At 42.8% G+C, this 110,322-nt stretch overlaps 1 protein-coding gene and 1 long non-coding RNA gene across 2 annotated transcripts; one reads left to right on the top strand and one right to left on the bottom strand.

Annotated features, from left to right (window-relative positions):
* Positions 1 to 13,420: 13,420 nt before the first annotated feature.
* On the top strand, positions 13,421 to 23,587 carry LOC126981693 (uncharacterized). The gene is made up of 4 exons (XR_007734048.1): positions 13,421 to 13,556; positions 14,747 to 14,974; positions 15,128 to 15,311; positions 19,702 to 23,587. It is a non-coding gene; the product is annotated as an uncharacterized LOC126981693 (long non-coding RNA).
* Positions 23,588 to 23,735: 148 nt separating this feature from the next.
* Positions 23,736 to 94,665, bottom strand: LOC126981614 (uncharacterized). Its single transcript, XM_050833052.1, has 14 exons — positions 94,210 to 94,665; positions 82,571 to 82,804; positions 80,925 to 81,086; positions 77,054 to 77,211; positions 75,614 to 75,698; positions 72,344 to 72,463; positions 65,903 to 66,086; positions 59,104 to 59,198; positions 52,097 to 52,210; positions 47,629 to 47,775; positions 40,957 to 41,186; positions 33,408 to 33,599; positions 32,486 to 32,648; positions 23,736 to 24,417 (listed from the first exon to the last, which is right to left on the bottom strand). Exons 1-14 carry the CDS (start codon positions 94,471 to 94,473, stop codon positions 24,337 to 24,339), a joined length of 2,229 nt encoding a protein of 742 aa, XP_050689009.1. The 5' UTR covers positions 94,474 to 94,665; the 3' UTR covers positions 23,736 to 24,336.
* Positions 94,666 to 110,322: the final 15,657 nt, after the last annotated feature.

The following is a 110,322-nucleotide window of genomic DNA, read 5'->3' as shown; positions in this document are numbered from 1 at the left end:
ACAGGAGTGCAGAGGTCATCCTCAGACTCTATTTAGCGTTAGTTAGGCCACACTTAGATTATGCTGTCCAGTTTTGGTGCCTACACTACAGAATGGACATCAACTTGCTATTATCAGTTCAGAGGAGGATGACCAAGATGATTCAGGGGGTGAGGAATCTCCCATATCAAAATAGGCTGAAACATCTAAACTTACATTCACTAGAGAGACGAAGAGTGCGGGGAGATCTGATAGAAGTATTCAAATGGGTCAAGGGTTACAACAAAGGCGATATAAGTAAAGTACTGAGAATTAGTCAGCAGGATAGAACACGCAGTAATGGATTTAGATTAGAAAAGTATAGATTTAGGAGATACATAGGCAAGCATTGGTTTAGTAATAGGGTGGTGGGGGAATGGAATAGACTCAGCAATCACATAGTTAGTGCAGGGACAATAGCTTGTTTTAAGAGTAGACTAGATAACTACATGGACGAGGATGACAGGTGGCAGTGAGGTGTGGGTGCAGTAAGGAGACAGGGTACTGGAGCGTACGCCCGTACCAAAGATAAACGAGGATCAAGCCTCTACCTGTAACCCCTGAAACTACACCTCACCCATCGTGAGTAGTTGGGGGGATTCTGGAGCTGCCCTGTGTAGGACACTCGGCCTCTTGCAGTTTCCCTATGTTCTTATGTGTCTGCAAGTATTTGAAATGTTCTTCCTCTCTGATGGGCGGTAGTCTGGCCCTTGTAGTAGGTGTAAATGCCATCCCCCGGTGCTGCGTCTGGGCTCTGTGCTCCCCCCTTGTCCTGTGTCTGCAAGTACACTGGGTATTCGATATATGCGAGTTCGAAATATGCGAATTCGCTCATATGCGACTAACCTAAATGAGCCAAATATTCGTTTTATGCGAGAAAAATTTGCTATTATGCGAGTAGCGGTGTTGGTGTGACTGGTTGGTGAGGTATGGTGGCTGACTCGCATTAGAGGGCAGTGGGTGCAAATGTTTTCCCGCACTTTCCTCGCCTATAATTAACCTTTTCCTCCCTCTGATCCTAAAGTTAATCCTAAGGTAGCTAATTATCAGCTTAAATCATAGATTTTGAGTGTGTCTCCCCGGAAGCAATCAATGTGCTTTATTGTTGCTTTAGTGCTTTATTATTGTGAAACAGTGCCGGAATAAATAGTTAGAGCATTCGAAAACGGGTCGTGGAACATAACTCCCTGTAATTAATGGGATGATAGGTTCGATATATGCGAATTCACATTATGCGAGCTTTTTGCAGAACGTAACCCTCGCATATAACGAATACCTGTACTTGTAATGTTCTTCCTCTCTGATGGGCAGTAGTCTGGCTTTTTACTTCTCTTCCTTCCTATGTTTTTTTCCTTCGTTTCCTTTTTTTCTTCTTGATCTTTTTTTTTCTTCCATCCTTCCTCTATCTTCTTTCCTTTTCTTCCTTCCTTCTCTTCCTCCCTTGCTTCTTTCCTCTTCCTTTCTTCCTTCATATCTTCTTTCCTGTTCTCTTCCATCCTTCCTTTTTCTCTCTCTCTCTCTCTCTCTCTCTCTCTCTCTCTCTCTCTCTCTCTCTCTCTCTCTCTCTCTCTCTCTCTCTCCTTTTTCTTAGTTTTCTTCTTCCTTTTCCTCCTTGTTCTTTGTTTTCTTTTTCTCCATTTTCTAGCTCTTTTCATTTCCCTCCCTCCTCCTCCTCCTCCTCCTCCCACTTGTGTATTTTCCTCCTCCGTCATAACCTCAAACACTGTAAACAGCCGTGGATTGAGTGAATCTTGCCCTAGACCCAGCGGCCAGTATGTGACGGAGATGCGCACTGAGGCCACGCGCAGTTTTAATGGCGTGTGGCCCCTACTTTGCCTTTCCGAGATAAGAATAATTAATGAACCTGGGAAATAGATGCCCGTCGTACCGTCACCGACATTCAGATTATAAGGTTTACATATTGTTTGGTTTTCATGAATCTGTATAAGACTAGTGGTAGGTTTATCTTGGTTTCACGGTGACATTGTATTTTTAATGGTAGGTCCTTGTATGGTAGTGATGGTAGTGTTTCTTGAAAATTGTAAGATTTGTACATATGATTTGTGGTCTTTGCATATAGTTTTCAGTCTGTATTTGTTAAAGGTTAGTGGTATTTTTTTCTCAGTTTCATTGTTGGGCAGAGTTTTAATTTTCAGTTCCAGGTTCTTAGTGTGGTAGTGTTAGTAAAGTCTTCAAAGTAAGGAATACCTATGAGTACTACAACTTGTGTATAGCTTGGTTTGATCTTGACAAGACTTTTTTTTTTTTAAGTAAAGGAGACAGCTCAAGGGCACACACAAAAAAGGAAACAATAATAAAAAAAAAAGCCCACTACTCGCTGCTCCTAAAAAAGAATCAAAAGAGGTGGCCGAAAGTGAGGTCAATTTCAGGAGGAGAGGTGTCCTGATACCCTTCTCTTGAAAAAGTTCAAGTCATAGGCAGGAGGAAATACTGATGAAGGAAGATTGTTCCAAAGTTTACCAGCGTGAGGGATGAAAGAGTGAAGATGCTGGTTAACTCTTGCATAAGGGGTTTAAACAGTATAGGGATGAGCATGAGTAGAAAGTCGTGTGCAGCGGGGCCGCGGGAAGGGGGGAGGCATGCAGTTAGCAAGTTCAGAAGAGCAGTCAGCGTGGAAATATCGATAGAAGATAGAGAGGCAACATCGCGACGGAATTTAAGAGGTAGAAGACTATCAGTATGAGGAGGAGAGCTGATGAGACAAAGAGCCTTAGACTCCACTCTGTCCAGAAGAGCTGTGTGAGTGGAACCCCCCTCACGTGAGATGCATACTCCATACGAGGGCGGACAAGCCCCCGGTATATGGATAGCAACTGCGCGGGGGAGAAGAACTGGCGGAGACAATACAGAACACCCAACTTCGAGGAAACTGATTTAGCAAGAGAGGAGATGTGAAGTTTCCAGTTGAGATTTTGAGTTAAGGATAGACCGAGGATGTTTAGTGTTGGAGATGGTGATAGCTGAGTGTTGTCGAAGAATAGGGGATAGGTGTTTGGAAGATTGTGTCGAGTTGATAGGTGGAGAAATTGAGTTTTTGAGGCATTGAAGGACACAAGGTTCCTTCTGCCCCAATCGGAAATGATAGTAAGGTCTGAGGTTAAGCGTTCTGCAGCCTCCAGTCTGGAGTCGTGTACTTCCTGTTGTGATGGTCTTCTATTGAAAGAAGTTGCATAATGGAGAGTGGAGTCGTCGGCATATGAGTGGACAGGACAGTTTGTTATGGAAAGAAGATCATTGATGAATAACAGGAAGAGAGTGGGTGATAGGACAGAGCCCTGTGGAGCACCACTGTTGATAGGTTTAGGGGAAGAACAGTGACCGTCTACCACCGCAGAGATAGAACGGCCGGAAAGGAAACTGGAGATAAAGGAACAGAGAGAAGGATAGAATCCGAAAGAGGGCAGTTTAGAAAGCAAAGACTTGTACCAGATTCTATTGAAGGCTTTCAATATGTCTAGCGCAACAGAGAAAGTTTCACCGAAACGGCTAAAGGTGGCGTCACACTGGACCAAATCTGGCAAGCACGAGCTTTTGCTGGAGGGATGGCTTGCTCCCGAGCTTTTGCTCCTGCGTTTAGCTCGCCGCTTGGACTGGGAGCAGCTCGGCGAGCCGCAAGCAGGCAGTCAAATGAGCTCTTTGGTGCACCGATATGTGAATGATATATATTACCTAGTGTATTGAATCCGTATACCCATGATATTAGAAAACTTATTCACATACTCCTTTTATGTTTGACGGTGTTTGTAATATTTTATAATGTTGAGAAAAGTAGTGTTGGATTTTATTTTGATTTCCAAGACCAAGACCAAGACCGCCCAGGCCAGCTGATATAAACACTCGCCATGGCCACCTCTCCTCGTTCAAAAGTTCACTTGTCCTCCTTCATTGTACACTCTTTGATAGCAAGAGTCAGGGACCATCCCGAGTTATGGGACCACAACCATCCAGATTTCTGTAAGTCTACGCTGAAGAAAGTTATGATGTTATGATGTACACATCATGGGTCTCCCTCCCTTCTCTTCAGCCATGACCGAACCCAGACTCGTCTTTTCTTCTTCTGAGCTCGTTGAATAACAGCAAGTAATGCCGTCACAGCTGCACACTTAGCTGTAATGCGAAGCGTAGGTGTAGTAGGCGCCATGGTTGAGGCTTTGTTTACAATGTTGCTCGCCCCTCGTCGCTCGTCAGTGTGACGACAACAGTGACTTGCTCGCGAGCAAAAGCTGCCAGCAAGAGCTCGTGCTCGCCAGATTTGGGTCCAGTGTGACGAGGATGACCAAGAGTCAGTTAAGAGAGCAAGAAGATCGCCAGTAGAACGCCCCTTGCGGAACCCATACTGGCGATCAGATAAAAGGTTATAAGTGGAAAGATGCTTTTGAATCTTGTGGTTAAGGATTGATTCAAAAGCTTTCGATAGACAGGAAAGTAAAGCTATAGGGCAGTAGTTTGAGGGATTGGAACAGTCACCCTTCTTAGGCACAGGCTGTACAAAGGCATATTTCCAGCAGGAAGGAAAGGTAGATGTTGATAGGCAGAGACGAAAGAGTTTGACCAGGCAGGGTGTCAGCACGGAAGCACAGTTTTTAAGGACAATAGGAGGCACTCCATCAGGTCCATAAGCCTTCTGAGAGTTGAGGCCAGAGAGGGCATAGAGAACATCATTTAGAAGAATCTTAATAACAGGCATAAAGGAGTCAGAGGGGGGATGAGTAGGAGAAATATGCCCAGAATCGTCCAGGGTGGAGTTTTTACAGAAAGTTTGAGCGAAGAGTTCAACCGTAGAGACAGATAAGACGGCAGTGCTGCCGTCAGGGTTAAGGAGAGGAGGGAAAGAGGAAGAAGTGAAATTGGAGGAGATATTTTTGGTTAGATGCCAGAAGTCATGGGAAGAATAGAAAAAGCAAGGTGCTGACATTTTCTATTGATAAAAGAAGTTTTGGTAAGTCGGAGAATAGATTTGGCATGATTCCGGGCTGAAATGTAAAGGTCATAGTTAGCGGGAGTTCGAAGGCTCTGGAACCTTTTGTGAGCTGCCTCTCTATCTTTAATAGCACGAGAACAAGCATGATTAAACCAAGGCTTTTTAGCATGAGGAGTAGAGAAAGAACGTAGAATGTATGCCTCCATTCCAGAGACAATCACTTCTGAGATGCGCCGGGCACACACAGAGGGGTCTCTCTCCTGGAAGCATTAATCATTCCACGGGAAATCGGAAAAGTACATCCTCAGGTCGTCCCACCGAGCTGAAGCAAAATGCCAGAAACATCACCTCCTCAGTGGGTCCAGAAGATGTACAGGGGTGATAGGACAGGAGAGAGAAATAAGGTTATGATCGGAGGAGCCCAATGGAGAGAACAGTTTGACAGAGTAAGCAGAAGGATTAGAGGTAAGGAAGAGGTCTAGAATGTTGGGCCGGTCTCCAAGACGGTTGGGAATACGTGTAGGGTGCTGAACCAACTGCTCTAGATCGTTGAGGAGAGCAAAGCTGTAGGCTTGTTCACCAGGCTGGTCAGTGAAAGAGGATGAAAGCCAAAGCTGGTGTTGAACATTGAAATCTCCCAAGATGGAGATTTCAGCGAAGGGAGAGTGAGTCAAGATGTGCTCCACTTTAGAATTCAAATAGTCAAAGAATTTTACATAGTTAGTAGAGTTAGGTGAGAGATAAACAGCACAGATGTATTTAGTAATAGAGTGATAATGAAGTCTTAGCCAGATGGTGGAAAATTCAGAAGAGTCAAGGTCGTGGGCACGAGAGCAAGTGATGTTGTTGCGCACGTAGGCGCAACATCCAGCTTTGGATTGAAATTTAGGATAGAGATAGTAGGAGGGAATAGAGAAGAGGTTGCTGCCAGTAGCCTCAGAAACCTGTGTTTCGGTGAGGAAGAGAAGATGAGGTTTAAAGGAGGAGAGATTTTTTTTTTTTTTTTTTTTTTTTTTACAACAAAGGAGGCAGCTCAAGGGCACACAAAAAAAGAAAACAATAATAAAAAAAAGCCCGCTACTCGCTGCTCCTAAAAAAGAAACAAAAAGAGGTGGCCGAAAGCAAGATCAAATACGGGAGGAGAGATGTCCTGATACCCTCCTCTTGAAAGAGTTCAAGTCGTAGGCAGGAGGAAATACAGATGAAGGAAGATTGTTCCAGAGTTTACCAGCGTGAGGGATGAAAGAGTGAAGATGCTGGTTAACTCTTGCATGAGGGGTTTGGACAGTATAGGGATGAGCATGAGTAGAAAGTCGAGTGCAGCGGGGCCGCAGGAGGGGGGGAGGCATGCAGTTAGCAAGTTCAGAAGAGCAGTCAGCGTGGAAATATCGATAGAAGATAGAAAGAGAGGCAACATTGCGGCGGAATTTAAGAGGTAGAAGACTATCAGTATGAGGAGGAGAGCTGATGAGACGAAGAGCCTTAGCCTCCACTCTGTCCAGAAGAGCTGTGTGAGTGGAGCCCCCCCCACACATGAGATGCATACTCCATACGAGGGCAGCCAAGGCCCCTGTATATGGACAGCAACTGTGCAGGGGAGAAGAACTGGCGGAGACGGTACAGAACGCCCAGTCTCGAGGAAGCTGATTTAGTAAGAGATGAGATATGAAGTTTCCAGTTGAGATTTTGAGTTAAGGATAGACCGAGGATGTTTAGTGTTGAGGAAGGTGATAGCTGGGTGTTGTCAAAGAATAGGGGATAGTTGTTTGGAAGATTGTCGAGTGGATAGGTGGAGAAACTTTGTTTTTGAGGCGTTGAAGGACACCAGGTTCCTCTTGCTCCAATCGGAAATAATAGTAAGGTCTGAGGCTAAGCGTTCTGCAGCCTCCAGCCTTGAGTCGTTAAGTTCCTGTAGGGTGGGTCTTCTATTAAAAGAAGTTGAGCAATGCAGAGTGGAATCATCGGCGTAGGAATGGATAGGACAGTTCGTTTTAGAAAGATCATCAATGAACAACAGAAAAAGAGTGGGGGATAGGACAGAACCCTGTGGGACGCCACTGTTAATAGATTTAGGGGAAGATGGTGTTCCATAGAATGAAAATTGGAACGAAGACCACGAATGTTGCAGAAATTGATAAGGAGGAGGTTCGAGGAGTTATCAGGACACCTCTCAAGTCGGCATCCAGAAGGGGAGTCCTCCCTGTGGGAATTTATGGTCACCCCCCCAGGCGGGGACTCTAAGGCAGTGTTATTTTTCGCCATTTTGAATTTTGAATTTTGGGAAAAGGTGTGTGTGTTGTGTGAATGTAGTGTGGTGTAGAAAGAGAGAGGAACTGTCTTTAGAGAGCATGTTGAACTGCTCTCTGGTGTTGAGACAAAAGGGAAATGGTTAGTGAGGACATGGGAAGGGTCTCTGAAGGGCTTCAGCACCCTCCTCGCTTCCAATATATCCTCACTGGGAGTAGCTCACGCCCTTTCGGTAGGTGTCTTCCTACCTCCTCCTCTTTAAGTTTAGATCTTCAGTGTTTGTTGGTGTAACATTTTATTTTCAGTGTTGGGGTCTTAGGGATGGGAGCTGTGGCAGTTTTAGTAGAGCCTACTTTCCAAGGCAAAGATTAAAGTTACATCTTCTAGTTCAGGCTGGTGGTGATAGTGCTGGTCGGGCTTCACAGATTGATAAGACTCACTGGGCTAAGACAACACAAGGACGATGTCATCTCAGCATCCCTGTTAACTTCAAGGTTGTGATATCTCTGGAATGACTTGAGTCAAATCAGTGACTACTTGGTGAGGCTGATTCAACATATATTACTTGCATAGTCCGTCAATGCCAACTCCAGCTATACTGGCATGTGGCAAGCTGCCCAGAAGCCAACCCTGCTCATCAGGTTGTTTCTGTAAGAGACAATCCTGAGTGGAGGAGGCCAAGGGGCACCCATAGAGCAGGTCAATAGATCTTTCCAAGAGGCACTTAGGATGAGGCAGCAGCCTCCACGAGACTTACCCGGAGGGACCCCTGGGTGGGCGAGGTGATGTGCTCCCCAGTATGTGCCCCCATTGACTTACTGATTTTGTAGCTCACTTATGTAACACAATACTTTGTTTCTTCGTCAGTGGACAATAGAATAAAAGTGGATTATGAATGTAGTGAAAAAAATTAATTGCCTAGCAAACATGAAACAATGAAAGTTGCACCTACAACTTTGTGGCAAAGGTGCATACTTCCCATCCTTCCAAATGAATTCAGTCTGGTGATACCATCGTGTTCAAAAGATTGTCTGTAACCTTCAACTATTTATTTTCACAGTACCTGCTGAAAAATAAGAATATAAACCAGCTTAAACATTTATCTCAAAGATTTCGACTCCAAATAGCATATTCTATTTTGTATTTTTTTTTTCAACCAATTCATAATCTACTCTTATTCTGCTGTCCACCAACAAAGAAACCAAGTAAGTATTGCTATGCAAAAGTGTAAGCCACAGAAAAATTAGCAAAATGCAGAGAGGAGAGGCCAGTTTCTTAAGATGAGCTGGAACAAGGCTGACTCAAGTCACTGTCCAATCAGCGAAGAGCTTACCAAAGCAGCCTAGGCTCCAATGGCAAGCTATAGATGAGGAGACTACAGTGTTCATGGAAAAAAAAAAAAAAAAAAACAGGACAAGGATGGAATCCTTATTAAAATTAAATTATTATATTAGTTTTATTATGGAAGTATACATATATTACCATTATAGTGAAAGACAAATTCTGAAGGAAAATAACCCAAATTTGTAAAGTTTAGTAAAATAGATGTGTGCAATATACAAAAAACTGTGAAATTAACATCTTAAACTTACTGGAACTTACTGGAAGATATGAAAGCAGAACACTTTTTCTACGAATGTGTATAAAAACCTGGCTGGGTGCAGTCAGGAAGCAAGTAACTGGGGCCATGATATATGACTTGCGACCCTTGTTTGATATGGATTGAATGTTATCCAAGAACGCATTTGGTGTCATTCACAATATGTTGTCCAGAAACCCCATAGACGCACAAGGCATTGCAGGGGCATTGGCTGAATAGACCAAATATTCACCAAAAATTGGCAAATGAAGCTATCTGCATCATTTTTGGCCAAGTTGTGAGTGAGACAGTCAATTTTAAAAGTACAAGTGTATAGCAACACTCAATGACAGATTTGCTTTTTACTTCCTTCAGCCTTGCCCACTCCCTGCCGCTGGAAAGAATGAACAAAATATATCTCCAGGTCTAAGAGGTTTAATGTATTTTGAATCAAGGTTCTCGTGTTTATAAACTTCTTAGGTTTTCGGAGTCCAAGAGGATGGATAAAATGGTTAGGCTTTTCCTCCCAGTACAGATTATGATGTTGGTTTTAAGGTTCATTTTTTGGGAAAAGTTCCATAAACTACGCCAAAAACACCAAGAAAACCTGCAATATCCAGGGTGTCCTTGGGATAAAAAGACATGGTAGTGGGGTATTACTGGGGTAAAAAGGCATCTACATTGGAGCACAAAAGTATCATTGGGGTATGGACACCTACACTGGGGTTAACAGACAGCAACATCAGGGTAAGAAGATGGCCATATTCGGGTACATTGGGGCATCGTTGGGTAAAAAGAAATGGCAGTGGGTTATCATTGTGGTAAAATGACATCTACATTGAGGTACAGTTGGGTATCATTGGGGTAAAGGGATGTCAGGATTGAGATAAAAAGATGTCAGCGTTAGGGTACAGTGGGGTGTTATAGGAGTAAAAAGACAAAAATTGGGGTAAAAAGTGGAGTTTCATTGGGATAAAGAGAAGGCTATCTTGGGGTAAAAAGATATCTAAATTGGGTAAAAAGTGGAGTTTCATTGGGATAAAGAGAAGGCTATCTTGGGGTAAAAAGATATCTAAATTGGGTAAAAAGTGGAGTTTCATTGGGATACAGAGAAGGCTATCTTGGGGTAAAAGACGTCTATATTGGGGTAAAAAGACATCTAAATTGGGGTAAAAAGTGGGGTAAAAAGACATCTAAATTGGGGTAAAAAGTGGTTTCATTGGGATACAGAGAAGGCTATCTTGGGGTAAAAAGACTTCTATATTGGGGTAAAAAGACATCTATATTGGGGTAAAAAGTGGAGTTTCATTGGGATACAGAGAAGGCTATCTTGGGGTAAAAAGACTTCTATATTGGAGTAAAAAGTGGGGTAAAAAGACATCTAAATTGGGGTAAAAAGTGGAGTTTCATTGGGATACAGAGAAGGCTATCTTGGGGTAAAAAGCGGAGTTTCATTGGGGAATAAAGAAGGCTATCTCGGGGTAAAAAGACATCTATATTGGGGTAAAAAGTGGGGTTTCATTGGGATATAGAGAAGGCTATTTTGGGGTAAAAGACGTCTATATTGAAGTAAAAGAAGGCTGTTGTCGTATTGGTGTTTGCCAGCTCCGTTTGTGACTGAAACAAACACTAACGGACGAACATCATTACCTAATACTAAATTAAAACCACAAACCTTAGAAAATATATAATCCGAAAGTAAGAACTTGAGAGGTGAGATAGAGGAAGCAATGAAGAAGTTAAAAGTAGGAAAGGCCCCTGGAGCTGATGGCATAACAGTAGAAATGTTGAAGTATGGAGGAGGTGTAGTCGTAGAATGGATGTTATGGATATGTAACCCAGCATGGGAACAGGGTGTGGTGCCAGAGGACTGGAGAAAGGCTAGTGTTGTGCTGCTGTACAAAGGGAAAGCGAGCAGAGGTGACTGTAATAGTTACAAGGGAACAAGTCTACTCAGTGTGGCAGAAAAAGTGTATGGAAGGGTTTAAACCCCTTCAACACGAGGATGCGTATACTGCATCCTTGCGTGCAACCTAAGGAGACTATAGAATAGGAGAGGGGGCCTCTATGAAAGACCGTGGGCGAGTGGTGGTGTATGTCGGTTGCAACAGATGGCGCAGCTGCAGCGTTGTTTACATTCAGGCGCCTCCCCTCTTCCAGACACCCACCCCCAACCCCCAGAACCCATCATATATATATATATATATATATATATATATATATATATATATATATATATATATATATATATATATATATATATATTGGGTAGGCGGTGGCCGAACTGGTAGCGTACTGGACCCACATTCGCCGCGTGATGGACGACGCGGGTTCGAATCCTCACGCTACCACTCGGATTTTTCAGTCACCGCCGAGTGGCTTAAAACTACCCACATGCTGTCCTGAAGACCACCCATCAAACCGGACTCTAGAGGAAGCCGTCCAAGCGAATCAAGAACGAGTTCCGGGGGGCAGCATGAGCCAATGCAAGATGGCGCCACTATAAACACTCGCCTGCGCCAGAACGGGCTGGGCCGACCATCAGGCCCCACCTGGAAGAAGCCTTGGGCCGACCATCAGGCCCCACCGGGAAGATGCCTACCGGCGCAATAGGCAACAACGTAAAAAAAAATATATATATATATATATATATATATATATATATATATATATATATATATATATATATATATATATATATATATATATATATATTTACCAGGTAGATATAGCCTGACTGCATGTCATGAGTAATGCTATTATTGTACCGCAATTATATTACTTTCTCTGCATTTGTGGGAGGCCACCAGTGGTTAGATGTGTACCCTATTATGTGTTTAACCTTTCTGTATACATACTCACAGATACTCACAGAAGATTCCCTGGAAGAGGCCTTAAGTGGCCTGTGGCTCCAGTTCAGCAGCCTGAACACTGTGTGGGCTGCGCGTGGTGACTATTTGTGCTCTATATGAAAATTTTTGTTCTTGATTTTTCCAAAATTTATCGAGTTTTGCCTCAAAACTCTCTACTGAGTCAGCGTTCACTACCCACTCTGGCAAACTGTTCCAGGTATTAACCACCCGGTTGGGGAATGAAAACTTCTGAACATTCAGCCTAGCTCTTGGTTTAAAGATTTTCTTAGAGTTTCCCCGTGTGGTGCTATCTTCCCTTAAATCAAAAAGTCCCTCTGTACAATCTATATCATATTTCCTGGTTACAATTTTAAAAGTTTCAATTTGGTCTCCCCGGGATCTTCTATATGCCAGTGTGGGCAACTCAAGCTGTCTCAGTCTCTCTCCATATGGCAGGTCTTTCAGGCAAGGCACCAGCTTCGTTGCTATTCTAAATGGGGTCTTACCAATGCAGTGTAGAGTGTCTTGAATACTGCAGGGTCAAGGTGAATAAAAGTTCTTCTTATCAGCCCCACAATCTTATTCGCCTTGTTAATTTTTTCGGCCAGGTGGTCTGAGAACATGAGCTTGTTATCAATGACCACACCTATGTCCTTTTCTACCCTGGTCTTATTGATTTTACTGTACATATTATAAACTTTGTCCTCAATTTCTGATTGCCCAATCCTCATGTGTTTACTTTTGTCTGGGTGAAAATTCATGAGCCATTTTTCTGTCCATCCTTTGAGCTCATCTAGGTCCTCTTGCAGCTTGTCACAATCTTCCCTTTCCTTTATCTTTCTAAAAATCTTAGTGTCGTCTGCATACAGGAACACTTGGCTGTCATGTTTGACTGAATCCGGCAGGTCATTTATAAACATTACAAATAGCAAAGGACCCAGCACCGAGCCCTGTGGCACTCCACTTGTCACGTCCTTCCATGCTGATGCCTCGCCATTGACCAGGACCCTCTGCTTCCGACCAGTCAAAAAACTATGAATCCATCTGAGCACCTTGCCTTCCACTCTATAGCTGGAGACTTTCTTCATTAATCTCTTATGTGGGACTCTGTCAAAGGCCTTCATGAAATCCAGGTAAACCACATCCACAGCCAGCCCCTCGTCAAGAGCCTCAGTCCATGCGTCAAGCACTTTGATAAGTTGCAGCACCGTCGATCTGCCCGAGATGAAGCCAAATTGCTTATTACTAAAGAGATTGTTCATTTTCATGTGTGCAATAATTTCCTCTCTCAAAAGTGACTCCATCATCTTGCAGAATATACTAGTAAGGCTGACCGGCCTATAGTTGCCTGGATCACATTTATTCCCCTTTTTAAAAATGGCTGTGATGTGAGCTACCCTCCAGTCTTCTGGTACCACACCATCCTGCAATGAACTGCTGTATAGTATCCTCAAAGGCTCCAGCAGTGTCTCCTTCAATTCCTTTATGATCCTAGGGTGTATCCCGTCAGGTCCAGGTGACTTGTTTCTTTTAAGGTTTTCTATTACTGGAATGAACCAAGGTTGTAGCCCTACTGCTGTTCTTTAAAAACTATGTGATCATGTTTTTTCTTCCGAACTCATTGTTTTAGCACGCACGCTGACTTCCATCAGTAATGATTTACATTGAGTCATTGGTTTGTAGGGGGAAAGAGTGGGTGAATATAATTATCTCGGTCTAACTTATACTGTTTATTATACTGCTATTCGCAGCAATATCTTTCTCTGCTCCGATTGCAACGCTGCCTCGTTCAAAAATCATAACACCGCCGCGGCCGCCACGTTCACCAGCCGGAGCCTCGAATCATGTCCCTTTGTGGTGAAAAGAGGACACAGCCTGGTGTGAAGCTACATTTATTACGGAAGGATGCCAGCCGGGGGTAAGTGATATATATAAATAATGATAATGTGGAAATTCTAATCATTTTCACGCTGACAGCTGTTCTGAACTTGCTAACTGCATGCCTCCCCTCCTCCCGCGGCCCCGCTGGCCGCTGCATTTGATTTAAACACATGAACATGGGGAGACTGCAAGAGGCCGAATGGCCTACACACGGCAGCTCCAGATTCCTCCCCACTACCACCTGTCAGCCTCGTCCATGTAGCTATCCAGTCTACTCTTAAAACAAGCTATCGTCCCTGCACTCACTATGTGATTCCTGAGTCTATTCCATTCCCCCACCACCCTGTTACTAAACCAATGCCTGCCCATTTCCCTCCAAAATCTTTACTTTTTCTAATTTAAGTCAATTACTGCATGTTCTATCTTGACAAACATATTATGCAAAAGTTAACCAGCATCTTTACTCTTTCATCCCTTACACTGATAAACTCTGGAGCAGCCTTCCTTCGTATGCATTTACTCCTGCTTATAACTTGACCTTCAAGAATTAAGAGTGTATCAAGACTCTACTTTTGTCTGTTTGGGAGTGGTGAGTAGTGGGGCTTTTTTTTCTTGTACGCTTTGTTGCCCTTGAGCTGTCTCCTTTGTTTAAAGAAAATAATAATTAAGTAAATAGAAGTTGGCCTCCAATGCTTCCAAAACATTTTGGTGCCATATCTACAAGTGGCTGGTGACTGTAAGTATCTCAGCAACCTGCATGCATCTATGCCATTCCTATCACGGTGCATGGAGCAAGCTTCACATAACACTCAGACAGAGACAGTTCAATTATTATGGTTATATTTCAGACTCAGTTTATTGCTCAGTCTCTTAGGTGCAGTGCTGTTAATATTGTTAGTGGTAGTATTAGTACAATTAATGTATTTATTTTCATTAATTTATCAATGTTTATTTATTATATTATTAGTGTTTGAAAATTCTAATACTAGTATTAAGATAAACAAAAATATCAGAAATATATTTATACTCATTAATTATTATTGCTTTTCTTATTAATTCCTTCAGTGTCCTGGCACTTTGACATCTAGTGCTTCTCTGTCTAGCAGCCAAAATTGTGGTCTTTCTGAATGTGTATGTCCTAAGTCTTCATTGATGTAACTAGCTATATAACATCAAAATCTGCATCTCTCTCCCTTCTCACCCAGTTGTCCCCGTACATCCTTTCAGTATGCTGTCCTGAAGACCACCCATCAACCCGGACTCTAGAAGAAGCCGTCCAAGCGAATCAAGAACAAGTTCTGGGGGGCAGCATGAGCCAATGCAAGATGGCGCCACTATAAACACTCGCCTGTGCCAGAATGGGCTGGGCCGACCATCAGACCCCACCTGGAAGAAGCCTTGGGCCGACCATCAGGCCCCACCGGGAAGATGCCTACCGGCGCAATAGGCAACAACGTAAAAAAAAGAAAGAATTTCAATTTACATCTTGTAATCACTTAACTAATGCAGTGCAATCCTCATCTCTATTTTACCATGTGGACATACTCTTTCCTTCCATGTTCCACTGTCGTATGTTATTCCACATCTAATACAACCACATCCCAACAGATCCGAACACGTTCGATATCATCCAAGAGAATGTGGCAGATGAAGGGGAGAGTCCAAGAAAGAGGCCAAGGGTGAAGACATTTAGCCACCCCCTGAAGTACATGGCAGCATCTAACCCTCTTGCTATATAGGCTGCAGGAATGTGCTCCCCATTGCAGTTCACCAGCTCCATGTACTGATTTTGGTATGAATACTTCATCTAGTGTTTGTTGATTGTTGTGTTATTAATCTAATTATGACATCACAAAATAGATTGTGCAAGTCACTTAACACATGCCCTGCTCAACATCACTTTTAAGTTGTAGAATTCCTTCATATGGATGCTGATTTATGTATCCCAAAATGATTGGATATTGATTGTCTTAACTTTTTTTTTTTTTTGTTGTTCATGAACACTGAACCATGTCTGTCTTTGGGTGCAGATCCAGGAAATGAGTTTGGGGGGGGACGTCAGACTTTTTGTGGATGGAAGCTGGTCTTGAAAAACTGGTGGACTGACCTAAATCAATGGGTATAACGGCCTGGACTTTGTGCCAAAGCATTGTTTTAGCGGCAGCGCGCTTTTGAGCTAGTTTTCCTGGAGTAGGAAAACTAGCGTAGGAGTAGGTAGGAAGACACCTACCGAACGGGTGCAAGCCACTCCCGGTGAGGTATATATGGGAGGTGAGAAGGGAGCTGAAGCCCTCCAAAGACCCTTCCCATGTCCTCACTAACCGTTTCCCTATTGTCTCACCAACACCGGAGAGTAGTTCAACATGCTCTCTAAAGACAGATCCTCTCTTTATCCACACCACACTACATTCACACAACATATACACCTTTTCCCAAAATTCAAATTTCAAAATGGCGCACCTACATCAAGCCTCGGAGTCCCTGCCTGGGGGGGGGACCACAAATTCCCCCAGGGAGGACTCCCCTTCTGGCTGCCGACCCGAGAGGTGTCTTGATAACTCCTCGAACCTCTTTCTTCTCAATTTCTGCAACATTCGCGGTCTTCCCTCTAATTTTCATTCTGTGGAACATCATCTCTCCTCCTCTAAACCTCACCTTCTCTTCCTTACCGAAACACAGGTTTCTGAGGCTACTGACAGCATCTCTACTCTGTTCCCTCCTACTATCTCTATCCTAAATTTTAATCCAAAGCTGGATGTTATGCTTACGCGTTAACGACATCACTTGCTCTCGTGCCCACAACCTTGACTCTTCTGAATTTTCTACCATCTGGCTAAGACTTCATTGTCATTCTATTACTAAATACATTTGTGCTGTTTATCTCTCACCTAACTCTACCAACTATGTAAAATTCTTTGACTATTTGAATTCTAAAGTGGAGCACATCTTGACCCACTTTCCCTCCGCTGAAATCTCCATCCTACAAGATTTCAATGTTCACCTCCAGCTTTGGCTTTCATCCTCTTTCACTGACCATCCTGGTGAACAAGCCTACAACTTTACTATCCTCAACGACCTAGAGCAGTTGGTCCAGCACCCTACACATATTCCCGACCGTCTTGGAGACCGGCCCAACATACTAGACCTCTTCCTTACCTCAAACCCTTCTGCTTATTCTGTCAAACTTTTCTCTCCGTTGGGCTCCTCCGATCACAATCTTATTTCTGCATCCTGTCCTATCGTTCCTGTACACCCTCTGGACCCACCGAATAGGCGATGCTTCTGGCATTTTGCTTCAGCTCGGTGGGACGACCTGAGGATGTACTTTTCCGATTTCTCGTGGAATGATTATTGCTTCCAGGATAGAGACCCCCCTGTGTGTGCTCAGCGCATCACAGAGGTGATTGTCTCTGGAATGGAGGCATACATTCCTCGTTCTTTCTCTACTCCTCACGCTAAAAAGCCTTGGTTTAATCACGCTTGTTCTCGTGCTGTCAATGATAGAGAGGCAGCTCACAAAAGGTACCAGAGCCCTCAAACTAATGCTAATTATGAACTTTACATTTCTGCCCGGAATCGTGCCAAATCTATTCTCCGACTAACCAAAATTTCTTTCATTTATAGAAAATGCCAAAACCTTGCTTTCTCTAACTCTTCCCGTGACTTCTGGCATCTAGCCAAAAACATCTCCTCCAACTTCTCTTCTTCATCTTTCCCTCCACTCCTCAGTCCTGACGGCAACACTGCCGTCTCATCTATCTCTAAGGCTGCACTCTTCTCTCAAACTTTTTCTAAAAACTCCACTCTGGACGATTCTGGGCATATTCCTCCTACTCATCCCCCCTCTGACTCCTTTATGCCTGTTATAAAGATTCTTCAAAATGATGTTTTCTATGCCCTCTCTGACCTCAATCCTCAGAAGGCTTATGGACCCGATGGAGTGCCTCCTATTGTCCTTAAAAACTGTGCCTCCGTGCTGTTACCCTGCCTGGTCAAACTCTTTCGCCTCTGCCTGTCAACATCTACCTTTCCTTCTTGCTGGAAGTATGCCTTCATACAGCCTGTGCCTAAGAAGGGTGACCGCTCCAATCCCTCAAACTACTGTCCTGTAGCTTTACTTTCTTGTCTATCTAAAGCTTTTGAATCAATCCTTAACCGGAAGATTCAAAAGCACCTTTCCACTACTGACCTTCTATCTGATCACCAGTATGGGTTCCGCAAGGGGCGTTCTACTGGTGGTCTCCTAGCCTTCTTAACTGACTCTTGGTCATCTTCTCTTAGCTGTTTCGGTGAAACCTTTGCTATTGCGCTGGACATACCAAAAGCTTTTGATAGGGTCTGGCACAAATCTTTGCTTTCCAAACTACCCTCCTACGGTTTCTATCCTTCTCTGTACCTTTATCTCCAGTTTCCTTTCTGACCATTCTATTTCTGCTGTGGTAGACGGTCACTGTTCTTCCCCTAAATCTATTAACAGTGGTGTCCCACAGGGTTCTGTCCTATCTCCCACTCTTTTTCTGTTGTTCATTGATGATCTTTCCAAAACGAACTGTCCTATCCATTCCTACACCGATGATTCCACTCTGCATTACTCAACTTCTTTTAATAGAAGACCCACCCTACAGGAACTTAACGACTCAAGGCTGGAGGCTGCAGAACGCTGAGCCTCAGACCTTACTATTATTTCCGATTGGGGCAAGAGGAACCTGGTGTCCTTCAATGCCTCAAAAACACAGTTTCTCCACCTATCCACTCGACACAATTTTCCAAACAACTATCCCCTATTCTTTGACAACACCCAGCTATCACCTTCCTCAACACTAAACATCCTCGGTCTATCCTTAACTCAAAATCTCAACTGGAAACTTCATATCTCATCTCTTACTAAATCAGCTTCCTCGAGGCTGGGCGTTCTGTACCGTCTCCGCCAGTTCTTCTCCCCTGCACAGTTGCTGTCCATATACAGGGGCCTTGTCCGCCCTCGTATGGAGTATGCATCTCATGTGTGGGGGGGGCTCCACTCACACAGCTCTTCTGGACAGAGTGGAGGCTAAGGCTCTTCGTCTCATCAGCTCTCCTCCTCATACTGATAGTCTTCTACCTCTTAAATTCCACCGCAATGTTGCCTCTCTTTCTATCTTCTATCGATATTTCCACGCTGACTGCTCTTCTGAACTTGCTAACTGCATGCCTCCCCCCCTCCTGCGGCCCCGCTGCACTCGACTTTCTACTCATGCTCATCCCTATACTGTCCAAACCCCTTATGCAACAGTTAACCAGCATCTTCACTCTTTCATCCTTCACACTGGTAAACTCTGGAACAATCTTCCTTCATCTGTATTTCCTCCTGCCTACGACTTGAACTCTTTCAAGAGGAGGGTATCAGGACATCTCTCCTCCCGTATTTGATCTTGCTTTTGGACACCTCTTTTATTTCTTTTTAGGAGCAGCGAGTAGCGGGCTTTTTTTTATTATTGTTTTCTTTTTTTGTGTGCCCTTGAGCTGCCTCCTTTGTTGTAAAAAAAAAGAAAAAAAAATCACTCAGGACTATGGGGGGGGCCCAGGCCCCCTGGGCCCCCCCTTGGATCCACCAATGTAGCTATTTCTTATAATATATCTATCCTTTATAGTATGATTGTGCATCCTTCTAGGTTGTTAAGTTTTAGTAGCTACTCATGAGAAGTATTCCATAATGATCATTGATTTCCAGATGCTTTGCACTAAAAAAAGTGTCATTAAACCTTCTGCAAATAATAATCAGCTGTAGTCAACCCTTGCTTTAAAGAACCAATATGGAGGAAGGGGGTGATGTTATATCCAAAAATCTTTTACATCTGAAGTATCCAACCTTTTTGTGTACAATAAACCTTGTTTGTTACATGAACTTAAAAGTTCACAATTTCCATACATGATTCTTTTTTCCTTGTATTTGATGATTAATCCTGACATGTATTTCCATTATCAGTAGGTAATATATAGTAACAAGACAATAATACACATTATAACAGTGTATGTATTATAGCCCAATGAGTACACGAGATCATTTACTTCATCAGTGATGCTAAGTCCAGGAGTCCTTCCCTAAATTATTTGCCCGAATTTGTGACACCAAGTATAATAACTAATTTTAGTGACCATTTGCATCCATTTTTCACTTTGATTAAAAAATTGCCTCTCAACAGGGTGTGGACTTGATGGGGTTGGAGGAAACTCAACTCGGCCATCAAGCTCACCACAATATAGTAAGGAACCTCTTGTTCTCAGTGATAATTTATCCTCTTTAGTTACTATTCCATGTTGCTTTAATCACAACTAATGTGTTGGAAACATTACAGCTTAATAACATACCTCACATCTCTGCATACAAATTGAGTTCAATATTTAACTGTAACACCAGTAGGCTTCATATCTTTAAAAAAAGGTATGTAAAAAGGTTGACATTTTGAATGATATATTTAAACTCTATTATGTTTCTATGGCTGTAGTACCGTTACGATTAGTAGAGTGATCAGCATATGGGTCTTATGTTTTTGATAGCATAGGTTCAAATTTTGCCATGGGCTGGCAATTGATAGTAACAGTAGTGTCCACAGATACCTGCCTGTTTCTTGTTTATCCTGTTCCACTTTAAACCATGACTGGCCAATCTTTGAAGAGGTAGCATAACCTTGAAGTGCCACTAACAAACCTTTGTCCATTCTTGAGGTAGCATAACCTTGAAGTGCCACTGACAAACCTTTGTCCATTCTTCTGATGTGATCCTTTTTTTTTTCCCCACCCACCTATAGCGCCAGTAGGTTTTCTTCAGGGGCCTGGTGGTTGGCCCAGGCCCGTTATGATGCAGGCAATTTTTTTTATAGTGGCACCATTTAGTATTGGCTCTTGCTGCCCCCCGGAACTCATTCTTGATTCATTTGGATGGTTTAGCAGGGCTTAGGTATGACTAACATTGCAAAAACAGGGAATTTTTAGATTTTTAGTGTGGCAACATATTGACAAATGTTTTGGTATGGACTGAACATCAAAGATATATATATATATATGGAAAATGGGTGCTTGTAGATCTTGACATTATATCTGTCAAGAGTCTCCAGTCATATCCTCTCCCTACCTAATAATGTGCTGCAGTGACACTTGGCTTGGTTTCATGATGTGAAATTCAGCATGTAATTTCATCACACTAAGTGTCTATCATCACATGTCTGGCATCATTAATGTGGCTTCCAGGAGTAATCTTGTTTGTATTACAGCATGCAATGTTTTTTCTGTTTTATATTGTCGTGGCATTCATGGGCACTCTTTTAATTAATTATGTAGGTTCATTATACCTCAAAGTAGAATTAATTGTTGATCATTTAAACCACAGAGTAAAATTAGTAGTTTATTCACCCAGTCGTATGAGGCATCATTATCACACACAGGCTCATCACCTGCACAAGTAATATAGGTAACATAACTTTAAGAAAGTTACTTGAGGTAATTATTGTTTAGAGATTCTGATGGTGAACTAAGGGTCGTAGGACAGGGTCCACTTATTAGAGGTTAGCTTACGTATCTTACATCACTAATTACATTTGTAAATACCATGAGTACAGGTTAACATTAACACTTTAACTAACATGCACACATGGCAATAAGTAGCACCAACATAATAACTGTTTCCACCCACACGGGGAAACACAGACTCCACTATTTCACACCTTAATTAAGTCCTAACTAAAACTAGTGTGTTTGCGCTTATCCATTGTTACCCCTGAGAACGACACACATACCACCCTTTTGGCCTTCTCCTTCCTTCCTCTCTTCACACACCCTGCCACAGGCAATCCCCCACAATGCAGCTTCAAAAGTGTTTACTGCTGCATGTTGGCCTTGGTCTGGGCGATGCCCAGCTTCCCATCTGTCAGGCTTGCCTTTGGCACACCTGAAAGGGGCGATGTCGCTCGTGAGAATGCAGTCTCAGTTATAGTATTATAGCCAAAGTGAGTTGAACACTGTGAACGGCTCTTTCCTCACCTGAAAGGGGCAATGACGCTCGTGAGAATGAGCTCGCTCCCACAACCTAGTGCGAGGAAGGGGCGTTAGTCTCGGCCCCAAAATGCCTTGGTGTGACGTCACAGAGTGACAAACTGGTCGCAGGGTAGGCCTGCTTGAGACCTGAGATTTCCTTGGTAGGCCTCCAATATCAATATAAGGTCATTGGTATTTTATTTCCATTATAAATATTTACCGTTCTCCCGCAATAATTAAAAGAAGGCAGATTGACCACTTTGGCAACGATACCCTGTTTTGACCCCTGAATTTTGTTGACACTACAGATTGTAGGGGAGATATGGGAGCACAACAGGCCACTTTGTTTCAACCCCCATCTCTTCCCTCTCGTTCCCTTCTCTCTCAAACTTCTTTCTCTCTCTCTCCTCTCATACTTTTCATTTTTTCTCCTTCTCTTGTGTACTTCCTTATTTCCCTTCTCTCTCTCTCTCTCATGAGAAACCCACATACATATATAACTGGTTGCACAAACACCCCAGGTTAACTCTATTTACATGGGGAAAAATACCATTACAATTGTAGTACATTTCGGGCCATTACAATATGATATACATAATCACATAGGTATGATTTTTTTTGACAAAATGTAATGGCAGTTGATATTCTTGACTAATGCCTCATAAACCTTTTGAAAAACAATGCTTTTTTTGAGGGGGGTGGGGTGGACAGAGAGTGGTTTGTTTGGTTGGCCAGTTCAAGGAGTTACATATCAAATGATTTTATTACATCCAACTTTAATGTGTGCTTCCTGCAATAAATATTACATGTTTACTGATGTAGCCTATGAAATACATATCACTCTGCCCTGTAATTTGGTGTGTCACATACTGCAGCATAACTTTCCTGATATTTTATTTCACTATGAGTTGCCTTATTTTGTCTCATTTGCTTTTATCATATGTGCCTCTGCTGCATAGTTGTGCCTACTGAGCTTAATATCTTCATGACCCTGACACCAAGGTCAGAGCTTGAGATCATACCATGTCCTACATCCCATTTTCACTTCCAGGCTCGGCTGTCTCCCAGGACCACCAAGTTATTGCATTCCATTTAAGACAACTCATGTGTTACCTTCTTGATGTCCTCCATCATGTATTTCAGCATGTTTTATGATGCTTTGCCTTGCAACATTTTTATACAGTTTTTATTGTATATAACGCACCATTGTTGGTTTTGCCTGTTATAAATCGGGTCATGTTCAGTTAACAAGCTTTAAGTGTCTCCCATTGTTTATTTCAGTTATAATGCTTAGAAGCTTTTGTTCTCTACCCTGTCAAACAGTGTGCAATGCTTGCCATTATCTGGCACTTGTACAGTTAGTATGATATTTTTACTCAGCTAAGAGCATGTTGCAAAAGGCAAAGGTACGGTTGGGGACATACACTGTAGCAGCGTGTGGCCTCGGTGCTCATCTCCGTAACATTGGCCCTTGAGCCTGTGGTGTTAGGGAACCCATTACCCTGGGACACAGGACCAGTGTGACATCCGGGTTACCACAGTTGCAAAGGCATTATAATATTCTAGCATGCATAGAATGCTGTATGCTTTGCTTGTATTTAAAGCACTGGATATGTTTGCTACACACACACACACACATATATGTGTGTGTGGATGTGTACCGAGGCCACACGCTGCTACAGCGTATGCCCCCAACCGTACCTTTGCCTTTGCAAAGCTGAGTCGTCAGAGTAACGGCCTCGTGTTCAGGAGGACGTGAGTTCAATCCCCGCCCGGTGCCACCAAGCTGGGATTTTTCAGCCGCCGCCGAGTGGCTTAAAACTACCCACATGCTGTCCAGAAGACCACCTATCAACCCGGACTCTAGATTCTAGGATCAAAGATGAGCTCTGGGAGGGCAGCATGAGCCAATGCAAGATGGCGCCACTATAAACACTCGCCTGCGCCAGAACGGGCTGGGCCGACCATCAGGACCCACCGGAAAGAAGCCTTGGACCGACCATCAGGATCCACCGGGAAGAAGCCTACCGGCGCAATAGGCCACAAAGTAAAAAAAAAAAAAAACACACACACACACACACACACACACTATATATATATATATTAGCAAATGCTTTCTACACCATATTTTTCCTAAAATAACAAATTGATATAATGTAGATAATACCTAATAAAATATAAGAACAAATATTTTTCTTTACCCCATTAGCAAATCATTTTACAATAATGAAAAAAACAAGGAAGGCTGGATAGGGTGCTGTGGCAGGTACTTCAAAAATAGTAAAGCTGCCCTTGAAAAGAAAAGTTTTTGGTGGGCTGCAATAGATGGCGCTACTTCCGCACGCCCGAGAAATTACTACATACCACTATCTCTTCGTATATAGTCTCTGGTGCAACCGTACCATATCAGAGGACGCGTATAGTGCGTCCTGGCTCGCTTTAGCCAGCACATGAGTTATTTCATCCCAGATATTGTAAGATTGTTTTTAGGATGTAGGTCGGATATGATACGGTGTCTTATTTGACTTTCAATGTTATCATTGTGTAATAAGGTAAGTGTGTCTTGCGCGCATTTGTACTCGACAGTAGCAATCAATTCTAACAGAAAATAACAAAAATAATGAGAAAGAAATTATATATGTCTTTCCCTTCCCTCTCTTCCACTTCCCTCCACAAATCTATTTCTTTATCACAACTAACATAAGGAAATACAATTCAGCACAGATAGATAGATACAAGAACTCAAATGTCCCCATTAATCTTCAGCATGGGATCTTCTGAAGCCTTGGCCCAGCTGAGAACTGGAGTCAGTTTTTACACCTAAACTCCTCCACACACTTGGTGACCTCAGTGAGGGCTGACATCAGCTCAACGTTGCCTTCCTCCATCTGTAAGGAAAAACAGATATTTGATACAAGGTGACTTGCTGCCACATTTGTGACTATGTATATTCACCTACCAAGAAATCCAATACACCCTTCTTTTATTTTGGGAGCAGCTGGTGTGGTACAGATATGGCACAAGCCCATACATTCAGGCCAGGGGTAACCTTTAACTTTCAGAGGGTTCTGCGTAGATACTGTGGAACTCTGAGATGAGGAGGCCTGGCAGGGGTGAGATCAGTAGTGAAATACACCTACTACTGGTCCAGTATGAGCAATGGAGTAGTAGCTATGGTCATCAGCCAACTGCAGCCATATGTGGTAAGGTTACTTTGGGTTACTATGTAGTGACCAAACACTGGTTAGCTACACACTGCTGCATGGCCAAAGTAAGCACCTTTTCACAACAATTACCAGCTGGCTGGAGAGAGACTACTACAATAACACATCATTCATTACCCTCACTCTAATGCATGACTGGACCTACTGCCTCATTACCATGCTTCAAAGCTGTCTGCCCCGCCCCCACCATCCATCCCTGCCCAGAGCAGTCCTCCACCCAGAGGCACAAAGAAAACTGAACAAGCCACATGACCTGCATTCTTCTGCACTACACTACCAAGGTCATTGCCACACACATGAACAGACTACAGTTTCATGCAGTTAAGCCTCCAAACACCTGTACCTTTGTCTTGGTCTTTGTCTTAGCCTCCTCATGCAATACTTCTAGAGCCATTATTGAAACCTTCAGCAACCCAGGAAGGATTACAATATCATGGACAAAAACAAGGTCAGTTATCCAATATATGCTTCATAATGAATTTAGTTCACAACTTTGCCTGATGCCCAGTCCATACAAGTGTTTGGAAAAGTGATGGAGCAAGGATACAGCCCTGCCTCACTCCCATATTCACAGGGAAGCTGGACACACACCCACACTTCACAACATTCTCTGTCTCAAGAGTACAGGCCAGTCAACAGTTCTTGCATGAATTCCACAGAGTTGTAGGAGATCTCAGAATGCCAACTAAATCATCTTGAGATTGACCTAAGCAGTGAGCATACTCTTTCAAAACTCGCATAGGCAGGCACTTCACCGGCAACCAAAGTGCTGGAATACAGTCAGATGTTAGCTTACCAGCTGTGAACCCAAGCTACTCAGGCCTCTGCAACTTCAGCAGCTGGGTGCAAATGTGCATAAGATATAAATGGGCAAGCACCTTGTCTGGCACCCTGAGCAGTGTAATACTATGGTAGTTGTTGTAGTCATGATGGTGCACTACCCTGGGAGGGAGGCTCAGAGAGGAGCTTCTTCAGGGATTGGTAGGTAGGTCTGAGGTCATTTGCATCGAAATGGACTTTGACATCCTAAGCAAAACCCCTGACAAACCTCGTCTTGACTCTTCTCAGGAGAGCCATAGTTCTATCCAACAGAGTGCTATATTGATCCCTATTCTTAGCCAGCTTGGCAGAGTGATATCTTGATATTCTCCAGCATCTCACCCGAGACAAAACCACTCCTTGATCCAACACACTCTTTAGCAGCTTAACCCATTAAGTGCGACATTAATTTACATATACAGGAATTGTTGACTTACGACCTATGCAACTTACAACTGATTGACTTTACGTCTGCCGTACGACAGTTTCGGCCCCAGCTCCTGGCACTGCAGGAAGCTGGAGTCACTCTCATTCCGAGGCTCAAATAGAACCAGCCGTGTGTACAGCACACTTCCTGCGAGTCTGCTTTTGTCTTGGAAATTCGTCTTCAACTCCCCCCCCCCCCGCCTCAAGATGTCTACCAAGAGGAAACTCTTTATTTACTCCTCATTCTGCCAAGGAGAGAAACTGAGAAAGGCCATTGATCTCAACACAAAAAGTCTGGTGATTAACCCTTAAAGCGCGGGTTTTGACAACAGTCGACAGCTGGTGCCTGGGCTCAAACCACGGGTATCGACAATTGTTGACAAGGCATTTTTTGATTTAGCGCACCATCAAATTCAATATATTTGTGCTGAAGTAGAGTGAGCATGTTGTTTTCTTTCAAATAATACCCAACCATGCTCCCTTGACTAATTATTGGTCAGCGTATGCCTTGTGTTAGCTTTGAGAAGATGTCCACTAGACATCCCACCTCTTCTCACCTTCCAGTGAATTTCATCCATAAAATGGGGGCCTTTTGACCTCAGCACCCATCAAGGGCATCAGGAAGGCCCAGAAGGTAAGTTTTTTTGGGTGTGTTTCACATAAACTATAAAAGTTATGCTTCTTATTACTAAATCATAGAAGGGAAGTCCACTAGCAGTGGTAAACTGTCTATAAAAATATGTTTTCAGTGATCCTATTCAATATTCCGTACTCGCTCTACCAACGGTCATATAGTCTTCAAATTAACATCAAAAGACAGTTAAGGGTATGTACTTTACAATGATACTTCATTCAGTCATGTAAGTTAAGTAGAAGTGAAGATATAAAAGGTTGAATTGAGGTATGTTTCTGCCTGAATATGCCCGCGTGGGAGGACAGGCACGGCAAAACAACCCCGCGCTTTAAGGGTTAAACAACATGAAGCAGGAAAGAATGTGCACAAGAAAGAGAATGTGGACACGATCTGAAGTTATCACACTCTACTACATCGGTGATTTTGAAGGATAAAGAAAGAATTTGTGAAGCTGTGAAAAGTTCTGCACCCATGCAATCAACAGATGCAACAAAGCAATGGGCTGGGCCAGTCCACAAAATGGAGAAATTACTGTACATTTGGATGGAAGATTAAATCTAAGATTGGACATCATTAAGCCTTTTTACTGTGCAAACAAAGGCTAGAAATCTATTTCAAACTTTGAAGGAGTGTTTGCTGATGACACAGTGCTCATTGCAGAAAATGAAAGTGACTTACAAAATCTGGTCAGTGTTTTTTATAGTGTCTGTAAAAGGAGAAAGCTGAAAGTAAATGTCAACAAAAGTAAAGTGATGGTTTGTGAGCGAAGTAGAACTGAGGTAGTAGATTTTGTATGCCCTTATAGAGTGGGAATTGAATGTGAAAAGAAATGCAAAATAATTTTGAATGGTGAAGAAATGGAGGAGGTCTATGAGTTTAAGTACCTTGGATCAGTTATGTGTAAGCATGGTGGTATGGAGGGAGAGATAAGAGAAAGGACATTGCAAGGAAGAAGGGTGGTAGGGTCTTTGGGACGAATCATGAATGGCAGAAGTGTGAGCATGGAGGTAAAGAGGGATTTGAGAAATACAAAAATAGTACCAACCCTCACATATGCAAGTGAAACGTGGGCCTGGAATGAAAGTCAGAGGTCTAGAGTGCATACAGTGGAAATTAGTTATTTGAGGAGTGCTTGTGGTGTGAGTAGAATGGATGGAATGAGTAATGAAATGTACGAGCATTTTGGAATGTGTCACAGGGGTGAAAGGAAGAAGTGTGGAGTGGTGGAAGAAGTGAAGCGACAGACCTTAAAGTGGTTTGGCCACATGGAGCGAATGGAGGAGAGTAAGATGACCAGAAGGGTGTATGTGAGTGAGATGGAGGGAGGAAATGCTAGAGGATGACCTCCAGTGAAATGGAGGGATAGGGTGCAGTGAAATGGAGGGATAGGTTGCAGGAGTACGTTAGGGAGAGGGGGGAAAGATCTTTGAGAAGCTTTGAGCAGGCAAGGAGGGAGTGCCTAGATAGAGAAAGCTGGAAACTCTTCTACTCCTAGGAGCAGAAGACCATGAAATGATGATGATGGAGTGTACTGGAGAAGACTAGTCAAGAATTTCTAGCAAGTGCTGGCTGGTTCTAGAGATTCAAGAAGATTCTAATTTCATAATGATGGAGTGACTGGGGAAGCAGCGAGAGCAGATGAGGAAGGAGCACGTATGTTGATGGTTTCAACTCAGGAGACCTTCAGTTCCAGAGGCTTTGCCTCCTTATACAGAACTTCAAGAGCCATCACCAGGACCTCCAGTGATTCTGCAAGGAGTACAGCATCATTAGCAAAAGCAAGGTCAGTGACCTTGATTTTGCCAACAGATGCTCCGCAATGACATTGATCAATAACTTTGCTTAATACCCAATCCATGCAAGTGTTGAAAAGTGATGAAGCAAGGGTGCACTCCTGCCTCACTCCTGAATTAACAGGGAAGAAGCCGGAAACACCTCCCCCATACTTAACGGCACTCTCAGTCCCAGAGTAAAGGCCAGTCATTATGTCAATAATCCTTGCAGGAATACCATGGATCTGTAGAATGCCCCAGAGTGCCTAACGATGCACTGAGTCAAAAGCCTTCTAGAGATCAACATAGGCTGCAAGCAACCCTGTTGAAACTCATGGCGGCATTCCACGAGGACGCGGAGTGCTAGGATCCAGTCACTTGTTGACTTGCCAGGCATGAACCCAGATTACTCAGGTCTCTGAAACTTTAGCAGATGAGATCAAATTCACATTGGCAGCAGATGTGCGAGCACCTTGCCTGGCACGCTGATCAGTGTAATACCACAGTACAGTCACCTCTTGATTAATACGAGGGTTACGTTCCTGGAGATGTCCTGTTATTTAAAATCCCGTTATTTAAACATAATTTCCCCATAAGAAACAATAGTAATGTGCTTTTAATTTAAATCAAACAACCCTGCTGAATACACATTAAGTTCAGGGAAAATGTAGTTTTTATGTAATACTGAATACACATTAAGGTCAAGGAAAATGTGGAGTTTTTCAGCGCGGTTCCCGCCAGAAGTAGTGTGGGTGCACTTGACATCATCGAGCTTGACGTCATCGATTAAACGCGAGTTAAATCGAAAAATATCACGCTAGTTAATCATATCTCCTTAAATATAAACTTGTGTTAAATCAAAAACGTGTTGTTTAAACTCGTGTTAATCAAGAGGTCACTGTAATTACTGCAGTCCTGTCGGTTCCATTTCCCTTTCCAGATTGGGAAAGCAACCCCCTTTACTAGTCAACAGGAATGGCACCGGGCTGCCACACGGCAGACAGCAACCCATGGATCATGGCTTCACCCCCAGCTTTTAACATCTCTGCACTGATATTATGGATTCCAGCTGCCTTTACACCCTTCAACTTCCTCACAGCCTCTCTCACTTCTGTAAGAGAGGGTGAAGTTTCTTCTACTGGTGGATCAGCAGCTGCTATCTGCAACCCAGCCAGGGGGAGCTGTTTGCTTGGGGGCTCTGCCGTGTACAACTGCCCAAAGTACTCAGCCCAAGGAGCCCAATGCCCATTCGCATCGGATACTATCTGCCCATCTGCTGTTCAGATAACACTCATTGAGATGTGGACTTGGAGTGGAGCTTCTTCAGAGCCTGAAAGGCAGGTCTAAGGTGGTTTGCATTTAGACAACCCTCGACATCCTCAGCAAGACCTCTGACATACTTCTCCTCATCCCTCCTCAGTAGGGTTCTAGTCCTTGGTGACAGAGTCCTGCATTGCTCTGAGTCCCCAGCCAGCCTGCCAGCACTCTCTCCTCTATATTGTCCAATGTCTCCCTTGAAGCAACACCACTCCTAATCCTTGGACACTCTCCAATGTACTCCCTGACAACTTTGAGTTTCATATTTAAAGGTATCCCACAACTCTCCAGGGTCTTCCCAAGTACCAAGCACTTAAACCGATTTGAGACTGCCACTGCAAACTACTTGGCACATGCCTGATCCCTCAGTTTCTCAACATGGAGCTGCATAGGACTGCATCTTGAGAATTTCTTGGACCTGATGCATAATTGCATATCCTCAGTTCGGCAACAAGTCTGTGTCCTTTACCACACTATGAGCATTGCTGTGCCAAGTCCAGCGTCAAGGGTCACGTCTCTGGAACCAGGAACCAGTAATCCTCAGTCTTCTGGACTTTGCAAAGTTCAGAAGGAGTGAACTGTTGACAGTCCTGGTGCCAGAGCCATGGGGACCAACACACAACTCATAGCCACCTCTCTCTGTGCCAGTATCTACATTGGAGTCACCCAAGACATGAGTGTGTCGCAAGGGGGGCACTGGTCAATTTGAGTCAAGCTTGGCATAGAACATCTCTATCTCCTCAAGTTCGCACATCTTGGTAGGGGTGTACACTGCAATAAAATACATGAAGTCCAAAGTGTACTTCAACCTCACAAGCATCATACACTCATCAACTGGAGTAACCCCAACAACTGAGGACTGTAGTCAGCTAGAAATGGCTATAGCTGCTGCTTTGAGATGGGTACCATTGCCATAGCCTGACATGTACCAGGTCTCCTTGTCTCAGAGAGCCCCAATATGTCCACTTTCAACCACCTGAGTTCAGCGTTCCTCTTGAGTTCCATCCAAAATTGACCTGTCTTCTACCTTCTTGCTATTTTCTTTGGCTGGAGCAGCATCTAGCGGGTCTTTTCGTTCCAGTTCTTATTTTTTTGCCCTTGAGCTGCCTCCCTTGCTGTAAAAAATAATGACAAAAAAGCTGACAAACGAGGCAGTTACTGATCTTCCCAGAGGCTCGGGATGTTCCAGGCACCCACATGGAGAGGCTGCCAGAGATTAATTGATTTTTTTAACCCGGTAGCAGCGGGGATCATGTTTCTTAATGGTCAATCTAAGCGAGAAAAATGAGAAAAAAAATCATCCCTCACACAACCATTTCATAATATATGTCAAAGCATTTGTGATCAGATTATGTATCATCTATTTTTGGGGGTTTATATCATGGCACAAATTTGGGCCGTCGCTGCTACATGGGAAAGCCACAAATTTGGCCCGTCGCTGCTACATGGGAAAGCCACAAATTTGGCCCGTCGCTGCTACATGGGAAAGCCACAAATTTGGCCCGTCGCTGCTACATGGGAAAGCCACAAATTTGGGCCGTCGCTGCTACATGGGAAAGCCACAAATTTGGCCCGTCGCTGCTACATGGGAAAGCCACAAATTTGGGCCGTCGCTGCTACATGGGAAAGCCACAAATTTGGCCCGTCGCTGCTACATGGGAAAGCCACAAATTTGGGCCGTCGCTGCTACATGGGAAAGCCACAAATTTGGCCCGTCGCTGCTACATGGGAAAGCCACAAATTTGGGCCGTCGCTGCTACATGGGAAAGCCACAAATTTGGGCCGTCGCTGCTACATGGGAAAGCCACAAATTTGGGCCGTCGCTGCTACATGGGAAAGCCACAAATTTGGGCCGTCGCTACATGGGAAAGCCACAAATTTGGCCCGTCGCTGCTACATGGGAAAGCCACAAATTTGGGCCGTCGCTGCTACATGGGAAAGCCACAAATTTGGGCCGTCGCTGCTACATGGGAAAGCCACAAATTTGGCCCGTCGCTGCTACATGGGAAAGCCACAAATTTGGCCCGTCGCTGCTACATGGGAAAGCCACAAATTTGGCCCGTCGCTGCTACCGGGTTAAAGATTTCAGACACCTGTCTTTGGGGATTATAACTGCAGCATTAGGAGGACAAAGACAATTCTTTCTAGTTTGTATGAACACAGGCAGGCGACACACCCAAGGAAGAACAAGATACAAGTTGCAAGGGAAAACCCATCCTTAGTACACCACATACAAGGTCACTTTTCCCTTGCATTAAATTTTTTGTTCATCCTGCAGTGTGTATCTTGTCTTTCCCAGGGCAGACTAGAGAAAACTGCCTTTGTCCTCCATGCCCCTTTTCCTCACCACACCTCAATTTATTGTTTGCATAAAATATGACGAATTTCCTGACCAGTGGAATTTGAGTTAATGTCTTATGTCGGGGAGGCGGTGGCTGAGTGGATAGTGTGATGGAGCCACGTCCAGGACAACACGGGTTCGCACCCCGCCCGGTGCCACAAGCTGGGATTTTTCAGTCACCTCCAAGTGGCCTAAGACTACCCACATGCTCTACAGAAGACCACCTATCAACCCGGACTCTAGATTCTAGGATCAAAGATGCCCAGGGGGCAGCATGAGCCAGTGAAAGATGGCGCCACTGTAAACACTTGCCTTCGCCATGACAGGCAGGGGCCAACCATCAGGCCCTACCATCAAGAAAGCCTACCGGTGCCATAGGCAATATGAAAAGTAAAAAAAAAAAATAAATAAACTGGTACATACAACTTCAAGTATGAGCTTGTAGTTGCTCTTTATCCTGGTGTTGGTGTTCCTGATCTCCTCCGTGGACTGTCTGATCTGCTCGTCCAGGTCAGCCACGTCATTGCTCACTTCCTTGCACACGATGTCCTGCTCCGACTGGTTGCGCTGAAGGTCCTCAAGAACCCTGCAGAGAAAAGAAGACACTGCACATTATGCAACAATGAGTGAATAATGGACACCCTACATTAACCTGGTAGCAGCGGAGATCATGTTTCTTAATGGTCCCTCTAAGCAAGAAAAATGAGAAAAAATCACCCCTCACACAAACCATTTTATATATGAAAGCATTTGTGATCAGATCATGTATCATCTATTTTTTGGGGATTGTATCATGGCACAAATTTGGCCCGTCGCTGCTACACGGTAAAGCCACAAATTTGGCCCGTCGCTGCTACCGGGTTAAAGGTGCCTCTCAATGATCATTAGGCCATAACAAGGAATAATGGTACAATTCCTCATCACACTTTGATTTTGGTAAGAAGGTAAAACATCTGGAAGACAAAATACTCCTCTGGAAAAAGTTAAAAAGAGGAATGACTAGTACTTGTACAGTAAGCAGAGCAATGGAGTACTTTTTAAAAGGAATGAAGAGATAAGAGACATAAGGAAAAGACATCACAGCTCATGAAGAGAGAGAAGTGATCAATATGGAAGTAAAAATCAAAGTAGGACAATCATATTATATCTACAAGGGAAGGTGGATAGGGAGGAGATAGACAAGGCAATAAAAAGTAGAGAGAGAGAGAGAGAGAATGAGTTGGCAGGCAAAGGATTAAGTGTAGTGAGAGGGATTGCCGGAATGAGTAAACCATGAGGGAACAGTGTCAGAGAACAAGGTGCAAAAGAAAATGGTTTGTATGCTGAAAACTTGACAAAGGCTTACTGTTTCTGTTCTTTGATTTCTTTATTGATGCTTTCCTTCTTCAGGTCCCACGTCTGGTGGATGTGTTGCAACTTAGTGTCTGACGCTGTGAGCTGCTGAGTCAACTGCAGATTACACTGCCCTTGGTCCTTGATCTCCTCCTGAAGTTCAGTGACTTGGGAGACCATCTTTTGGATGGTTGCCTGGATGTCCCTGCCAAGGTACACTGGGGTAAATATTTCGTCACACCGTCTTATTCTTGCTGGGCCAGTCATAAGGATGATCAAATACACAAGAACTGTGTGGAAGGCAAATGAAAGTAAAGTTGGGAGCATCAACTGTGTGTGGCCACAGTGTTCATCTCTGTGCATGTGGCCGCCCTTGAGTCTGTGCTGGGTGAGACACTGGATCAGCGTGACTTCAAAATCGCCACAGTTTACCTTCCCCAGGTTTCCCCAGGTACCCATTTAATGACCGTCCAGAAAGAGAGGATGAAGAGCTGGGTGGGTTGCATGCTGACTGCCTGAGCTGGCATTGAATCCCAGGCCCAGAGATTCATAGTTAGGAACACTAACCACTGCACCATAGTGATGTTAAAGCAAAGCATCTAATTCAAAGAAAACTGCTTTAAACCAACTGCTACCATCCATGAATTTATCCAATCTTGTTCTGGTACTTTCAACTATGTTTAAATGAAGTGCTGTAAAGTCTGTTCAATTACCTAGCTATATTCAACCTATTTATGTCATCTGTGGCCCTTGTCCATAAACTTATCTAACCCGGTTCAGGAACTTTTAATCACAGATCTACCCAATAGACGACTGTAAAACCTGTAAAAGTCATCCACTACTCATTGTTTATCTTCTTGAATTTCTATTGGTTATTCATGCCCACTGCCAAGAGTACTGACCAACTTGTTTACCAAAAACACTTATTTGTGCTAAACCCCTTCATCAAGTCTCCCTGGCGGTATGGTTGGCATGCCAGCTACACCTCATCTAGCCTAGGATGACCCTGGCCAGGGCAGCCAATGCACAATCCACCAATAAGTTATCCTCAGTTTCAAGATGGTTGACAAATGGGTAGTATCTGGAACCTGGAAAAGCTACTGTGAAGATCTGAAGGTCACAGTGGCACTGACTCCTGAAGTGTTGGGTTCTTATCCACCAGAGGCTCAAGGGCCAAACAGATGGACATGGGCACTGATCTATCTATCTATCTATATCTCCAATGCCCTGCTCCCTCGCAGGAACTTCCCTCCAGGGGGTGGCCGCGGCAGAAGTGCCTCCATCTCTCTCTCTCTCTTTTTTTTTTTTTTTTTTTTTTTTTTTTTAAGTGTTGGCCTATTGCGCCGGTAGGCTTCTTACTGGTGGATTCTGATGGTCAGTCCAAGACTTCTTCCCGGTGGGGCCAGATGGTCGGCCCAGCCCGTTCTGGCGCAGGCGAGTGTTTATAGTGGCGCCATCTTGCATTGGCTCAAGGTGCCCTCCCGGAGCTCATCTTTAATCCTAGAATCTAGAGTCCGGGTTGATAGGTGGTCTTCTGGACAGCATGTGGGTAGTTTTAAGCCACTCGGCAGCAGCTGAAAAATCCCAGCTTGGTGGCACCGGTCGGGGATTGAACTCGCGTCCTCCTGAACGCGGGGCCGTCTCGCTATCTGTTCAGCCACCGCCTCCCTGTTCTGGCACTCCCTCTCAGCACATTCACTCCTGCTACTTCCAACTTTCTCGCTCCAATACTCAATCACCCTATTGATCCACTTCACAGGTGGTCTTCCCCTGACACTCCCTCCCTCAATCCTTTCCTTATTAGGGTTGTTGATTTTTTTTTTAATAAAAAATAAATCATTGATTTTTTTTTACTCTCTCTCTCTCTCTCTCTCTCTCTCTCTCTCTCTCTCTCTCTCTCTCTCTCTCTCTCTCTCTCTCTCTCTCTCTCTCTCTCTCTCTCTCTCTCTCTCTATATATATATATATATATATATATATACTCTCTCTCTCTCTCTCTCTCTCTCTCTCTCTCTCTCTCTCTCTCAAATCTCTATCTTTCTCTATATTTATCTCTCTCTCTCTCTCTCTCTCTCTCTCTCTCTCTCTCTCTCTCTCTCTCTCTCTCTCTATATATATATATATATATATATATATATATATATACTTGATTGTGATTTGAAAGTCTCCTAGAAGACTAGACTAGCTTTAAAAAAAAAAAAAGAACCCTTCAAATATTTTCTGCTACTTAAATTCAGGAATCAGGAATCACACATCTTAACCCTAGAACTATAACGCCGAATTTGACTAATGTAGACAATAACATGGGTTAGGCCGGACTCACTGTAGAAAATATTGGAAAAAAAAAATAATAATAAGAAAAAATCATATTTCTTGATCTTCAAAGCTACAAATCTCTTAAAATAGACATGCCTGCATACAACCACAGTATGTAAATCTAAGTTTTTCTGCACCCTTATTTTTTTGTGAGTAAAAAAATAAAAAAAATGTAAAAAATAATAGGTAACACATATAATACATATTTCAGACACCTCTGACACGAAAAGAAATTTTAACTGAAATTCCTCTTTCTTGGATGGATGGCCTTCATGAAGAACGATGGCAAGTCCTTATGCATAAAAAAAAGTGAGGTGCCTGGAACAAATGAATATGACCAAGTATTCTACCTCTACTTTAGGATATCTTATATTTATAAGGTCACATGCATACATGTAACGTGTATATTTGCATAAAAGTTTGTATTTTGAAAGAATATCTATATTCATGAAGAAAATGCATCACCTTAAACATCAATTTGCACTTGGAATGATGAGGTGACATGGAGAACCCTAAAGGGCCGGCAAAGAGTGATATGCACTCTGTTATCTTTTCTTCTACCGAGTCTTGGTTGTGTTTCTGTGGTGTCACAGTAACATTCATGATGCGTCGATGCCAATTTCAACTTTTGGCACATTGTCGTGGCAGTAAGCAGGGAGGGAGGGGGCCTTATCAGTAGGGATTCTGGCTGCGGCAGTGGGTGTGGGCACCATGGATGTGATTTGAGCTTGGGTGGCAGTATCTTCACTTTCACAATAAATTGGTTTGACAGTGACATCATCACATAAACTGATGGTGTCCTCTGCTAAGATCTGTGCGATAACTTTTTGCTCAGTACAGTGCGACACATTATCGTTTTTTTCTCGCGATTTCCCTCTCTAAAACTAAAAAAATATAATAGTTACAGATATGTAGATGATAACAACACTTTGATCAAAGCAGAATAGCCTACTAAACATATAAACTTCAATTAGTGCCTCTACGTCTCGTACTTGTATGTACACAAGCACTATAATAATAACTTTTTCTGTATGAAGTGTCATAAGTAAGAATCACATGGCTGGAATTTTGTGGGTCCGACCGGACCCACACTACCTCCTACCTTGTGTCAGGAGCGTGCAGTGTAGATGACATAACCCATCATCAAGCTCCGAGTGTCATATGGATTCAACCAGAACCACAACTCGCATACAGCTACCACTTTGGAAAAAGAGCTCAAATATCAAAACGAAGAGACAGCGTGGGTCCGCCCGGACCCAGTGTTACAGTTCTAGGGTTAAACAAATTCTATCTCCTTAATTTACATAAGTATTTGCCACGAGTATTACATTGATACATAGATTAGGCAACATAGATATGATATATCTTCTCCGGGATAGGCCTACTTTACTACTCAAACATATTTCAAGGATTACCGTATTTTACGGCTTACAAGATGCACTTTTTTTTCCTAAAAAATACCATGAAAAATACTTGTGCGTCTTCCAAGACGAATGTTGTATTGTGGCAGCAACGTCCAGGCTCAGGTGAGCTTGGACGGTCACCGTATTGGCTCAACCGATAGGGACGTGGATTTGTATTTTGTCATTAAATTATGAGGTTAACTAAGTAATTATTTAATTCAGCCTTTTATATGATATAACCTCAGTACTACTTACTTGTTACAAGTATTTCCAATACCATAAACCTTCCTGGAGCCAAGCCACAAGCCCAAACGTGACCCAAACGTCTGTTGTTTATTGTGCGGTTATTAAAAAAAAATTGTAATTAGATGTTTGCACTGAAAAGTACCATTCGTACTAAATTTTAAAAATGTACCACAAAAAGTACCACTTTCTATTTAATGAAAATATGATGGTTGATAAGGTAATATACAGACAAATTCTTGGTAATCAATGGGACACTTCAATTTAGTTGATATTAATGAGTTGTAGGTTTAATGTTGTATAAAAATACAATAAAGAAGATGGGAGAAAACATGGCCGCCCAGCCCATCCAAAAAAATAAAAAAAATAAAAATACAACAATACAAAATAAACAAAAATAAATATATATATATATATATATATATATATATATATATATATATATATATATATATATATATATATATATATATATATATATATATATATATATATATACTGGCCATAATGAATATGCAATGGCAGCCATCAGTGATAGCAAGGGCTATTATGAAAATAGTACATTATATATTGTAAGCAACACAATGTAGAGAGTGTGACAGAAGGGGGTACACCAAAAGTTAAAATCTCTGGGCAAAATGAGGGTGCTCCTTCAGAATGCAAGAAAGGGTACCAGTATTTATAAGCCAGCTCACCAGCTCAGCCAGCTCCCACCGGCCCTGTGGCCTGTATAGTGCTATTGAAGGGCAAGCCAACATATATAATCATAGTGAGTGACCCCCTGGCCTGTCTCTAAGTTAATTTACAAGGCTCAGGGGCAGCCCCACTAACTTCCGATTAATATTTGCAGTCCAGCATCAGGACAACATCATACTGTCTATCATCAGTGAAAATACAAAGATTGGACACTTGGCATATGTGTTGATATAACAAACCATTAACATTAGAAATGGCTGAAAATCATTATTATTACCCTCTCCCCCCACGGTCCCCGACTCCCGAGGCTCCCATGACACCGTGACGGTCACTCCCGTCCGCTGTTTCGACAAAAGTCACTTATGACTTCAAGTCATAAGTGAAACCAAAGTCACTTGGTATAAGTGACTTTGGTTTCAACAGGACACCACCACTGCCATTACTCCACTCGTATACAAGGCTCAAAATCACTTAATACTTGTGCTTGAGTTTCAGAGAGTATAATGTTTTTTCTTTTACTCTTTTTCTTAGTAAATTATTTCATATTTTTTTATCATTTTAGGATATTCTTCAAGCAAAACTTCAAATTGTACCGTTGACAAGGAAAATTGTACCGTTCCATGCAAATTGTACCAAAAATGGCTTTATTTTGGAATGTAGGACCACAGTACCATTAGCTTCAAAATGTACCATTTTGGTACAACTGTACCGCAGGTGGCAACACTGGGCGGGAGCCATTCTGCTCTTGATCTTGATGGGACAGGTGGCTTATTTCCATAGACCAGCAAGCCTTTGGATCGGCTGCGTTTGGATCTGCTGTGTTGATGTGTTGTCTCCTATGCACTTTTATGGAAATAAAACCACCCTTGGACAATGAAAGATGTATAGTATATTTACTAACCACCAACTAGTATGTCATTGCCATACGGACAAAATGGGACGAGTGATGAATGTAAACAAACCAATAGCCTATATGCCGCCATGTTTATGTCGGGGACCCACTGTTTCAGTGTGTGTGTATTTACCAACGGTAGTTGAAATTGCCTAGTTGTACATTTGTGGTGAGTGCTCCAGCAAACTTATGGTGAGTGCTGAGACAATAGATAGTTTTAAGAAAAGGTTACATAAATTCATGGATATGGTGAAGCTGTTCTTGTGTGAGAATGACTCATTTTTTTTTCTCAAAATTTCTCTCCAATATTAGGGTGCGTCTTCCAAGATGCAGCGTCTTGTAAGCCGTAAAATACAGTAATTCATCTCAGTTGTCAGTTCCTACTTATACATTTATAATAATGTAGGAGTCTTTTTTTTTTTTTTTTTTTTGTGGTATATACCTTGAGATTAAATGAATCATTGCACATGAATAGGTTGTTTTATTTTACCATCTTTGGAGCACATCATTTAACTTATGGAATACTTTTAGTCCAAAAAAATAAAAAATAAAATAAATAAATAAATAAATAAATAAATAAATAAATAAATCATGATTTTTTATGAAAGAAAATCAATTTAATCATTTGATTTAATCATTGCCAATCCTTATGCACTCTCTTCATGAATTCATTCTCCCTCATTCTCATGACATGTCCAAACCATCTCAACGCACCACGCTTCACCCACTCCACCACTCACACTTCACTCCTTTCGCTGTCACACCCATACCAAACAGCTCATACATGCTTTCATTGCTCTCTCCGTCCCATCCTAACACACCACATGCACCTCTATTATAACTTATTTCCACTGCACGTATTCTCAATTGCTGTGCTGCAGTCCATGTCCACGTCTCTGATGCATATGACAGAGTTGGCAGGATAACACTGTTCCTTATTCCCCTCTTTACCTCCATGCTCACACTTTTTCCTTTCATAATTCTCCAATGCACCCACCACTTGTCTGCCCTTCACTGCTCTTTCCCTCACCTCACCTTCCATACTGCCATGCTTATATAAAACAGTCCCTAAATATTTAAACTCGGTCACCTCCTCCATTCTCTCGTCCCCTAACCTTATCCTACCCTTCATTGTACCCTCTGCTCTAACTCTGTATGCTTTGCAAAATCAATGGCCTGTTCTCTTGCCCTCTAATACCATAACCTTACTCTTTCCAGCATTTACTCTCAGCTTTCTCCTCTTATACACCCTGTCAAACTCAGCCACTATCCTCTGCAGCGTCCCCTCATTCTTTGCCAACAACATTGTATCATATGCAAACAGCCCCGCAACAATGACTCCTCTGTACCTCTCACTTTCAGCCTTGGACCAAACTCCCCCCCTCTGGCTTTCATTTCTCTCATGCAACCGTCCATGTACACATTAAAAAGCCATGGTGACATCACACACCCCTGTCTCACACCCACACCAACACCAAAACTCTCACTCAATTCATCCTTCACACATGCAGAGGCACTCGCATCCTTATATAGGGATTGGATTCCCTCCAGCAAATGCCCTCCCACACCATATATCCTCAGAACATCCCACAACCCTTTCCTGTCAATCCTGTCATATGCCTTCTCCAACTCCATGAACGCAGCAAATAGCTTCCTATCCTTCTCTATGTATTTTTCAACTAACATTTGAGTGCAAATATTTGGTCTACACAACCCCTCCCTTTCTGCAGGAGCCTACAACAAGGGGCAGGAAGCAACTGTTGAGGGAAGAGGATGGAGGGGCAGAGTACAGCAGAGGCATGGACTTAGGTAGCTGCAAGGTATGAAAATAACAAAGGAAAATGCAATGGACACAACTATCTGGAGAAGGTCCATAAATGCCACTGACCTCACTCCAGGGAGACGACCAAAGAAAAAAAGGACGACGACTTAATTTTTCCCATTTTGGCAGAGAAGGTAAATCTGAAAACAGTGCAAGTAAAATAAACAAGTGTAAAAATAGATCCGACCTACTTCTCTTTTGATTTTTCCAGATGGATTTCTTGCAACATTGCTATGAGCTTGTCCATATTCTCCTTGGTTGCCTTCATGAAGCTGGCTCTCTGCTGCAGCTGGGCCAGATGATCTTTCTTCTTCTGGTTGTCCTCCTTGAGCACTGCCAGTTTGTCATCCCTCTTCTTGATCTCCTGTTCCTCACTGGCCTGGATCACACAGCCCTCCAGCCTCTGCTTCTCACTGTTGGCCTAGTGAACAAGGGACATCATGCCTTGGGGACAAATTGTAATGCTGAAATTTAGTTAAGTACGGGAAAATGTAAATTAGGGAGGAAAAGTAGTGTTAAGTATTATAAGTAAATATAAGTTCCACCCGGCAACTTATAATACTTAACCTGGTAACTGCGGGATTCATGTTTCTTAAAGGCCCCTCTAAGCGAGAAAAATGGGAAAAAAAATCATCACTCACGCAAACCATTTCATAATATATACCAACGCATTTGTGATCAGTTTATGCATCATCTATTTTTGGGGGTTTATATCATGGCGAAAATTTGGCCCGTCGCTGCTACACAGTGAAGCCACAAATTTGGCCCATGGCTGCTACCGGGTTAACACTACTTTTCCTCCCTAATTTACATTTTCCCGTACTTAACTAAATTTTGGCATTACAAAATTTCTGGTTTATGGTAAATGGAGTGGTTGAATGGGTGAAGCACAGTATTCCGAGATGGTTTAGACACATGGTATGATTGAAAGAGGACGACTTTGTGAAAAGTGTATTAGGACAAGGTCTGGGGAGAGGACATCAAGGGAGACATCAAGGGAAATGGATCAATAGAGTGGACAAGTACTGAAGGGAGAGAGGTGACAGGCAAGGGATTAACCCAGTGGTAGCAGTGGGGATCATGTTTCTTAATGGTCCCTCCAAGCGAGAAAAATGAGAAAAAATCACCCTTCACACAAACCATTTCATAATATATATCAAAGCATTTGTGATCAGATTATGTATCATCTATTTTGGGGGGTTTATATCATGGCACAAATTTGGCCCGTTGCTGCTACACAGTAAAGCCACAAATTTGGCCCGTTGCTGCTACACAGTAAAGCCACAAATTTGGCCCGTCGCTGCTACACAGTAAAGCCACAAATTTGGCCCGTCGCTGCTACACAGTAAAGCCACAAATTTGGCCCGTCGCTGCTACACAGTAAAGCCACAAATTTGGCCCGTCACTGCTACCGGGTTAATTATTTTTTTTAGACAGGGAGGCTGGCTGCTCAAAGTCAACAACAACAAAAAAGCCTGCTGGGCACTGCTCCAATAGAAAAAAAAATGAGGCCAAAACTTGAAAAGGGGTCAATTTCAGGTGGTGTCTTGAAACTCTCCTCTTGAAGGAGTACAAGTCATAGACAGGAGGAAACAGAAGGAGGAAAAAAAGAATGAAGATGCTCATTAACTCTTGCATAAGGAATTTGGATAGAATAGGGATGAACACGAGTAGAAAAGTTATGTGTAGTGAGGCAGTGGAAGTGGGGGAGGCATGCAGTTAGCAGGTTCAGAAGAGCAGTCAGAATGAAAATATCAATAAAAGATAGAAAGAGATGCACTGTGATAGAATTCCAAAGGTAAAAGGCAGACAGTAGGAGGAGAGGTGATGAAATGAAGAGCTTTTCACCAAGGCCATCTAGAGGGGGAGGCCTCTTCACTGGGGGGGTGAAGCCCCCCTCCCCCTCCCATTAGGTAGGTTAGGTTAAGTTAGGTTTGGTTAAATTTATTTGGCTCGCGGTTTGGGGCGACGGAAATACGAAGCGCGGGACGGGACATGGCGGCGGCGTGTGTGGTCCAATTCGTGGGCCTGTGTTGCGAGAAATACCTCCTTGCAAAAACAAGTCACGCTGCTGTCCCCCACACGTGTACAGGGGGAATACACAGCAGGAAAAACATTAATTTACCTGGTTTTGTTCAATTAGTGTGTCCACTTTCGAGTGTGAGCGGTGAGTGAAATGAATAGACAGTATGCATGTTGAACCTCTCTCTGCGAGTTGTTGTGCGGCTGCGGCGGTGGGTGCAACAGCCATTGAAAAGTCAGTCATTTAATGATTTGACGGAAACAATTATCACATTATTTCATAACACACTGAAAACTTTAAAAAATTGTTTCATCTGAACATGCAAGACTAACACACTTGTAGAATTTTACCCATACGCGTATTTATTTCTGCGAGGAGGTATTTCTCACAACACCGGCTGCACCATCGCCGCGGCCGCTGCCAAAGGAGGCTACACTTTCGTGTTCTCAGCCTCCGTATGCCACTTACTCTCGGAGGGGATGTACGTGATTTAATGCTCTGGCTTTATTTCTAGGTACGGTAAGTTTCTGTGTATCCAGTTGGCACAGGTGTACGTTTCAGGATGTGAAAAAAGTGTGTGAAAGTATGTATATATGTATGTATGTATGTATATATATATATATATATATATATATATATATATATATATATATATATATATATATATATATATATATATATATATATATATATATATATATATTCCTCTTTTTTTTATTGTAGATAGTGGTCAAGGCCTAGGAACGTACAAGATCCATCTCTGATGAGGGCTTAGGAAACCTAGTGAACTCTGAGTACTTACCAGACCTTACTATCTATATCTCCGACGCCTTGCTCCCTCTTGGGAACTGCCCTCCAGGGGGTGGCCGCGGCAGAAGTGCCTCCATCTCTCCCTGTTCTGGCACTCCCTCTCAGCACATTCAGTCCTGCTACTTCCAACTCTCTCGCTCCAGTACTCACTCACCCTGTTGATCCACTTCACAGGTGGTCTTCCCCTCCCTCAGTCCTTTACTCATACACTCTCCACGAATTCATTCTCCCCCATTCTCATCACGTGGCCAAAGCATCTCAGTGCACCATATTTCACCCACTCCACACTTCACTCGTTACTAAATTGACATTACTAAAGACACTGTTAAATTTTGTAAAAAAAGAAATAAGTAAAAGGGCTATACAGGCTGCATGTTACCTGAAGATGCATGTACAAAATCACCCATTTCTGTTTATTCCAGGCACCCTGATTTTTGTGCAGCCCAGGCTTGGCAGGCAGACTGGGACATCGTCTACCTTCTAGTTTTGTGTGGAAACTAGTTTTTTGCTGAATTTCATACATTTTGGTTTGAGGAACAGAAGTTCTCAATACTTTTTTTTTTAATATTTTTTTCAATTATCTCTAAGTCGGATTTATTTTTATGTAATTACAGTCGTTTACAGCCAGGAGCAGTCCAGAAGCCTTATTTTTGTACCACATTACCATTTGGGATGAATACAGCATGTTTTCATGATCTATTTTTATCTTTTTCCAACCGTGATTCCAATTGGCACACGTTGATCATAACCGTTGGAATTTCATCCGTCACCTGATCTAGGGTTAACCTGAGCTTTTTCATTCCTTTCTCTTCCTTATTGTTGCTGCTTTTACTTGTTCTCTTTCCTCTCCCTGATCCACCACTTCATCACTGTCATTTCACACTCTCCAAAAAAGCTTTTTCTGACTGTTCTTTCTCCATTTCTGTGCTTTGCTTCGTTTACAATTTCTTTCATCTTAACTCTTTCCTCTATGTTCATATTTTTCCCAATGTAAGTTTCTTTTTATTGATCTATACCTTTTGGTAGTCCACTCCAACTTAGATGAGCATATGTACGCGTGCACATGTGTGTATGAGCGTGTAGGGTGGGGAAGGAAGGGATGAGGAGGGAGGGAAGGATGAAGGGAGGGAGGGAGGAGGGGTGGAGGGGTATGGCAGGGAGGGGGGAAGGGAGAGGAGGTAAGAGTTGGGAGGGCAAAAAGTGGGAAGGAGGAAGGAAGGAAGAGGTAAAGGAAGGGATGAGGGAGGGAGGGAGAGAGGAGGGGTGGAGGGGTATGGCAGGGAGGGGGGTCGGGAGAGCAGGTTAAGAGGTGGGAGGGCAAAAAGTAGGAAGGAGGAAGGAAGGGAGGAGGGAGGGAGGGAGGGAGGAGGGGTATGTCAGGGAGGGGGGTAGGGAGAGGAGGTTAAGAGGTGGGAGGGTAAAAAGTAGGAAGAGGTAAAGGAAGGGATGAGGGAGGGAGAGAGGAGGGAGGGAGGGAGGGAGGAGGGGTGGAGGGGTATGGCAGGGAGGGGGGTAGGGAGAGGAGGTTAAGAGGTGGGAGGGTAAAAAGTAGGAAGGAAGAGGTAAAGGAAGGGGTGAGAGAGGGAGGGAGGGAGGAGGGGTGGAGGGGTATGGCAGGGAGGAGATGGGGCAGACATGTGACCTGGAGCACTTAGCGAAAGAGACATTTCTATCAATGCCTTGTAGAAATTGCCTGCTATTCACACTCCTGCACATACAAATACAATCCCTGTCAAGTAGAACATCATATATCGTCACCCTCATAAAATAATCGCCTAAGTCATTTTTCAGAGATTTCCAGGTTTTTGTCTACATCAATTTTTCAATATGTGACGCCCATTTTCGTATAGTTGCCTTGGTCATTCAGGCTTTGAGTGTTCAAGAATTGGCCTTTTCATTCCTGCCTAACTCTTAAGACAAATGAGATAATGGCATTTCTTTTACGATTCCCTTAAAAGTAGAAAATAATGACTTAGGCGGTTTGTTTACGAAGGTGACGATATACAACCTTTAGGAAAACCCAAGTTACTCTAAAGTGTCTGCAGTTAAAATAGGTGTAGGTCTATATCAGTAAGTGTGTCACTGTATTGCATTTTTTACAGTAAGGAGGCAGCTCATGGGGAAAAACAAATTAACCCAGTAGCAGTGATGGGCCAAATTTGTGGCTTTACCGTGTAGCAGCAACGGGCCAAATTTATGGCTTTACTGTGTACCAGCAACGGGCCAAATTTGTGGCATTACTGTGTAGCAGCGACTGGCCAAATTTGTGGCTTTACTGTGTAGCAGTGACAGGCCAATTGTGGCATTACCGTGTAGCAGCGACGGGCCAAATTTGTGGCTTTCCCGTGTAGCAGCGACAGGCCAATTGTGGCTTTACCGTGTAGCAGCGACAGGCCAATTGTGGCTTTACCGTGTAGCAGCGACGGGCCACATTTGTGGCTTTACCGTGTAGCAGCGACAGGCCAATTGTGGCTTTACCGTGTAGCAGCGACTGGCCACATTTGTGGCTTTACCGTGTAGCAGCAACAGGCCAATTGTGGCTTTACCGTGTAGCAGCGACGGGCCACATTTGTGGCTTTACCGTGTAGCAGCGACGGGCCAAATTTGTGGCTTTCCCGTGTAGCAGCGACAGGCCAATTGTGGCTTTACCGTGTAGCAGCGACGGGCCAAATTTGTGGCTTTCCCGTGTAGCAGCGACGGGCCAAATTTGTGGCTTTACCATGTAGCAGCGACAGGCCAAATTTGTGGCTTTACCATGTAGCAGCGACAGGCCAAATTTGTGGCTTCACCGTGTAGCAGCGACGGGCCAAATTTGTGGCTTCATTGTGTAGCAGCGACGGGCCAAATTTGTGGCTTTACCGTGTAGCAACGACGGGCCAAATTTGTGGCTTTACCGTGTAGCAACGACGGGCCAAATTTGTGCCATGATATAAACCCCCAAAGATAGATGATGCATAATCTGATCACAAATGCTTTGATATATATTGTGAAATGGTTTGTGTGAGGGGTGATTTTTTTCTCATTTTTCTCGCTTGGAGGGACCATTAAGAAACATGATCCCCGCTGCTACTGGGTTAAAGCCAAAAAGTCTGCTAATCACTGCTACAATAAAAGAAAGTAGAAACGAGTGACTAGAGAGGGTCAATTCCGGATGGAGAGGCGTCGTGATACTCCCCTGTTGAAAGAGATCAAGGCAGGAAGAAATATAGATGAAGGAAGGTGCTGGTCAACTCTTGCATAAGGGATTTAGGGCCGCTTTCACAGTCGTCTTGTTTGTTTTGATTGTTACCAATGGCGCCGATTGACGCTATAGTTATCCACGTGAAACTGGCCGATGGGGTAGTGGCGGCTGCAGAGGAAGCGAGAGGTGTTGAGTGTGTGTGGTAAGGTGCGGGGCTAGGCTAACCCCGCAGCCGCCACTACCCCATCGGCCAGTTTTAAGTGGAAATTCTATAGCGGCGATCGGCGCCATTGGTAACGATCAAAACAAACAAAACGACTGTGAAAGCGGCCCTTAAACAGTATAGGGATGAGCATGAGTAAAAAGTTGTGTGGAGTGGGACTGCTAACCAGCATGCAGTTAGCAAGTTCAGATGAGCAGTCAGCATGATGATAGTGTTGTGACATCGACAGGTATGTTAATGTAGTGACTGGTTACATGAAGCCTTGTACCCTTTATTTACCTATTTGTATTTACCTACTTGTAGTCTACAGGGCCCAAGCTAAGCTCTAATAGTCTCATCTCCATATCTACATTCATCCAGCCTTTCCTGCCTTTAGATGATCAGGAAATGCCACAGGACATGACAGAATATGTTCCTAGCAAAATCTCAGCCAGTGATGGTGCTTTGTGGCTTCAGAAGAATTTGTAATTATATAAGACTAATTTGGGATTATAGAAGTCAATCCCAATTATAAAACTCATTAGGTATTACAGAACACATTTGTGACTAAAGGAATGTGATTACAGAAGACTCGTATGTGATTCTGAAAGTCATCTGGCGACAAGACAAGGTTCTCTCAGACAAACCTCCATGATCCTGAGCCCGGTGTCCTTTATGGCAATGTCCAGCTGGGCTAAAGAGAGTCCTAGTGCATCAAGCTGGGCCTTCAGAGCCAACATCTCCTCCTGGCACCTCTGCAGCTCCTCTGTCTTGGCTTCCACTCTCCTCACATCCTGCATGAAAGGGTTAGCTTGTAGTACTCCGGCATCCCCGAGGAGGAAGGAAAGTTGGAAAGTTTCGTTTAGTCAGCGCAACATCTGTGGTCATATGCCGGAGAGAGACAGAAGGGGAAGGAATTACGTATAGGAGAAGGGAACAGATCCCAGGAGACGGGACACAACCCCCGATTAACACCTGGTACCCATTCACTGCTGGGTGGACAGGGGCGTAGGGTATCGGAAAAGCCGCCCAAACGAGGAGGAAGGAGGATAATGGATAATGAAAGGGGTTACTGTTGGATCAGAAATGTATTTTGTTACGATATTTGTTTGAGGAAGAGAACACACACACACACACACACACACACACACACACACACACACACACACACACACACACACACACACGCACATGAATTGAGGTATGGATGCTCCCTGGGTAAGAGTGACCACGTGATAATAGAGATGGAAACAGAGGAGGAAGGAAGTAAAGGGGATGAATCATTTAAAAGAAACAGGTTAAACTATATGAAGGCAGACGTGGAAAATTTCAGGAAATACTAAGGAGAGCTGGACTGGGATGAGCTAAAGAGAACAAGTGAAGTGCAAGAAAAGTATGATATTTTCATGGAGGCGTATAAATCAAGAGTTATGAAATTTGTACCAGAATACAGACCTAAAGAAAAAGGAAAAAAGGACTGGTTTAATGCAAAATGTGCTGAGGCAAAAGAAAAAAAAGAGACAAAGCATGGAAAAGATTGAAAAGAAATAAAAACCGAAGGAATAAAGAAGATTTTAATAATTACAGTAAAACCCCGATTATCCGAAAGCGGATTATCCGAAAAACCGGATTATCCGAAATTGATCTGGATAATGAAATTAAAATTTAATTTTTTTTCTATACTAAAACGTTATAAAACATCAAAAATAAATAAAAGTAACTACATATGTACTATATTAACACATTTAAAATTGATAAGAACAGTTAAAATGAATATGCTTTCTAATACGTATTGCCGAAATAGCTTGTAACGAATAGATCAATGTATTAGACAAAAAACATTAAACAAACTCTCAACAACACCACGTCCGCTTCTCGCCCCAGCAAGGACGTAGGTGCGGCGAACGAACAAACTACTGCATGACTACTCTCACACCGTACTCTCAAGACAACGACACAAACACGACTCCCCTCTCCACTCCATGCCACATTCCCCTTCCAACATACGAGTTGCGCGATAATATGAGTCATCATACTGTGTCTCCACCTGCACGATGCATCAAGGTCACACTTGCAAGCTTGCACAACCATTCACAATCGCACTCTGCAACATTCACAATTCAGATCTGCAACGCTCACAAATATCAACATACACTGGTCCAGACAAGGAGACACACAGACAAACATACAATAAAACATTTACATCACATGTTTTAAGCGTACTACTTTGTTTAGCGTAGCGTGTGTTTGTTTGGTTACATTGTTTACATCGTCAGTCGGCGGCAGTCGCGTCACACACTTCACACTGGGCAGTCGCATCGCGTTCTACCTGTGCTTCGACCTCACTTCTTTCTACATCACCATGCCGAAAGAAACCGGGAAAAGGAAGAAAGTCGTCCTTACCATACAGCAGAACACAATGCCGACGATCAAACTGGCAGCGATCAAAATGGCGGCCATAAATCCGGATTGTCCGAAAAATCGGCTTATCCGAAAGAGGCTTTCCCCCTTCCATTTCGGATAATCGGGGTTTTACTGTATTGGTTATATGTTGCGGTGATAATTACTCACCACCACAGAGGCATACGCCTCCGTGGTCTAGTGGTCAGCATGCCTGGCTTCTACTCTGTGGCCCGGGCAGTCAGCGTGCAGCTCACCCAGCTGTTCATCCTCCCTCTCGGGCTGGTCGATAAATGGGTACCTGGGGAAACCTGGGGAAGGTAAACTGTGGTAACCCAGATGTCACACTGGCCCTGTGTCCCGGGGTAATGGGCTCCCTCCCACCACAGGCTCAAGGGCCAATGTTACAGAGATGACCACAGAGGCCACGCACTGCTACAGCGTATGCCCCAAACTTTACCTTTACCTTTAATGCATTTTATCGTCTGCAGGATAACATCATTCTGGTTTGAACTAATTTAGCACCGGGTCGCAGACATTAGGTCATCATTGCATTACAGAAATTATTAACAATTTTGATGAGGCTGTCGTGAGGATGAAAAAAAAATTGTAACCCATTCCACTTCAAGACGTTATCAGCCAGTTTAAATGCTGTGGCTGACGTCACTCCTGCTCAAATGAGGGAATGATGATTCCAGGTGGTAGATTGAGTATAATTGCCAGTAAAAGTATGGAGAAGTAAAATATCTGCCATAATCAATACTTAAACCACACACTGCAACAGCTTGGTTAAGTGTAAGATATATGAAGATGGGAGGTATTTATGTCATAATGAGCGTATGCACCGCCTGCGCCGATTATACTATTTAGTCTGCTTCGAAGCTTCGAGGCGTGTCACTAGTGGAGCCTGTTTCCACATACCTGTTGGGCAACAGTGATACGGTAGAGATGGACACATCAATCCGCCGTGCTGTTTGGAGATGACCGAGGCCTTCAGTGTGACATAATAATGTCTTTGCACCGGTCTTGTGGGGTCTCCACTGAAACTAACGTGAGCATGACTTACTGCGACCACCAAATCAACACAGGATCAAAACATATCATATACGGTACAGTAGTGGATTCAGATGCGCCATCACAATCGGGGTACCAACCATTCCTAGGCGACAAGTCACGATTGATTCATTTTCACACCCATCATGCCCAGGTGTGCGAGAACTTTTTGTTGAGCGTACCTATGAATGGCAAGGGTTTTGGAGAACAAGCTGTCCAGTGTAGGATGTCTGGCTTCTTGTAGTTTCCTTGCATCCTTCTGTATCCTCATGTGCAATTATGTGAATACAACTATGTAAATACATACACTTATACTCTAATGACTGGTGGGTATTTCCAGTGAGGGCAGCCATTGCCGTCTCGATATTGAGAAGGCCTGACAGCTCAAAGTATGAGTCATCCAAGTAAGGCCAAGAGTGTCCTGCACTCTCCAACTAAAATGTTATTTTGTGTGTTTTAATGCATATTTTTGTGTTAAATATATTTTTTTCTGTGATAAATAAAGGTTTCCCAACATTAATATATTATAAACATCATCAAATTAGACATAAAAAAGAGGAAATAAGATATAGTATAAGGAGAAGGATAAATATTCACATAAAAAAATCATATAAATACATTGATAGTCGTAGCTGGGTACTCCTATTAGATTGACTTGTCACCGTTTCTAAACATCTCTTTTTGACATTCATAACGCTGTCGTTATATTTACTATTATTCAACAAGCCGATCCTCCATCCCTTCACTAGACAACTCAATCAACTGGTATCTGGCAACTACGACTGCTACAACCCCGTAGTAGTGGAAACTATTAACAAAAGTGCATAGAAAAGCAAAGTCAGGGGAAGAAAAACACCTAGGTTCAGGGTGAAATATATAGATGTGCACTGTGAAGTGACTAGTGCATGGTGTGAAGTATAGAGGTGTTGAGAAGGAGGATTTAAGAAGTGCTACAAAGCTTTAAAGGTCAAAAGAAGAAGAAGAATGAACAAATGCGTGAACAAATGCATGAATAAGTGAAAATAAGTGACTTTATTGCAGTTAGGAAAGTTACATAATACTGAAAAGGAACGTGTGTGAATAAGAAGAAAAGAGGAACAAGAGGAGGAGGACCTAAGAAGCGATACAAAGCATTACAGGTCAAAAGAAGTAGAAGATGATGTTGCCAGATAGCAGGTGACTGGTTGCCTAGTATAGGGATGGAGGATCGGCTTGTTGAATATAGTAATTGTAACAAGAGCATTTTGAATGTCAGAGATATTTAGAAACGGTGACAAATCAAAATAATAGGAGTCTACTCTGTTACGACTGTCAATGTATTTATATGATTTTTTTTTGTGTGAATATTTATCCCTCTCCTTATACTATATCTTATTTATTTCCTCTTTTTTATGTCTAATTTGATGATGTTTATAAGATATCAATGTTGAGAAAACTTTATTTATCACAAACAAATATATTTAACACAAAAATATGCATTAAAACACACAAAAAATAACATTTTAGTTGGGGAGCGCGGGACACACTCGGCCTTACTTGGATGACTCATCGCCAAAGAATCCAGCAAGCTGTCAGGCCTTCTCAATATCGAGATGGCAATGGGGCAGCAGCGTGCAATATGCTAAAAGTAAATGTGGGGAAAATGCTGTGACCCAGTCCTACCTCTTCCTTTGACAGCAGATTTTTTTCATTTTCCATCCTCCTTTCATGGATCTGCTGCTTGATTTTGTGTAGCTTGGCCCTCATCTTGTCCCGCTGCTCAACGAGGGCACTCACCTGCCTCAGGGAAGACCAGTCAGTTATCAGTGTGGAAAAAAAGGACACACACAAAGGGAAATAATGAATGAAGAGAAAGAAAATATTTGAGAATGAGCTTTACTCAAGATAGGATTAGATTAGATTAGATTCTCAAACCCAGTGTAAAAGACATTCACACCTACCAAAACTCATATCATGTTTACCTTAACCCTTTGCCAGGCACTCATAGAAATAGTGGAGGTATCAAAAAAAAACTTTTAGCATGTTATAATTGAGGATTTTCTTAGACATTTTTACTCGAACATTTTTTGATTTGATGGAGCCATCTATTGCAAGGCTGCATCAAGGAAGTAGCTCGTGCTGGCTGATCACTCAACTTGTTGGTACTCACCCAACACCACTAAATATCAGCGTATAATACAACTATTTGGCTATGTGCTGTAAGGTGTTGGTAAACTTCCCTCCATTGTGTTAGGTGTGGGGGGGGCAAGAAGAGGAGCAATTTTACAGAAATCAGCTCACTTCCAACTCTTGGCCCACGCTGGCGCTTTCTCTAATTCTCAGCATAGCTGCCAGGTGCACTAAAGAGCTGTAATTGGCTGGAGTGTGATGTAAGACGTTTCTATTGGCTGAGGCAAACAAGACGCCATGCACGTTATCACCAGGTGGAGGGAAATGCTTGTGAAAACACGTGTTTTTGGTATCCTGACCAGGCTTTCACGCAGCAAAGGGTTCAATGTGTGACTGTAGATGCAGACAGAAGTCTTGAAGACGAGTGCTTTTGGTTCACCAAGCACCAACATTTATTCTTAATTCATTTTTAGAATGGTCACACATCACTGGCAGCCCAATTTCACTCACCTTGTGCCATGTTTATATTTTCAGACAAAATTATTTGGCTTACCAAAATAAATTATCTTAGTACTTTGCTTCACAGCCGCTTCAAAGAAACAAATGGAGGCATTGTTCCCAGTCCCCCACGCCTAGGGAGAGTCTGGCACAGTGCTGCCTCCCACCTGCATGGGCTTCTTCCCGGTGGATCCTGATGGTCGGCCCAAGGCTTCTTCCCGGTGGATCCTGATGGTCGGCCCAAGGCTTCTTCCCGGTGGATCCTGATGGTCGGCCCAAGGCTTCTTCCCGGTGGATCCTGATGGTCGGCCCAAGGCTTCTTCCCGGTGGGGCCTGATGGTCGGCCCAGCCCGTTTTGGCGCAGGCGAGTGTTTATAGTAGCGCCATCTTGCATTGGCTCATGCTGCCCTCCTGGAGCTCATCTTTAATCCTAGAATCTAGAGTCCGGGTTGATAGGTGGTCTTCTGGACAGAATGTGGGTAGTTTTAAGCCACTCGGTGGCTTAAAACTACCCACCGGGGGGATTGAACGAACATGGGGCCGTCTTGCTATCTGTTCAGCCACCACCTCCCCCTTGGAGGGCCCCATTATAACTGGTTTCCTTACAGACAGCCAGAGTGACCTGTGCAAGTGGGTGGGCACCTAATGGATTCCCCTTTTTTTTTTTTTTTTTTTTTTTTACATCAGAGAACACGGCTCAAGAGCAATAAAGTGTTAAAAAAGAAAAAAAGAAATAAATGCCCGCTACTCGCCGCTCCTTTAAAAGATAAAAGTAAAGAGTAGCCAAAAGAGAGGTCAATTTTGGGTGGAGAGGTGTCTTGATACACTCTTCTTGAAAGAGGTCAAGTCATAGGCAGGAGGAAATACAGACAAAGGAAGGCTGTTCCAGAGTTTACCAGTGAAGGGGATGAAAGAATGGAGATGCTGGTTAACTCTTGCATAAGGGGTTTGGACAGTATAGGGATGAGCATGAGTAGAAAGTCGTGTGCAGCGGGGCCGCAGGAGGGGGGGGAGGCATGCAGTTAGCAAGTTCACAAGAGCAGTCAGCATGAAAATATCGATAGAAGATAGAGAGGCAACATGGCGGCGGAATTTAAGAGGTAGAAGGCTCTCAGTAAGAGGAGAAGAGCTGATGAGACGAAGAGCCTTAGACTCCACTTCTTGTCCAGAAGAGCTGTGTGAGTGGACCCCCCCCACACGTTAGATGCATACTCCATATGAGGGCAAACAAGACCCCTGTAAATGGATAGCAACTGTGCGGGGGAGAAGAACTGGCGGAGACGATACAGAACGCCCAGCCTCGAGGAAGCTGATTTAGTAAGAGAAGAGATATGAAGTTTCCAGTTGAGATTTTGAGTTAAGGATAGACCAAGGATGTTCAGTGTTGAAGAAGGTGAAAGCTGAGTGTTGTCGAAGAATAGAGGATAGATATCTGGAAGATTGTGTCAGAGTGGATAGGTGGAGAAACTGTGTTTTTGAGGCATTGAAGGACACCAGGTTCTTCTTGCCCCAATTGGAAATAATAGTAAGGTCTGAGGCTAAGCATTCTGCAGCCTCCAGCCTGGAATCATTTAGTTCCTGTTGGGTGGGTCTTCTATTAAAATAAGTTGAGTAATGCCGAGTGGAGTCATCGGCATAAGAATAGATAGGACCGTTCGTTTTGGAAAGATCATTAATAAACAACAGAAAGAGAGTGGGAGGTAGGACAGAGCCCTGTGGGATACCACTGTTAATAGGTTTAGGGGAAGAACAGTGACCGTCTACCACAGCAGAAATAGAACGGTCAGAAAGGAAACTGGAGATAAAGGTACAGAGAGAAGGATAGAAAATGTAGGAGGGTAGTCTGGAAAGCAAATATTTGTGCCAGACCCTATCAAAAGCTTTTGATATGTCCAGCGCAATAGCAAAGGTTTCACCGAAATGGCTAAGAGAGGATGATCAAGAGTCAGTTATGAAGGCAAGGAGATCACCAGTAGAATGCCCCTTGCAGAACCCATAATGGCAATCAGATAGTAGAAGGTTAGAAGTGGAAAGGTGCTTTTGAATCTTCCGGTTAAGGATTGATTCAAAAGCTTTAGATAGACAAGAAAGTAAAGCTATAGGATGGTAGTTTGAAAGATTGGAATGGTCACCCTTCTTAGGCACAGGCTGTATGAAGGCATACTTCCAGCATGAAGGAAAGTTAGATGTTAACAGGCAGAGGCGAAAGAGTTTGACCAGGCAGGGTGTCAGCACGGAGGCACAGTTTTTAAGGACAATAGGAGGCACTCCATCAGGTCCATAAGCCTTCTGAGGATTGAGGCCAGAGAGGGCATAGAAAACATCATTCTTAAGAATCTTAATAACAATCATAAAGGAGTCAGAGGGGGGATGAGTAGGAGGAATATGCCCAGAATAGTCCAGAGTGGAGTTTTTAGAGAAAGTTTGAGTGAATAGTTCAGCCTTGGAGATAGATGAGACGGCGGTGCTGCCGTCAGGACTAAGGAGTGAAGGAAAAGATGAAGAAGTGAAGTTGGAGGAGATGTTTTTGGCTAGATGCCAGAAGTCACGGGAAGAATTAGAAAAAGCAAGGTTTTGGCATTTTCTATCAATGAAGGAGTTTTTGTTAAGTCGGAGAATAGATTTGGCACGATTCCGGGCAGAAATGTAAAGATCATGGTTAGCAGGAGTGCGAAGGCTCTGGTACTTTTTGTGAGCTGCCTCTCTATCTTTGACAGCACGAGAACAAGCATGATTAAACCAAGGCTTTTTAGCATAAGGAGTAGAGAAAGTAAGTGGAATGTATGCCTCCATTCCAGAGACAATCACCTCTGTGATGCGCTGGACACACACAGAGGGGTCTCGCTCCTGGAAGCAGTAATCATTTCACAGGAAATCGGAAAAGTACATCCTCAGGTCGTCCCACCAAGCTGAAGCAAAATGCCAGAAGCATCGCCTCTTCGGTGGGCCCAGAGGGCGTACAGGAGCGATAGAACAGGATACAGAAGTAAGGTTGTTATCGGAGAAACCCAATGGAGAGAACAGTTTGACAGAGTAAGCAGAAGGGTTAGAGGTAAGGAAGAGGTATAGTATGTTGGGCCGGTCTCCAAGACGGTCGGGAATACGTGTAGGGTGCTGAACCAACTGCTCTAGATCATTGAGGAGAGCAAAGTTGTAGGCTTGTTCACCAGGCTGGTCAGTGAGAGAGGATGAAAGCCAAAGCTGGTGGTGAACATTGAAATCTCCCAGGATGGAGATTTCAGCAAAGGGAGAGTGCTCCACTTTATAGTAGTAGTAGTCAAAGAATTTTACATAGTTAGTAGAGTTAGGTGAGAGATAAACAGCACTGATGTATTTAGTAATAGAATGACAATGAAGTCTTAGCCAGATGGTGGAAAATTCTGAAGAGTCAAGGTCGTGGGCACGAGGGCAAGTGATGTCATTGCGCATGTAGGCGCAACATCCAACTTTGGATTGAAATTTAGGATAGAGATAGTAGGAGAGAACAGAGTAGAGATTGCTGTCAGCAGCCTAGGATGGAGATTTGGTGAGGAAGAAAAGGTGAGGTTTAGAGGAAGAGAGATGGTGTTCCACAGAATGAAAATTAGAACGAAGACCGCGAATGTTGCAGAAATTGATAAGAAAGAGGTTCGAGGAGTTATCAAAACACCTCTCAGGTCGGCAGCCAGAAGGGGAGTCCTCCCTGGGGGAATTTGTGGTTCCCCCCCCAGGCAGGATTCCAAGGCAGAGTTTTTGTAAGCCATTTTGAATTTTGAAATTTGGGAGAAGGTGTATATTGTGTGATCCCTTAACCCTTCCACTCCGGGTGTCTTCTTGGAAGGACGCGCGTAAAATTTGGCAAAAACCCGGGTGTCCTCTCTGAAGGCATGTGTGTATTTCTACCATTTGAAATGCGCGTGCGGGCTTAGTTTGGTATGAGCCCACGCCCAGCATCCCGGAGCATGTGTAGGCATCACCAGTCAATTGGTCAATAGCCACAGTGATGGAAGGACGTGATTTTACACTTTCCGATGTGTCCGCCACGGGGGACGCCGCTTCCTCGCCTCCACCCGCCTGATGCTCACACAATGAAACACAATGAAATATAAATGTTAGGAAACAGAAGTCTTGGTGGGGTTAGCGTAGAGCAGAGCGGAGTTGTACGGGGAATGAGGAGCGAGGAGCGTGGGTTAGACTCTCACCCGAGTCACAGGCACACACCCGAACACGGGCTAGTTCTACGGCAAAAAAAGTGACCAACTTCTACTCATGATTACTCAGCAACCAGTGAACTTAGAGCAGTATACTGAACACCATTCGACAGAGGACGGTAAGTACTCCTATAAGTAGTATATGGTTAATTTCCATTATGTTTATTCACATTGCAATTAGAATGTAAACATGACCCTAAATTTTCCCAAAACCCCTGGACACGGGGGTCGCCTTCTGGAAAGACGCCCAGAGTGGAAGGGTTAAACCCTAAAGGTCGGCTGACATGATATACCGTCAACTCGTAGAGGTCGGTTGATGTGGTATACCGTCTGGGCTAGAAGGTCAGCTGACGTGGTGTATCGTCAATATATATTTGTAGCCCAATCGAGCAACTTTCGCTGGATTGGCTACACTGCTTATTAGTGCGCACAAATAGGTCCTCACCCCGCTCGGTAGCCAGTTTCTGCCTGCTTGTGATAACGAGTTAACGTGATTTTTCGAGTTCTCACGCGTTTGGATTGCTGCGCTCCCCTCAGCCCGACAAACACAATGCTCTTTCTCCCTTTCTCTTCTCTCTCTCTCTCTCTCTCTCTCTCTCTCTTTCTCTCTCTCCACGAAACGTCATGGTTTGGGGCGGAGTGAGAAGACCTTGAGAGATCTTGGTGTGGCGGGTGGTATCAGCAGGTCACCCTGCACCAGCCCGTCGCCATAGCCACACCGAGCGAATGAACACATATGCTCTCCAGCATGGAAAGTTACTCCACTTATACTCGTCATATCTCAGCACACACGCAGCGCAGAAACTTCTGGTTGGTCTCCTTCGAAAGAGGAAGACTTGAAGGTAAGTATTAATGAGTTTTTAAGTCAGTACAGTACAGTACATCCCCCGCCGTTCGCGGGTATTTCGTTCCCGGACTTCGGCGCGATGCGCGAAACCGCGAACGGCGGGACTATAACCCTATGGGAAAATATGCATTTGGGGAAGTCACCTCTGACACGTCATATAAAACATGTTTTTTTCGTTCTTTTTAATGACTGAAATGAGACAAGACCTTGTTAGACAACAATATGTAATCAACACTCACCCTGGGGTCAAAATTTAGTAGCACAGAAGACCCAAAAGTAGCCCAATTTGCGATAAGTAGCCCAATCTGGCAACACTGCAGTGTGGCGGCTCTTGAATTTTTTTTTTTTAGGATAATGTTGCGAGAAAATCTCAACGTTCATTGCCCGCCTCCTCCTCTCTGCCTCCCTCCTCCCTCCCTCCTCTCCCTTCCTCCCTCCTCTGCCTCCCTCCCTCCCTCCTCTTTCCCTTCCCCCCTCCTCTCTGCCTCCCTCCCTCCCTCCTCTCTGCCTCCTCCTCTCTCCCTTCCCCTCCTCTCTCCTCCTCCCTCCTGCCTCCCTCCCTCCTCTCTGCCTTCCTCCTCCTCCCTCCCTCCCTCCTCTCCCCTCCTCCTCCCTCCCTCCTCTCTGCCTTCCTCCCCCCTCCTCTCTGCCTCCTCCCTCCCTCCCTTCCTCCCTCCTCTCTCCCTTCCCCCTCTCTCCCTTCCCTCCCTCCTCTCTCCTCTCTGCCTCCCTCCCTCCCTCCGCTCAGCCTTCCTCCCTCCCTCCTCCTCTGCCTTCCTATTTAAAATGCATGCATCCGCGTATACAAGGAAACTGGGGCTGCAAGGGGGGGGTCCTGGTGGTGAGGATTGACGAATACGCGAAACTGACTGCATATGGGTTAAGAGTGAGCACGGTGAGAAATAGTGAAAATCAGCAGATTTCCACTCACCCAGCCGTACTATAGCATAGCGGACGGGTGGGGGGGACTCATACAAGCTGAAACCTGCTGCACTTTAGGGGTTAAAAGGACGGCTCTACATTACCTTTTCTTCCTTCTCCTCCACTTCTTTGAACACGCTGTCCGTGAACACCAAGAAGTCATAGATCAAGGCGAAGAATCTCTTGCTCCTCTTGGGCTCTGAAACAAACAGTGGTGATATATTACAGAACTTAAACCTGCCTACAAAACAAACTGTTGCCGTGGGATTAAGGTTCCTACTATAGCAGAGACATTGCTTATGAAAGCACATATATTTAAGTTGCCTTTACTTAGCCACATTGTGCTCTGCTTTGGAATTCAAATAATCAAGGCGCTTGACAGAGGATCAGGTTCAATCAAGGCCACAGACAATGTGTATGGGAAAGGTAAAAGGTAAGGTAAAGGTAGGGCAACAGGTAACTAATAAAGATTGTAAGGGCAAACAGAATAAAGACTAGTAAGTGGCCTCAGATGGGACAGCCAAAAGCAGAGGAAGATGGTTTTCCAGAGAGAAGAGTGGGGACTGGAGATGGAGCACATGTTATCAAGGGGATCTCAAGCTGCCTCCTTGAGACATCACCAGAAAAGGGGTTTGGGGGCTCTGAGGTCTCTTCCCCAGGTGGAGGCTGTGGGCCAGTATTACAGTCCAATACAGCAAGTTCATAAGCTCCCTAACCAAACACAAAATACAACAAAATTCCTTGTAGCTCTAGTGTTTGGCGTTGATATAAAAAGGAAGAGGGAATTTTAGAAAAGCACACAGGAAATTTCTTTTAGTATCTGGTAATGAGTAGAAAGAACGATCATGGTGGTGGATATGGTTTGGTTTGGGCGCTTTCAACAATGACTGGGGTGGACTGTCGAACTGGCCTTGTGAGGTGGTTATTCCTCCTTTGATGGGGCCAAATCCCATGAAAATTATATATGTTGGCTCATCTTGATATTTATTGTTACACTGATTTACAAAACACATAAGAAAACACGCCAAGTAAATTGTATAGCATGATGTTGTATGAACTGTGTTAGTTTCTTATGCAGCTTTCAGCCCCAGAAGATTGACCGAGCCTTAATACCCTTAAATCCTTTATCCACCACATAGGCTCCAAGCAATTTATAAACCCCTTTTGACCTTCCAGACAGTTGTTTATCCTGTCCTTCACACTTTCCTTACCTCAATGGAAGTAGCTCAGGTAGGAAACTGCTAAGATTTGCCACACTATTCTCTTATCCTGGTCTGGCCAAGGTTTTAATCTCATCTCTCCTCTTTGTACTTTGCTGGGCTGACTTTTTTTAACCCATTTGTGGTTACAATGTGTGTACTCCCCCTGGTCACGAAAAATGGGAAACAAATTTTTTGGCCTAATGAACCCAAAAATATCTCCACATAAAGAAAATAACATGGAAATTTCCTCCTTACCTTTTCTTAAATGCCCCGCCGGCATTTAACTGGCAGCTGTGGCGCGGCGCTGCCAGACGTAATCTCACCACCAAGATATTATTTTCAGCTCTTCCTCTAACAATTGTTTTTCTTTTGCACAACACAACATTCTTATGATAGTGTATCACTATAAGAACACAACTAGTCTCAAAATAGTAATTATGAACGGGAAACATAAAAAGGAAATGTGACATAACAATTGTTTCCTTTTGTACAACACTACATTCTTATGATAGTGTATGACTAGGCTATAAGAACACAATGTTTCAAAATAGGCTAGTAATTCTGAACAGGAAACATAACGTAACGGTCCGAATGTGAGTGAGCGAGAGGGTATGCAAGTCAGTGAGTAACAGAGTGAGTAAGTGTAAGCGAGTGCGTGAATGAACGAGAGAATGTGAGTAAGTCAGTGAGTGACAGAGTGAGTAAGTGTGAGCGAGTGGGAGCGTGATAGAGTGAATGAGTGAGGGAGTGAATGGGTGGCTAAGGAATGTAAGTGCGTAAAAGGTTAGAAGATAACACGGCGAGCGAATGAGCGAATATATAAACGAGATTTACTGAAATCCCTCATCTCAAAGCCTCGAACCCCCCCAGAAACCAATAACTAGTTAGTTAGGTAGGTAGGGTTTGATTGTAATGCCGAGAGGGAGTCACGTGAAGAGGGGGGAGGAGCTTAGGAAGAAGCAAAGGCGAGAAGGCGAGGGCAAGGAGACCCACGGGCCAGTGAGGAGACAAGCACCACTGCAGCAGGAGACAAGCCTGGGAGACGTGAGGAGACGAACACCCCAACAGCAAGGAGCGGCAGCGAGAAAACACAAGAGAAGCGGGCTGGTCAGAGAGGTGTCCATCTCTCCACTCAGCCCCTGACCCACACACCACCCACGGCCTGCTGTGTGAGGCGGGCTAGTCAGGAGACGAGCAGCAGGAAGCAAGAAAGGCAGCGAGTTGGAGTTGAGTGAGAGAGGTGTCCATCTCTCCACTCAGCCCCCCCCCCCCCCCGAAAAACCACCCACGGCCTGCTGTGTGAGACAGACTACAGGATGGGAACTTGTATGGCGGGGTAACCTGCCCCTCGACTGCCCTGGTGGCCGATATACCACTGCCCCATGCTGCTCCCTACATCACGACGAGCGCCCGCCTCTTCACACCACCCGAGCTGCTCCCTCTCCACATCAAGCGGCGCCCGTCTGTCCATCACCAGGACCGCCCCTTTCCCATGTGGACGTCCCCTGCCGAGCCCGACGCTCACGCCAGCTCCTGCCTCTCCGCCTCCAGAGCTAACCATTAAGTGTATTCCCCAAATCTCCCTTGTGCCGGTAGCTAGATAGATTAGAGGCATACAGCCTATCAGTCAGTCATTTTTTTAGTACTCCGCGAACCTTTGAAAAATAAAAATAAATACATGTTTATATACAACCTTAGTGTGAGTGGTATCATTTAAAGCCTGTTTTTGCTGCTCATTTGAGATTACTTTACCCTTACACACATCCCCCCCCCATAGTACATTATCACCATCCAGTTTCTTAACGCTGTCTCACAAGTGGTTCACACGGAAATCCTCCCACCTTCCATAACACAGGGTAACAACCAAAAAATCGTCAGGGGTTTCTCAGCTGATTCTAACTAATTTTGGTGTTCTGAGTCCGAATATCACACTGATTTTGCTCTATCAGGTCAACTTTTTGAGATACAGCCATAGGCCTACCTGACGAGCTATACATATGCTAATATCAGGGGTTTTGAGTTCAATCATATTTTTCTTGAAGAATATATCGAATTACAAAACTAACTTACTTCTCTAAATTAGCTGCATACGTGTCAGTCAGTCATCCTGCTGACAGTCAGCTGCATCCTGCTATTACATATTACATATATTTTTTTTTTTATATTTTTCAGGTCATTGATATGGCTTTGCGACGGTCATGCAGGAATAATCCTGGCGTTTTCTGCTACATCTGGAGAATACACGCTGTCAGTGGACAGGAAGAACATCACAGGATTTGTGAGCCTACCAGGCTTACTTTGAAGTCAAGCTGGGTGACCAAGATAAGTCCTGGGCACTGCAAGCGTGGAATACCTCCGGCGGTGGACGAACTTCACTGAAGTTTGGGATTCGATGGTTTGGAGAGCCGTTTGACCATGCATCGGATTGTTACTTCTGCGCCATCAATACTACTGGCATCAACGGAAGAATCGGCACAGCCTCCAGTACCCGACCTTCCATCTGCCCGCGTCCAGTTGCTCACTGCGAAGAAATTCCTGTACCAGCGTTCAGAGAGCTTCCTGACAGCGAGGCCACCACTACAGACGAGGAGGAGATACAGAAGAGGAGTATGGTCCGCAGCCCTTTTCACAAGGTGAGCTTGATGGTCTGGTTCGGATCTCAGCTTGTCGAAGACTTCCTCGAGCTGTTGGCCTCTAGACTCAAAGAAAAATCTACTTGATCACTTGAGAAGGCATGAGGACTACATAGGCTACTTCTGCCAGGAGGAAGACCTCGTGTACTGCCGAGATGTCGCCGGTCTTTTCTTCTCAATACGATCCGAGAGATTGGCGACTCTTCATTGACAGCTGCAAGCGCTCTTTGAAGTGTGCTCCTCCAGGAACCAGTTCGCCTCAAGCACTCCACAACTCTCGAAGAGAACTATGAAGACAAAATCCAATATGAATGGATCATTCAAGATGGTGAACTTTCTACTTGGTCAGCAGTCCGGGTTCACAAAGTACCCATGCTTTATATGTATGTGGGACAGTAGCCCAGCACTATGTAAAAGAGTGGCGGCACGAGCAGTTAGTACCTGGGGCGAGAAACATCATAAACGAACCTCTTGTTGACCGGGAGAAGATATTGATCCACCGCTGCGAAGCTTGGGTTAATGAAACAGTTCGGACAAGGATGGGAGGTGCTTCAACTACCTGTGCCGAGCCTTTCTCGACTGACCATTGAGAAGCTGAAGGCCGATGGCCCACACAGCTCATCAACGACACAGAGTTCCAAAACTCCATGAACACGCTAGAGTCGCCGCCTGGAAATCGTTTGTGGAGGTGGTGAACAACTTCCTGGGGAACACGAAGGCAGCAAACCACGCCAGACTCATCAGCAGCATGATAGAGGCTTTTCAAAATGTTTGATGAGTATAAAGATGCACTTCCTATTCTCACACATGGAGAAGTTTCCTGAAAACCTTGGGGCGATGAGCGGCGAGCAGGGAGAAAGGTTCCATCAGGACATGCGCCAAATGGAGGAGAGGTACCAGGAGGTGGGATGCAGTCATGCTGGCGGACTACTGCTGGCGCTGAAGAGAGACAACCCAGCAGCTGCTCACGCCGCGGGAATCGAAGAAACGCCCGATTTATGCCGTGAACTCTGAAATTTTGTGTCAACGTTTATTTAGAAGTATTATATGCTTATCAAATTTGATGGAGTAAATAAAACCGAATGAATTTGGATCGTTGACTTATTTCTTGAGGAAAACGGAAAAAATCGTCAGGGTTTCTCAGCTGATGATCCGCAGAAATTTATTTTTATACGAAAAATCGATTATAAAAAAAATTCTGTAGCAAAAAATCTTGACCTGATTGAGCAAAACCAAGGTCATTTTCGGACTCAGAGCATCAAAATTAGTCTAATTCAGCTGGAAAACCCTGGACGATTTTCAAAAAATATTTTTTTAATCACACAAGTAACGCCCTTCTGGTCACAAACCTCGGAACGAGTGTTCACTTGTCCTGAGGTCTTACCATCCGGGACCAGCGCTCGGGAATATAGACTACTACCACGCTACCACATACCATCACAACCATAGTGGTCGTCTAAAAGGGATGTAGCGACACCCATAAACACAAGAAGACAATAGAGATATAAAGAGAACGCTACAATAAAAAGGAAATGTGGCATAACACGTGACCTACAGGATTGGCGGGAAGGCGTCTGTCTGGCTGGAGTGAGACCACGGGCGGGTGGGGGAGTCACTCTTGGACGAGACGCATTGCTTTCATCTTCGCTTGATGAACTCCGATGTCTTGCCATCTTTGTTCTGCCACCACGTGGTGGATATAATCACCTAAAGGTGGAAGGAGGTGGAGAAGACAGTTGAGTAGGTGATGGTCCAGAGCATATGTTTGAGGAGTAGTCAGCTGCTGCTGTGTCTGCTGGATAATATTCAGATCCACTTGCTGATTGGCTTTCTTCACTTTCTTGAAAAACATAATCTTCATCTTTATCACTATCATCAATTGTAGATTCACTGTCAGTATCACCCTCCTCTTCATTGAAATGAATCTGAATTTGCTCATCAGTGAGAGCGCCGAGTCGACATATCTACGTGCCATACTGTATAAGCATGCTCTGAACCAATAAAACTGCCGTGCATAAAGTCATCACTTGAGAAAAGATGCCTGACACTTCAAGAAACATAATTATAAACCGCTAGAGGCATTTCATTCACGTGGAAAAAAAAAAAAATAATAAAACGTCATATGATGTGGTTGACCAGAGGGAGTAACAACATTAACACGTCAGGTGACGTGGTTGACCACGAATGGGTTAAAATATCTTGGTTATTAGTCTGTTACTGTTGATAACAGCAGCAACCCAGAGATAGTAAGATAAGTCAGGGCAGGCAGAGGACCAGATGGAGAGGTAAGACTAGAGCGTTTGTCAAAGTAGAATGGTGTCCACCAACATCAAACAGAAGGTGATGGAGAGCTTTGGGAATGCCTTTGTTCTGCAGCAGACTAGTAATGACTGACAATAATGATGATGATTAATATAATCCAGCTCTTGGAGACCCTTGCTGTTGAGGAGGCAGTGGCTGGGTGGTCAGTGTCCTGGAGGACCCAGGATCACATCCTGTGCTGCAAGTTAGGGCAGGCGGTGGCTGAAGTGGTAGCGTGCTGGGCCCACATTCACCACATGATGGATGACGTGGGTTCGAATCCCCATGCTACCACCTCAAATTTTTCAGTCACCGCTGAGTGGCTTAAAATTACCCACATGCTGTCCTGAAGACCACCCATCAACCCGGACTCTAGAGGAAACCGTCCAAGTGAATCAAGGAGTTCCGGGCGCCACTATAAACACTTGCCTGCGCCATGACGGCCTGGGGCTGACTTCCATCCAGGCCCCTCAAGCGAGCCTACCGGCGCTACAGGAGTACTCGTAAAAAAAAAAAAATGACCAAGTGGCCTATGACTACCCACATGCTGTCCTGAAGACCACCTCTCAACCCAGATTCTAGAGTCCCCCTAAAAGAGGATCAAAGATGACCTGCAAGGGGGAGCATGAGTCAAGCAAGAAGGCACCACTATAAACACTTGCTTGTGCCATAACAGGCTGGGGCCAAACACCAGGCCCCACCAAGAAAACCTACTGGCACCATAGCACAACACTACATAAATAAGTAAATATATCAAGAATACTCACTAGGGTTGAAGAGATCCACCTCCCTGAACGTGTCATCGTCAAAGATCAGCTTGAAGCACTTCCGGATGTCTACGGCCATCATTGTGATTCGCTGGGCTCCCATGTACTCGGGGAACTGAATACGGTCAATCAGCTGGGACGGGATCTGCACCAAGAAGAGTTTTCTTATAACTGATTCATGAGCCTTGGTGATGCCTCATGCAATGTATACCTGCTTTCTGCTGCACAGATGATGCAATACATGTAAATGCACCTTACTCTCAGCTAAGGTGACCAGATCTGCTGAACCTAAAAGTGGGACATTTTCACACACACACACACACACAAACCGATGGAGTATCAGGGTGGATCTCGAAAGAATGTAGTGAGCAACTTGCAGAGAAACTGCACTCTATAATGAGCGTCTCCCTGAGTGAAGGATTGGAAGAGAGCAAACATAGTACCAATTTTTAAGGAAAGAGAGAGGACCCATTAAATTACAGACCGGTATCACTCACTAGTGTGGTTGCGAAGATATGTGAGAGACTGGTTAAAAACAGGTGGTCAGATTTCTTAGAAAGTGAGAAAATTATCTTGGACTGCCAGTTTGGATTCAGGAGAGGGAGATCTTGTGTCACCAATTTGTTGTGTTACTACTCAAGGGTGACAGATATAATACAAGAGAGAGAAGGCTGGGCAGATGGAGTATACCTGGATTTGAAAAAGGCATTTGACAAAGTACCGCACAGAAAACTAATTTGGAAAATTAAAAATAGGTGTGCGGTGGGCGATGGACTGATTAAGTGGCTGGAGGACTTCCTAACTAACAGGGAAATGAGGACGATAATCAGAGACAAGGTTTCCTACTGGTGCCCTGTGATGAGTGGAATCCAGCAAGGTTCGGTGTTGGCACCAATAATGTTTGCCGTTTACATAAATTATATGGTGGACGAAGTGTCCAGCTATGTGAATTTGTTTGCAGATGATGCAAAACCAACAACTCGCTCCCGGTTGGGCATACGGGCAACCGCGGTTGCCCATAGCCCCAATGGTTGGACACCGCCTTTTAAGGCAGCACGCATGATGCCGACGGTAGGTAGACGTGACCCGTACATGTCAAAGCAACGCAAAATACATGGCGGTAATGCGCAAAAGTCGTGATGGTAAGAATTTAGGACTAAGCGCTAAACTCGAGGATCGCAAAACTCAGATAGCGCGAAACTCGAGAGGGTACTGTATAAGAGCCCTATAGGGAAGAGCGATCACGTACTTATCGAGTACATATTACAAGAAGGAGGTAAAATAATCAGGAATGAGGACTACAGGAAAGAATGGTTTAACTTTAATAAGGCAAATTTTGAACAACTTGGGAAACATTTTGAGGAAGCACAATGGGACACTTTTTTTGAGGCTGAAAATGTGGAGGAAAAATGGGCTATCTTTCTACGGATTTACAACAAAGGAGTGGAAAAGTGGGTACCAAGGATGAAAGGACAGAAATCAAGAGAAGAGTGGTATAATAGAAAGTGTATAGATGCCAAGCAGGATAAGAAGAAGGCATGGAATAAATGGAGAAAAAATAGGAGGATGGATCTATGGAATGTGTACAAAAGGAAGAGGAATGCTGATGTCAAAGTAAGAAGAGAAGAAAAAAGGAATTTTGAGAAAAATATTGTAGATAAGTGCAAAGACCAGCCAAAACTGTTTTATAAGTTCATAAATGGAAAGTTGAAAAAAAAAGATGAGATTCAGAAAGTTAATGGTGAAACTTTTGATAGTATAAGTGAAATAGTAGAAGTGATGAATAATTGTTTCCAAACAGTGTTCACAAGGGAGAGTGAGTTTGAAGGTGCAGATGCAGTGCCGGGGAATAGAGTGGGTCTGGAGAGAATACAAACATCAGCAGATGAAGTTAGGAAATTATTGGATGAATCGGATGCGAGGAAATCAGCAGGACCGGATGGTATATCAAATTGGGTGCTAAAAGAGTGTAACCAACAAATAGCTGAAAAGTTGAGCAACTTGATTAATGTCTCACTAGCACAAAGGAAGGTACCAAGAGACTGGAAGAGGGCTAACATCATCCCAATGCATAAAGGAGGAAGCAAGGAAGACCCGTTGAACTATAGGCCAGTGTCATTAACAAGTGTAGTAGCAAAGATGTGTGAGAAAATTATAAAAAACAGATGGGTGGAGTATTTAGAAGAAAATAGTATATTAACAAATAGCCAATTCGGATTCAGAGGAGGACGGGCTTGTGTAACTAATCTGATCAGTTTCTATTCAAGAGTAATTGATATAATACAGGAAAGAGAAAGTTGGGCAGATTGTGTGTATCTGGACTTAAAGAAGGCGCTTGATAAAGTACCACACAAGTGATTAATATGGAAACTTAATCATGTTGGAGGTCTGGGTGGATCAATATTGGATTGGATTATGGACTTTTTGACGAAGAGAGAAATGAGAACAGTAATCAGGAATAATAAATCAAGCTGGATGGAAGTGACTAGTGGAGTCCCCCAAGGATCAGTGTTGGTTCCGATTATGTTTGTAATTTATATTAATGACATGACAGAAGGGGTGACAAGCTAAATGAATATGTTTGCTGATGATGCTAAAATAATGAGGAGGGTGGCTAATGAAGAAGACTGTGTAGCCCTCAGCCAAGATCTCAATAGCATAAGTGAATGGTCACGCAAATAGGAAATGACATTCAATACAGAGAAGTGTAGTGTGATGGAGTTTGGTAAGAGCAGTAGACGAATATCATGGAACTACTCTCTGAGTAATGAAAGAATCATGAAAAAAACTGAAGAAAAAGATCTGGGAGTGATCATAACAGACAAGTTATCCTTTGGAAAACATATAGACCGGATAACTGGGGAAACATGCAATCTTCTTAGAAACATAAAAGCAGCATTTACATAACTAGACGAAGAAATGGTGAAGAAACTAATAACATCGATGATAGGTCCAAGACTGGAATATGCAGCATTAGTGTGGTCACCTAGATTGAAGAAAAAAATTAGAAAGTTGGAAAGAATACAGAGCAGCGACCAAACTAACGGAAACTCAGAGAACATACTTATGAAGAAAGACTGAAGAAATTGGGACTAACAACACTGGAAAGAAGGAGAGAGAGGGGACCTAATAGCATTATACAGGATACAAGAGGGATTGGAGAAATCGGACAGGGAAAACTTAGTGCTACATGACAGGAGTGTGACAAGAGGGAATAGTAAGAAATTGAAGAGTGATTGTAGGAGAGACGTCAAAAAATACAGTTTTCCATACAGAAGCATAACAACATGGAACGGACTTGACGAGGAGACTGTGTGTGCAAAAACGATTCATGAATTTAAAGCCAAACAGGATAATAAGCATTATGGAGATGGGACAGCATGAGCCTAGTACAAATCTTTTCCTGTATTTCACAGCTAGGTAAACACACACACACAGGAAGTTAAAAAGAAATGAAGGAGTGGAAAGGAGAAAAAAAGGTATTCTACAAAAAGGACAAAGAAATTGCAGAAATATTAAATAAAAATTTTCATAAAGTGTTTATGAAAGAAACAGACTATGACTGGGGTCTCAAAAATTGCAATGAAGGGAAACTAAATCATGTAAAGGTTGATAAAGGAGAACTGATACAGTTGATGAAAACCTTAGATGGAAGGAAAGCTATGGGACTGGATGAAATCTCAAGACAATTGCTAAAAAAGTAAAATGAATTATTGGAGCCACTTTATGACATAATAACATGCTCTATAAATACAAGAAAAGTGCCCTTAGAATGGAAGAGAGCAAACATTGTACCAATTTATAAAAGTGGAGATAAAACTGATCCACTAAATTATAGACCAGTCTCTTTAATAAGTGTAATGTGCAAGATTTGTGAAAGTATAATAAAAAAACAATGGGGTGAACATTAAGAAAAGGAAAACATGATACATGAAGGACAGTTTGGAATTAGAAAAGGGAAATCGTGTGTCACTAACTTACTATGTTTCTACTCAAGAGCAATAGACGTGGTGCATGAGAGAGAAGGATGGGCTGATTGTATATATCTCGAATTAAAAAAAGCTTTTGGAAAGGTTTCGCACAAAAGGTTAATCTGAAAACTACAGCAGTGGGGAGGAATGGGTGGAAAGGTTATAGAGTGGATGAAGGATTACTCTCCTCTCCTCCAATTTGATTTCTCTTCCCTAATCACCGTCCTCATTTCTCTTCCTGTTGAGTAATCCTTCATCCACTCGATAAACTTTCCGCCCATTCCTCCCCACTGCTGTAGTTTCCAGATTAACCTTTTGTGCGGAACCTTGTCAAAAGCTTTTTTTAAATCGAGATATAGCCCATCCTTCTCTCTCTTGCACCACATCTATTGCTCTTGAGTAGAAACATAGTAAGTTAATGACACAGGAAAAGTATCAAGTCTACTTGTCCTGCATTGATCCTGTACTGGTCCTGTTTCAAATCAGGCACCAGTGAATCATTGCCATCTCTTACAAGAAAAATATTTAAAATCATAAAAAAACTATCATTGCCATCTCTTACAAGAAAAATATTCAAAATCATAAAAAAAAATTACTCATAATTTTTATGTGAAAAACTCATCTTGGGTAATGTATATTAAACATCAGGTTTCATTTAACATTGGCCAAGTTTAATAAAATAAAATGGCCTCATAAGACTGAAACAAATAATCCGTGGAAACAAACATGGATTAACCCTTTCATTGCAAATCGCTTGCAGCGAGACTATCCCCCCAAGCACACTCGGGCAGTCCAGTGGGGGGAGGGGGGTCTCTTTTAACCACTGTATCTCAAAAACTATTCATATATATATATATATATATATATATATATATATATATATATATATATATATATATATATATATATATATATATATATATATATATATATATATATAGGTAATGTTGACCCGTGGTGTAATGTTGACCAAAACTTTTTAACATAAATATTTTCCTTCAAATATTAATTGTGCTTTGCCATTTAAGCTAGAAACATGGGATAAAGCTCAAAATGATCAGAAATGTTTATAGAATTATTTAAAAATATTAAAGAAACTTAAATATAACTGTTACGACCCTGACCAAAGTAACGTTAACGAGAATATTTTGGAGATTTTACACTGTTCGAAAGCGACAATTTATATCATATTGATAACTAAAAGACAAATACCAATAAATGAAAAAAAAATAGGTTTCCTTATAAAAAAATACCTGAAAAATCCATTTTTGCCATTAAAAAACACCTAATTGCAAGAGTTATGGCACAGGGACGGATTTAATTTGGGGGCAAATGTTGACCATTTGGGTTGGGTAATGTGGCACAAGTGGAACATCAAGTTACATCTCAGTCTCATCAGTAGTTCAAAAAAGCAACAAGGACCTTACAGTTTCTGATTTTGTGTTGGTTAATGTGCCAAAAAATCGAGGTGGTTGTAAGGTCTTCTTAGCTCAGGTAATGTCTACAGTATTGCCTGAAGATGGCTCAGAAGAAGTTTCAAATCATGTATTATAAACCAGTTCCTGGTAGTGATAGGACAAAATTCATTCCAAATCATAAAGATATAGATGACATTTTTCTGAGAGATATTAAAGTGAAGGTGCAACAGCCAACACTAAATCAAAGGGATCAATATGTCTTTGCAGAATCACTGGATATTTAAGTTGGATCCATAGAAAAAGAGAATGCTTTAAAATAATGCTTAGCAGTACACTTTAAAATTATAGGCCTACAAGGCCTACAGTTAATGTGAAAAATAATCTTTTTATGTTCAAGAAATATTGTTTAAGTTCGTGTTAAAAAGGAAAAAAAAACAAATTTTTTGATTGTCTATGAATGACCAATGGTCAGGTTTACTCTACATTATCTAAAAAGTGGTCAGGATTACACCTCCAAAGTCATTAGAGGGGTATACAGGCATTTCAAGTAGGTGGTCACCTTTACCCTAGCAATTTTGATCCTTGGTCATGATTACCCCAATTGTGTGGGTAAAGTTGACCACCCATATATTTTGGTACATCCTATACTAAATATTTTTGTTTTCAATTAGCATTGTGGGTACAAGTAGTACTAATGGAGATACAAATTTAACATATGTAACATTTCAATAAAAGCAATTTTATTTGGTTGATATTATTGAGTTTTCTTGAAAATCAGTCAACATTACCCCATGTTACGGTATATATATTTATATATATATATATATATATATATATATATATATATATATATATACATACATACATGCATTCATATATATATACACATACATACATACATACATATATATATATATATATATATATATATATATATATATATATATATATATATATATATATATATATATATATATATATCTATATATATATATATATATATATATATTACAATGTACCAATGATCAAGAGATTCAAAGAAAGCCACTCACCTGTCCCTCTGACACATCAGCTATGTAATAGTGTTCATGCTTCATACTGTTTGGAAACACGGCTCGATGGAATGTTCCTCCACGGTAAGAAATGAGGAGACTTAGTGTGTCCTCATAAGGCTGAAAACATAAAAATTATACTGTAAGATATGTCTGTCAGAAAGTACTGCTAATATGATCAACAATATTGTAACATTATAGAAAGTAACTTCCAAATCCCCAGTCTGAACAGTTGGGGATAGGCATCATATATAGTTATGTGTAAGTTAACCTCATGTGACAATATGATTAATGGAGGAACATATAATCAAAGATATTAGCATTTCCTTAAAAGATGATCCCCTAACTATGGCCATAAGTAAATGTGATGGTAGTACCCTTGAGGATAGTTGCTTCAATCATCCCAGTATGTCAACAAATAATAAGAGTCACTCTAGTATTCCCACATTCCACTTGCACTCCCCACATATTAATAGAATAATAATATAAAAGTAGAAATAATAAAAAATGGGGGATGTAATGGATGGAGTGGATGTTGTAGGTGATATCAGATAACAGCAGAGTGGATTGCATAGTGGTTGAATGAGTGAAATGTGGTACTCTAGAAATGGGATAAGAATGAATGAGGATGACTTTGTGAAGATAATATGAGTGGAATGCATGAGAGCATATCAGGGACTACCATCAGTGACATTAATCAATAGGGTGGATGAGAGAGAGAGAGAGAGAGAGAGACAGAGACAGAGAGAGACAGAGATTTACATGGAAAATCAGACCACAGAGACCCTATGGTCCAGACTAGGTGGTCTGTCCTTAAACCTAAGTGATTCTACATTAATCAGAAGGCTCCAAAACGATGCATTTCAACTCTAGTTGATATTAAGTTGAAGGAAGTGACGGTCGAGCTTGTTTTGAAGGAGTAAATCGTGTTACACTGGACCACTGATGGTGGGAGCTTAATCCATTCTCGCACTACAACGTTAGTGAAGAAAAATTTGGTGCAGTCTGAATTTACTTGTCTACATTTGAGTTTTACGCCATTGTTCCTCATACGCAAAGTGTCATTGATCATAAACAATGTTGTTCTGTCTACATTCGTGAAACCATTAAGTATTTTAAAACATTCAGTTTTCCTCGGAGGCGACGTTTCTCAAGAGAGAACATGTTAAGGGTGGAAAGCCTTTCTTCGTAAGATTTGTTGCGCAAGGAAGGGAACATTTTTGTTGCCCAACGCTGAACACCTTCTAATTTAGCAATGTCCTTTGCATGGTGGGGAGACCAAAACTGTACCGCATATTCCAAGTGGGGTCTGACTAAACTATTGTAGAGTGGAAGTATTACATCTTTATTCTTGAATAAAAAGTTTCTTTTAATGAAGCCCAACATTCTGTTCACTTTAATTGCTGCATCGATGCATTGCTGTGAGAATTTGAGGTTTGACGCGATTTTGACCCCCAAGTCCTTAACGCATTGAACGCTTTTGAGTTTAAGGCCGCACATTTTGTAATCGGACTTCTTATTCCTTGTTCCAACTTGAAGGACCTGGCACTTGTCTACGTTAAAGGGCATCTGCCATCTATCAGACCAAGCTGAAATTTTGTGCAAATCCTCTTGGAGGCTTTGCCTGTCTTCGTCAGTATGAACAGAGAGAGAGAGAGAGAGAGAGAGAGAGAGAGAGAATTTACATAGATTTATATAGAAAATCAGACCACACAGACCCCATGGTCCAGACTAGGTGGTCTGTCCTTAAACCTAAGTGATTCTACAGAAGGCTCCAAAACATTGCATTTCTACTCTAGTTAATATTAAGTTGAAGGAAGTGACGGTCGAGCTTGTTTTTAAAGGAGTCAATCGTGTTACACTGGACCACTGAAGGTGGGAGCTTATTCTATTCTCGCACTACAACGTTGGTGAAGAAAAATTTGGTGCAGTCTGAATTTACTTGTCTACATTTGCGTTTTATGCCATTGTTCCTCGTTCGCAAAGTGTCATCGATCATAAACAATTTTGTTGTCTACATTCGTGAAACCATTAAGTATTTTAAAACATTCGATCAGTTTTCCTCGGAGGCGATGTTTCTCAAGAGAGAACATGTTAAGGGTGGAAAGCCTTTCTTCGTAAGATTTGTTGCGCAAGGAAGGGATCATTTTTGTTGCCCGACGCTGAACACCTTCTAATTTAGCAATGTCCTTTGCATGGTGGGGAGACCAAAACTGTACCGCATATTCCAAGTGGGGTCTGACTAAACTATTGTAGAGCGGAAGTATTACATCTTTATTCTTGAATAAAAAGTTTCTTTTAATGAAGCCCAACATTCTGTTCGCTTTATTTGCTGCATTGATGCATTGAGGTTTGACGCGATTTTGACCCCCAAGTCCTCAACGCATTGAATGCTTGTGAGTTTAACGCTGCCCATTTCGTAATCGAACATCATATTTCTTGTTCCAACTTGAAGGACCTGGCACTTCTCTACGTTAAAGGGCAGAGAGAGAGAGAGAGAGAGAGAGAGAGAGTGGGGGGGGGGGGGGGAGCAGGGTAAGCTATGCACATTTAAATATACACATCACCACATATCAATAATCCTAATACTAATCACCTACATGTCTAACCTGATAGCCCTTCTTAGGATTACCCTCAGGAAGGCAGCCGTATCAGAAGTCACCATTTGCTCCTGCCTATACACTTTAACCTTGCATGCTCCAGTCCTCTCTTTCTTCTAATCCCTCTCTTTCAAGTATTCTATTATCTTGTCTGGCCATTCTACTGACGGCTGTATTCTTGCACTTACAGCATCAACTTTACTCAATGGATGATCCAGTACTTTTACTGCTCCACTGTTTTACCCTCCAACTTATTTGCCATGCCAGCTCACCCATAGCACTTCATCTAATAAGTATACTTGTGCAAAAATGACCCACCAAAGTATTTGATGACAGGATGGATTGAACTTCATAGACAAGCAGTATCCAAATTCCAAATATATGTTAACCTGCTAAGCTTGGCATTTAATGTATTCTTTTTCTCAATTCTACTTTTAGAAGAGTACCTACTGTAATAAAGAAAGGGATAAACAGGTATGTAAGGTATAAATAAAAGGTGTGGAAAGATATAATTAACAAAGAAATCACTTATTGTTCATGTACCATGAAGAATTCATTCCTCAGAAAGACTTGAGACATTTCATACTCATAAAATGGAGTTTAAGCCAAACATTAAAGAGGGAGACTCAGAACACACTCCATCAGCTGAAAACTGTAGACTTCCTCTTACCGTTCTTTTCACAGCAAAGAGGAACTCGTCCTTCACCTCGAACTCTAGAGTAGAGTCGATGATACTGGAAATAGTGGTTCCCGCCCTGGAAAACATTGAATAAGACAAAAACTAGTAATTATAAATATTTACTTAATTATTTTTGCTTAATCAATGAAGTAAATATTTATTTATGTAAATTTCTTATTGAGAACTGCAATCACTCAAAGAGGGAAATTAGGTTTACTATATGATATTAACTTTTTTTTTCTCTGCTTGCAGAGGTAGGTTAAGGTTAAAGTATCTTCAAACACATAATAGGCAGCATCTTATAATATAATAAAGAAAGAAAGAGCTAACTTACTTATATAGTAAGTCTGACTACTGAGGAAGCATATATGAAATTACTGAGTCATCACATGAAAACAGCTTGGGTTTGGGTTAGGTTGCTTTGGGTATCTTCAAATACATGATTAGCAGAAATTTATGGCAAAAACAACAACAACAAAGAAAGGGCTAACTTTGTTAGATAATAAGTCTCATTATTGATGATGCATATATGAATTTACTGAGTGCACAATATGGTAGACATGACAGACAGCAATTTATATTGAAAATCAGCAAAACAAATGAAAGGCAGAAACTAAAAGCAAAAACTACTAATGAAAGACCTCATTTTGTTAGAATGAGTCTCATTATTGAGGAAGCATGTATGAATTTGGTGAGTTATTGTTAGGAAGGTTAAGGGGACAATTAATAATAATACTAAATTTGATATAGTTAATAAACATGAAAAAAATTAAAAATCCATATACACAAGTGAGCTACCCCAGCCTAACGGTATCGAATGGTGGAGTTATTTTTTCAGTTTTACACAAATTTAAATGCCTGTAGCAAGGGGGTTTAAATGCCCACTGCAGGGTGTGGTGCACTGGCTGTGTTGCATTTGCTGGGAGTCAATAGCGTGGATTTCTTTAAGTGAATAATGTAAAATAGTCACATATCAATGCATTAAAGTGAATCTCGCAACTCGACTGGTGCATCCTTAAGAGGAACCGAATGTCACAGCCTCATGGGTCACGGCTTCAGCGCGGCGACTAATTAGGAAGGAGGAGCACACCCTGAACACTACTTTAGCGCAAAAGGTAAGGACTTGTGGTATTTTTTTCAAAAGAGTACAGGCAAAAAATGAAACACTTCCTAAGCACACAACAAAGAAATTGTACTTGCCCAAGCTGGACTGTGAAAGTTTGCAATACATCAAGCAAGTCTAACTAGAGCAGGTTGATGAGAAAAGCTAAACACAGCAAACTAGAGCTGGTTGATGATGCTTCTGGTTTGACTCTAATACCCAAACTCTGTTAGAAATCATAAAATCTGTAATACCATATTCTTACGATGGGCATTTTTTAACTGGAAAAGCATACACTTAAGTGAGTTGATCAAATTACTCAAACCTACCGGAATAGCTCCTGAGAAGCAAGTACTGATGATGACTCTGTGTCTTTCCCTCTTTCAATGTAGAGAGTTGGTGGTGAAGTAATTTCACTTGCAAAGAATGATTTCACAAACTGTTCAATGACCTTCCAATTTTCTCCAAAATCTTCACTGATCCACAACTGAAAAAAAAAAAAATGTTACTTAGGTATCCAGGATACCAGAAGACTGGAAAGGAAACTACACTATACCCATTTATAAAGGGAAAGGAGATGCTTAGAAATGTGGTAACTATAGGGGGATAAGGTTACTGGAGCATGGCATGAAGGTATATGAAAAAGTAATGGAGAAGAGGCTGAGAAGGATAATAAGAATCAATAATTGTCAGTTTGGCTTTTGCCCTGGGAGATCAATAACTGAAGCAATATATACTATGAGAGGGCTTCAAGAAAGGTTTATGGAGAAGAGGAGGAGATTGTATCATGTTTTTGTAGATCTAGAGAAGGCATTTGACAGAGTACCAAGGGAAATTATAAGATGGGCATTGAGAAGGCAAAGAGTACCAGAAAGATTGGTTGAATCCGTGATGGGACTATATGAAGGTACAAAATCGAGAATGAAAACAGTGGTGGGAACATCAGCTGTATGCAGATGACTTGGTAGTAAGTACAAAAACAGCAGACGAAATGAAAGAAAAGTTTAATAAATGAAAGGAAGGAATGGAGGACAAAGGTTTGAAAATTGATATGGAAAAAACAAAGTACATGGTGACTGGAAAAGAAGCAAGAGAAAAGATTAAATCAGGAAAGTATCCATGTGGATGGTGTGGGAAGGGAGTAGGTGTAAATTCTGTCTTGAACACATGTTGCAAGCAGTGGTGCCATCATAAATGCTCAGGCCTCAGAAATGTAAGAAGAATGAAGAATTTTACATGCCCAGCTCATGTAAGGAGACAGCAAGAACAAGAAACTGAGAGGGATAAAACTAGAGGTGAATGAAGGAAAGCTGGATGGGGTAGAACATTTCTGTTATTTGGGAGATGTTCTGGACTGTGAGGCGGGAGTCGAGAGGACAGTGAGAGCGAGAGCGGCGGCAGCGTGGTTAAAGTGGAGGGAGGTGGCTAGTTTACTTGTGAATCGTAGCATCCCTCTAAAGAGCAGAGCAGGGGTGTACCAAGCATGTATTAGATCAGTGATGTTGTATGGAGCAGAAACATGGGCTCTAACTGGAAAATTGATGGAGGTATTGAGAGCAAGTGATATATGGCAGGCATCAGGTGGCAAGACAGGGTGTCCAGTGCAGATGTAGCTAACACATGTGGAGCACAGGACCTGGAAACAGTGCTCAGAAGGGAAAGACTCCGATGGTTTGGACATGTAAAGAGAGCAGGGGAAGATACAGTCCTAGGAGTTTTGGAGAGATTGGAGGTAGAAGGAAGGAGACCAGTTGGTAGACCTAGGAAATCATGGAGAAGGTGTATACAGGTAGACTTGGCATTGATAGGATTGGATGAGCATTGGGCAGAAGACAGAGTAGAATGGAGGAGAGCCATAAAGCGTCCAAATACTCAGGAAGAGTGAAAACGGACGTTAAACGAAATGATGATGATGATGTTACTTAGGTATCCATACTGCTTGCTGCATTATTTTTTTTACTCATTTATCTTTTCTAGCTTAGGCAACAGATCAAAGGCTTAAAAACTAGTGTGGAGAATAAAGAGGCCACCAACACATGGATACCAAATAAGACAGACAGAGGAGGATCCCAGAAAAAGAATCATAAAATAAGCTTCAGAGGCTTTAATACCACTCCTGAAAGAATTTAAGTCATGGGCAGGAAGGTGCACAGGAGATGGAAGGCTCCTACAGATTATAACAACTAGTAGGATGAAAATATTAAGATATCAATCAACCCTTGTACAGTATACCACGGTATACCGCGTTCAGGAGGACGCGAGTTAAATCCCCGCCCGGTGCCACCAAGCTGGGATTTTTCAGCCGCTGCCACCGAGTGGCTTAAAACTACCCACATGCTGTCCAGAAGACCACCTATCAACCTGGACTCTAGATTCTAGGATTAAAGATGAGCTCCGGGAGGGCAGCATGAGCCAATGCAAGATGACGCCACTATAAACACTCGCCTGCGCCAGAACGGGCTGGGCTGACCATCAGGCCCCACCGGAAAGAAGCCTTGGGCCGACCATCAGGCCCCACCAGAAATAAGCCTACCAGCGCAATAGGCCGCGACGTAAAAAAAAAAAATAATGATAATAAATAAATAAAAAAATAAATAAAAATTCCCCATTGAAATTAATGTAAATTTCATTACTGCATCCCATATCTCAAAAAAATTATTTATCTAAAAATCATTTTTCATGTCATTTTATCAAGAATTAAAGTAATTTTACTAACAAATAGCAATAATAAATAATATAAAACACGAATGAATGTATTACGGTTGTTATGGAGACTCCAGCAACTGCTAGATACGCTCTAGGTGTAGGCTTTGCACCAGGGTTTAGCAGCCGTAGTTTCCCTATTCTCGAGGCACTGAAACTAAGTTCGACCACCACCTTAAAGCTAACTCGACGTATCGTCCGCAATGGAGGGTGATCGGGAGTCAGTCACATCCAGAGGACATACAAGCCGCCAAGACTCACACCCCATTCCTGTTGCGATCATTGTATCCAGCATTCCTGTTTTCTTCTTTGCAGCACCATCCCTTTTAACCATCTTTCTTGGGCACATTGTTAAAGCACAAAGAATGCACATTGTAGTGCTGAAAACACTAAGATCGCAAAACCAAAGCAGAAATGCAATTGGACACGAGCGCACGGATGTTATCTCTATGAGTCTACAACGCGGACAGAGACTAGCGATGCCAGCTTGCCACCCTTTCCTTAAAGTACAGAACACCATTTGTTCCATATTTGGCTATCAGATAAGATTTTGTATTTTGAAACTGTAGTGAGCATATTCTTCGGTGAACCACAAAACCAATCCATAAAATTATGTTTGTCAAGGGTCGACCTGAAAGACGTGAAAAATACACATCATAAACTCCCTCCCCCCTTCCTCCTGCCTTCACCAGCAGCGGCTGTCAGTCATGGCAGGCAAGAGAAGTCTTAGGGTTTCCATCCGTTCTTTATATTACGAATTCGTTCTGCGTTGAAAAATGGGATGTTGCGTTCTTTATTTTTTTTTTAGGTCAAGGTGGCAGTCCTAACTGAGACTCTATTCCCATTGTTTACTGCTTTCAGCACTCTCGTCTTGTGGCAAACAACGGGAACCCACGCTCAAGTCTTCGACTTATAAAAAAAACCACGCCAGTCCTCGATGAAAGACCAACTTGGTCAGCTAGGCTGACATTAGCCGATAGAGTCGGTCTATCGGCATCCTCCCCGACAAGGGCTTGTGATCCCTCCTCGGAGGGACGTACGCTCTTGACCCCGACGGCCTCCATATAGCACGTGTCTCCACCGTTAAGTGGCGACAAATAAAAAAAAATAAAAAAAGGATGCTCGTATACCAAGTCGCCGCTCATAAACCAAGGCATATATTTGTGATTTATTTTGCTCGTAAATCAAAACATTCGTAAACAAAGGCACTCCTAAACCAAGGTTTGACTGTATTATGTATCTAAACAGCATAGCACTAGGATAAACTTGATTTTTTGTTTGTTTGTTTTTTATTCTCATATTGATATAATTACCTGTCAAATATCTGCACTTAACCCAATACTGTGTCACCCTTTCAACGATCTTTTAGTTTTACCATGCACAGTCCTGCCTGTCATTAGGATAAGGTTTAGTCTTCATCTGTTTCTTAGTCAATGAAGTTCCCTTCCAAGATATGTATCGTACTGAAAAATAAACATATTAAAAGAAAGCGCTCACCTTACGTTCTGGGTCTTCAGTGTCGTGGATGAGCAACACTTCAGCGTCAGTTGGGTGGAACATAACTTCTGACGGTGTGAAAAAAACTTGGTGTGGAACTATCGTCTGTCCGCGGTCTTTGCTTACAAATATGTAATTACTGAGGACATCTGTAAACACAAACTGGAACAAAATATCACATATTAAAGAAATATATATTCATAGTTCTATGTCTAAGTCAAATGGAAATTATTCCTCCAATGAAAAAAAGAGGTCGCAACATTCATTACATCACATGGGCTCATATAGAAGTCAATTTTTCATATTAAATTCAACCCCCAAGACTATGATATGTTTGACTGAGGAATAAATGTAATCCTCTAGAAGAGAAGTATCCATGTAAAAGCCAACTCCCTAAAGTTGACAAAAAAATTGACTTTTACATGAGTTAAAGAATGAAAATTCTTCTAGCCATTTGCCTGGCTTAAACAGATCTCAGAATGCATGTGAACATTGGTTCAGCACTTACACAATAATATAAGAAGATTATAAGAGGCTAGTCAGCCTCCTACACACAGCTCCTGAGAACAAGTTTTTCACCATTCGCTCTTCCCATCCATAATCTAACTTCCATTTGAAGCTTTTAATTGTTTGTCAATTAACTACATATTAGTGTAATTTACTCCATTCACCCACTACCTACAGTAAACCAGCTCTGGTCTATCTCCTTCCTCAGCTCAAATCTATCCAAAATGAAACCATTATTGTTAGTCCTAATTTTTTTATATATTTGCAACCACTGGATCAACATCTCAACATTTAATATATTTCATGATGCCAATCAGTCATCCACTCTTCATTTACTGGATTCAAAGGCTAAGATGTAAAACTCGTGCCCCTCCCTACAAAAAGCATTCAGTAAAGGAGGGAAATTAAACTTTTATGAATGTGAGCTGTATTTGTGAGTGAAAGAAGGGATACGCAGTGTGAATAAATGGTGAAAATTCGGAGTGGAGGAATGACATTTTAAATGTTTTTCAATAGCATAATAATATTTTCCCTCACTGACAGCAAGGTATTTAACTATAACCAACCAGTAAACCTAAGTGTAGAGGAATGCACAGTAAGAATACCTTGTTATAATAGCTTAACCCTTTCAGTACGGTGACACCGATGTCACCATCAACGTATGGAAAGGGTTAATCCTCTTCTAAACCTCTTAATCCTCTTCTAAACCTCTTAACCCGGTAGCAGCGGGGATCATGTTTCTTAATGGTCCCTCCAAGCGAGAAAAATGAGAAAAAAACACCCCTCACACAAACCATTTCATAATATATATCAAAGCATTTGTGATCAGATTATGTATCATCTATTTTGGGGGGTTTATATCATGGCACATATTTGGCCCGTCGCTGCTACACGGTGAAGCCACAAATTTGGCCTGTCACTGCTACTGGGTTAAGAGGAAATGGAAGAGGATTAAGAGGTTTAGAAGGGGATTAAGAGGTTTAGAAGAGGATTAATCCTCTTCCATTTCCTCTTAACCCTTTCCATACTGTGACGCAGACGTCTGCATCACTGTATTGAAAGGGTTAATATAGCTTGCTTCCTAACCAGTAGCAAGAATTTAGGTGTAAAGGAACATATGAAAGGTAAAAAGACCTTACCCTGGAGTGGAAAACCTTATTATTGTAGAATGTGCTTATTATGGCTTGCTGTCCATTATCTAATTGGAATTTGTGGGATATATTCTTGTAGGTACTCCCGTAGTCTTCAGAAATAAACATGCTGGAGTAACGGCTGATGTTCTGGAGTGCATCCCGCATCAGGCAGATTATCACAGGGCTGCCCTCACCCGTCCACTGGATCATGACTTGCTGGTGGCTGTCATTCAGGTGGGACTGAAACAACCAAAATGTTAAAACACTTAACAGTGCACATTATAAAGTGAATGAACACACACACACATACACACACACATGGAGGCATATAAAACAGGTGTTACGAAGTTTGTACCTGAATACAGACCTAAAGAAAAGGGAAAAAAGGACTGGTTTAATGCAAAATGTGCTAAGGCAAAAGAAAAAAGAGACAAAGCATGGAAAAGATTAAAAAGAAATAAAAACCAAAGAAACAAAGAAGATTTTAAGGTAGCGAGAAACGAATACGTGAAAATAAGGAAGGAAGAAGAAAAGGGATATGAAAAGGATATTGTGGAAAAGTGCAAGGAACAACCTAAACTATTTTATAGACTCATAAATGGAAAGATTAAACCAAGAGAAACAATTGAAAGACTGAGCGATGAAAATGTGAAAATCGATGATCCTAAAGGCATGGCGGAGTTACTAAACAAAGAGTTCCAGCAAGTTCTTACTAAATAATCCATATTTAAAGAGCCACAAGAAAACAAGATAAATGTTCATATGGAAGAAGTCTCAGTAAATAAAGAGGAGATATATAAATTGTTGAGGGAGCTGGAAGAGAGGAAAGTGGTAGGACCGGATGGAGTCTCAGGGAATATATTGAAAGATTGTAGAAATGAGTTGGTTGGACCGATATATGACATCATTAAATGCTCAATAACAGGTACAGTGCCTAAGGAGTGGTGGAGGGCCGAAGTGGTCCCTACATATAAAAGTGGAAGGAAGGAAGAACCCTTGAACTACAGACCTGTATCATTGACCAGTGTAGTATGTAAAATATGTGAGAAAGTGATAAAGAAACAATGGACGAGATTTCTAGAAGAGCATAATTTAATCACAAGTAAACAGTATGGATTCAGAAAAGGGCACTCATGCGTGACAAACTTACTGAGCTTTTACTCAAGAGTGACAGATAAAATACAGGAAAAGGACAGATGGGTTGATTGCGTTTATCTGGACCTAAAGAAGGGGTTCGACAAAGTTCCACATACAAGACTGCTATGGAAACTAGAAAATAAAGGAGGATTGAAAGGGAAAATGAAAAACTGAATGGAAAGCTACCTAAGGGGAAGAGAGATGAGAACAGTGGTTAAAGACATAAAATTGGAATGGAGAACTGTATAAAGTGGGGTGCCTTGGGGATTGGTATTGGCACCAATACTTTTCCTAGTAAATATAAATGACATAACTGAGGGAGTAAATAGCTATATGAGCTTGTTTGCAGACGATGCTAAACTGCTAAGACATATAAGAAACAGTAAAGACTGCGAAATTCTGCAAGAAGACCTAAACAAGATTTGGAAATGGAGTATGGAATGGGAGATGAAATTCAATGTGAAGAAATGTCATGTTATGGAAATGGGAGAAAGTGAAGCAAGACCAAAATGGACATATAAAATGGGAGATGGTGAAACATTAAAGAAAGTACACGAAGAGAGAGATCTGGGAGTAATAATGCAAGATAATAATCAGCCAGAGAGTCATATAAATCGGATGTTCGGTGATACGTATAACATGGTGAGAAATATAGGAATAGCATTCCACTACATGGATAAGGATATGATGAAAAAATTAATTACCACTATGATCGGACCAAAATTGAAATATGCGGAGGCAGTGTGGTCTCCCCATAAGAAGAAACACCACATAAAGAAACTAGAAAGAATACAAAGGATGGCAACAAAAATGGTTCCAGAGCTGGAGGGATTAACATATGAGGAAAGACTAAAGGAAATGGACTAACTAACACTAGAACAAAGAAGAGAAAGGGGAGACCTAATACAAATCTATAAGTTATTGAACAAAACGGAAGAAGTAGACAACGAGGAGTTACTACTAAAAGAAGGAATTACCACCAGGAACACAGGAGGACATACAGTCACCCCCTGCCATTCGCGGTCTCACCCATGGTTCGGATTCGTGGTCACTCAACTAATTCCCCCCCCAGCTTATCTGCCCCCCAGTCATGTGTCTGGATGCATTGACGCTAAATAGGAAGGCAGAGAGGAGGAGGGAGGCAGAGAGGAGGGGGAAGGAGAGAGGAGGAGGAAGGCAGAGAGGAGGGAGGGAGGAGGCAGAGAGGAGGGGAAGGAGAGAAGAGAGAGGGGGGCAATGGCGTTAAGGCGGTGTCAAGGAGGGGCAATGGGCCGGGAGGCGGTGTCACACTAGCACTTTTCCCTTTGTTTACATTTCCAAGACCAAGACCGAGACTTTCAGCTTCTTCAACCTGTCTCAACGCTCTCCTGCAGTGACAGCCTTCCTCATCCTGGTGTCACTTCTGGCAATGAGAGGTGTCACTAACTCCAGAAGTCTGTGGTACTGGGCCAGTACCACAGATCTGATGAGCAGGTTGGACAAGCCAGTAGCTCTTGTCCAACCTGAGTCTCATGATCCTCTAAACTCAGCTCTTTTAACAGCCTGTGGTACACTCTTCTCTTTTGACGAGCCAACCTAAGTCTCACAATACACAGTATTAGGTTCAGAGCAGCGTATCTTTGCAGCGTGGACTCCATGTTTGTTTACATTCCCATGGTCTGGCCCGACGGAAAGTTTCAGACGAAACACCGTTTGTGTGTGACAGGCCACAGCCAAGATATCGACGATTTTCAGAAAAACGGAAAAAGTTGACGGAAAAAGTGCTAGTGTGACACCGCCTTTAGGTTGCTCCTGAGTGACGTCACGGTTAGACTGTGACGACATGCTTTCCTATTGGCCAGCAGCTCACTCAGGGACGACTGCTATTGGTCGAGATTTTCTCATAGCAACATTATCCTAAAAAAAAAAAATTCACGCGCCGCCACACTGCAGTGTTGCCAGATTGGGCTACTTATCGCAAATTGGGCTACTTTTGGGAACGAAAAAAACATGTTTTATATGACGTGTCAGAGGTGACTTCCCCAAATGCATATTTTCCCATAGGGTTATAGTCCCGTTATTGGTTTGTTTTCGGCATATTTGAAAGTCCGGAACGAAATACCGGGGATGACTGTAGTATAAAATTGAGGAAGGGAAGATGTTTGAGAGACATAAAGAAATATAGCTTCCCACAAAGAAATCTAGAGGTTTGGAACAGACTAAGTGAGGATGTAGTATCAGCAAGGAGTGTGCAAAGCTTTAAAGAAAAGTTGGATAAATGCAGATATGGAGACGGGACCACACGAGTGTAAAGCCCAGGACCTGTAAAACTACAATTAGGTAAATAAATACACACACACACACACACACACACACACACACACAGGTTTTAGACTGAAAGAATGTAGAAATCAGCTGGTTGGACTGGTACGTATATGATATCATAAAGTGCTCAATATCAACTGGCAAAGTACCAAAGTAGTGGCGGAGGGCTGAGGTGGTCCCTATATATAAAAGTGGGAAAAAGGAAGAACCTCTGAACTACAGACCTGTATCATTGACCAGTATAGTTTGTAAAATATGCAAGAAAGTGATAAAGAAACAATGGATGAAATTTCTAGAACAACACAATATAATTACAGATAAAAAGTATGGTTTTAGAAAAGGGCATTCATTTGTAACAAACTTGCTGAGCTTTTACTCAAGAGTGACAGACATAACACAGGAGAGGGATGGATGGGTAGATTGCGTGTATTTGGACATGAAGAAGGCTTTTAATAAAGTTCCACATACAAAACTATTATGGAAGCTGAAAAATAGAGGAGGATTGAAAGAGAAAATGAAGAACTGGATGGAAAGTTACTTAAGGGGAAGAGAGATGAGAACAGTGGCAAAGGACATGAAATCGGAATGGAGAATTGTAGATAGTGGAGTGCCTCAAGGATCGGTATTGGCACCAATACTTTTCCTAGCATATATAAATGATATGCTGGAGAAAATAAGCAGTTACATGAGCCTGTTTGCAGACGATGCAAAATTGCTGAGACATATAAGAAACAGTAAAGACTGAAATTCTACAAGAGGACCTAAATAAGATTTGGGACTGGAGTATGAAATGGGAGATGAAGTTCAATGTGAAGAAATATCATGTAGTAATGGAAATGGGAAAGAGTGAAGGGAGACCAAAATGGACATATAGAATGGGAGATAGAGAAATATTAAAAGTTCAAGAAGAGAGAGTTCTGGGAGTGACAATACAAGATAATCAACAGTCTGAGTGTCATGTAAATAGGATATTCGGTGATATGTATAGAATGGTAAGAAATATAGGAATAGCATTCCACTACATGGATAAGGATATGATGAAAAAGATAATAACCACTATGATTAGACCAAAATTGGAATATGCGGAAACTGTGTGGTCTCCCCACAAGAAGAAACACACAAAAAAACTAGAAAGAATACAAAGGATGGCAATGAAAATGGTTCCAGAACTAAATTATAGACCAGTTTCTTTGAGAAGTGTAATGTGCAAGATTTGTGAAAGTATAATAAAAAACAATGGGTTGAACATTTAGAAAAGGAAAACATGATAAATGAAGGGCAATTTGGATTTAGAAAAGGGAAATCGTGTCACTAACTTACTATGTTTCTACTCAAGAGCAATAGACGTGGTGCAAGAGAGAGAAGGGTGGGCAGATTGTGTATATCTCGATTTGAAAAAAACTTTTGACAAGGCTCCACACAAAAGTTTAATCTGGAAACTACAGCAGTGGGGAGGAATGGGTAGAAAGGTTATTGAGTGGATGAAGGATTACTTAATGGGAAGAGAAATGAGGACAGTGATTAGAGAGGAAAAATCAAATTGGCGGAGAGTAGAGAGTGGAGTTCCCCAAGGCTCAGTTCTTGGACCAATAATGTTCATAATATATATAAATGATATTCCAAAAGGTATAAAAAGTTATATGAGCCTTTTTGCAGATGATTCAAAGTTAATAAGAAAAGTGAGGACAGAGGAAGATTGTGAGGAGCTGCAAAAAGACCTGGACAGAGTGTATAGATGGAGCCAGTTATGGGAGATGGAATTTAATGCAAACAAGTGCCATGTTATGGAAATGGGGAAAAGTAAAAATAGACCAAGGAAAACATACAGGATGGGAGAAGAAAACTTGAATGTGGTACATGAAGCAAATGATTTGGGAGTAACGATGCAAGACACACTATCCCCAGAAAAGCACAAAAACAAACCGTTTGGAGAAATTAAAGGATGATGCAAAATATAAGGGTATCATTCCATTTCATGGACAAAGAAATGATACAAATAATAACAACATGATAAGACCAAAGCTTGAATATGCTGCAGTTATGTGGTCGCCTCACAAAAAGAAAAATATCAGAAAGCTGGAAAGGATACAGAAAATTGCAACTAAAATGGTCCCAGAACTCTTGAATATGATGTATGAAAACAGATTGAAGAAGATGGACTTGACGACACTGGAACAAAGGAGGGAGAGAGATCTGATCACGTTGTATAAGTTGGTAAATAAGTTTGATGAGGTGGACAGGGATAATCTCTTCTTAACTGCGAGAACGCAGGGGATGATAGGACATAGGAAGAAACTGAACCTGTTTGAGTGACTTAAAAAAGTATAGTTTTCCACATCGAAGTGTTAACACATGGAACAACTTGCGGGAAGGTGGAGGCAAAGTGTCCAACAAATGAAGGAAAGGCTGGATAAATGTAGATATGGAGACGGGACTATTAGAGCTTAGCTTGGGCCCTGTAGACTACAAATAGGTAAATACACACACAACATAGTGAATACCATCACATCCTTCCTGCACTTGAGTGACATTTGCTTGTCTGCACTTTACAATACATGCTGCCCCCAGTTTTCCCATAGGCTGTTCCACCTGTTCGTTTGTTTGTTCTTATATTTTGAATGTTTGTGCTATGTATGTTTGTATAGTTTCAGCCACAAGGTTGCCTTTCCCCTCAATAAACCAATATTTATTATTATTATTATTATTATTATTGTTGTTACACCCAAAGAATAAATGAATAACAAAATAAATAAACAAATAGAAATAAAAAACTAAAATAATAAAAAATAATAATGAGAGATTAAGGTCAAAGAATTACTCAAGAAGCAGAGATGGGCGCGGTACTGAAAAATCAGTAGTGCGGTTGCGGTACTTTTTCCGGAGAAGTGCGGTTGTAGTGGTGCATTCCCATTTTCTTCTTTCCCAGTGCAGTACGCGGTGTACGGTACTACAGTAGCGGTAGTCACTACAGTACCCTCTCGAGTTTCACGCTATCTGAGTTTCACGATCCTCGAGTTTAGCACTTAGTCCTAAATTCTTACCATCACGACTTTCACGCATTACCGCCACGAGTTTCGCGCTCCTTTGACATGTTCGGGTCATGTCTACCTACCGTTGGCGTCATGAGTGCTGCCTTAAAAGGCGGTGTCCAACCATTGGGGCTATGGGCAACTGCTGTTGCCCGTATGCCCAACCGGGAGCGAGTTGTTGGTTGTCCGTAGGAATGGAAAACGGTTTGAGTACGAGCGCGGGTACATGGGTACCGAACGGCTGCATGTAAACAAACAGACGACGACCGTGGCTGAGTAGTGAGGAGCAGTGGAAGATGGCCCACCAAGAGACTCGTAAAATGGACTGGCAGAGCTGCTTTGCTTACTACTTGATTAACAAGATAAGAGAACACCCCGTGCTGTGGAACCACAGTCCAAAAAACATTTTTCTCAAGTCTATGAAAATTGTAGATCTCCCAGTGATGTTTTCCTCTTCTTCTTCTTCTTTTGACCTGTAATGCATGTCAGCGAAGGTGAAAAGTAACAGTGGAAAATAGCAAAAGGGCATAGAAAACCAAAATCAGGGAAAGAAAAGAACAGAAAAACACCTAAGTTCAGGGTGAAGTGTATAAGTGCGCACAGTGAAGTAAACAAGGGCCGCTTTCACAGTCACTGTTTGTTTTGATCGTTGCCAATCGCGGCGATCGACGCTATAGTTTTCCATGTGAAATTGGCCTATGGGGTAGTGGTGTCTGCAGAGAAAGTGACAGGTGTTGAGAGTGTGTGGTAAGGTGCAGGGCGAGGCTAACCCCACAGCCGCCACGAGGTGCCGTTGTAAAGGCAATACCTCCGACACCATCACATCACATCACTACCCATCAGCCAGTTTCACGTGGAAATACTAGAGCGGCGATCGCTGCCATTGGTAACGATCAATACAAACAAAATGACTGTGAGTGTCCCTAAGTGCATGTTGTGAAGTATAAAAATGTGGAAAAGGAGGACCTAAGAAGCGATACAAAGCATTACAGGTCAAAAGAAGAAGGTCCACTATACACTGGCCGGTGTTGCAAAAAATATCTTCCCGCTGAAATTAGTCATTCTGCTGTCCACCACGCATGCGTGCTGTGGGAATACACAGCATTAAAAGTGTTAATTTGCCTGGATTTGTTCTTTTTTGTCCGCTTGTGGTCTTTGTGAGCAGTGAGGGAAATATGGAAGCAGTAAGCTAGTTGAACCTCTCTGCGAGCTATTTTGCGATTGTGGTGGCAGTTTACATTCAATAGGCATTGAAAAGTCAATCATGATGTTAGTGATTTGATGATATATAACAGAAAGAGTTAGCAGATTATACCATAACACACAGAAAACTACCAGAAGCTAAAGGTTTGTCCAACTGTACCACGGGTGACCGCGAGCAACCACCCTTACATTAGCAGACGACACCACGTGGATCACAAGCGTGCTCATCCAATTAACTCAGGACATAGGGCCAGTGCAACATCTGGGTTACCACAGTTTACCTTCTACAGGTTTCTCCGAGTACCCATTAAAAGACCATCCCAAAAGGAAAGATGAACAGCTGGGTGGGGTCCATCAACTGCCAAGGCCAAGATTCAAACCCAAGACTGTAAATTTGTAGTTATGTATGCTAACCACTGCACCATGAAGACCCGTTGTAAAAATCCTAATATATATAACTGGGCTGCTGTGGGCTCTCTCCAAAACTACACTCTAAACTCCCAGGACTTATCCAAAGGGGATTGCCAGAAGGACTTGGGAATCCTGGTGGACAGCTCACTGAAGTTCCATGCCCATATAGAAAAGAGTGTCAATAAAGCAGCTGGACTGGCTAACAACCTTTTTCGCACTACCAGATGCCGCTCATCTGACTTCATGATGACTGTCTACAAAACCCACATCAAACCTCTTCTCGAATTTGGATACACTGTCTGGAACACTGGCTACTTGGGTGACCTGAGACTTCTGGAATCTGTGCAGTGCTGCTAGACCAGGGGTATTCAATTAAAAGTCACTGAGGTCCAGTTCTTAAAATTTCCCCCAAGTAAAAGGTCCACATTTTCATATGGATTCAACAGTATTTATGTATATTTTTTTGCAGAAATGAAATTTTTGGCTAGAGCACAGCTAGCTCTTTTTTAATAAAAAGTAAATAAAAGCAGGCAAAAAAAAGGCCTTTTATTTCAGATTAAAGAAAACAGAAATCTCAGAATAAAATAAATTGCGAGCAGAGCCAAAAACCCTTTTTCTCTCAAATTAATGAGGTCCCAGCCTAAAGAATTAAAGGCCTACACTTCAAGTAAAGATGCCTGTGCTAGACCAAGCAAATAGACAGCCTCTTCAACTTAAGCTATGCTGACCGGCTCAAGTCCCTCAATCTATACTCTGTGCAGGGCAGACTCCTTAGAGCGGACCAAATAAAATATAGGAGAATCTTCCATGGCTCCCTTCAACTTATTTATACTATTCTCCAGGTCACTTCTACCAGGGGCCACAGATAAAAGGTTGCCAAGCCCCATCTATCAACTGAATGCAGGCATAAATATTTTAACATTAGGTGTACTATCAACCACTGAAACCTTATGACGGACTCTCAGTGCAGTCACCATTGATTTGTTCAAAAGAGGTCTTCACTACTCTCTGGGGGAGGCTCTCTTCTCCTTCATGGATTGATAAGGGTTATATTCGTTTACTTAGTTGCTATAATAATCTGCATATGGCACACATTTCTGCCCACTACTAGAGTTGTTGTTTTTTGGCATAACTTTCATTGATGGGCTGGTGTGCCAGCAGTCCTGGGCTAGTACCCACATATAAGGTTGTGGCTACTGAGCCTGATCAGTTTTACTCTGCATGGGGTAGCCAACCAGGTGAGTAAACCAGGTGAGTAAAAAATATAATAACATTAAAGCTTTGATCCAGTCAAATGGTAGCCTGGTTGTAAGGGTCAATAGATCTGCTGGGTTTGACACCATAATGGTCTTTGTCAAATAAGTTGTTGGACTAAGCAGAATCATAGATGAACCTTGCTAGAATAGTCCACTGTTTCCACACACACTGGGTTTCAGAGCATTTGAGAAGAGTGCCCCGCGGCTCTATAATGAGTTACCCAGGGATAATAAGAACAGTGACAGTCTGGCAATCTTCAAGAAAGCGCTGAAGACTCACTTATTCACTAAATCCTACGACTTAACAAATATGAGGATTGAGGACAACTTTAGGTGCTAATATTACTGTCATAATGTTAGCGGCCCTGTGGAGCGCTGCTACGGCGGCGGACCAGGGCCTGAAACCTCATCAATGGTAACGGTAACGGTAACATAAAGAAATGAGTTTGTACATCATTAGATCCTAGCGATAGCCTTTCTTGAATATCAGTCATAGAGAACTTTTTCCTCTATTCATTCATTCAGGCATCAAAGAACATAAGAAGAACATAAGAACATAGGGAGACTGCAAGAGGCTGAGTGGCCTACACAGGGCAGCTCCAGAATACCCCCACTACTCACTATGGGTGAGATGTAGTTTCAGGGGTTACAGGTAGAGGCTTGATCCTCGTTTACCTTCGGTACGGGTGTACACTTCAGTACCCTGTTACCTTCCTGTACCCACACCTCACTAATCAGAGTCATCTTCTCCAATGAATCCTTTGATAGCCTTTCTGAATTTTGCTTCGATTCTCATTCGACCGGCTTAGTCGCTGCACTACACTACCACCTGTCATCCTCGTCCATGTAGCAATCAAGTCTACTCTTAAAACAAGCTATCGTCCCTGCACTCACACTGTGGTTGCTGAGTTTATTCCATTCCCACACCACCCTATTACTAAACCAATGCCTGCCTATTTCCCTCCTAAATCTATACTTTTCTAATTTAAATCTATTACTGCGTGTTCTATCCTGCTGGCTTATTCTCAGTACTTTACTTATATTGCCTTTGTTGTAACCCATGACACACTTGAATACTTCTATCAGATCTCCCTGCACTTCGTCTTTCTAGCGAATGTAAGTCGAGATGTTTCAGCCTATCTTGATATGGGAGGTTCCTCAGTCCCTGAATCATCTTGGTCATCCTCCTCTGAACTGATTCTAGTTGATGTCCATTCTGTAGTGTGGGCACCAAAACTGGACAGAGTAATCTAAGTGTGGCCTAACTAATGCAAAATAGTCTGAAGAGGACCTCTACACTTTTGTTGGTTACCGTCCTGTTAATAAAGCCTAATACCCTGTTAGCCCTATTCCTCACACTAATACATTGCTTCCTCAGTTTTAGGTCAGAGTTCACTAACACTCCCAAATCCCTTTCACACTCTGATCTGCTTATCACTGTGGAGTCTAAACTATACCCGTGTAATGGGTTGCGTGTTCCTACACTTGGTACACTACACTTGGTGATGTTAAAATTCATATGCCATTTCTCTGACCAAGCTGACAGTTTGTTGAGATCCTCCTGCAGTGCTCTAACATCCTCCCCTGTCCTAATAGTGCGTCCTATTTTGGTGTCATCCGCAAATTTACCTATGTCACTAGTTATCCCATTGTCTATGTCACTGATGTAGATAATGAATAAAAGTGGGCCTAAAACAGAACCTTGAGGAACCCCACTGGTAACATTACCCCATTCAGATTGGGGTAATGTTACCAGTGGGGTTCCTCAAGGTTCTGTTTTAGGCCCGCCTGATGAATGAATGAATAGAGAACTTTTTCCATTCGAGGAAATCTAATGGTGTCATATAACGCTGGAAAGAGAATAAGTAGAGGGTAATCAAGCTCTGATTGGGCAGCTTAAACACAGTTACATTACCTGGTGGAATCAGACTTTCCACAATTACCTCAGACCACACCTCCATCCCCCTGTACAGCTGGCAACTAGTCGCCTGTGTTTGCTTGACACTAACTGGGAAAACTGCAACACTAATTGTTCTTTGTTTGAGAAATCAGGGTTGTTCTTGACAATTATTGCTCCACGCCGGTCTGTACAATAAATTTTGCATAGCACAATTTACACAACGTAGTCACCGAAATCACCAATGTTTGTTTGATGTTTTAATCATCTAGAATCGCTGAGTCACCTGTGTTTACCTGAGACTAAACAGGAGAACTGACTCCAGGAAAACAACTGCTTATTTTTTTGTGTATTGTGGTGCGGGGCAGCACGCCCTGGCTGCATGACACACGCACCCCAGTAACTCACCACATTCACTATGGGGGCGGCCGTGCCCGCGTCAAGGCTCCTCCTGGCCCGGGCATGACCACTGTGGCCCTGGAAGGCGTACTCGCCCCTCCCAGCAGGGCCCTCCTCGGCTACCTTTAGCAGCAGGGGCCCGGCCCTCTGCTGCCTCCTGACGGTGATGTGCCGGGCTGGCAGGCCGTGCCTCTCACTGCCCGCCGCGGCGCCAACCAGGCACGGCAGCAGTGCTAATGTCCACAGCACGGCACGGGCGGCAGACGCTGCCATGGCGCCTCCGTGGGGCTGTCACTGTACGTATGCACACACACACACACTGGCAACGAGTCCCTGCAAGCTTTAGGGATAGGCGGCGTACACTGGGCTGGCCACGCAGCAACACGGCTGTCACCTCACTGGCTCAGCTCAGCTCAGCTGTGTGCCGCGGCGTCACGCGCTCCACTGAGTCATGCTTGTTGACGTCTAATGAAGTCCTCACAACAGCAGGCAGGATGTACCTACCTACGTATACATGCCTTTGTTTCTTTTTGCAAGTAAACGACAGGCTGTGGAGAAAGAATCTTAATTGTCTGGTGCAGAGCCACTTTCAATTTTTCAGAGACATGGAAAAACTAATAACTCTTGCAAAGGACTATACCAGTGGCATATATACGTAGCTATTGCGGGTGGGGGTTGGCGGGGGCACTGCCCCTATAGAGAGCCTCTGAGCTACCCACAGAACTCCAAGGGAATATATGGATCGTGAAAAGAAGAAAATGCAATGTAGCTAAACTTTAAAAAATTGCTTGTCTTAAAAATTGCTTGGGGTTTCCTAAGGGTCCCCACATTTTTTTTTTTTTTTTTTTTACAGTCTAGACTTAAATGAAAAGGAGCCTACAAAGGCCTCCTCCCGCAATCAAAAGGGCTCGAGTGTCAGCATATCCGTTAGCAGGGCGCCCCACAGTGAGTGGCAGTCACTTGGCCGTCAAAATTAATAATGCTCTGTTTTGGGGCCAGGGCTACTTAATTGTTCATAAGCATCAATACATGACGACATCACAGATGGACTCAGTGTTACAACAAAATTTGCTGACAGACCGATGGTTATATCGAGTTATAACTCGATCGATCCTCTGACCAGGCAAAGCCTCCAAAAAGCCTGTTTCATTTTAATTTGGTCTGACCCAACCGGATCGAGATACCATATAGCAGTCTTCAAGTTGGAACTAAAAACAGAACCGCGCCGCGCATTGTAGCCAAATAGAGCGAACCGCATGTTGCGCTAGCTGTTTATCATTTCCTTAGTTATATACACTGTACACTGTAGTACCTTAGCACTGTACAGTGCGAGTAGTACGGTGCGCAGTTATACGTATAGTTTGGTCAACATTTTTTATTTATTTTTTTTTTTTTCATTTTTTCCTTTATTCGAATTTCGGATCTTTCAGTCACAGTGAAAACCGGGGACTTTTCCGGGGACAGCAGTAGCCGGGGACAGTTCACTGAAAACGGGGACTGTCCCCGGAAACCGGGGACGTCTAGATGTAGCCTACTGTACAATAGTTTAGTTAGACCTCACTCATTAAAGTACACGGTAGCCAAGGTAAAGAGACGGTAGCCTACAGTTTTGGTCTCCACGCCATACGAGGAATAGGCCCTATTTAGTATAAATATTATGCAGGGGTTCAATGTGAGCAACAAAGAAGTTATAATAATGCGGAAGAGTCCACATGTTTATGATCGATATCACGTCGATCGTGAACACATAAATAATGGCACAAAAAGGTAAATGTAAACTACAAACCTCAGACCACCGAGTTTCCCCACTTACGTTGTTCTACGAGGTTGGAATAAGCTCGATCCCGCCTGAACTTCCTCCATCTTCAAATGTTCGCCAAGGCAGAGGCGCAACATCTTGATGGCATTTCGCGCGAGGATAAGTTTCAGTGAAATAGGAAAAAGATTTAGGCATCATAATGCAAAATACACCGACACCTGAGAAGCACATAAATAAGATATTCGGAGAAACATGTAGTTAAATTGTTGTAAAATATTAGAGTGGCATTCCACTACTTTAAATATATGTATATAGATGAAGACATGATGAAGATAATAATAACAACATTGATTAGACCAAGGTTAGAGTATGCAGCGGTTTTTGGTCACCAGACAAGAAAAATGATATACGGAAACTCTAAGAGGGTTCAAAGAATAGCAACTAATAAGATGGTACCACCATGTCTGTCATACGAGACTACTGTAGGAACTGGGCCTACCAAAACTCGAAGAAAGAAGAGAAAGAGGAGGCCTGGGGAGTTGTACAGGAATACAAGTGGAATAGACGTGTAGGATATAAATTATTTAATCGAGATGAAAGGAAGGAGGCAAGCAAGAGGACACGGAAGACATAAAGAAGCACAGTTTTCCATACAGGAGTGTGGATACATGGAATGGACTGAACAGAGACATTGTTGAGGAGGGCGCAGTGTCTATATAATGTAAGAAAAGTTGGACAAATATAGATTGGGAGACAGGACTGTTCGAGCTTGAGCTCAAGCCCTGTATACTACAAATAGGTAAATACTAAGAGGTAAATACCTTCTTAATCAGTGGTTCAGTATAATACCTACAATTTATTCATTTATAAACTAAAGTATAAATGCAAAGTCTTTATGGGATTTGATGCAATATAATTCATTTAGGATAAAGGACAGACCACCTAGTCTGGACCATAGGATGTATGTGGTCTGAATATCTATGTAAATTTATGTAAATCCCTCTCTTTTGGAGAAAACAACAACAACAAAAAAAAAAAACTGCTAACCTCTTTACACTAAATAGCCCCCCAATTCACTTCACATTAATTTCAGCGTACCTGAATGGCCCGACAATGGAAAACACTCATTTCCTTCATGACAACTCAACAATAGATATAAGAGCATTTGTCCTTTTGTGCAACACGGCTGACTAATGCTGTAATGGACTGCTGCAGATCCGTTTTGGCAGGAGCCTTTAGAGCACGGCTCGTGCCCAGTACTGCGCCGTGTGTGTGTGTGTGTGTGTGTGTAATTCACCACGGCCTGATCACGTGTTGGACACGTAATCGCCAGCAAGTACCCTCCCGATATGAACAAGTGCTCATTATCGTTGATCTATGGGTACTGCCAGGACCTCACACACCACACACCCCATCCCCCTTACTCAAGGGGGGACAGTAACCACTCCTAGTCAACGGAAAGAATCTGGCCTGAGCGGGCTCGAACCGCTGCCCTGTCAGACCGTGAAGCCTTGAAGCCGTGCGCGCGCGAGCGCGTGAGTGTGTGTGTGTGTGTGTGTGTGTGTGTGTGTGTGTGTGTCACAGTGGCGGATCCAGGGGGGGGGTGAAAGGGGCGGAGAGGGGGCGCCCCTCAGGACCTAAATGGCGCCCGTTCAAAGCTTCACTGAGATCTGGGGGGGGTATCATTCCTGGGCGCCATGGGCGCCATACTATATATATATATATATATATATATATATATATATATATAGATATATATATATATATATATATATATATATATATATATATATATATATATATGTTACGCTCAATGTGGATAATTGCTTAATGTACACATTAGGCAGAAAATTGCCTAATGCTGACATTAGGCAAGCTATTTGCTTAATGTCTACAAATTGTCAATATTAGGCAAAAAACTGCCTGATGTTTACATTATGCAGCTCAGTTGTACCCAATGTGAATTGCTTTAACAAAATTTGCGTAATGTTAACATTGTTCATATTGTTAGAGACTTACGTTAGCATATATTACGGTCGATAAAGAGACAGTTTCAAGAATTGCAATTTAAGACAATAAACAAATAAATTCAATGAATGATCAATAAAAGAGATAAAAGTCAATGAAGGATATCTCAAGGTTGAATGAAGGCGACTTAGTAATTTTTGCATGATCTCCCCGGGTGACATCGCGAGTTACATTTAAGATTTTTTCTTAGACAACTGCATCGTCCTGATGTGCAATGAGTTGTACACTGACACTTTGTATATCCTTGCCCGCCAGTGGCTCTTGCTCTTGCTCTTCTAATTGATAGGCAGACATCAGGAACCTCTTCCCCTTTTGTCAGAGGCTGTTTGATTACACTCAGGTCTGCAGCTGTAAATTTTGGTCCTAGAATTCCCTCCCGGCAACCAACAGTGTATAGCCCATCTTGTTCCTTGATGACGACTACTAACAGATTTCTGGGATCTGTTGGACCACGATCCACATCCGGTACCCTCAGCGTAGCACACTGACCGATGGACAATGGTCTAAGCAGGTGTCTGCTGCGTCTAGTCATCCGTGCTGCTGCCTTAGATTGTCCTTGATCAGCCAAAGCACGGATCTTTTGGAAAGTTGAAACTAAAGTTTCTGTCTTTGCCTGTGCCTCTGCCTCTTCTTCTGCCTGTGCCTCCGCCTCTGTTTCTGCCTCTGCCCCTGTTTCTGCCTCTGCCCCTGTTTCTGCCTCTGCCCCTGTTTCTGCCTCTGCCCCTGTTTCTGCCTCTGCCCCTGTTTCTGCCTCTGCCCCTGTTTCTGCCTCTGCCCCTGTTTCTGCCTCTGCCCCTGTTTCTGCCTCTGCCCCTGTTTCTGCCTCTGCCCCTGTTTCTGCCTCTGCCCCTGTTTCTGCCTCTGCCCCTGTTTCTGCCTCTGCCCCTGTTTCTGCCTCTGCCCCTGTTTCTGCCTCCGCCCCTGTTTCTGCCTCCGCCCCTGTTTCTGCCTCTGCCCCTGTTTCTGCCTCCGCCCCTGTTTCTGCCTCCGCCCCTGTTTCTGCCTCCGCCCCTGTTTCTGCCTCCGCCCCTGTTTCTGCCTCCGCCCCTGTTTCTGCCTCCGCCCCTGTTTCTGCCTCTGCCCCTGTTTCTGCCTCTGCCCCTGTTTCTGCCTCTGCCCCTGTTTCTGCCCCTGCCCCTGTTTCTGCCTCTGCCCCTGCCCCTGTTTCTGCCTCTGCCCCTGTTTCTGCCTCTGCCCCTGTTTCTGCCTCTGCCCCTGTTTCTGCCTCTGCCCCTGTTTCTGCCTCTGCCACTGTTTCTGCCTCTGCCCCTGTTTCTGCCTCTGCCCCTGTTTCTGCCTCTGCCCCTGTTTCTGCCTCTGCCCCTGTTTCTGCCTCTGCCCCTGTTTCTGCCTCCGCCCCTGTTTCTGCCTCCGCCCCTGTTTCTGCCTCCGCCCCTGTTTCTGCCTCCGCCCCTGTTTCTGCCTCCGCCCCTGTTTCTGCCTCCGCCCCTGTTTCTGCCCCCGCCCCTGTTTCTGCCTCTGTTTCTGCCTCTGTTTCTGCCTCTGCTTCTGCCTCTGTTTCTGCCTCTGCTTCTGCCTCTGCCCCTGCCTCTGCTTCTGCCTCTGCTTCTGCCTCTGCTTCTGCCTCTGCTTCTGCCTCTGCTTCTGCCTCTGCTTCTGCCTCTGCTTCTGCCTCTGCTTCTGCCTCTGCTTCTGCCTCTGCTTCTGCCTCTGCTTCTGCCTCTGCTTCTGCCTCTGCTTCTGCCTCTGCTTCTGCCTCTGCTTCTGTCTCTGCTTCTGTCTCTGCTTCTGTCTCTGCTTCTGCCTCCGCCCCTGTTTCTGCTTCTGCCTCTGCTTCTGCCTCTGCTTCTGTCTCTGCTTCTGTCTCTGCTTCTGTCTCTGCTTCTGTCTCTGCTTCTGTCTCTGCTTCTGTCTCTGCTTCTGCCTCTGCTTCTGCCTCTGCTTCTGCCTCTGCTTCTGCCTCTGCTTCTGTCTCTGCTTCTGTCTCTGCTTCTGTCTCTGCTTCTGTCTCTGCTTCTGTCTCTGCTTCTGTCTCTGCTTCTGTCTCTGCTTCTGTCTCTGCTTCTGCCTCTGTTTCTGCCTCTGTTTCTGCCTCTGCTTCTGCCTCTGCTTCTGCCTCTGTTTCTGCCTCTGTTTCTGCCTCTGTTTCTGTCTCTGCTTCTGCCTCTGTTTCTGCCTCTGTTTCTGCCTCTGCTTCTGCCTCTGCTTCTGCCTCTGTTTCTGCCTCTGTTTCTGCCTCTGTTTCTGTCTCTGCTTCTGTCTCTGTTTCTGCCTCTGCCCCTGCCTCTGCTTCTGTCTCTGTTTCTGCCTCTGTTTCTGCCTCTGTTTCTGCCTCTGCTTCTGCCTCTGTTTCTGCCTCTGTTTCTGCCTCTGTTTCTGCCTCTGCTTCTGCCTCTGCTTCTGCCTCTGTTTCTGCCTCTGCTTCTGTCTCTGCTTCTGCCTCTGTTTCTGCCTCTGTTTCTGCCTCTGCTTCTGCCTCTGCTTCTGTCTCTGCTTCTGCCTCTGTTTCTGCCTCTGTTTCTGCCTCTGCTTCTGTCTCTGCTTCTGCCTCTGTTTCTGCCTCTGTTTCTGCCTCTGCTTCTGCCTCTGCTTCTGCCTCTGTTTCTGCCTCTGCTTCTGTCTCTGCTTCTGCCTCCGCCCCTGTTTCTGCCCCTGCCTCTGCTTCTGCCTCTGCTTCTGCCTCTGCTTCTGCCTCTGCTTCTGCCTCTGCTTCTGCCTCTGTTTCTGCCTCTGTTTCTGCCTCTGTTTCTGCCTCTGCTTCTGCCTCTGCTTCTGCCTCTGCTTCTGCCTCTGTTTCTGCCTCTGTTTCTGCCTCTGTTTCTGCCTCTGCTTCTGCCTCTGTTTCTGCCTCTGTTTCTGCCTCTGTTTCTGCCTCTGCTTCTGCCTCTGCTTCTGCCTCTGCTTCTGTCTCTGCTTCTGCCTCTGCTTCTGCCTCTGCTTCTGTCTCTGTTTCTGCCTCTGTTTCTGCCTCTGCTTCTGTCTCTGCTTCTGTCTCTGCTTCTGCCTCTGCTTCTGTCTCTGTTTCTGCCTCTGTTTCTGCCTCTGCTTCTGTCTCTGCTTCTGTCTCTGCTTCTGTCTCTGCTTCTGTCTCTGCTTCTGTCTCTGTTTCTGCCTCTGTTTCTGCCTCTGTTTCTGCCTCTGCTTCTGTCTCTGCTTCTGTCTCTGCTTCTGTCTCTGTTTCTGCCTCTGTTTCTGCCTCTGTTTCTGCCTCTGCTTCTGTCTCTGCTTCTGTCTCTGCTTCTGCCTCTGCTTCTGTCTCTGTTTCTGCCTCTGTTTCTGCCTCTGCTTCTGTCTCTGCTTCTGTCTCTGCTTCTGCCTCTGCTTCTGTCTCTGCTTCTGTCTCTGCTTCTGCCTCTGTTTCTGCCTCTGCTTCTGCCTCTGCTTCTGCCTCTGTTTCTGCCTCTGTTTCTGCCTCTGTTTCTGCCTCTGTTTCTGCCTCTGCTTCTGTCTCTGCTTCTGCCTCTGCTTCTGCCTCTGCTTCTGCCTCTGCTTCTGTCTCTGCTTCTGTCTCTGCTTCTGTCTCTGCTTCTGTCTCTGCTTCTGTCTCTGCTTCTGTTTCTGCCTCTGTTTCTGCCTCTGCTTCTGTCTCTGCTTCTGCCTCTGCTTCTGCCTCTGCTTCTGCCTCTGCTTCTGCCTCTGCTTCTGCCTCTGCTTCTGCCTCTGCTTCTGCCTCTGCTTCTGCCTCTGCTTCTGCCTCTGCTTCTGCCTCTGCTTCTGCCTCTGCTTCTGCCTCTGCCCCTGCCTCTGCCCCTGCCTCTGCTTCTGCCTCTGTAGGAAGTTCAGTGTCAGCATTTTCAGGTTCTTTTGACTCCAGAAATGCCTCAAGGTCTTCCTCGGTAAATATCTCACGAAGAGCTGTACTTGGCAGGATAGATGATTCTAATCCAACCTGCGGATCTTGTCCAAACGTAACTTTGAATGGGCTGTGGCCAGTTGTTTCATGACGGCTGATATTATCTTGCCACTGAACAAACTTGATACCTTCTGACCACTTCCTGCTGTTATTTTCCTTCATCCAAATGGTCAGTTTGTCCTGGATGACACCGTTTAGACGTTCAACAGCGCCCTGGCTTTGAGGATGACGTGGACGTCCAGTCACCAGCTTTAGCTGTGGCCACAGCACTGCAAGCTCAGCGATGATGGCATTAACAAACTCCCGTCCGTTGTCTGACTGCAAAATAGCAGGTGCTCCAAATGTCAAAAATATGTCTAGAAGATTTGCTGCAACCTCTTCTGCTCTTGTTGTTGTAAGTGGACGCAACTCGCAGAATTTGGTAAAGTGGTTTACAAATGTCATGATGTACTTGAAGCCTCCATCTGGCAATGTTTGAAAATTTATAAGATCGATCTGGCATCTTGAATAGATATGATGACTGCGTATTGGTTTCACTACCAGACCCTTTGGAACTTTTCTGTTTCTTTTTTTATGGCAATGCTCACAAAATGAAATGTAGAGGTAGCATGCTTCTTGTGTAATGTTTGACCATTTCCTTTTCACTTCAGCAATTGTTTTTTTACCACCTCCGTGGCCAATAGCTTCATGGGCTGCTTTTACAATACTAAACACTTCTTCTAGAGTTCAAAGGCAGCTTGATCCATTGTGCGTAAACTGAAACATAAAACAAAAAGAAATATAGAGAAAGATCCTGAATAATAATAAATAATAATTAATAATAAAATAATAATAATAATAATAATAATAATAATAATAATAATAATAATAATAATAATAGGAATGAGAACAACCAACAAACATTCCAGCAATGTGTCAACACCCACTTACCAACACGAGATCCCGTTTGGTTCTGCCCTGCTCCTCGCTTACCCTGTTCACAACGACTCTTAATGATAGATTCAAGGCTTCGAACAACATTCTTTGAATCTCCAATTCAGCGATCGTAGTTCTTCATTCTATTCACATCAGGCAAAATACCATTGCCTAATCTGAAAGTCTTGCTTAAAGTCAACATTATGCAGGTAATTTGCCTATTGTAAACATTGTGCAAATAGCTTGCCTAATGTCAACAATAGGCAATTGTAATATTCATTAAACAATTATCCATATGGTGTAACATATATATATATATATATATATATATATATATATATATATATATATATATATATATATATATATATATATATATATATATATATATATATATATATATATATATATATATATATATATATATATATATATATATATATATATATATATATATATATATATATATATATATATATATATATATATATATATATATATATATATATATATATATATATATATATATATATATATATATATAGCGCCCATCTTGTATATCAGCCCCCCCCTCGACCTTCACCTGTAGTTGGATCCGCCACTGTGTGTGTGTGTGTGTGTGCATGTGTGTGTGTGTGTGTGTGTGTGTGTGTGTGTGTGTGTGTGTGTGTGTGTATTTACCTCCTTATGTATCTTATCTATCTACACACACACACACACACACACACACACCTATATAGGTGCTACTTTAGTATGCGGTCTACCGCAGTATTTGATTGTAGTCTACCTCAGTAGACAAAGGATGGTCTAACGGCTTATTATACCAACAGTAGGTGTCTCAGAAATAAGATAGATCTACTGAGGAGGAAAGTATACATGTTGAGAAATTCGACATCATAGCAATCACGGAAACATGGGTGGATATTGCAAACAAAAACTTCATGTAGGAATTAGAAATAGATGGTTATCAGATGTTTCACAAAGATAGAAAGTGAAGAAGTGAAACGTCAGAATTTACTCTTTACTATGCTCCCACACGACCTCTGCGTTTAACGAAACACACAAGAAATTAATCCAGACAAGGAAAGAGGTAACCCCAGCTTGCAGAGTGAGTTATGGGATGTTCGCTCGCCCATCAGGCATGTCGCTGCACTACACGGCAGGGCGCCTCGGCTCCCCCGGAGCGTCCACGGAGGTGCCGCAGATCCTGAGGGTCCAGGGGTGGGGGAGGGGGGGCGTGAAGTGCCAGCAAGACAGTTACTGACCTCTTACTAACCAGACGACACTTTAATGACACATTTCATTGGAAGTATACGACGCTTAGGGAAGAGCAATTGATCCCCTAAAGCAAGGCAATTCTCATGCCCTCAACGATAAAAAAACGAAAAAATCCAAAAACATCTAGCTTTAAGGCGTGTTGTCTTGTTTTACTTTATTTACAGCGTCTTGTATGTTGGTATGGTGGGTCTTTTCTGGGGAGGAGACTCATGCGTTCCAACATACAATCCTACCAAGGAAAGAAGATACGGAAACACTATGAGAAGGAAAACAAAGAATAGAACACCAGAAAAACGGGTAATACAGAGAAGGAACATCAGAAATAGGAAAATGAAAAGGAAAAAAATCATCCACCTTTCGGATCAAACTAACATCACTAAATTATGGGCGTGTCTCTTCTGGGAGGAAAGAGGCTCATCCAGAAACAGGAACACCAGAAAGGATGAATGAGAAAGAAAAATTAAACCTTCGAAAACAGAAAAAGAATAACAACATCGAAAAAAGAAAAATGAAAGAACATCGAGAAAAAAAAGACAACACTGAGAAAATTAAACAATCATCCACTTCAGGATAGACGGAGACTCATCCAGAGCGTCAAGAAAGGATATAGAATTAAAACATAGTGAAAAGAAAAATGAAGATACAACATCGAGAAAATACATTTTAAAAAATCATCAACCTTTCGGCCCCTAGGGCCGCAGGGTGGGTAACGGGTGATCTCTTCTGGGGAGACGGAGCCTCATCCAGGCCCACCAACATCAAAATAAAAGTGATGAAAAGAAAAAAAGAAAAAAAGAAAGTAAACAAACAAAATAAGGCAAAACAAAAATAACATAATAAATAAAGAAATAAATAACCCTATATATATATATATATATATATATATATATATATATATATATATATATATATATATATATATATATCTATATATATATATATATATTTTTTTTTTTTTTACAGCAAAGGAGACAGTTCAAGGCACACAAAAAGCAAACAATAATGAAAAAAAAGCCCGCTACTCACTGCTCCTAACAAGAATCCAAAGAGGTGGCCGAAAGATAGGTCAGTTTTGGGAGGAGAGGTGTCCAGATACCCTCCTCTTGAAAGAGTTTAAGTCGTAAGCAGGAGGAAATACAGATGAAGGAAGATTGTTCCAGAGTTTACCAGCGTGAGGGATGAAAGAGTGAAGATGCTGGTTAACTCTTGCATAAGGGGTTTGGACAGTATAGGGATGAGCATGAGTAGAAAGTCGAGTGCAGCGGGCCGCAGGGGGGAGGCATGCAGTTAGCAAGTTCAGAAGAGCAGTCAGCGTGGAAATATCGATAGAAGATAGAAAGAGAGGCAACATTGCGGCGGAATTTAAGAGGTAGAAGACTATCAGTATGAGGAGGAGAGCTGATGAGACGAAGAGCCTTAGCCTCCACTCTGTCCAGAAGAGCTGTATGAGGGAGCCCCCACACATGAGATGCATACTCCATACGAGGGCGGACAAGGCCCCTGTATATGGACAGCAACTGTGCAGGGGAGAAGAACTGGCGGAGACGGTACAAAACGCCCAGCCTCGAGGAAGCTGATTTAGTAAGAGATGAGATATGAAGTTTCCAGTTGAGATTTTGAGTTAAGGATAGACCGAGAATGTTTAGTGTTGAGGAAAGTGACAGCTGGGTGTTGTCAAAGAATAGGGATAGTTGTTTGGAAGATTGTGTCGAGTGGATAGGTGGAGAAACTGTGTTTTGAGGCGTTGAAGGACACCAGATTCTTCTTGCCCCAATCGGAAATAATAGTAAGGTCTGAGGCTAAGCGTTCTGCAGTCTCCAGCCTTGAGTCGTTAAGTTCCTGAAGGTGGGTCTTCTATTAAAAGAAGTTGAATAATGCAGAGTGGAATCATCGGCGTAGGAATGGATAGGACAGTTCGTTTTGGAAAGAAGATCATCAATGAACAACAGAAAAGAGTGGAGATAGGACAGAACCCTGTGGGACACCACTGTTAATAGATTTAGTCTACCACGGCAGAAATAGAACGGTCAGAAAGGACACTGGAGATAAAGGTACAGAGAGAAGGATAGAAACCGTAGGAGGGTAGTTTTGAAAGAAGATTTGTGCCAGACCCTATCAAAAGCTTTTTGATATGTCCAGCGTAATAGCAAAAGTTTCACCGAAACGGCTAAGAGAGGATGACCAAGAGTCAGTTAAGATAGGAGATCACCAGTAGAACGCCCTTGCGGAACCCATACTGGCGATCAGATAGAAGGTCAGGTGCTTTTGAATCTTCCGGTTAAGGATTGATTCAAAAGCTTTAGCTAGACAAGAAAGTAACGCAATAGGACGGTAGTTTGAGGGACTGGAGTGGTCACCCTTCTTAGGTACAGGCTGTATGAAGGCATACTTCCAGCAAGAAGGAAAGGTAGATGTTGACAGGCAGAGGCGAAAAGAGTTTGACCAGGCAGGGTGACAGCACGGAGGCACAGTTTTTAAGGACAATAGGAGGCACTCCATCAGGTCCATAAGCCTTCTGAGGATTGAGGCCAGAGAGGGCATAGAAAACATCATTTTGAAGAATCTTTATAACAGGCATAAAGGAGTCAGAGGGGATGAGTAGGAGGAATATGCCCAGAATCGTCCAGAGTAGAGTTTTTAGAAAAGTTTGAGAGAAGAGTTCAGCCTTAGAGATAGATGAGACGGCAGTGTTGCCAGGACTGAGGAGTGGAGGGAAAGATGAAGAAGTGAAGTTGAGGAGATGTTGGCTAGATGCCAGAAGTCACGGGAAGAGTTAGAGAAAGCAAGGTTTTGACATTTTCTATTAATGAAAGAATTTTTGGTTAGTCGGAGAATAGATTTCAGAAATGTAAAGTTCATAATTAGCATTAGTTTGAAGGCTCTGGTACCTTTTGTGAGCTACCTCTATCATTGACAGCACGAGAACAAGCGTGATTAAACCAAGGCTTTTGCGTGAGGAGTAGAGAAAGAACGAGGAATGTATGCTCCATTCCAGAGACAATCACCTCTGTGATGCGCTGAGCACACACAGAGGGTCTCTATCCTGGAAGCAATAATCGGAAAAGTACATCCTCAGGTTGTCCCACCGAGCTGAAGCAAAATGCCGCAAGCATCGCCTCGGTGGGTCCAGAGGGTGTACAGGAGCGATAGGACAGGATGCAGAAATAAGATTGTGATCGGAGGAGCCCAACGGAGAGAACAGTTTGACAGAATAAGCAGAAGGGTTTGAGGTAAGGAAGAGGTCTAGAATGTTGGGCCGATCTCCAAGACGGTCGGGAATACGTGTAGGGTGCTGGACCAACTGCTCTAGGTCGTTGAGGATAGCAAAGTTGTAGGCTTGTTCACCAGGATGGTCAGTGAAAGAGGATGAAAGCCAAAGCTGGTGGTGAACATTGAAATCTCCTAGGATGGAGATTTCAGTCAAGATGTGCTCCACTTTAGAATTCAAATAGTCAAAGAATTTTACATAGTTGGTAGAGTTAGGTGAGAGATAAACAGCACAGATGTATTTAGTAATAGAATGACAGTGAAGTCTTAACCAGATGGTGGAAAATTCAGAAGAGTCAAGGTCGGGCACGAGAGCAGTGATGTCGTTGCGCACGTAGGCGCAACATCCAGCTTTGGATTGAAATTTAGGATAGAGATAGTAGGAGGGAACAGAGTAGAGATTGCTGTCAGTAGCCTCAGAAACCTGTGTTTCGGTAAGGAAGAGAAGGTGAGGTTTAGAGGAGGAGAGATGATGTTCCACAGAATGAAAATGAAGACCGTTGCAGAAATTGAGAAGAAAGAGGTTCGAGGAGTTATCAAGACACCTCTCGTCATATATATATATATATATATATATATATATATATATATATATATATATATATATATATATATATATATATATACATATATATATATATATATATATATATATATATATATATATATAGTTTATATATATAATATATATATATATATATATATATATCTATATATCTATATATATATATCTATATATATATAATTTTTTTTAAGATTGCTCCCTCCTATAGGGAACACGGACAACCTTGGCCAACGGCGGCCCATAAGAGGGTGTCGATAGACCGACTCCATCGGCCGATCATGGCCTAGCTGACCAAATCGGTCTGTCGACGAGTTCTGGCGTGTCTCTGTATATATATATATATATATATATATATATATATATATATATATATATATATATATATATATATATATATATATATATATATATATATATATATATATATATATATATGTGGCCGAACTGGTAGCGTACTGGGCCCACATTCACCGCGTGATGGACGACGCGGGTTCAAATCCCCACGCTACCACTCGGATTTTTCAGTCACCGCCGAGTGGCTTAAAACTACCCACATGCTGTCCTGAAGACCACCCATCAACCTGGACTCTAGAGGAAGCCGTCCAAGCGAATCAAGAACGAGTTCCGGGGGGCAGCATGAGCCAATGCAAGATGGCGCCACTATAAACACTCGCCTGCGCCAGAACGGGCTGGACCGACCATCAGGCCCCACCTGGAAGAAGCCTTGGGCCGACCATCAGACCCCACCAGGAAGATGCCTACCGGCGCAACAGGAAACGAAGTAAAAAAAAAAAAAAAAATATATATATATATATATATATATATATATATATATATATATATATATATATATATATATATATATATATATGTCTGTGTGGTTATCGTGCCGGCCCCGCATTCGGCGCGTTATCCATGTGGGTTCGAATCCGCCGCTAACCACCTGGGATTTTACAGTCACCGCCGAGTGGCCTATGACTACCCACATGCTGGACTCTAGAAAAAGCTGTACAGCGCAAATGAAATCAAGAATGAGCTCCGGGATGCAGCATGAGCCAATAATAATGGCGCCACTATAAACAATTGCCTGCGCCATGACGGGCTCGGGCCGACTATCAGGCCCATATGGATTAGCCTACCGGCGCTATACCAAGGCATACGAGAGGGGGAGGCCAAGGGGAAAGGGAGTGACGTCAGGAAGCTGTGGTCTCGCGCTCCGCTCTGTCTCCTCTCCCCGCTCTGCGTTGTGTGGGGGTTGATAAAAATTTTTTAAAAAATCACCTCTGTGTCCCACTACATAATGACTTACCCTTGAAGACATTAAGGGTTGCAGTACTGCCCTTCCTACTGCTTTTTTTTATTTATTCATTAGTAGGGAGCTCGTGATCAGTTGGGAGCTCGTGATTTAGTAGGGAGCTCGTGATCAGTAGGGAGCGCGTGATTAGTAGGGAGCTCGTGATATAGTAGGGAGCTCGTGATTAGACAGATAGAAAGACTTAAAGTCACCAAGGCGCCAGGGCCAGATGAACTTTTCCCCAGGGTAATAAAGGAATGTGAAACTGAAATAAGTGGGCAGTTAACAAAAGTATATAGGAAGTCACTAGACACAGGGGTGGTGCCTGTTTCATGGAGGCAGGCATACGTTATTCCAATATTTAAGAAGGATGACAAATCTTCTATGGAAAACTATAGGCCGATTAGTTTGACATCAGTTATAGGTAAAATGATTGAGTCAATAATAGCTGATAGTATTAGGGACCATATTGACAGACATAATTTAATTCACGACTCACAGCATGGGTTTATTAACGGTAAGTCGTGCCTCACTAATCTTTTATCCTTTTAGAATAGAGTATACGAGGCAGCTGACAATGATGAAAGCTATGATGTAGTTTATCTTGATTTTAATAAGGCCTTCGATAAGGTACCTCACCAGAGACTGTTGAGTAAAGTCAGGGCTCATGGGATAAGAGGGAAGGTATTTGATTGGATTAAGGCGTGGATTAGCGACAGGAAACAGAGGGTTACCATTAACGGTAAAAAATCCTAATGGGGTAATGTTACCAGTGGGGTTCCTCAAGGTTCAGTTTTGGGCCCGCTTTTATTCATTATCTACATCAATAACATAGACAATAGGATAACTAGTGACATAGGTAAATTTGCAGATGACACCAAAATAGGACGCACCATTAGGACAGGGGAGGATGCTAGAGCACTGCAGGAGGATCTCAACAAACTGTCAGCTTGGTCAGAAAAATGGCAGATGAATTTTAACATCACCAAGTGTAGCGTACTTAGTGTACGAACACGGGTATAGTTTAGACTCCACAGCGATAGGCAGATCAGAGTGTGAAAGGGATTTGGGAGTGTTAGTGAACTCTGACCTAAAACTTAGGAAGCAATGTATTAGTGCAAGGTATTAGGCTTTATTAACAGGACGGTAACCAACAGGAGTGCAGAGATCATCCTCAGACTCTATTTAGCGTTAGTTAGGCC

Source organism: Eriocheir sinensis, chromosome 49 (assembly GCF_024679095.1).
Source record: "Eriocheir sinensis breed Jianghai 21 chromosome 49, ASM2467909v1, whole genome shotgun sequence".
Classification (NCBI taxonomy): domain Eukaryota; kingdom Metazoa; phylum Arthropoda; class Malacostraca; order Decapoda; family Varunidae; genus Eriocheir; species Eriocheir sinensis.
This window is presented reverse-complemented; position numbering and strand designations above follow the sequence as displayed.

Excerpts from the sequence above, each read along its gene's own strand:
- LOC126981614 (XM_050833052.1), bottom strand. The coding sequence starts at position 94,473 with ATGGCAGCGTCTGCCGCCCGTGCCGTGCTGTGGACATTAGCACTGCTG. Across the intron at positions 47,776-52,096 it reads ATCTGCTGTCAAAGGAAGAG|GATGTGAGGAGAGTGGAAGC; the intron begins GTAGGACTGGGT and ends CCTTTCATGCAG. Across the intron at positions 41,187-47,628 it reads CCGGGCTCAGGATCATGGAG|GCCAACAGTGAGAAGCAGAG; the intron begins GTTTGTCTGAGA and ends CTTGTTCACTAG.